A 144,179-nucleotide genomic window follows, 5' to 3' on the forward strand; every position below is an offset into this window, starting at 1 on the left:
AAGAACTGACCATTTGTTGATATCACGTTGTAGGGAGATTCAGATATGCTATGAGATTTTTGTTGGGTCGACAATATCTGGAGAGAGATGAGTTATCAGTCTGATTGCATATACACTTATGATGATACCTTGATGATTCCTGCGATAGATTTAACCTTGGATAAAATGAGCATGCTGGATCCCATGCAAGAATGAAATGCAAGCTAAATGCAAATGAAATGCAAAGCTACGACCGGACCAGTCACTGGGTTATTGCGTTTTGTCATCATTGAGCTTTTTTAAATGTGGGAAGTAAGTGCAAACATCGATGGTATAATTAAACCATTATGACCTGAGCACGACTTTCTTGGATTTTGATATGGCAAGTTAGCACAAGCATCGAGGTATAATTGAACCAAGATGACCTGAGTGTTACTTGCGTAAAACAGGCGGTATTAATCATTTCAATACGCAAATCGGAAATGTCTTCGATGATACTCTGATGATCATGTCCCGAGACAAATTTGCACATATTAATGATTAATTTACAGACAGTAGACAAGAAAAATATCATGTTCCTTCCTTGTTCCTCTAGTCAAAGACATCCTGGAGTCACTCAGAAATCATGATAGCGAAAATCAAGATAGAAAAGTTGAACAATCATGCTAAAATCATTATCCAAAAGATATCATCCATTGAAAAGTGTGTGATGTGCTTAGACTGTCTTTGTGATAGTTTGATGGTTGACAGTTTGATCTTGTGTTCAACGTTGGATGTGTCTTAGTGTTCGCTTGATAAGAGTTGCCTAACTGTTGTTCTACTTGTTTGATTAAGCTCAAAATGATAAAAAAAAATTGCCCCTAGCTAGGTGCAAGATTTTTCCCCAAGCCTAGAAACAAATTCAATATGATGTACCCAATGATCCAAACCATGACGAGAAGCCACCCGGGACGCTTGCCTATGTACAAAGGCTTTATTATGGATATGAACAACGCTGATGGAAAATTAAATGCAAGCAAAAGGATGCATGAACTAATAGATGAAAGAGCTAGCTGACAGATAGCGCCTGTTTGCCAGGTTTTTACCATTTGTTTTATTGCACTTTTTTCATATTTGATTTTTTGGATTTTCTGCTTTTTCACTTTTTTTTGGATTTTTCTGCTTTTTCACTTTTTTTTTAGATTTTTCTGTTTTTCACTGTTTTTGGATTTTTCTTCTTTTTCACTGTTTTTGGATTTTTCTCCTTTTTCAAACATAAAACTTCTTCAGATGCATGCTATTGATGGGTTTGTCGAGCTGATCTCCATCCTGTGTTGATAGCTGATATGCTCTTGACCCAAATACTGATGTGACCACAAACGGACCTAACCAATTTGGTTCGAACTTTCCTTTCTTTTCTCAATCTGCCTGGTTGCGTGGATTTTCCTCTAACACTAGCTCCTCAACTTGAAAGACTTGTGGTTTAACCCTGTGATTATAACTTCAACACATTCTTTGTTGATATACCTTTAAATGATCAAAGGCATTTTGTCTCCATTCATGGATCAATTCTAACTCCTGCAATCTAGATACTCGTTGTTCTTCATCTGGGATAAGACCTTTAAATGATACTCATAGAGAAGGTATCTCTACTTCTATTGGCAGTATTGCTTCTGATCCATAGACAAGAGAGAAAGGTGTGGCACCTATTGGTGTGCGGATACTAGTACTATAGGCCCATAGAGCATGGTTCAATTGAATATGCCAATCTCTTCCAGCATCATTCACTATCTTTTTGAGGATTTTCAAAATAGTTTTCTTTGATGCTTCTGCTTGCCCATTCCCTTGTGGATAGTAGGGTGTGGAAAATCGGTGTTGGATCTTGAATTTCTCACATAGTTCTTGTACATCTTGATTCTTGAACGGTCGCCCATTATCAGTGATAACGGTCATGGGTATTCCATAGCGACAGATGATGTAATTCAAGATAAATGCAGCAATTTGTTTTCCTTTAATATTTGTGAGAGGTACTGCCTCGTGTGAAATATTATGTAGCTACCAGGATGAATTTGTGACCATTAGATGAAGAAGGATTTATCTTTCCTACTAGATCAAGACCCCATTGACAAAAAGGCCAAAATGTTGCCAAAGCATGAAGTTCTTGCGCTGGTGCATGAATCAAATTCCCATGGATCTGACATTGTTTGCATGTTCTAGCTATCTGAAAAAGAATATCGTTCCATAGTTGGCCAATAATAGCCCAAGCATATGAGTTTTTTTGAAAGGGTAAGAGCACTTGAATGAGTGCCACAAATGTCGTTATGGACTTCATGTAAGGCCTTCTTAGTTTCTTCTTTTTTGAGACATCTTAAAAGTGTATCGTCTAGACCTCGTTTAAACAGGGTATCCGCGACGAGAGTATAATGGGAGGATTGGCGAATAAATTTTCTTTTTTGATTTTTCGATAAGTCGGGAGGGAGGATATTATCTTTCAGGTATGTGTAAGTTTGGCCATAATGAGAGGAATCATGTCCTTTGTTTGATAATCGTCATTGATTTGATTGATGACAAGCTGAGAGTCTCCAAAGACCTGAAGTTGTGTAATGTTCCATTCTATAGCCATTTTGATGCCTGTAACCAAAGCTTCATATTCTACTGTATTGTTGGTACATGGAAAGCTTAATTTGTATGCTTTTGGAATTGTATGACCTTGTGGTGTGATGAATAGAATACCCACTCCTGATCCATGTTGTGTATATGAACCATCAAAGTATAATTGCCATGTTTTTGTTGTGACCATTAGGATATTAGCATCGGGAAATTCAATCTGCAAACGACGATTATCCTGAAGTGGTGCCTTAGCTAGTTGGTCTGCAATGACTTGTCCCTTTATAGCTTTTCTGTCTACATACTCAATATCAAACTCACTCGGGATCATAATCCATTTTGCTAGTCGTCCTGTTAATGTTGCCTTGCTGAGTAAATACTTTAATGGATCGATTTTAGCTATCAATTTGATGGAGTGAGATAGTAGATAGTGTCTTAATTTTTGAGAAGCACAAACTACCACCAAGCATGCCTTTTCTGTTGGTGAATAGTTGATCTCGTATCCCACTAATGTTCTATTAATGTAGTAGATGGATCATTCTTTTTATTCATTTATCTTGTTGTGCAAGCAGAACTCCTAATGATACTTCAGTGGTCAATACATAGAGTAACAACGGCTTTCCTGGAATTGGTGACATTAGGACGGGTGTTTGCATGAGATATGCCTTGATCTTGTTGAATGTGTCCTCACATTGATGGTCCCACTTGAAATGAACATTTTTATGTATTAGATGAGTAAATGGTTGACATTTATCTGCCAGTTGAGCAACAAATTTTCTGATTGACTGAAGTCTTCCTTGGAGTGATCTTAGTTGACTGATATTTCTGGGAGATGCCATTTCCATGATTGCTTTGACCTTAGCTAGATCTACTTCGAAACCTCTAGCTGAAACAATGTATCCCAATAGCTTGCCTAAAGTGACACCAAAGGCACATTTCTTAGGATTGAGTCGTAGCTTATATTGTTCTAGCCTGTCAAAGATCTTTTCTAGTATTCCTATATGGTCTTCTTTGTTGTATGATTTTGCCAAGATGTCATCCACATAGTCTTCCATCAATGTATGCATCATGTCATGGAATATCGTTGTCATAACTCTCTGATATGTAGCACCTGCGTTCTTTAGTCCAAAAGGCATGACGTTCCAATAGAAAGTACCCCACGAGCATGTGAAAGCTATCTTTTCTTGATCTTTAGGTGCTATTTTAATCTGATTGTATCCGAAGAAACCATCCATTAGAGAGAACATGGAGTATCTAGCCGTTAAATCTATAATGATGTCAATGTTAGGCAAAGGAAAGTCATCCTTTGGATATGCATTATTAAGATCTCTGAAGTCTGTGCATATTCTGATACTTTTATCTGGTTTGGAAATAGGAACGATGTTGGATACCCATTGAGGATATGCTACAGTCTGATGAATCTGACATCCAATAATTTCTCTAGTTCTGCTTTGACTAGAAGAGCAATATGTGGATGCATTTTCCTTAATTTTTGTTTAACAGGTTTGGCTTCTGGACTGACATTTAAGTGATGCATAATAAGCTCTGGATCTAACCCCGGCATGTCTGCATATGACTAGGCGAAATTGATTTGCCTTCGTTTGAAGAATTCCATATATTGTTGCATTTCTTCTTCTGATAGAGAAGTTGTTGGATGTAGGATCTTTGGTTGCTCTATTGTCCCAATGTTAATTGCCTCTGTTGGTTCGATCAAAATGGATGACCTTTCTTGATAATGTGCAGGTAAAGTGTCAAATATCCCATCTTTCGGCGCCTCGAGGAGGTTTTCACCGTTAGATGCGTCTTTTATTTTTACTTTTTTTTTAATCTAATATTGCCAAGAAATGGTTTTCAGCATTAGACCTGATATTGTTTTCTTTATTTTCCTTTTTGCGACTAGGAGATTTGGCACCCACTTGACTGGAAGATGCGTTGCTGAAATTCCTAGTGAGAGTTGTTGTGGGTTCAATTGCATTAAGATATACAGATATGGTGTGGTCATTCGGAAAAGTATCAATGGCAGTATGTCCTTCATTTTCCCAATCAATAAGTTCATGGTGGATTAGAGGTAGGGGTCATCAGGTTGATATGTTTCGAGAGTATCAAGGGTCATGATGGATGTATCAAAGTTTTTGATATGTATGTCGATGTCTAGAATGGTACTCTCATCAGAATGACCTTGCACAAGGAGCTCCTGATCATCCTCGATTAAGTCCCAGTCAACCAAATGTGATTCTAATTCAAGTAAACTAGTTCCTAACGTTTGCCCTGCATACGTGTGAACTACATTGACTCCTACATCTTCTTCAAAGAAATTTTCTTCAGTTGATTCTTTAGAGTGTAGGAATCCCATTCCCATTCATTAGAATCTGTATCACTTGCAGCTTGCAATCTACAGATTTGTTCATATAGTATTTGATTTATTTCTTCAGCTTTTTTTGTTATATATTTTCTTCTTTCATATTCAACCTCTTCTGGACTGAGATTGAGTTTTGTCAACCTTGCTATGAGCTCTCCTTGATTAGTACCAGGTTCTTGTTTTGACTTAGTTTTAAGGTTGCATGGGAGGTTCTTTTAGTATGTTTTTCCTATTGATTTGAAGCTTGCTTCTTTTCCCATTTCATGTTCGCTTGTGCTTGTTGTTTAGCTGATGTTTCTTCTCTTTCAATTCCCAGTTGTTCTTGTATGTTTTCATATTCTTCTTGTTGTTGGCTAAAAGATGTGTCTTCTGGTAGAGTAACTTGTCCATATCCTAAGCCTGTTTTGTATGTATCCTATTGAGTGTAAGGTTGGATAGGTTATGATATACCTTCTTTTCTTTTCCCTATAGGACCTATTCCAATGTATCCCATTTTTCTGAGAATGGTAAATCCTTTTCCATACTTTTCTGTAGGTATGCGAATATTGTTGATCTTTTGTTGAACTTCTTCATCCTTGTATAGCCATTGTAGCACATCTTTGTCTTATGTTTCCTCTGATAAGGTCCCAACACTAAAAAATGCTCCATCAAATATCGGAAAATGTTTTACAATTGGTTTTTGTTTAGAGTTTGATGGTTTTCCAAATGATTTAGGAGAAAGTGGTAATTGTGATATTGAATATTCTCCATTCCCTCGATCTCTTAGCTGCATTTGTTTTTCCATACTTGACAAAATTGAGGGAAATGATTTTTCTTTAGATTGTGTGTTTGAAGATGATGCCTCCCTATTATGAGGAACAATGACTTCTTGAACTGGTTTGAGATTACTACAATATTGAAAGGGATTTGAATTTGTTGAGATCGTGATTTCCTGCCCATTGTAGGGAAACTTTAGGCATTGATGATATGTGGATGGAACAACTTGTATGTCATGTATCCAGGGTCTTCCCAAGAGTATGTTGTAGGATAAGTCCAAGTCTAGAACTTGGCATGTTGTGTCTTTCTATAAAGGTCCCACTCTTATGGGTAACATCACAATTCCTTTAAAGGAACACTCTTCTTCATCATAGGCTTTAATGGTGATATTTTTCCAGGGATCAACTGCATCTTCTGAATAACCTAGAGCACGAACTAGACTCAAAGAGAAAATGTTTAAGCCAAATCCTCCATCTATTAGGACAAGTTTAACTCGCGTCTTATGAATGATGACTTCGATATGCAAGGGAGCATTATGGGGATGCTGCAAGGACATGTCATCTTCTTCGGTGAATGATAAGCAATGAGGGGTTGTGAGGTGTCCCACAATGGTTTGGAATTGATCTATATCCATATCTTTAGACACTGTTGTATCTACCAATGCTCGTTCAAGAATTTATTTGTGTGCAGGTGACAGCTTTAAAAGTTCTAAGATGGATATTTGCGCGAGCATTTTTTGTAATTGCTCCACTAGATTATATTGTTTTGTAGTGGATGACGTGTTTGTTGTAGGACTCGACAAAACAAATCTAGCTTTGCTTCTTGTGATAGCATGAGCAGGTTCTTGATTTTTCTTTTCTTTAACTACAATCACATTTACCGCATTATCATATGTATGAGCGTAGTTTACCTTCGCTTTACCCTTACCATTATTTGTTGTTGATGATTCACCCTTCTCATAGTTTGGAAGTAGAGTTTTAAAAGTTGTATGAGTTTTGTTTGTTGTATGTCCATATACAGTTATTACTCCATTATCAATCAAATCTTGGATGACATGTTTCAACCGCTAACAATTATCTGTGTGATGTCCCTTGTTTCGATGGAAATCGCACTAGTGATTATCATTCCACCAAGGGGGTTTTACTTGAGGTTCGTAGTTCCTTTCTTCTGGTAAATTAATCAATTTGTTTGCGAGAAGTGTCTTTAGTGCTGACCCAAGGGGTTCACCAATGTTTGTAAATTGCCTTTGAAAGAAATTTTTGATAGTTGCTTTTTGGTGATTGTTATTCTGTTGAGTCGTTGCTGAGTGATGGGATAAATTAAAAACTGGTTATTTTGGTTTCACATTGTTATTATCCACTATTCCATCATTGATGACATTACGATTTCTATTCCAAAACTTTGGCTTATCATTGTGATTGTTGTTATTAGTGTTGTTAGGAGGATGAACTCCTTCTTTGTATATTTTCAACTCACCCTTCTTTATCATGGCTTCCTCCATTCTGATTCCATTATCAATCATATTTTTGAAACTTTGATTTCCTTGCATTTTTAGATGATAACTCATTTGATCATTTAGGTTGTTGATGAATATGTCCATTTTTTCATACTATGGCACTATACGAGGATACGTGAAGCTAACCGTCTCCATCGCTGTAAAAATGTCATGAAAGGTTCTCCACTCTTTTGTTTGGCATTACATAGGTCTAGCATTGTTACTTCATGTTGTATGTTGTAAGAGTATTGTGAAACAAACTTATCCACCAATTCTGAGAAAAATTTGATTCCAGGTGTAAGTTTGGAGAACCATTTCATAGCTAGTCCAGTTGAGATTTTTGGAAATAATCTCATCAAGTAGGTATCCTTATGTGCAAACTCCATACTCATTGTGAAAAATTCTCGTATATGTTCTTGAGGGTCAGTGCTTCCATCATATTTTTCGTATCTAGGAGTTTCACAACCTTTAGGAAATGGTATCATGTTTAGATTTATGTCAAATGGATAAGGACATATTTCTTGAAGTGAGTATCTTCTAACATTTCCTCTCTGCATATCTTGAATTTGTGTTTGCAGTGTTTGTATTTGTTGTGTGAGAGTTGTGATAGGATTATCAACATAATTTGTTCTTGCATAACCATGATTTTGTATTCTAGGAGGATCTTGATCTATTCTTGTATCATCTCTACCCCTTCTTGTATCTTCATTGGATTGAATGTTATTTAGAATTTCTACATCATCTCGTTTGGGAATGTAAGTTTCCTCATTGGTTATGGTGTTAGTAGGAATTGGCGTGTCATTCATTTTGAGACCAAAAATATCCTCATATTTTTCATTATTAGGGGGAGGGTCACTTTTCTTTTGTGTCAATTTGTTCACATCAAAATCTTGGGGGAGTGTAGCACTAGATTTTGCTAACATTAGGAAATATTTTTCTTTTTCTCCCTCCAATAATTTCTGCATAAATTTATCAAATTGAGGATCTTTTTTGATGTCTCTGACATGTTGTTCTGTTATTTCTTCTTCAACTTGTATTTCATCTTCGTGCTCCATGGTTCTATGATATTTCATTATTTCAAATGTTTCTATTTTTGTCTCTACGATTTTTCATCTCTGAGCCCTGGTTAAAACGAGCATACACATGGGTTAGATATTGCACTAGGATTCGATTGTCCAAAAGTTGTTTTGATAAGTGATCAACTGTCAATGTAAATGTGATAGAGTGATATGACATGAAAAGATGATTCAAGTGTTTAAAAGTTTGCAAGTTTTTTGATCTTCAGTTTTGGAGTGCAATGATGATGATTTTGATAAAAAACCAAGTCCAATAGGAACGATATATCCTATGATGTGGGACAAGATTGTCCTGACCAAACGTTGTAGTTTCATGATAGAGGATGATAGATCCTAATTGGAAACTATGTTCTTGAGTGATCAGTTTATCAAAGAGGGTGATGATGCACTTTGAGATGTTTAGATCTTGAACTTGTTGAAGGCGAATACTTGAAAAGCTTGAGGTGTCTATTTCTAAAGTCTGATTTGACAGATGATAACTTGACTGAGCGAACAAAGGAGATAATATAAGAACATAATGACAGATAACAAGTGTTTATGCTCACTGTAAATTGACCAAGCAAATATGACAGATCTGAAAAAGACATGCAAGAAGACAGTTCTGAGCAGATAGAGACATAAATTCGTACGACAGATTACACAACCCCGAATGACAAGTTAGACAGGCTCATACGACAAACCAGAAAATTTGCACGACAGAAGACATAAACTCGTATGAGCTTTCTCACAGAACCAAACAACAAATGATGACACAAAATTCCCTGCTAAGATGACTTGTACGACAATTCTCACTAGACCGGATGATGAAAGATGACACACAATTTTCTGCTAAACTGGCTCGTACGACAATTCTCACTAGACCAGACGATAAACTAGATGCATCTACGACAAACTAACAAGCTCGTATGACAAAGGATAGAACAGAGACAAAAACTTTGTTTGGACAGATTTTTGATCAATGAAGTTTGATGTTTTGCTTCTGTTTTTCAGTTTCTTAGATGTCTGATTTTCTATTTTAGGGACGAAGACACAACAAACACGTGATATGTTAAGTGACCTCAAGCACAATACACTACCTAAGGAAGTTGGCTGAGAGAGAAAATATTTTCTTGCAAACTTAGGTACACACCCAATAGCTAATCAGAATATGGTTGTTGAGTCTCACACAATGGATTCTCAACGCTGTATTATCTGACTCCAAAAGCTAATGGGAGCACGATATGGCAAGTGTCTTGAGAGAGTTACTATCTCTCTTGCACAAAGATTATCCCCCTTTTGGAGGTGAATCGGGTAGCTTCTAATTTAATTGGAACTAGTAAGGGATCCGTTCGGCGCGTCGGGGTATAAACTCAATTAAGAGGTCTCCCAGCCTTGAAAACCAAGGTTTGATATACCTGAAGGTATGGAGGAGAGCTATTCCCGAGCACTGTCATTGAATTGATTTTCATCAAATCATGTTTATTTTAGTGTGGGTTGGAGTACTTGGCGTTAGCCATTCCCACTTGGGTCGTTCCCCTCTCACTGGCCTTAATGGCTTTGGCCTTATAGGCTCCTTGGGAGGGCAAGCCCGGTAAAGATATGCACTAATGAAAGCAAAGGATGAGTATAGCTTTCTGATCACCTAAGAAAGGTGAGAGCATACTCACTTATCATCAAAACACATAATACATGTTTGTTCATTTCCATTAGCAAAAACAAGTGTGCCTACAAAAATTTAAAGAAGACATAAAGTTTGGTTGAGTCCTCCTAGGCAACCTGCAAAATAGATACATTAGTAGTCATGATGTTTGGATAAAATGAAGCTTTGACAAGCGTAATCTTCAACAATCTTCCTGCAAAAACTAGTTAGGCTACCAAAAAAATCACAAACAAACCAAGGTTAGCATTAGTAATAATCAAATTGAAGCATGAAAACCCTAAAATGCAATCTGCTTTGAAAACACAGAAACATAATTTCGTACGATAATTCTCACCTGATCGTACGACAATTCTCCCTGCTCGTACAAGGACACAAAGGGACTCGTATGAGGCAGAAAGGGAACTCGTACAAAATTTTGAATCAAACCCATCTAGAAACCTACTAAATTGGAAATTTGATGATGTTAAGAGGCCAAAAATGAGCTTTTCGGCCTCACGGTGGGCGCCAAAATGTCGTGCATGTGAAGTGTGATACCTGCAGCTGCAACACAAACACTCAATAGATCATTACAAGCATGGTTAGCAAATAACAAGCAAATAAAGATGAACCATGACAAAGCGACCTATCACCTCCTAAGAGATGCGAGTATGGATTTTGCTCTCAAATCTGGATAAGCAATCCCAGTGACTTGACTACACCTAGATGGAGGATTTGAAATGATAATGATATGAAAAGATGAGATTGATTATGCTAGATTGATCCAAGAGACTAATTAAACTAATGATATGCATGATTAAGCTATGATGATGATGCAATTAAGCTAGAAAAGAGATTGATTAAGCTACATGATTCAACAATTATGCTAGGAAATGATCAAATTAAGCTAAATCTAAGATGCAATTGCCTATAACAATAATGCTCAAATGATATGCCTATAGTAATAATGCCTAAATCGATAATGAGATGGTATCCGTTGTGCTCCAAAATAGGAGATATTTATAGGATTTCCAAGGCCAGGGGTGAGGTGGCAGGAATCAATGGTCAAGATTGAGTCTAAAGATATCAAGGGTGACATTGGAGGAGGTTGGAGAAGAGGTTGGAGGAAGGGACACTTGTCATCTTTGTGGTGACAAGAGTCAAGGAGATTTGCTCATAAAAGGGCAAGTGTCCAAGAGAGGAGACATGTGGCCAAAGTGCCATGTGTCTCAAGAAGAAAATATCCACACCATAGGAGGTTAGGATAAGGAGGTTAGAATGTGCAAGATAGGATATGGTTAGTTAAACCCAAGGTTAGGTGGAATGGGTTAGGTTAGAGGGATGGTTAGGTTAGGTGGTTATAAGTTAGGAGGCATGTGGGTAATTTTGAATTTAAAAATTCAAATAATAGGAAAAGACTAATTAATTTTCAACAACTCATAAATTGGTTTGTTTCAATTAATTAGAGGATTAGAAGAATTGATTGCAATGGGGGGGAGGATTAATTAATTTGAATTAATTAATCAAAGGGGACTATGGAATGAACTTAATGAATAAATCCTTAGATTTATTAATAAGTAGATGAAAGGGAGAATTTAATCAAATTTGCCTAATGAATTCAATTAAATTAGGAAGGGGGATTAATTAAATAATTTCTTATTTAATTAATTATCTTCAGACCATTTTTAGGTGTATACAACTGTAAACCCGATATGTGCAACATGTCTGCATAACACGAAGGTTAGTCATGGCATGGAGATCAACTGATCTAAGTAGCCTGATTGTCCACATGGCAGTTGACTTGTCTTGACTGAGCAACCTGGATGACTAATGTGAATACACGTGTACCCCAAGTGATCAAGCATATATGCTAGGATGCTGAATGAGGCAGTTGGTTGATCCAATCAATGTAGAGGTCGAAGGACGAATCAAATATGTCTGCAAGTCGGTAGACTCACAATCCGATGATGGCTACCTTGTTCTCAATAATGATGTCAATGTTGGTTATGTAATATATTTCATGTTAGAGGGATATTGGAGATATATGTATAAATATTTTTCCCCCCTTTTAGTTTTTAGTCTTGCAAAATAAAGCGCATCGACCATGTAATATTTCCTTCTTTGTTTTAGTTAGGTTAATATGGTGTATTTTGGGCCTTTAACCAAAGGTTTTCTTACTGGCTCTTTCCTCTCAAGTTGCCCTTTGAACCAGTTTTGTACTCTTATTTATAAATTAATATATTAGTGGCTTACCACTTTTGCCAAAAAATTTAAAAAAAAATTCAACTCATCCTCTTTTTCAACTTCTTTAAGGTAGGTTGACTAGCATGATATAGTTTTCTAGACCTTCCAACCCTCCTTGTGTTGCATTTTTGGATGAGCCGAACTAGCATGACACAAATTTCTAGACTATTCTGACTCTTCCTTCCTACATGATTCACACAACATGAGACAACTTGTTGTCACATAAGAATTCATGTTTTCATGGATGACCTAGCATAACATAACTTGCTAGCCCATGGAATCCACATTCTCTGTTGCTCTCTCTCATAGACCACCTAGCATAACACAACTTGCTAGCCTATGGAATCCATGCTTTCTCCTTTCTCCTCCCCATGAGCTCATAGCTTTTCTAGTTGTCGAATCATGGTTCATATCTGAATGCATGCTCTTACTCTTTCTATGTGACCACTTATGTTTTTCTAAAAGCATTATGAGAATGAGATTAGTAGCTAAGACATTTTGACTATCAAGGTCTCTTCATTTAGTCAATTGGAGCTTTTATTTTAGTGCTAACCCCCTTTGTTGTGTGTCTTTTGTCTTTGTTTATCTTTATCTTGTTTTGTGTACCCTTGCATGTGGTTATACGAGTTAAGATTCTAATATTGGGGGTTTGATTCCTTTAAATTAGTGATGTCTTGTCTCTTTTTTGATCTCACTCCTAGTTGCTCCTCTCTCTCTTCATCATCTTCTACTTTACTGCAAGTATTTGTACATGCTCATACTCCTATTAAAGTGGGGGCTAAATTTAGCATCATAAATTGTGATTGATACAATCCACACCTCATTCTTGTGCCCCTACTTTAGCATGACCCATCCTAGTTCTCTCCTAGGTTTGTTTTGGCTCATTTTACTCCAAATCTGATGTCACCCTACTGCATGGCTGAGTGGGCCCCATCTTAGAACTGTGCCCTTCTATTTGCCACCTCGATTGCCCTATTTTGGGATGATAAGGGTGCTTGGGGTACTCCTATTTGGGCCAGAGCGTCCTGGGCACCATGGTCCCCCTTAAATCGACCCCAATTTAAATAAAGATCGAACACTTACCCTCCCTCATAAGCTTTGGTCCCCATGCCTCAATTAGACCATTAGAGATTAGCCTAGTCAGTAATTTACCTAGGGAACCCTATATAAAGACATCCTATCAATTCATTTTGATCTAAGAAGCATTATCATCCACCCCATAATTCATGCATCCATCAAGCAATCGTCATCAACTATTCAAGGAAGCATTTCATCTCACCATATTCTTCAAGCATCATGGAGCAAATCACATCAACTTTCATGCAAGCATATGTTTGTGTTTGAGTCTTCTATGTATTGTCATGTTATTGCATCAACATTTGTGATCACATCTAAAGAGAATTGCATCATCGATCTTCAATCAACAATTGCAGATTTGAGGTATTATGATATAGCATTTACTTCAGTATTTTAATTACAATTTCAATTCAATTCAATGTTAATTACTACGTCAAGGTTTGACCTAAGGAAAACCCCCATCAAAAACCCTATTTACTTCATTTTGTGTGTAGGGAATTGTCTCAAGAGTTGCAAGCGAGGAATTCAACAAAGTAGATGATAAAAATTAGACTCATCTTTTGAAGGTTAAAAAAGTGGAGGACCAGGTGGACTAGCTCCCCTCGATCCCAAGAATTTTTGACAGTGGATTCTATGCATCATCCTAATCTACAAAACATCAAGTTTGTCCACCCTCGATATTTCAGGATAGGGCGACCTGCTCCCCTTAGTATCGATAATTTAGCTCGAAGTTTTTGTCACAAGTTTTGATCTATTTTTCATCCTTAGATTTAGGTTTACATCTCTACATGATATCTAGTGTTGGAAAAAGACACTATTTCGGTGATGTTCCAGTGAAGATTGATGATGTTAGATGCATGGATATCAATTAGGGGCTGTCATGGATGGCAACTCATCCTAGTAATCCTATCCAATATATGGAAATTGGGATTATAGGAAGTCTTGAGTAAGTTTGGTCTTTCATGAAGCATAAGTCTGGTCAGTGGAACACAATGTATGAATCCGATGAGTATTATTCATTTCCAGTGATGGATTTTTGGTTGCGGTGATTGTAATAGTTGATTGGATGCATGAGGTATCTTATCAGGCAATTCTTGCCTCCAGTGTTGATTCTAGTGAAAGTTTCTTGGTTTGGTATCCGGTATTGAAGGAAGAACAGGGTTATTCTCTTGTTTGATGGTGTAGCGTGTGATCCAGATTCCTTGAGGTGATTCTGGTGGACATTGATGAGTTCAAGGTGATTGGGCCAACCTATGGGAAGCTTGTGATAATATGTTTTAAGTCCGGAATAAGGATTTGTAGAAGGATTGAGCCGACATGAGCCTACATGTTTCACATTTTGCTATTTTGAGAAGCCGACTATTTGGAGATCTATTTTGGTGGTGCGGATACATATGATCGACTTGGATGATCTTTTTGGGTGAAGGTATGTATGCGAGATTGTGTTGGAAGTGATTGAGTACAATTTCATGTGCGCATGTTGAGTGTTAATGATTCGGTATTTGGTAGCAGAGAAGAACAAAGTAGTTTTCCAGAATAGTGACAATGGATCATTCCTAAGCCTAACCGAAATTGATTTCTGGCATTTGTAGATGCTATACTCCAGTTCAAACATTGTATTTTCTTCTAGATCTCATTTTGTAGGACAATGAGTCCTCCGGGATTGTAGCCTTGTATTGTATAATTGAGCAGTGAGCTCTCGACAGTGCACCTAAATGCAAGTGCATTCCACATTTGTAATATTGTTTTACTACTGGCCATAGTATAATAATATCGTGGGTTCAAATCCCACCATGGTTTTTCCCTTTTGGGTTTCCACATAAAAATCTCGGAGTTATGGTTGCAAGTTTGATTGGTTTTTTTTTGCACTTTGCTTTCAGTTATTTGCATCCGGTGGTTAAAGAATCAGCTTAATAAATTTGTGAATTACAGAACACTGATTCACACCCCCCCCCTCTCAGTGTTCATTGATTCCAACAATCTAAAACTGTGATGTTCATTTTTATAATGATTCCTTTTTCACTCACCCAAATGAAGAAGATAATATCAATTAAGCTCTCTATTATTTAGATATTTTTTTGCAAAGCTTTGGGCTTGAGCATTTAATCTTCATTGACATGATTCTAATGGGTGAAGATGCATTGAACATGGAAAGATATATAGATTTTTAGGTATTCATTTTATTTTTAAATCTTTTTCAACCACTATATGGAATACCATTTTATCCAAAATTTAGAAGAAATTAGCATACTATATCACTAAACCTCTATCCTACAAGAGAAGTTTCAAGTTGACTCAAAGATCTTGGAAGCTACCCATGTTTATTATTCTTGTCATTGGATCCCTTCTAAAGCTTCTTATCAAAAGATCAAAAAACTTCTTAGACACTTTCTTGGGCCTCCTTTGATACTCATAGAAATTTTCTTCAAGTGACATGGGAGTATTTTTGCCTCCCACATGATGTTGGAGGCGTGAGATTAATTTCTACCTAATGCCAAGGTTTGGCTTCGTCTACCAAATGGATCATTCAAGCTTTAGGCATGACATTTTTGGGTTTTCCATTGCATTTTTTTTGTCTCTTCTAGAATATGTTCTTGGGGGGGGATTGGACCCCATATGATCTTATTACGAAAGAGCTCTTTAAAATCCAAGGGATTCACGTGATAAAATGTATTTGGATAGCTTGAGAACCCATAAAATATCAACTTCTTTGAATTAACATTGACTTTCACAATGGTCTATGTTGGAGATTGTTGTCATATATGTCTAGTATTGTTATTGATGTCAACCCTCAACATTGTTGAGATTTTTTATGATTGATGTTATGGTGTTGTGTTCTCATTGATGTAACATATGTGCAATTTTGTGTGAAGCTATGGTGGATATTATTGCAATTGTTGTCATGGTTGGACATCCACCCTTAGTTGGTGTTGATGTTTATACTCAATATGTTTAGGAGTCATTATAATGATGCTAATAATAATGTGCTATATTAAAGAGAAATGATGGTTGAGTGTCAGGTCTTGTTTATAATTAACAAAGATGTTATTACGATGATATCGTATTAAGATGATTGGAAGCATTAAGATGAGGATTATAAGTATTAAGATGAGGATTAGAAGCATGTTGATGGTATTGTGTTTATTACAAGTTATTGTTCTATCTCTATTATTGATTTTAAGTGAGCAAATGGTGCTACAAGATTGTTTTGGTCTCTAGAAGTTAGTAAAATGTGAATTTGCAAATAGATGCTTTGAAAACTATCTGGGAAAATGCTCCACATTCCTCTGCTCTTGAAGATATGGTCTTGCAATTTTTGATTTTAATTCCATGCCTCATGGATGTTGAACTCCTATCTTTTTAGGTCCTTGGTGTTGCAACAAGTATTGTTGGTAAATGCAGTATGTTGGCAGGTTGGTTGTTCGTCAGGACTAGTATAAAAATGCTTGTATTTTTCCACATTTATGTTTCTATTGTTGCGTGTTGGTGGACATGCTTATATTGTTTATGTTGTGTCTCAATTCAGATTTTAAGTGATGAAGTGTTTCACAAGTAAGTTTTACATTGTTCTATCTCATGACTATGTTGTCTGGGCATCCAGGTATGAATAACTCTATATCATATTGGTTGTGCCATCTTGTTTTGGCATAATAGTATGAAAGAAGTGTATGAAAGTGTTGGTGGATGTTCTAGGAATGTCTCTATGTGGTCCACACGAAGTTGGTTTATCCTTCTGGTGCCATAATTGTCTAGTGTTAGTTTTCAGTGTGATTTGTGGTTATCTGGTTGATTGGGTCTATTTTCATGCTTGCACTATGTATTTGGGAGGTTTGTGCCATCTTTGAAAGTTGTGATGATTTGTTTTTGGGCCTTGCTATATCTCATGGTGATCCACATTGAGAAAATTCATTTGGAAGTTATATTTTTTGGGTCGATTGGTTATGTGCAACACATTTCATCTACACATTACCCTATTTCTAACTTTGGAGGATGTGCGGAAATGTGGTTTATGTTTGGGGCCATATTTAATAATGTATTAAGATGTTTTAGGTCCTCTATATCTCATGGATTGGACCACTTTCATTGCAATTATGTTTTTGTGTGGTCAACGTGTTGGGGTTAGTCTTTATCCCTGTTCTACCGGACCTAATTGAAGTTTTGAGATGATACACATGGTATACATAGAAGATCAAATCAATTGCAAGGGTGTGGTGTTGTGTGGATTATGGAAGATGCGGAGCTGAGGTAGCAGATTTGTGTGGTGGAAGTTTTGGAGCTGAATTGTCAGATGGTTGCTGGAGGCAATGTGTCAAGAGTAGCTGCACTCTAAGGGAGATTGCTGGATGTAGTGATGCTAAAGGATTATTCTTTGTGACTAAAAATATCATGCATCTTGCTTTGAGATAGCAAATCTCTTTAGTAGTTCCTTATATCTTGTATCTTGCCTTGAGGTAGTGAACTTCAACTGCAAAACCATTCGGGGAGCAGTGTGCTTCTTTAAGTAGTGAGCCTTAAAACAAATTGTAATATACTTGTTCATATATTGCAAGATAACTCTCATTGTGGTTTTTCCCTTCTTGCGTTTTCCACATAATTGGGTGTTCTCTTGTGCATCAGTGTTAATTACTTTATCCTTCATAAGTGCTAATCAAATTAAGGATTGTGAATTGTGTTAAATTTTTAAGTTTTGTTAAAGATTGATTCACACCCCACCCCCCCTCTTAGTCTTGGGGTGTGTTCAACAGTCTTTCCATTAATCAACAACCTATTTGGTGGTCTCCTATTTTACATTATCAAGATTATCCTCTAGCTAGGAGTCCTTAGGTCCATTGATCAAGGTTTTTTAAAAAGGAATCAAGACCCTTCAAAGCTCATTTTGCCAAATTTATCCATAATTTTTTAATTTTGTTTGAAGATAAAGTGAAGTTCCATTTATCCAATTATGATCATGAAATTCTTGAGATTGTACCTAATTCTATTCCTCCATATATTATTCACAAAATTGAAATTTCACATTTCAAACCATTTTGCAATATGAGTCTCACAACGACTACTCTTTTCTTTGACCTCTTTTGCTTACAATGTATATCTTAAATTAGAGACGACTATTGTAATCCTTGTTAGCAATTTGGTAGTGTAAATTTCACACTATTTGGTTAGTCATTCTTGAGTCAAAACTTGCTCATTTTGCTTGGTGTATTTTTTTCCATGGTCTTCAATTAGTTCTAGATTAACCCATATTGGGATTTAGGATCCATGATGTCCATTTTGTGTTCATTAGGAGTTTCTCAAGCATCTTTTCTAGTTCTTTCCCTAGATTTAAAACTACCTAGACCTAGATTTATGTTTTTTCAAGCCTTTTTAGCTTGAACTGTTTACTTAGATTTGACATGATATTAGTGTGGAAATTATTTTTAGTATTTGAAATGACACAAATGTTGCTCTATTTTTTGGATCATTTGTTGATCCTAATTTCTTGCCTTATGTTGAGCCATAATTTTGTGTATTGTGCTTATGCAAATTTAGGTGCAAGCCAACATAGTTGCACTTGAAGTCACACATTTTCAAATGTTGTTGGATCATTGGGGTAATGCCATGTGGTTGTTGCTAAAGTCCCTTTGACTCTTGCCTCTAATCGAGGTCATTCTCCACCTTGTGGACATCATCAAGGGCATAGCCATTCTACTTGTGGCAACTAGGATTCTCATTTTCAAGCTTCTTTGCCTCATATGAAAAGAGACCATGCTCAACAAGGATGGTCATAACCCATTAACAACATTCTACTTCTTTCTTGACTTTTTGTTGTACGACTAAGGGTTGTCCAAACCCTAGCAAATTCTCTCAATTGACTTGTTATTTCTCCTATTTATTATTCCACTAAAGATAATTTAAATGATGATACTAATTATGAACGAGAACATCCTATGAATACTTCTAATATATAAAGTAAATCAAATGATTGAATTCCACCACCACCTCTATTTTTTTTTTCTATTTTGTTTCAAATTGTTGCCCATTTAAACTTCTAAAGCACAATTCTTTCCGATCTTTTTTTAAAATATGTAGTAAGTCTATATTATAAATGTATTATAGACAATTCATTCAAAAAAGGAAATTGAAGCTTAAAATAAAAAGAATGTGATACCAATATGCGAGCTTGTACGCTCCAGAGCTACGCACCATATAAACCAAGCAGCACTGGGGAGAAGCAGTAGTCTTCAGCTGAGGAATAGGAATTATTGGGAAGCAGCAGGAGAGGCTGTCGCATAGCCCGTGGGAGAGCGGAGGAAGAAGGGGGGGAATTACTGGGGAGGTGGATTTGGAATGAAGCTTGCAGGTCTGAAAACTGTGCAAAATGCGCACGGGGAGTCCATATGGGCTGTGACATGGGTGCCTGCAACAGAGTCGAGCCCGCCTTTGCTGCTGAGCGGATCAGTGGACGAGAGCGTGAAGATATGGCGGGGCGACGAATTGGAAGAGGAGGCGTGCAACACCGGACACTCGCTAGGAGTGGTGGCAGTGGCGGCGCATCCAGCGGGCTCAATTGCAGCTTCCACCTCGCTCGACAGCTTCGTCCGCGTCTTCGACGTTCACTCCAACTCCACCATCTCCATCCTTGATTCGCCCCCCTCGGAGGCCTGGAACATGCACTTCCATCCCAAGGTAGTCTTTTTACAAACCCCGCTTCTCTGCTTTTTAATCCCAAACAGGTCTTAGGTGAGAGGATTTGGAATTATAATCCAAACTAATGATTTAATATTAACTAAAATATACAAAATAATTCACAGGTTCCGAGGTGGTACTACTTGGGATTATAATACAAATGTTGCAACCATAAAATTCATAATCCTTCTGTCCTCAAATGTAAACTCACAATTTGATTTTTGTGATTAATGAAGAACATTCTCGAAACGTGGTATTAGGATAGGAAAAAGATAGGAAAATCTAACAAGCTGAGTGTGTCCTGCTGAAGAAGAATAGCTGCCAAGGAACAGCTACAGAAAATTAACACTAAACCACATTGTTGTTGGAGTTAGTGGCGTCCTTGAACTTCAAGACTTTCATTTTTAAGGCCTATGTATCAGTAGCTACAACTATGATACCGATGCAAGATTGGAACAAAACAATCTGAGTAATAAACCCCGTGGGCAAGATGTCTCAGTTATCAAGATTTGATTCATCCTTTGTGTAAAAACATATGGTATGCACGAGTATAAACATTGCAAGGAAACTTGTTAATTAATCACCTGATTGTATTACACTGATAAATCAAATTGAAAACTCGGATATAAGAAAAAGTATAGAATGCAAAGTAATTATGGCATCCCTAGGTGGTAGGACTTGGGATTGACTTTAGGGATGATACAATATGAAGAATAAAAGATCTTCTTAGAGTGACTTCACCAGGGGTTCTAACTTCTGGCAACGAGAAGAACTACTGTGCTTATCTTGAAATTAAAAAATGCCAAGTTCCTTTTAGTGGAGCAAAAATCACAACCTGAAGTTTGAGAGGCCTATGTTTCCAACCTTAACACATATAATCTATGGTTAATTCTCATGGTAAATATTCACTCATAACTGCCAAATGAAAGACAAATTGGTGGACTTGGTCCTTGATAATGGCTGCCAAAAGACCTTTATCTCAAAAGTTGGTGGATGATCTTTGTTCGCCAACTCAGCCCATCCATGCCCATACTAGTGGAGATGGGTCAAGATGGAGGCACAATAATCTCTTGTCGCTTGCAAGTGCTGTGTGTCATTTTTTGTTTAGTCATTCTAGGAGACAGTTGAGTTTGATGTCCCTCCATTGGACTGCCACAATTCGATACTTGGAGCTCCATATATTTATGGTTGCATGGCTGTCTATTATGGCTTTTACCATAGCTATCAGTTACAAATGGACAGTAAAGTGTATACATTTATATCTTCTTGTAGTGTTTTACTTTCTGGTAGGTTGCTGTTAAACAGGTAAGTCTGCATAAATTGAATATTCCAATCACTCGGGAAGCTGAGGCAGATGATGTCCAAAATCATTGCAGCCATCAAGTCTTGTTGGTCGATTTTCTGATACTTGTGAGGAGTCTAAAGGGCTTCTGAATTGTGCTTGTGCCACAATCTTAGGTGACCAATCAGGCACCGTACCATGCTACATCCATTGAGTGTGTTGATATATATAGTGCCAAATCATGCAATTGTTAGGGGAAAATGAGATTCAGCACAGTATTTCTCCCTGTGGTTCTCCTACTTTTTTAGTGCCAAATAAAGAGCTTATTTAGTGGTAGTTTGTCACAGATTATTGGGCTCTTAACAAAATCTCTACGAGAAATTGCTAAGTACCCTTCATCATATTGATGATTTTCTAGATTAACTTTACGGAGCAAAGTACTTCACCAGGCTCAAATTGATTTATTGATATCATAAAGTCTGCATTGAGCTTTGTGATGTTTGGGAAATAGCCTTTCTCGAAAGAACCTTCAAGACATATTTTGGGGCTTCATCAACACACTTGCAATTTTCAAACATGACATAAACAATATTTTTAGGCCACATCTTGGCAAGTATGTTATCATCTATTTTGATGACATTTGTGTCCATAACAAGACTATGGTTTACCACTTGGTCTGGCTAAAACTAGGGCTGGATCTTCTTCCTCACCACCAACACCAAGCTAAGATGAAGAATTATAAGTCCTTTGGGTAAACTCAATCAAGTACTTGGGCTCCCTCTTTGATAAACATGGACTACATGCAAATCTAGATAAAGTCAAGATCATTTAGGAGTTACCGACTACCTTCCATATTTTAGATTTGAAAGGTTCTTCATGTTTTATGGACTGCTACAGAAAGTTCATTTGTAACTCCTCATGTTTCTTTATCCCTTCCTCAACTCATTCACTGTAGACTTTCACTCAGAGTCTAGAAGGAGCTCAAACACTTAGCTGTTTTGAGGATGTTATTTGCATTGCACCTGTGCTTTCTCTCCGTAACCTTCAAACACCATTTGAGTTTGATATTGTTGGTGCGCTCCTTTAGCAGGGGAACATCCATTGCATATCACAAGCCAAGCTCAAGTATAGTACTTACAAGCTATTTATTGCTTTAGTCCAAGCACTCAAGTAATGGTGCCAATTAGCTTCTTGATAAGGTCACACTACACATGTATTACCAACCCCTTCAATTATTGAATTCTCAACCCAAGTTTCAAGAACTACAATGTTTGAAATGGCCCTTATTTATGCATTAGTTTCATTTGGTGATCAAGTACAAGAAAGATTGATGCAGGAGCATCTTGGGGTTTGAGCAATTGGCATCACGAAAAACAGTTATTTTGCTTCTAATTTTGGTTGATTTGTTCTAACCTTCGTTTCCTTGGTGTAGATGGGTGTTGCAGCTTCAAATTACTATCCCATTCAATTTGTAGTGTCCAGCTTGGAAAGAATCTTGTTTGACCCTCCTTGAAAGTTGAAGAGTCACATTTTCTTACAAGGGTACTTTGGATGGTGGGCCTCTTGTAGGTTGTTTATTTAATCTAAATGTCTGACTGTCATTTGCATGTCTTTGTTTCTTAATGAAGTTCCCATGTGGAGGGGAGTTTTAGGGTATAATCTTGTATGACAAGCCTTCATGATGGGGGAGAGGGAGGGGTTCTTAATGAAAGGAGTTATAGTCTTCTTAATTCTTGCTTTGACTTTTGTGGAATATGGTGCCACTTGTAGAGGAGGTTCTATGACGAGTTACATGAATTTACTCATGAGGGCTATTGATTCCCTTGGAGAACAGCACCACATCAAGGAGGGGTTACATTTGGCACTCTAGACCTTTCTTGAATTGACTATCTAGGTGACATACTTGAAGATGTTATAAAAAGAGGAGAAGAGATCTTAGTTTTGTTGGTTTCCATATGATTTTTCTTGCAGGTTGAACGTGAAAGGCATTGGAGATTTCATTACAGGTTGGGAACTCAAGAGTCAAGTTTTGAGTCATTGATAGGAAATAGTCATAGTTTTGGTATTCTAGATTTCATGTAGGTGCTGCTTATGTTTTAGATTTCAGTCTTGTGTAATCTTGAGAGATTGTAACCTGATTTATATCAGTTTTGTAAGGGGAGGCTCTGCCCAAAATCTCCCATAAACTTTGATGTAACTCAGTTCATTCAATTGCAATATTAATCAGCATATATTCTTGTGTTTTGTCTCAATTTGTATTAAAAAATCAGCAATGTTAAAACTTTAATATCCTGATTGATTCCTTATTTAAATTTTAAATTAGTATTAGTGTCTTGTGATGTGCTTAAGGTCTGCAACAAATCAGCAAGCATCTTTGAAAGTCTCCAAAAATTATATGAAAATTTCAGTTAGTGAGGATCCTGTCCATGTAACTAGATTGTTGAATTTTCTGTCTAGATTGGTGTCCTATGAGAGCATTTTTCAATTTTACTTTGTCCTCATCTGATAGACACCATATTGACCCCCTTAAGAGTGGTGTGCTGAAGTCTTGCTGCAAGAGAAAGTTTGTCATTCAATTGGCCCTTGTTGCTTGGATGCATCAAAAGTTTTCAATAAAGTGGCACATCTTCTTATTCATTATCCTTCTTGAGTTCTTAGTATTTTAGATGATGGATGTTGCTACCTATCAAGTCAATAACTCAGCTTGTTAGATCCTTTGGTTCAATCATTGACATTTTGCAACAGCCCACAATGAACAATCAAATGCTTTTCCTTAACTATGGTTCGAAAGATGAGATGTTGTAAAAGCTTACACAACCTTGCATTTTTGTCAGCCCTTGAAGGTAGCTTCTGTTGGAAATCTGAGTTATGTTGTCATTGATGTCAAACTTGTTGGTCCAGACGTGGTCTGGTCCAGATACAATCTTATGTTGTGCAAATTACTGTTGGTGACAATTGGTGTCAAGTGAGTTGTCATGTGCTGTGCAAACTATTTTTGGTTATAGTTGGTGACAAGTGAGCTGTTATTATGTTGTCATGCAAGTATATGAAGGTTTCTCTATTTTGTATTGTTGATTAAGAGTGTTAGAAATTGGTGTTATTGTTGAGTTTGATCGGTGCCTCAGTTGAAGTTTGTTGTGGAAGATGATCAGAGATGTATGATGTTGCTTGATTGGTGCCTCAGTTAAAGTTTGTTGTGGAAGATGATCAGAGATGTATTATATCATGTGTGTTACTTGGTGTTGCTGTTGAGTTTGATTCTTAGTTGAGGTTGTGCTATCATTGATGTTACAATAAGTTATATAAAGTTGGTGACAAATGTTTAGTGGTATATTTGGTTTGGTATTAAGTGTTCAGATGTTGTCACGTTGTTTGGTGAAGATGTTGTGCCTACATGAGGAGTTTCCAGAAGATCAGTGTAGTAGAAGTTTCAATATGCAGGAAAGTTTTTAATGCCCCAGTGGAAGAATGTTTTGATCCGGATTGTGAAGAGTATGGTGTGTGGACTTGGATATAATGTTAGTTTTCTGTGAATGGTGTACTATCAAGTTTGCAGGTCCTCTGGTTGCTCAGATGATGAGATTAGTTGTTGTTGTTCTTTGACAGTGAGAGTATTTGTCAAATTGGTTCAAAATCTTCTTGGTGACTTCTGGATATGTCAATTCAAGTGTTGCAGTTTGGAGGACATGCTTATTTGGTTTGTACTGTGTTCCAATTCGATTCTTTGGTGCTATTCTTGTTCCGCATGTGAGTTATGTTGGTCTGTGCTTGGAATGATCAGTTGTGTTGGGTCTTAGTGTATCCGGATGGATTATCTTGTCTGGATCATGCTTTTTGGTTCGGATATGCATTGGAGGTTAAGCTAGAATATTGTTTTGGGCCTCACCATGGTGTGTGGAGATCCGCATTAGGTAACTTGCATTGGAAGATGTTTTTGGGCCGACTGATTGTTGAGTTTTATTGTTTATCTACACATTTCATTTGGAACCAGCTTTGGAAGATGAGTTAGGGTATGCGGCTTGTTGGAATCAACTTAGAAGGATGCATGGCGCTGTTTTTGAGCCCCCTCTTTCTCCTAGAGTGGACCGCATTGGATATTATGGTCCGGATGGCCTATTTTATCTAATTTTATATACTCTGCTTTGGGCTGACCTAGTTGGGAGTTCTAATGAATATCTTTGTATATAAGGATGAGTATATGTGTGTGTGGAGATGTACAGTTGTATGGGATGTGTTTGAATTGATGCTGGATGTGAATGATATGCAAATAGAGATTTGATTGAAAAGGTGTGTGACAATCAGTTGAGAAGAGGCTTGATAGTGTTTGGTAACAAAGTTTGAGGTCAGATGTATTTGCCATGATATTGGACACGACATAGAGATTCAAGGTCAATTTCATGATCATGAGATCCTATTCATTTTCGGTTCAGCAATTCCAGTCGGAAGACAGTGTGTCTCTCTTGGCAGCACTTTGTATCTTGCCCTAAAGCAATGTGTTTCAATTGTGTAAGTCCTTTGTATCTTTCCCTAAGGTTGTGCGCCTTAGCTTGCAAGTTTGGAGTAGTAAGCTCCTTGGCATGTGGCTTAATTATTGTAATCACTTATATCTATATTGTGAGTGCGATTCTCACCGTGGTTTTTCCCTTCTTGGCTTTTCCACTCTGGTGTTCATGAGTTGATTGTGTTTTGTGCTTTCATGATTTCATTAAAGTAATATGTTAGTAGTGGTTTGAAGTTTAATAGATCAGAAATAAAGTATTGTTAGAGATCCGAACTGATTCCCCCCCCCCGCCCCCCCCCCCCAAGTCTCAGTCTTGCTGTGTGTTCAACAACTTCTACTCAAGGAGACTTATTCATGTTATGGACATTTTGGCATATTGAAGAACTTGCAAAATTTGCTTTGCTACTTCTATTGATTTTTCTATGCAGATGGAGGCTAAGGATTTCATACATTGGTGTTCCCTTTGCAGCCAGTCTAAGACCTTCAATTTGAAGCTTGGGTTGCATCAGCTAGTGTTGCTACCTTCACGACTATGTATATCTATTTTGCATGGATTTCATTAGTGGTCTAACCTTAACTCAACATTAACATAAGTGCATATTTATGGTGGTGTGGCTTTTCTTCAAAATGACAATTTTTATGCCTTGTGCCAAGATAGTTGATGCTCTGCAAGTTTCTGACCTGTTCTTCAAACATGTTTGGAGTGATAATGGTTACCACTCACAATTGTTTCTGATCTTGGCTCTCGCTTCTTGTGTCACATGTGGAAATAATTCTGAGGTGTTCTGGCTGCCAATTGTGCTTCACCAATTCCTTTTACCTGCAAACTGCATTTCCATTCACACTAGTCCCTGCTCTCCACATCTATTTGTGGGGCAATTATTTGCACTTAATTTAGCATGATTGCTTCTGGTTATTCATGTTTCTACAAGGCATTTTTTTTTTAATTTTGTTTTTTGATCGAGGATTTTATATCATCCACAACATAATTCAGCATGATTGCTGCTGGTTATTCATGTTTCTACAAGGCATTATTTGAATTAGCTAGACCCATAATTTTCTTTTTTTAATCATATTTTGTTAGGGTCCTTTATCTTTTGATAGTAATATTCTAGAGCAGTCCTTGCACTTATATTTCCTTCTTAAGCCTCAATTCTTGATCTCCATGTGTCAGGTATCATTATTGTTGGATTATTGTCATATTTGTACCTCCAAGCCCTTTTTAGAATTTTTCGCCTTTTGAATGTTGAATCCAGACAAAGTACCAGGCTATTTTAAAACCATTTTTTGGTCCTAAAGTCATTCCTATTGAAAACCTTGGAACACCTTTATCAATCTTCTTTATAGCTAAATATAAGTGTTTGACTTGGCCCATCTATAATTCTGTCCTTGGAAACAACGAATGGTTTGCAATCTAGACTATTCTATAAGTCCATATTAAGTCACGTTGAATCAAATGGGTTGAGAAAATTTTCAAGGTATGTCAAAAGTTGAGGCAAAGTCTTTATAGTAACTACTGAAGTTAGAAGTATGAAAATTGTAAAAGTGATTCATTTTTTATCAAAAACTGAATTGAACATTCGAAAAGAAAGAATGGATCACTTTTTCTTAAAGGTGAAATTGATTATTTCAATTACAAGCAAGGTTACATAAGTGTGGGTGTGTGTGTGGGGCATGCACGTTGCACTCATTGTGAACCACCAAAAATTGGGTATGTGGTTGCTCAAGGGTGCATGGATATGTAAGGTGCAGACCTAGAGATATTGGGTACATGAGGTAGCATCAAAACAAAAAGAAAAAATTAAACTTGAAAGTTGACACTTGAAATATAGGTTCCTCATGAAACACAGTAATATCATAGCATATGAGAATATTATTTAGCAAATCAGTGATGTTATATAACGTATATCAGTATTACAAAATGATGTAATTAGGTGACATCATGTTTCAACAAAAAAATAGAAATGTCATGAATGAAGACAATTTAAATCTCTTATCTCTTGCTGAGAATCGTTTGTTGGCTACAAGTTAAACCCATGAGTCTTTGGTTTTTGGAAGTTTTTTGAAAGCCAACAGTTTGTCGTTAAAACTATCAAGAGAAGAATGATTATTGAAAACACGAGTTAAGTCAAATGAATCAATTGATTTAGGGCTGTCCTATGACTTTTGTATGCTTTTAATCATTGTTAATATTACAAATTTATTTTTATTACTATATTTTGTAAATATTTTAAATGGGGTGTATAGACTATAATTAGGGTTATGTAAGTGGCATCTTGGGCCATGCTTAAAAAATCTAGGATGTGAAAAGGGTGTTACTACTTATCAAGTTGCCATTAGTTTTATGTTCAAAGTTATTCTATATACTCTAGTCGGTTATCTCTACCGAAATATTCAGTCGGTATGCACAGTCTAGTCGGTTATTGAAGAAAGTAGTCTCAGAGCGTAGTATACACCGAGCTGTCTACCGAGTATCATTCCATGTCTATCGAGCAGCAAAGATGACACACCGAGTTGATATACATCGAGTGAAACGTGTTACCAGATTCATTGAACCTGGACATACATATGAAAACGTGTTACAAGATCGAGGAACATCTAACCGTTATCACATTGGAAATTGCACTTTAAGATTGTGTATGATTTTGAGGTCATCTAACCAATGAAATATTTTGCATGGTTATTCATTCGATAAAACATGTTTGTAAGATCGAAGCAATGAATGGATCACCGACATAAGAGATCTATTTATACAACATGGATTAAGATCAGAAAGATACATGTAGCATGACAGAAAGGAAGATATAGAGATATATGAAGCAAGACATGTAAAAGCACTAAGTGTTATGACTGTTACAGAGACACAGAGGCCACCGAGAAGGATTTCAGAGAACAGTCAAAGAACAGAGTAAACAGAAGGGTTTACCGAGTTACTATATGGGTTACCGAGGTATGCTATAAGCAAGGTAATCTATTCTGAGCACATAGAATCTGCTATAACATTCCAGATGTAAAGTTGCAGATATTTGTAATGATTTATTGTAATATTTTGAAGTTGTAAGAGAAACCTTTAACAAGGTAAAAGACTCTAATCAAGTCTATAAATTGTAAAGCCTTTAACCAGGTGCAACATTTAGTTTAAGTGTTGTAAAATCCTTTAGCAAGGTAGATCTAACAGATCTTGATACTCTTAACAGGATAAGCTATCAGAAATAGCTAAACATGTAGCTCTAACCGAGCAACCTTTATTATTGCAGTAGTGAAGTTGTGGGTGCTATCCCCACCGCAGTTTTTCTCTCTAACCAAGAGTTTTTGCGTAACCAAAATATATGTGTTATGGAGTGAATCATGTATGATTGTTATCTATTTGTTTTAGCTTTATATTATGTTACTGCACTATTTGGTTTATGCATAACAGTAAAGTTATTATTGAAGAAAAGTTTTGAAGTACTGATTCACCCCTCCCCTCTCAGTACATTAGCTTTCCATATTGGGCCTAACAAAGGGTTGTGTTTAGCACCAATTCCCATGTAATCTGTACAGTTTTGTTTTGAGTACAAGCCAATTTTGGTTGGGTATGTGCACCAAGATGACCTTGGTTACGCTTAGGCTTGGCAACTTGAGGAAGTTGAAGTTTGAGTCAAAATGAAGCTTTAGCCTTTAAAAGAATAATAGTAGTCATTGAATCAAAATATTAAATGTCATTTAGTTGTACTAGGATGTGTCCATGGAAAGAAATGATGCCCAAGAAAATAATGAACACCCTTTTCCAGTTCCCCCCCTATATGATATTCTTTTTATATGAATGACAAGAATAAGATGACCTTGTTTTTTCAAACATACAATTGGCAATATGTATATGTTTCATTTATTTGTCCCTACAGTTGGCAATAGGATTAAAGATGTTTTGTGTGTTTGTCCCTATAGTTGGTGATATGTAATGTCCCCATCCAGCAAGGGACATTTAAGGGATGTTCTTGTTGTCAAACACAAATGCTGAGAGAGGTGGGGAGTGAATTAGTATTTAATATTTTTTACTTTAGATTACCAGATTTATAACACTATCAAAAACATTATCAATAACAATGCAAGTAATGAACACATCCACACAAGAGAACACCAGATTTATGTGGAAACCTAGAAGGGAAAAACCACGGTGATAATAGCTGCTTGGATTTATTGCCCAAATCCAACCTCACAAAAATAATATAGAACTTACAATAATATTGTAGGCACCAACCCATAGGAATTACAACTCAAGAAGGAGACACCCATCCCTTCACAATTTTATTTGTAGGCACCAACATATAGGAGACACCAATCCCTCAGGTTGAGCTATAACACAACCACTGAGCACCAACTCAGATCAAGAGGCTTCAACTTCAATTACAATGAAGATATACGAACGCCAAAAGAATCGTCATGTGGACCTTTTCAATACAATCTATGTAATGTCCAATTAAAATTTGATTAAAGTTAATGAATGGTCAAAAGGCATGAAATGATAAGTTGTAACTCCCCCAAATATGAGGTATAAAAGGGAGAAGAGAACTCATTTGAAGGGTGGATAATTTGGGGAATCAGAAGTGTAGATCTGATTGTGAAAGGTTGTGTCCCTTTCAAAGGGCAGAAATAATGAAGAGTTGCACTCTTTTAAAGGGCGCTAATAGTGAAAGGGTGTGTCTCTTGCCAAAGGGCACACATGATGAAGAGGTGTGACCTCTCCCTCACATTGAGAGATACAAAGGAAGGGAATCAAAGCATCCAATGACATACCCATCGATCAGATCAGATCAGAACTGTTGTTAAGTTACAGGCAGTAACATCTTGTTCTTGGTGGTATGCATGGGAATGTGCTTAATATGTATGCTTAATGTATGGAGCCTGATAATGTCCTTATGCAGAATTTGGTAGTAATATTAATATAGACTGCAATATGTATGACAGCAATAGAAAATCCAGTTATATATATCAGCAATGTCTAATTTCATTTATGTATGAATATACATATGTTCGTAGTACAATAAGATATCAATATATTCACAGTCTAAGTACTTAATGAATTCTAATTCTCCCCCCCAATAAGGAGGAGGCGTGGTGTTGTTAGGGAGAGGCGGAGTAAATCCATCCCAAATCAGGTGAGCTCCAAGGGTGAATGGACTGGTGTTCCTGAAATCTGGGCTCCATTATAGAGGTGGTTTCATTGTGCCCTAGACAAGTAAATCCCCATCCAGGGCTGGGAATTAGAAGGAAGTAAGACTTGGGCTTGAATATGGACAATATCAGTCGTACTATGAGCAAACATAATTACCTAGTTTGTGTAATTAGTGTAAACGCAAAATGATGTATGTTATTCCTTGGGAATTGGCAGCCTCCTAGTAGGGGACATTACAATCTACATCATTTGACAGATCATATCTGCTCCACAATACAATCACAGTGTGGACAGGATATTGCATCTTTGCTCACACACTTTACAACTTATATTCATTCACTACCTTCTTTACATATATATATATATATGTATGTATGTATGCATGTATGTACGTATGTATGTATGTATGTATGTACACATACATACATACATACATATTATTAACATCTTTATGTTTGCCTACAATCAATTTACATCATCAGCAATTCATTATGTTGGCCAAGGATGAATTCTTAGTTCAAAACAACATGAAACATGTAGTCAGCTCGGCTCAAAACCAAATGGGTTATCCTAGGAGTAAGAATATGCTATGCGATTCCTATCATGAACTCAACTGGTTCCAATATACTTTCACTCACTTCCTTCAATAGGCGCACGTTTCCTTTCTCTGATGCAACCAACAAAATTTCTTACACAGTCACCAAGCTAACACAGTGTACACTCTGTCATGTCTAACTCCTGTCCTCTGGAGCAAAACCTTTGAAACTTGAATATAATATACTTTGTGTGTAACCTTAATTTCCAAACTGCAAGGCAAAACAATCACTGGCGGTAGAATGCGGTACCAAAAACAATAACAGAATAACTTGGTACAGTTACCATCTCTGAGCAATAGGCTTTGGAAACTTGATGCAAACTCTTCTAGACATCAGCACTTGTGGTAACCATATAGCAACAACTAATTCTAGTACATGCTCCCTATGTTGCTTTTATAATGATAACATAAAATTCTGCAACTGGCATTCCATCATAATATCAATGACAGTATCTATCCTACAAAATCTGTCCAACACTCTCAACAATCCCCAGATGACCTTTGACATTCTTTGACAACATCCTTGACATCAATGACAACACCATGCTCAGCACTTGTTGGTTGGCATGTACCTTGATTGTCTTAAGTGGCATCCACATGTCCCTAGTGACAATATTGAATTAAAAACATGTGTAATTATAATTTGAAGAAAAAGGTATTAAACCTCTAACTGGAGGGCAATGCTTCCCATCCCAAAACTGTGATTATGTTTATTTCGTTTAGTAAAAAGAGGGGAAAATGAAGTAAAGAAGAAGAAAAAAGTGACCAAGAGGAAAAGGAAGAGGAAGGAGGGATTAGCATCCAAGGAAGGGCATCTATTTGTCATTTGCATCCTTTACTAGGTGTTAAACATTTTTTTCTCTAATTTTTCATTGTTATGTTTATATTAAGAATTTAAATCATATGATTTATGAGCACATTGTTCATAGGTTAAGTTTGTTAAAAAATCAGATTTATCATTCCATTTTGGTTTTGTTTTGCTTCTAGTTTTCTCCACTTTATAATGATGAAAATTGATTTTTAAAGTGTTTGTTTTGTACACGTTCAATGTTCATTTTGTAAGATGTTAAGGTTGCTTTTGTTTGACCATAGAAGCAGAAATCATTTTTGAACTGCGATTAATTGGTTCTCAGCTGGGTGTTGAGTTATTGATAAAATCATTCAAACCAATTTATTTTTTATCTGATTTTACCCTAAACCTAACTCTCCCCAATTTTTTGCCTATTAGATCCTGATTAGTTTAAGTGTTCTTAATATTTTGGTATGCTGATTTATTCCTGAGAAAGATTTTTGCTACTATGGTTTTGATTTTCCAGCAATAGCCCAAGGTTCAATTTCAAAATTGGTTACAGATATTAATAATGTGCACTCATGGGAGGAGGCATAATATTATGTTTAATGTTGCCCAATCTCCTCACTACGAGAATACTTTTGCTAAGACACACAAAACAGGTTTCTATTATCATTATGTGCTTCCTAGTGAAATCTAATTGAAAATCACCATATTGGAGAAAGCACTCTTCAAATTTTTTCCAGTTCTTTATGTTGATTTTTTTTTTAATGTTTGGTTTGTACACGTTTAGTATTCATTTTGTAAGTTGTTAAGTTTTCTTTTGTTTTGACCATAGTAGCAGAAATTGTTTTGATTCTTGATTAATTTGTAGCTGGTTAGGTAATCTGACATCACAAGTTTTTTTGATTAAACTCTGTTTTTTTCCTCATTTTTCCTGATTTGCTGAATTTTCTAAGCTTTTTTCTGATATCTGCAACAATTTTTTCTGGTTTGTTCTTTAGTCCTAACCCTAACCCTAATCAGATTTTTGAGAAATCCTGATTAATTGAAAAAAATCTGTCTTTTGGTACACTGATTTAGTCTGCTGCGGTTTTGATTTTCCAGCAATAGTGGTTCAATTTCGAACTTGGTTACAAATATTAATAATATGCTGGCGTGGGAGGAGGCATACTATTAAATTTCATATTGGCCAATCTCCTCACTATAAGTAAGCTTTTGCCAATGCTTGCAAAAGAGGTTTATACTATGTGATTTCTAGACAAACCGAATTGAAAGCCACGAGGAATTATTCAAAATTTAATTTGGGAGACATAAGTGCTTTATCATCATGGATGGGTATTTCCTTAGGGTTGTTGGATATAGATGATGAATGCTAGTTACATATTCTGAAGGATATGATTGAGGATTTTGGCACTGCCAATGTTGTTGCAGGTGGTTACAAATGCTGCATCTGTGTGTAGGGAGGCATGGGGAAGTCAATAGAGGCTATATATAGACATATCTACTTGAAGTCTTGAACCCTTGCTATGTGCATGCTATGAGCAATAGGCTCAAGGATATTGAAAATATTGAGTGGGTCAAATAGGTGCTAGCAAGTGCTAGGGAAGTGGAAATGTTCATATGCAATCACTAGACCTCTTTGATGTAATTTTGGTTTTTTCGAGAAAGGATTTCCTCAGGCCAATTGAGACAAGACTTGAATCCTGTTCCATTTTATTGGAGAGTATGTTCGACTTGCAAGAGCCCTTGCAACTTAAAATAATGATGTAGGAGTGGAGCAGGTGGTGGTTAAATATTGATATATACATGGGGTTTTGAAATTGCTACAGTCTCTTGCTATTAGCCTCCGTTTTCATGTTGCTAGTTCCTCTACTATTCAATGGAACTGGTTCACAGCTTAATCCACTCTAGCAAGAGGAGCATGCTTACCTCTAGGAGAGCAGAAAATCTTGTTTTTGTATATGGTATTTCATGTCATATTCGATTGCAAGACAATTTAATAGGAGAGTTTAGCAATATTGTGTGATGCAGAGCGTGAGGGTAGGCTGATAAAAGCCAGAATAGTCCAGCAGTACTATTGATGACTAGCTTTTATTTGGATATACAATTGATGATGACTTAAATTATTGAGCTAAGCATTTTCATTCTGATGTGTCAATTTTTTATTTTTGAACTTTAGATTTCTAGTTGAAAACTTGACATTCTAATTCTTTTGAAACATTTATATTATGATATTAAGTAATGAATTATCCTACTGCAAATCAACTTTGATTTTGTAGGTCCAATATCATAGATGGTCATGGGTATTTGAATTTCAATTTTGAGCTCGTTTTGTAATATGCATACTTAATTATATATTGTAATTTTTATTTGTTTGTATATATTTTTAATTATCTCTACCAAAAAGCAGGGTAAATGGTCTTGTCTAGCAAACATGAAGAAACATAATTTGTTCTGAGTTGGTTTTGGCTAGTCATCGTGTTGTGTTGTTTGTTTGGATTATCCATCCAATTAACATTTATTGATGGGATAGATTTATATATATTGGAGTGTGGAATTAATTATTTTATTTCATTTCAATCGTAAGTCTCAATTGCATTCACGCTTTCTAGTCAAATATAGGTTAGTAGTTTGATTTTCAATCTATTGCTTGTATCATCAAATTTTTCTACCTATCTCTTCTAGTGACTGCCCACATATTTAGATGGTTAACATCGTCTAAGCATTTTTCATTTTGAAACTTCAGACTTGTAGCTGACACAATGTTGGATTCTAATTTCCGTTATCATATTGATAAATGATATTGAGAATTGTATTATCATATTGCAGCTCAAGTTTGATTTCTTAGATTCAATGTCATAGATGGTCATCGGTATTTGAATTTTGACTTTGACCCCCATTTTTATATAAAATTATTTTCTAAGTTTTTATCAGCTGTCCCCAAAACCTGGGAAAATTTTTATGGACCCTAAATTTGTCTCCATGTCGTGGAAACTTACATATGTATTGAGTTGTTTTTGGCCAGTCACTTTGTTGTGGCATTTGATTGGATCTGCTATCCAATTGATATTTATTGAAGGGATCCATCTATACATTTCAAATGCAGAATTATTTATTTGTTCATCTCAAGATTATGTTCAATTGCATTCTTGGTATCTAGTCAAATTTAGATTAGTATTTTTGATTTACAATCTGTTTTCTATAACATAATATTGTCAAATTCATGTAGCTATCTTTCATAGTGATCACCCACATATTTAGATGGTCAACTGTTGAGACATGGACCAGCTAGGACTCAAACCTAGGACCTTCCATTTGCTGCTGGAGTGCTCTACCACTGAGCTACTGGCCCCTCTTGGACCAGTCCATCGTCGGTCCGGGTGTGGCTTATTTCCAACACCAACATCCCCCCATAACCCACACCTCTCGTGTGCTTGGGGCTCCTAGCCTGGACCTGGCTCTGATACCATGTTGAGACATGGACCAGCTAGGACTCGAACCTAGGACCTTCCATATGCTGCTGGAGTGCTGTACCACTGAGCTACTGGCCCCTCTTGGACCAGTCCATCGTCGGTCCGGGTGTGGCTTATTTCCAACACCAACATCAACATCTTCTATGCTGTGATGCAGCACTTGCCAGAATTGGGGGTTATACGTGTCCTGAACAGGTCTGCATACTCCTTGGGTATGCCTAGGGCCTGCCCTAGACACCACTGGTACACAGTATGTCTGAAATGTACACGAGGGTATCTGTATGTCATGCCCCTGCCATATAGGTTCAGTTTGCAGCCTTAAAATCATTAAGCCCAGCAAAGAAAACATCAAGGAAGAGGGTAGTTTATGGACAACGATTCTCCAAGGTGCGTGCCTTAACAAATAAGAATTTAAGCAAGCATCAGGTAATGAAGTACAAGCAGTTAGCATCAAGGGACGCTTCACCATAAACTCCAGTCAGAGTACTTAAAGAATACAGTCAACAAGCCATTGATTTCCTCTAGGAGGCGGAAATGTTTAAAATAATGTTAATAAAAGGTAGCAATCTAAAGAAGAGAAGCAATTCACTTTGGAAAGATTCATATCTTCCAAGTGAAAGGGTACGACCCCACCAATTGAAGATATAAAAAGTAGGAGATTTTCTTTGGGAGGGATCATCAATGGATCAAAGAATGAGGAAATATACATGTACGATCTGCAATGTGCAACTATGGGGGTTAGCAAGTAATTGGTAGGAAATATAAATGAATGGTATATAATCTTTTATATAAATCAAGCAATGGAAGGAACAGAAGATATTAATATATTGGCACATTATATTACTGGCAATTATTTGGGTGACAGCAGATTGTTATGCTGTATCTATCCCAAAAACTACATTCTTATTACATAAATATTATGTCTGAATACTAATAGGAATAAGGGTAGATATATGGCTCATAGTGTAGCTGTTACATTTATCCTTATTTGCACACATAACAGTAATAATAAGATCCATATTTGTTAATTATACATATATATTCATAATACATGAGAAGTTAGTATACTCATAGCCCAATTACTTAATCATTTCTATTGACCCCCCCATAAGGAGAGGCGTGGTGTTGTTAGGGAGAGGCAGAGTAAATCCATCCCAAATTAGGTGAGACTCAAGGATGGTCTGATGGATGCTCCTGAAACCAGGATCCAATTATGGAGGTGGTGTCATTGCACCCTAGACAAGTAAATCCCCATCCATGGTTGAGGATTAGAAAGGAAGTAAGAATCGGGGCTTGAATATAGCCACTATCAATTCTACTATGAATAAATAATGTCATCTAGTTTGATAAATTAATTTAAGGCATGATAATATTAAGTAATGGGTGTTGATTATTGGGAAATTGGCAGCCTCCTAGTAGGGGACATTACAATTGGTATCAAAGCATAATCCTGCCATCCTGTGGGACAAAACTACGTAACTGCCATACAATTAGGATTAATTATTCGCCCCCTTCATAAGCGAATCAGAAAAAAAAAGCCAACATTGCTCCTCAATATGTGGGTACCTTTCAAATGAATACTTCATGCCTTACAAGTGTATGCTTCCTACCTTGCATCTATTCATTACTCGAGTATATGTTTCATGCGCTTCAAATGTATTGGTAGGCCTTGAATGTATTTAAGTATATGCTTATATATTTTTATGTCTGCTTCATGCCCTATGTGTACTAATGTGTGTACCTTATGCCTTATGTGTATTCATATAGATGTTTCACACCTTATGTGTATTCATATGTATGTCTCATGCCATATGTATATTCATGCCTTAGATACCTTGCAATGTATATGCTTCATTTTCTATGTATATTTATGTACATGTTTGCTGCCTTGAAATCTATTAATGTGAATGCTTTATGTCTTACATAAAAGCTTTATGCCTTGCTCGTATTTATGTGCCCTATGTGTATACCTCATACTTCATGTGCATTCCTGTGAATGCTTCTTGCCTTAAGTATATTTATGTGCATGCTTTATGCTTTATGTGTGTGATTCTTGCCTTAAGTGTATACTTCATGCTTTAAGTGTATCCACATGCCTTATGCATATTTCTCTCAAATGTATGTTTCATATATATATACCTCATAGTTTGTAGATATTTGTGTGTTTTCTATATGTCTGATGTGTCTTCAACATGATCGCTCCATTGTATGTTTTATACATGTACTTTTCTCATGTATGCTTATGTGATTGCTCCATGTTGTCATGTTTTCAGCAGGATTACGTCATCCACCTTCCTAATGTATGCCTTATGCCTTGAATATGCTTCGCATCATGATTGATGTGTTTTCAACGTGTTTATTCCATGTGCGTTTTATATGCCTTTCTCAAATGCTTCACATCTTAGGTATATTTGTTTCAGGACCAATGTGTTTTTAGAGTGCTTATTCCATGTGCATTCTCTAAGTTCTTGTATCATGTATGCTTTCTGACTTACATGCGATTGCTTCCTGTCTAACATGCCTACAACATGTGTGTTTTACATAAGTGCCTTTCTCATAACTACATAAACTCTCGTATATGCTTCGTGACTTAAGTGAATTCATGTGTATACGCCATACTTTATGTGCTTCAATGAATTCATGCTTATGGGCTATCCGTTACATGTATTCATGTGTATGATTCATTTCTTATGCGTATTCATGTACTTTATGCCATACGTGTATTTGGATGCATACCTCATGCTCCATGCGTATTCATATGTATGAATCATGCCTTATTTGTACACTCTATGATGCTTCTTACCTTAGACTTTTTGTATATTCGTGTATATGACTCATGTCTTATGTCTTCATGCATATGCTTCGTTCTTGATGTGTTGGATTCATGACCACTTGTATCATATGCTTCAAAACTTACCTCGTATGCATCAAATCTATGTGTATTCATATGATTGCTTCACAGTAATGAAAAATGCTAAAGGAGCGAGGCTCTATAAAGGCTCTGAAGTACACTTGAATCTTTTCGACATGCAATAATTATCCATCAAGATTGTGGGATAGTCGATTAAGATGCAAAACTTCTCTAAGTGTTTTATGTTGAAAATGTTGATTAGTCTAATAGAAAACTTAGGGTAACAGCTCCCATAAATCAAATTACTGAAACCAAGTGAACACAATTGGAAGGGCCTCATTAATAAGATAAAGAGTTTGGTTCAATAAAGATCTAGCTCCTCAACACAATCGGACGAGATAGCATAACGAACTTCTCAACTCAATAGGGACCTAGGGTCTGCTCAAATGATCTATAACTAGATTGGCAATTCCTCTCTTGTGCTTGACGTTTGAGTGAAAGTGTTGAAGATATGAAGACCAAGTTTTATGCCATACCTAACTGCAACCTGTTTTACATCTACAAGAACTATTGTGGTTTGTGATCCGTATGGTGATGGTCTCTTTTCTGAATATATAATGCTTGCATGCTTTAAAAAAATATCATAAAGTTTTTCCCAAAGGTGAAATACTTTCTCAACGGACCAATCAATGCTCACTGTAGCAAGTACTAGATCACCAAACTGGGTATTGCTCTAAGTCCATTTGTACTCCAAGGCCATGTGCAAATGCATCAATATATGCAATCCTAGATATAGGACTCAATCTGCATTTCAATCCTCACATTCTTTTTTGTTGTGCAGCTCAATAAGTGAAAGTTATTTCAGTTCCCCCTTTAGTAAATTAATGTAACGGCCATGTTATTTAGACAAACCAAGAATTAATTTCCTCTAGAAATTTGCTAATCACAAGAACCTGTGAACTGCGGTTAGGGTCTTTAGTGTACACTATAAACCATTGATGTATGACACAAATTTTATCACAATCCACATTTACACAATGTGTGTGAATGATAAACCCTGAATATTGTAATTCTTGCACTACTAAAAGAACTGTCAGCATCTTAGTACTTTACAGTTTACACTACTTGGCACTGATGAGCGAACTACTTCTAAAAGACAATATTCATATTGGTCACAATTTAAGATAACATTTCTATATTTTGCTAAATAAATTACATGATGATAGAACATATTTTTGCTGCCCATAGAAAAAATCAGACTACTCTTATGTTGCTGCATTTGAAAAGGTTTAGATTTTGTACATCAGGAAGTACTAATGTGTGACCCCAATATTTGCACCATCTCTATTAAGGAAACCTATGCACAGAAAATTGTCTTACTTCTAAGACTTCACAATTTTCTATAAGTTCGATCAGACCAAGACCAACACCAAAAGAAGCAATCTCATATAATTTCATCAGCGATTTGCCTTGTTATTAACTATGGTTGTGTTGTGACGTATTCACACATCACCCCATTGCAAATGGGGACCCCTACTTTTTTGCTTTTTGGGGTTTGCTTTCTAGGTTTTTAGGGTTTGTCTGTTAGCCTTTGCATTTTGAGTGTCGCCAGGCGATCACTAGGATGGCAGGCTCTGCTTGAGCCAGGGGGAGTCAGCAGGTGCTCCAGGTTATGATTTCTTTGAAAGTCTTCCTTAGGACAAGGTTTTGTTCTTGTTGTTAATTGTGTCTTGTTTGAGTTTGAGGAGATCAATGAAGCTTGGTGAGTGAGTATCATCTTTGGAGGTCTGAGTTAAGTCAAATTGGTGAGTGATGAAGTCTGGAATGTCATCCTAATCTTCAAATGTCCTAAAATTTGGCTAAGTCTGGAATGTCATCCTGATCCTGAAATTTGACTAAGTCTGGAAAATTGAAGAATCCTCCAAAAACTAGATTTTGCATTATAACTCCTGGAGGTCCGAAACCACTCTCAAACATCCTGACAGTATATATGGAATATAACTTAAAGTATAAGTCACTTAAATGTTATATTCCATATATGAATCCTGACGGAGAGACCAAAATGTCAAATTTCGCTCCTGACCCTTCCAAAGGGTCCAGAGCGAAATTCTCCATAAGACATTCTACTTTGACCCAAACTTGGAACTAACTCATTCCCAGGCATTATTGAGGGCAAAACACTTGTTTGGATGAAGAAATGTGAGAAATGAAGTCAAGATTTGAGCCTAAATGTGAATTTCGCTCCTGACCCTTCCAAAGGGTCCAAAGCGAAATTCCCCCTAGACACTATTTTCTCCCTTGTTTGGGCTAACATCCTTGTTCCTTGGACATGGTCAGGTTAGATTGATATGTTCTTGCCTCAGGGAGTGATTGAAAGTATTGAGGAATGAAGATTTTGACCTAAGACATGAATTTCGCTCCTGACCCTTCCAAAGGGTCCAGAGCGAAATTCATATTTCCTCTATTTTGCTCTTCAACTTGACCGAGTTTGGAACTTCTAAGGCATGGTTCGGAAGACTTGGATGCATATTTGCCTTGGAGAGGAGGTTTGAGGCGATGAAATGATGGAAATCAACCTGGAAGGAGAATTTCCCTCCTGACCCTTCCAAAGGGTCCAGAGCGAAATCCTCCATTTGACCTTCTTTTTTGGCTCAAGCCCTAGGTTAGCCTTGTTTGGAGCTAGTTTGATGGTGGATTGCCTTGATTATGATGAAAGGACCTTGAAATTGATCAAGTTTGAGAGAGAATTGGATAAATGAAGTGAAAATCAACCAAGAATGAGGATTTCTCTCCTGACCCTTCCAAAGGGTCCAGAGTGAAAATCCCCATAACTCTCATTTCCTTCCTAGTTTTGGCCAAGTGTTGGTTTCTAAGGCATGTTGGAAGGTGGATTGATGTGTTCTTGCCTTGAGAGGTGGTTGGAAGCATTGGAAGATGAAGATTTTGCCTAAAGGATGAAATTCGCTCCTGACCCTTCCAAAGGGTCCAGAGCAAAATTCATTATAAACCTCATTTGCTCCCTTGCTTAGGCTACAAACCTTGTTCCTTGGGTGGAGAGTGATGTATTTTTGCCTTCCAAAGAAGATTGGAGTTGAAGAGTCAAGCCTAAACTAGAATTTCGCTCCTGACCTTTCCAAAGGGTCCAGAGTGAAATTTCACAAAACCACTTTTTTCCCTCAATTTTGTGCCAAGTCAAGTGTGGACTAAGATGAATTAGGATTGGAGATGTCTTTGGGCATAACTTTGGGTCGCTAAAAATCAACAAATGTGAAGGAATTAAGCAAAAACAAGGATTTCACTCCTGACCCTTCCAAAGGGTCCAGAGCGAAAATCCTAAAACCTATTCCATCCTCCAAAGTTTGTGTCAAGACAAGCCTAGGCCAAGGTGAGAGAAGTTGGGAGATGCCCCTAGGATTGTCCTGGAATGGATTGTCGCCAACAGAAATGAAGATTTTAAGCTTGGACAAGGATTTCGCTCCTGGCCCTTCCAAAGGGTCCAGGGCGAAATCCTAAATAGGTCCTGTCCCTAGCCATGGTTTTTGGCGAAATTCTCCTTATTAGCCATTTTTGAGGCCAAGTAAGTGTTGTCATGTTGATAAAAGGATTCAAATGGAGAATCAAGTAATAACAAAGTGAAAGAAATGGAGTTGAGTGAGGGAAAACAAGCAAAGAGAGAAATTCGCTCCTGACCCTTCCAAAGGGTCCAGAGCGAAATTCTCCAAATCAACCATTTTCTCCTTGAGTGAAGCCAAAACATTGATTCCTATGGCATGGTTGATGGTGGAGTGAGGTATTCTTGCCTTGTTAGGTGAATTGAAGCGAAGGAAGTCAAGAAATAAGTCTAAAGCTTGAATTTCGCTCCTGACCCTTCCAAAGGGTCCAGAGCGAAATTCTCAATTTCACCTAACTTGCCCATAACCAAGGTCAGGACATGGATCCCTAGGCTTTGGAGAAGAGAAAAATAAGCATATGCTTGCCTTGGGAGGAATTTTGGAGTAAAGGAGTGATAGAATTGTCGTGGAATGCAAATTTCGCTCTTGACCTTTCCAAAGGGTCCAGGGCGAAATCCCTTATAGGTCCTGTCCTTGGGAAGGATCTCAAGCAAACTTCATTTTGATAACTCATGTTGATGTTTTAAGCTAGAAAATGCTATGTTGAATGAATTTATTATGTGTCCTTAATCATCCTTGGTTTATTTTGCAGATGGAAGAAGACCATGCCAGGGCATGGACGACCACTTCCAGTCCATCATCATCAAGGACGTTCCACAGGCAAAAGGGGAAGACTCAAGATGCTTTGAGGCATTGGATGACTAGGAGTGTTCAAGGAGAGTTCAAGTTAGCCTCAAGACCTCATTCTACCACAAGATGACAAAGAAAGGCTTTGCCAGCACTTCAGGGTGAGATATGCTACTGGAGAAGGAAGACTTGACAATAAGGAAGCCTAGTCAAGCAAAGGAAGTACATCATTCATCATATCAAAGACAGAGGAGGATCAACCAAGGTCAATGCGAGGGTACGTTGAAGAAGCAGATAGTTTCAGAAGAGTTAATCAAAGTTAACTTTTCAGCATCATCAAATTAAATATTAAAAGAGGAACAAGCAAGCACTAGACAAGGTGGCATCCCAGTCATCATTCCTCCGATCGGATTGGTCCACCTCAGCATGTCCAGATTCAATGTACCTGACTCATTGGAGGCGGCACAAACTTCGATGTACCTACCCCTGCTTCTTATTGGTCCTCGCCCTTGGAATGCAATTTTCTAATTGGCTAAGGAAATTTGTTGTAACAAACCCTAATTAGGGTTTCTATCTTGCAATCCTAGCCATTGGTTCTAAGTCAATCAGAGTCGTCAATTTGTAAAGGGCTCTCTATTTAAAGCCTTGGCTCCTCATTTGTAAAGGTTAATAGTTAATAGTGGGTGAATAGTTGGAAATAGTGAATAGTCAGCTGAGAGAATAGCAATTAGAGTAGATTAGGAGGACAAGGCAAGAAATTGTTGCCATTGATTGTAAACAAACTCCATTTTCATTGAAGTTATGGTGAAGTGTGTTGTTTCTTTGCAATATGCATGGTCTCTTGTTGAATCTTCATTTTAGATGATAGATAATTAAATTGAATGAAAGAAGTTATTGAATGCACTCACATGGAATCCACCTAGTCCAAACCACTAGCCTTTTGCTGACTGTAAGAGCGCCTTGCATGGTCAACTGACATAGAACGAGCTTAATCCCGAGTCATAGCACCTCTGTTGTTCACGCATTATCTTGAATGGTGATCAGTATCTGATGGTGTACGATTTGGACATATTTGAAACATCCCTTAGAAGATCGCACTGAGTTGGTTTTGAATTGTTCAACCTGATGGTGAGACCCAGCCCAGTAGGATTCCACCTAGTCATTCATCCATCTTCTCGCATTCTAGGTCTTAGAGTAGACTTCCTGAACCTTGTATCTTTTGCCATTTCTTTATCTTCCAGTTAGTAAATAGGACTTGTGATTCCAGCAAATCAGACGTTTAGGTCGTCAAAAGTAAGTCCCCTTGTGATTCCAACAAAATCACATCATACCGCAAGAGCTTATCCACACGTAGAGATCCTACATATCAGAACCTTGGAGTTACTCCGATTGATCCTTCGGCGAGATCTTCAGCAGTCGGGAAACTTTGTGCAAGAGAGGATAAGGTACCTTTAGGTATTTTATTCTGTGTTTGGTCGTGTACAAAAGACACATCAACAAGTTGAGGCGTGGTCAATCTTCAAACCTTTTCCAAAGACGTCAAATTTGTCTCACTACAACCATCAAATACAAAATGTATAGTTTGTCCCTTGACTCAAATTTAGAATGGACAGTTGTTTTGCTTCTTCTAGATTTGAATTAGAAGATGAGATAACATTGGCAATTACTATAATTATATTGGGCTCACAGTCCTTGATTCATTTGCTAATTAATGAAAACTATTCTTAAGAATGAGATTTTTGTAGGACTCTTGAATGTTAAAATTGGTAAGTTAAATAGGTCTTGACCTTGGCAAGTTGAGGATAATTAATCAAACCTATAAATGTGTGTCATGCTTCTAATCCTTGTCTTAAATGTGGAAAAATTTGTCTTAATTTACAAACTTTGCTGATTCTCAATAGCTCACATTAGAATTAAAGGTAAAAAAATATGTCTTGGTTCAAAACTGCAACTTGTGATAATATCAGATTGGTGCAGTGAAAGATGAATTGCGAAATCAACATTCATAGAAACAATTCCCCAAAAAATTAGAAATTGCAAGGACCAAGCCATTTTTCCTATTGAGAAATCAACTTAATCATCCCAATTTGCTTGAGGACAAGCAATCTTGGGAAGGGCTGTCATGCCGCCGCCCCCAGCCACCACCCACCCCCCCCCCCCCTCCCCATATAGGTTCAGATTGCAGCCTTAAAATCATAAGGCCATCAAAGAAAACACCAAGGAAGAGGGTAGTTTATGGACACCGATTTTCCAAGGGTGCTTGTTTTAACAAATAAGAATTTAAGCAGGCATCGGGTAACGAAGAACAAGCAGTTAGCATCAAGGGATGCTTCACCATAAACTCCAGTCAGACCACTTAAAGAATACAGTCAACAAGTCAGCGATTTCCTCTAGGAGACAGAAATGTTTAAAATACTGTTAAAAAAAGATAGCAATCTAAAGAAGAGCAGTGATTCATTTCGGAAGGATACATCTCTTCCAAGTGAAAGGGTATGACCCCACCAATTGAAGATATAAAAAGTAGGAGATTTGCTTTGGGAGGGATCATGAATGGATCAAAGAATGAAGAAATATATATGTACGATCTGCAATTTGCAACTATGGGAGTTAGCAAGTAATTGGTAGGAAATATAAATGAATGGTATATAATCTTTTATATAAATCAGGCAATGGATGGAACAGAAGATATTACTGGCAATAATTGTGGTGACAGCAGATTGGTATGCTGTACCTATCCCAAGAACTACATGCTTATTACATAAATATTATGTCTGAATACTAATAGGAATAAAGGTAGTGTTGTGACGTATTCACACATCACCCCATTGCAAATGGGGACCCCTACTTTTTTCGCTTTGTGGGGTTTTGCTTTCTAGGTTTTAGAGTTTTGTCTGTTAGCCTTTGCTTTTCGAGTGTCGCCAAGGGGATCACCTGGATAGTAGGCTCTGCTTGAGCTAGGTTGAGTCTTTGGGCCCCCGAAATTAGGGTTTCTTTGAGAGTCCTCTTTAGGGCTTGGTTTTGCTCTTGTTGCTAATTATGTCTTGCTTGGTGAGTGAGTGTCATTCTTGAAGGTCCGAGCTAGGTCAAGCTGGTGAGTGATGAAGTCTGGAATGTCATCCTGATCTTCAAATGCCCTGAAATTTGGCTAAGTTTGGAATGTCCTGATCTTGAAATTTGACTAAGTCTGGAAAACTGAAGAATCCTCCAAAAACTAGTTTTTGCAATACAACTCCTGGAGGTCCGAAACCACTCTCAAACATCCTGACAGTATATATGGAATATAACTTAAAGTATAAGAATCTTTCTTATACTTAAATGTTATATTCCATAAATGAATGCTGATGGAGAGGCTAAAATTTAGAATTTCGCTCCTGACCCTTCCAAAGGGTCCAGAGCGAAAATTCACCAAGGACTCAAGATCTCGCCTAAGTCAAAGAGTGGTTGAGCAAATTTGCAAGGATATGGAAGGAAATGGATCTAGGATGAAGTTTAAGACAAAGTCAAGTCAGTTTGAAGATGAATTGAGCCTAGAATAGGATTTTCGCTCCTGATCCTTCCAAAGGGTCCAGAGCGAAATTCTTGAAAACACTAATTTCTCCCTTAGCCAAAGTCAGGACCAAGATGGAGATGCATGAGGAAGTATCTATGTTTGCCTCCCAAAGAGGATGAGAGTTTGAAAAATCAAGAATCAAGGTCAAAACATGATTTTCGCTCCTGACCCTTCCAAAGGGTCTAGAGCAAAAATCCTTATAACTCTTGTTTTCTTCCTTATTTTGCCTAGGTGTTGACATGGTGGAGGATGAATGGGTATGTTCTTGCCTTGAGAGGGAGTTGGATCTTTTGGATGATCAAGATTTTGCCTAAGAGATGAATTTCGCTCTTGACCCTTCCAAAGGGTCTAGAGCGAAATTCACTATAAACCTCATGTGCTACCTTGAATGGGCTTAAAACCTGGTTCCCCAAGTGGAAAACGATCTATATTTGCCTCCAGGAGAAAATTGAAGTTTGAAAAATGAACAATCAAGCCTAAAAAATGATTTTCGCTCCTGAACCTTCCAAAGGGTCTAGAGCGAAAATCTTCTTAGACCTCATTTCCTCCCTAGTTTGACCAAATTTTGATTTGCAAGGCATCTTGAAAGGAAGGATGGACATCTTTTGCCATTTGAAATGTTTGAAAGCGTTGGAGAAATGAAAAATCAAGCTCAAAACATGATTTTCGCTCTTGACCCTTCCAAAGGGTCCAGAGCGAAAATCTTCATGGACTTCATTGTCTTCCTTGTTAGGCCAAGTTCTTAGTGTCCAAGGCATGATGGAGGAGGGATAGACATATTCTTGCCTTGAGAAATGATGGAAAGCAATAAAAGATGAAATATCAAGCCTAGAATGAGATTTTCGCTCCTGACCCTTCCAAAGGGTCCATAGCAAAAATCTACCCAAGATGCATTTCCTTCCTTGTTTGACCCAATTTTGATGTCCAAGGCATGTTGAAAGAGAGAATGGGCATATTGAAATCTTTAAGGACGTTTGAAAGAGTTAAGGAATGAGTGTTTTAGCCAAGGAAGGAAATTTCGCTCTTGACCCTTCCAAAGGGTCCAGAGCGAAATTCCCATTATCACCTAATTGGCCCATGTGAGAAACTAAAAGGATGGATCCCTAGACTTTGTTGGACTAAAACAAGCATATGCTCACCTTCCGAAGGATTTTGAAGTCAAAAAATGGAGTAATTGAGGCCTAACCAAGAAAATTCACTCCTGACCCTTCCAGAGGGTCCAGGGCGAAATCTTTTGAAACTACTATTTTTCACCTTGTTTGGGCCAGGCGAGGAGTTGGTTGTGAGGTAACGTTGAAAAGAGGTCCAAGTTGGCCAGGAATGCAAATTTCGCTCTTGACCCTTCCAGAGGGTCCAGGGCTAAATTCTTATAGGGCCTGTCCCTGGGGAAAATCTTGAGCAAGCTTCATTTTGATGTCTTCTTGTTGATGATTTAAGGTATAAAATGCTATGTTAGAATAAATATATTATGTGTCCTTAATCATCTTATGGTTTGTCTTGCAGATGAAAGAAGACCAGGCCAGATCAAGGACGACCTCCACAAGACCAGGCCAGGACAAGGACGACCTTCTCCAGTCCAGCATCAACAAGGACGACCTTCTCCAGTCTAGCATCATCAGAGACGACATCTTCTAGTCCAGCATTCCAAGGAAAGGTACACCATCAATCCTGCACATCAAAGACAAAGGAGGTCAAAGCAAGGGTTCGTTGGAGAAGCAGACAGTTTCAGAAGAGTTAACTAAAGTTAGCTTCTCAGCATCATCAAATTGAATATCTACCAAGTTGCAAGTGTTAGACAAGGTGGCATCCCAGTCATCACTCCTCCAGTCGGATTGGTCCACCTCAGCGTGTCCAGATTCAATGTACCTGACTCATCAAAGATGGCACTAACTTCGATGTACCTACCTCGGTTATCCATTGGTCGAATATTCTAGAGAAGACATATGTCCAAATAATGCAATTATTTCATTGGCCAGAATTGAGTTGGTTGTAACAAACCCTAATTAGGGTTTTCATTGTAAAATCTCGACCATTGATCTCAAATTGATCTGAGCCATTGAATTGTATTGAGAGCGCTGTATAAGCCCTGGCTCCTCATTTGTAAAGGCTGATAGTTAGTCAGTAGTTAGAAGGTGAATAGTCAGTTGATAGAATAGCAATTAAAGTAGAATAGAAAGAGAAGGCAAAGATTGTTGCCAAGATGTTGTTGTAAAAGACTTGTAAACTTCATTGAAGAAATGGTGAAATCTATGGGTCGATTCAACAATTTGCATGGTCTCTATACTTCTCAGATTTGATTTCATGTTATTAGATGAGTGGAAGAAATGTGTTTGATTGATGGTGAAATTCGTATATCCATACTACTAGCAGTTTGTTGATTGCAGGCTTGCCTCGTGTAGTCAACTGGAATCATTCAGCTTAAGCTTAACTTCAATTGTCGCTTCTTCATTGACATGCATCAGCCTAATGGTGTCTATGCCTGTAGCGATGGTTTGAACATCATAAAGCTTTCCTCCGAAGATCGCACTAACCTTGTGGAGATGGTCCCGGGATGTCAAAACAAGACTTAGTTAGAATTTCATCAAAGGTCATTCATTGCTCCTACATTCTTAGTGTCAGAATTAAATCCTTTCCTCGCCCTCATCCTTTTCCTTTTTTTTTCAAAATCTAAACTAGTTAAATCTTGTGTTCCAGTAATATTCAAAGCGAATCAGACGTTTAGTCATCAAGTGTAAGTCCCCCTGTGATTCCAGCAAAATCACATCGTATCGCAAAGAGCTTATCCATGAGTAGAGAACCTACATAACAGAACCTTGAAGTTTCTCTGATTGATCCTTTTTGCGATATGTTCAGCATTCGGAAACTTTATTCAAGAGAGGATAAGATACCTTTGGGTATTTTATTCTGTGTTTGGTCGTGTACAAAATACACATCAACAGGTAGATATATGGCTCATAGTATATCTGTTACATTTATCCTTATTTACACATATTGATATAATGGTAATAATAAAATCTATATTTGTTAATTAGATTTATATAACAAATTGCTTAATTTCAATTGTATACATATATATTCATAATACATGAGAAGTTGGTATACTCATAGCTCAATTACCTTTTCTATTGCCTCCCCCTCCCCCTAAGGAGAGGTGTGGTGTTGTTAGGGAGAGGCGGAGTAAACCCATCCCAAATTAGTTGAGCCCCAAGGGTGGTCTGGATCGATGTTCCTGAAAACTGGGCCCAATTATGGCGGTGGTGTCATCATGCTCTAGACAAGTAAATCCCCATCCAGGGTTGAGGATTAGAAAGGAAGTAAGAATTGGGGCTTGAATATAGCCTATATCAATTGTACTATGAATAAATATTGTCATCTAGTTTTATAAATGAAGGCATGATAATATTAAGTAATGGGTATTGACTATTGGGAAATTGCTAGCCTCCTAGTAGGGGACATTACACTGTAGTACCTGGACACACCCTGAGTGTGCCCAACATGTACCTGTTGACGCGTTTTTGACAACGTCTAACATAGAATAAAATTACCAACGGTCATCTTACTCTCTCTTGAACAAAATTAAACCGTATGCTAAGATTACGATAAGATCAAACGGCTAACTCCAAGGGTCCTTCGTGCAATGGATGTGACTCAGTCAATAGATGTGTTTACTGGTAATCCAAGGGGCCTCACATATGCTCATAGAAAATTTTAACAAACTTGCAGATTCAAGGAATTTCAAATTGCGAATGAATTATCAATACGAGCTCTTTGTTTGGATTTTTGGATTTTAAGATATGTAGAAAGTAAATAGGAAAGTTTAGAGAGAACTATGCTAAACCTAATATAATTCTATGAACAAAGAGATGGGATCACTTGTGCAAAATCAAACCACTCTTCGTTTTGCCAGCATAGCACAACTACATGACAATAGTGCAATCTTCAAGGGTTGTGTAATAGGTTTTCAGACTACCAATTAATGCCATCAATTTGAACGACTTCCACCCAATAATTGAAGTTAAGTCTACACATAAAATAGTCTCAGACTAACCTTACAAACTATGCAACAATCAGATGCAAACAAAATGTATGAGCTCGGATTCTACAACAAGCAATCCTACTAAATCTCGTTCATCTAACAACTTCAAAGCAAATCTATTCTAAATGAAGAGAGTGAGACCATGCAAGTCTTAAAACAACACAAGAATACACCAACAATTGTACAATGTATTAAGTGATATGCTTCAAAACTTTTTCAACAATCTCTGAAAATCAATCTCTCCTCCCTCCAAATGAGGGGGGGGGGTCACCCTTTTATACAGGCTTGATGCCTTGGCTACATGCAAAACTCTAATTAGGGTTTTCCCCCAAAAGATTCTCCACTCAAGATGCAACAAGGTGGGAATCAGCAATTAATACCTCTAAAGCCATATACAATAAATTCAAATGTGCCCCAAAATGGCATCCATTTGTGCATTTAGTGCACCACTTCATCAAGTTTGACCCCCATGCAATGAACATTCTCCATGCCAAATGCTCATAAATACCCACCATTACATGTGACGGTGACATGCAAAGGGAATCCGTCATAAAACCATAAATATGGTGACTGCATGCAAAAGATGCATCATAAATCTGCCATGCATTGACCAGTCCACCACTTGGTCAAATTATTCCAGCAATAAATGCGCCGCCACTACTCCATTAAAAGATTCTCGTCCAGGATTGGATGACCATTGTCACGTTCATTGATTGCATACGTTATGAACTTGGAGATGACAACTTCCAACTCTCCCACAGCAACACTTGGCGCACTCTCAATTTGATACTCCAGCAATGTGACTTCCTCTTCGCCTTTGGAATTTTTTTTTTTCCCATTCTATCACCATTTCCCATGTCTTCTTCATGACGCTGGAGAATGAAGAAACATTTTCAAAGTGCTGTATGGAAAACGATCCGACGAAGAAGTATTCATGCAACTGAGTCCTCAAAGAATTAACTGTCACTCCATTTTCATTCAGTTGCCATGCGAACAATTCTTCGATGGCGCCGACAATCTCTTCTTGCACCCTTCTGATTGAGTCTTTTAGAGCTAAAGACTCCACGCTACACCTTTCAAAAATGATCTTTCCGGAGCAAATGGCACAAAACCACCTTGAAAAGTCGTAGATTTCGTTCTCCTGGATGACTTTCCCAGCAATCAATGTTTGCTTCGGAATCTTCATCAAAGCCTTGATTCCTGGAATGATGAGGTCCTGATAGATGTGCATGTCCTCCCATAGACCCTCTGTTGTTTCCACTCTGTTCAGAAGGATAACCAACTTGGAATGAAGATGAGCCAGATCTTCAATGAATTTTCCGACTGAGGTGAAGACATCTTCTACCCATTCTTTGGCATCATGAGCTATCTTCCTAACTATTTCAGCTTCGTTAATGTCTTCTTGAGGAAGGGAAGAAGGAGGAATGAATGAAGGGTCAGCCTCTCTGAGTGGCCGTTTAAAACTTTTGACATAGTTGCGGAAGGCATGATTTTCTTTCTTTAGCCTTTTGCATTTTTGCTTTAGTTTCTGCATTTGTTTCTTTGTTGCCAAAGAAGACCCTTCAAAATCTTCCACAACCTGCGTCGTGGAAGCGCGCCCCAAGTCAATTTCTCTGATTACGTAGTCACTTGGCGCAATTTCATTCTTGTCTTTATCTGCCATGGGCTCAGTCAAATGTAGAGTCCTGGATCTGGACTCATTCCTCGTGACTTTGGAAAATTTTCGGGCAGCCTTCTTCTCTGTTGGTTGATCCATCTTCTTCAAGAGTTCCTCTAATTCTCGTGTCGGATCAATTTCTTTCACTGGTTCCTTCCTCAATCTGTCCCTTAGTCAATCTGGAGCAACTGTCGATGGATTCTAAATCTCCATGTGTGCGGGCTCCTGTGACGTTTCCTCCATTTCTCCAAGGATTGTTTCTATGAAACTATCCTGGTGGGGAGGAATTTCTTGTCTCTGATCTCCTGGCTAATTGGGCCTATGTGTAGCACGAGCGTTGAGAACATCTTGCGCTAGAGAGCAATGTTAGGAAGATTGTCTTATGGTGGATTAATAGGATTCTCTTGTGTGAACATTTTCACCTCTTGTATGTTGGAAGAGCTAGCTGGTGATTGCATTCCTTCTACTCTCATTCTTTTCGGCACGGGTTCTTCCCGAGGGACCTCTTGCTGAGCATTCTTCCTTTTCATTGTTCGTGGCTTCTTCGGAACATTCCTTCCTTTTCCAGGACCAGCCTCCCTTTGTTGAACTTTTCCTTCTTCACCATGGGCCTTTGAAGATCCTCCCATAGCTTCACTGTGGGAGTCCAAATTCCCCATCAACTAGTAAGTCAGGTGGACATTTCCTTCTCTCAACCTCTTAATATGCCGATCCACCCAATGTTTGGTGAATTTCAGTACGGGTCTGGCCAAAATGTCCAGATCATCAATTTGGGGCTCTGACCAATCTAGAAGTTGAATAGGTTGATCTTTCACCTTTTCAAATTCAGGTTGCTCTAAGTCCGAATCTTCCTTCACTTGATTCGGCACCTACATTACTTCACCTATCTTGATTGTGTCAAGGGGCAGCCGGGAAAACATTTTCTTCTTGACCTCAAGGTCATCCTTGGCACCTGCCCAATAGTCTTTTAGGTGAAACTTGTGTAAAAACTTCACTCCAGCAATCTTCCCGATCTTACGATATGGATCGTAGTTGGATCTAGTGGTGTAATATGCCAAGCGGTAAAATTCCAATTCTTTTGTTGCCTTCTTAGTTGCTGCTAGGTTCGCGCACACTTCCACATAGTCCCTGAGGACGACTGGGAATTCAATAGACAACTTTTTCTTCTTTTGAATTTGGTCATAAGCTGTCAACTGCCTCATAAGTTCTAGCAGTATCGGTTTTTCAGATGGATACCGCGACAGTTTATACGGCTGGAAATTGAAACCTTGTGTCCTGATATATGTAAACTTTGGAAATTCCAGGAATGTGGCTCCAAATTTTTGGACCAATGCCCTAGCTTGTGGTAACACTCTTGTGTGGAGCTCATTTGCATAAGTTTGGTCAGGTACATGGCGAAGGTACCATTTGTCAGCTTGAAAGAATTAGTATTGTAGAGGTGCAGCTGAGGATAATTCTCATGAACTTTCAGCTGTGTCGGTCCGTAACCCATAACTCCTTTTCCAGGCAAGCCATCGAAACCACCCATCCTCGCAAGCATATAAATTGCATAGGAGCTCATGTAGAAGGATTGTGACTTCTTTTCTTTCAAATCTTTCAGCTGCTCATGTGCGTAGTGGCTGATTAGTCTGGCCTAGTTCACCATCCCATTGGCATTCATGATTTTGCCAATGTAGAAAAACATCCACAACTCAAAATGCACAGTATGTGAACATCCCATTATCCTACTTAGCATCATTATTAGGTCCACATACTCCTGCTTGAATTCGAAAATGGTGAGCGCCTTAGGCATTTTGGGGGTGTGGTCTAGGTTTCTACAACCAATGCTTGTTGATAGTCTCCGCACATCTGTCAGGACCTGCATCATATATTGCCTTAGCTCCATTCATAGTCCGGTAAGTCATCGAATGATGTGAAGGAATTCCGAAGGCTTCACCAATTGATTCCGGAGTCAAGGTGGCTAACAACTTGCCACTTGATGTTGAAATTGTCCTCCTTTCCGGATTGTAGTGTTTTGCACATTCCAGAACCAAGTCTGGACATTGAATAGAAGGGGGAAATCTTGCTGCCGAAACAATTCCACTTCTGACGATCCTGGCAGCGGTAGGGGATGGATTGTGCCCTGCTGTCCCAAACATCCTGATTTTGAAGGCAGCCATGTTGAACGTTCCTAAATTTGTATCGCTGATCTCCTTCCACCTGGACACCATCTAAGATTCCAGAAGGAATCCCTTCATCTCAGCCTTTATCTGTGCCTGCTTGGTGATGGTTGCCGCCTTGCTTGATTCTGCCATCCTGGGAATAAATTGACACTTCCAACGAACAAAGCTTCTTGAAAAGGGTGAAAAGAATTCTCTAAGTTTGACTTTCTTCACTTTCTCCAAATTTGCATGTGAAGAATGAATTACACTTGTGCATTTATATAGAACTCTTCGCATATGCTGCTAAGTTGGCGAGGAGTCAATTTGAGCAGTTGTATTAATTATGCGTCATACTTTCCTTTCCACAATGCCATGCAAACGGGACCATTGTAGTTGAGTTCCAAAATGGAACTTTCTTTTATTGCATTGAGTTATGCGTCATACTTAGAATATTCCCTTGCCAATTCATTACTTTCCATTCTTCAAATTGTGGAGGGATTTTTTTAAAAGTTTGACTTGATTTCCTTCTTATCTGTCCACTTGGCGTCAAAACCCTAGGAGAGAGAATCTTTGCCTCTGGAGGAACTTTATTGAAGTTTTTCAATTTTCCACACCTTGAAGGAGATTTTCAATGCTTTTCCACCATCTCCTATATTTTAGGAACTTTCCTAAAATTTAGGACCCGGGTCAAGGAGAGAGAATTATCTCACGGATCCAAATCTGCAAAAGTTTTCAAATTCCGACAAGATTTGGCGTCTAAAAATAGATTTTTCAAAATTTTTGCTAAGGGGATTTCTTGCTTTTCATTCCATTCCTGACCTTCAAATTCCCCTTTGCCTTGAAAAATTCTTGAATCCTTGATATGGGCGTGGATTTCATTGTGTCAAGGAATTTGCTCATTTTTTCACTTCTTCCATGCCTTAGTCATTTCAATACCCTCCTCAACACTTTGGGCGCTATTTTCCATTGATGGTGGATTTTCATGTTTTGGAATTTTTCCTTGAAAACCTCATCCTAGTGCCCTACCTGACTTATAGGCACTATTTTCACCTTGGCTTGGAATTCAATGCTTTTGGCATTTTCCATGACTCATCTCCTTTAGCGCCCTCTATTCATCCTTGGGCGGAATTTTGACCGAGTCATGGAATTTTTACTAAGTGAAGTTTTCCATGACAATGGAGTTTTAGCGCCCTATCTACCCCTTAGGTGTTGTATTGATACTTAGGAGGAATTTCACCTTTTTTCAATTTTCCTTGGCACAAGCATTTCGGTGCCATCCTCCATGCATGGGCGCTATTTTCCACTGAGGAGGGAATTTTGACTTGGGAACATTTTTCCACACCCCTCTCCTTTTGGTGCCATAGCTCTCCTTTGGGCGCTAAATCATAGTGATGAAGGAATTGATAATTCAATGATGAACGGATAGTACCAACCGGTACTGAGAGGAGGGGGGGGGGTGAATCAGTACAGACAAAAACACAATCTTAAACCGGTTTGTCAGGAGACACTGTGCATTGACAGAAAAACAGTAACCCCGATCTTTAAACAGAGTACAACTGGCAAAACCCAGAATAACTGAGACAAGCATAAACCGGTTGACACTTATCTTCTCATACAATCTAATACTTCATTTCCATTTCACCCTAGTGCATGGACAGGTAAACTATCATCAAAGACATATATGTAAACAACTAGATCAACATGATTCACCACTTGACAGAAAACAACATATCATCACATGAAAAGGACATCACATGACACATATTTTTCACGTGGAAACCCAACTGGGAAAAACCACGGTGGGGATGAATACCCACAAGCTGTTTTGAACTCTTTATAAGTCTGCTCTGTTAGGAGCCTTGTCCGATTAAAGACTGATACAATAGGTTCTGTTAGGAACCGATCCTGTTAGGGATCACCCGGTTAAGGGATGGCTAGAATACCTGGTTAAGGGTTAAACCCTGTTAAAGGTTACCTTGTTAGAGGATTTCAAGAACTCAATGGTTTTGAGTCACCCTGTTAAAGGATTTACAGCAAGCCGGTTAAGGCTACCCTGTTAAGGGATTTTCCAACTGTTGAGGTGGTTAGAGATCAACAGGTATTACAATGATCTGGTAACAACACTCAATGCCAATGCAGATCCGCTTTAGCTCCTCTTCACCTTCTGCACTTACACTCTGCTGGTATCACTTCTCTCCTCTGGTCTGGCAAGAATCACGTATCTCTTCACTTGGATACTCACACACAACTTTTGCCAACAACCTCAGAAAGAAACACAACATCGACCTTATAGGAAAACAGAGAGGTCGGTAGCACAAACCCTCAACCCTAAACCTGTTAGGTTAAGGAATTCAAACGGTTCAATTCTGATCGTTGAGCATACTGCATTAAAATGCAACAATCTTGATCCAATCTCAAGACATTCTCCATCGTTCGTTTTCCACCGATTTCATGGCGGCTGATAACCCGTCACGCGTTATCACCGTTTACAGGCTTCGCACATTCCCGAGGTAGATGGGAACAATCTCCTTCATGCAAGATCCTTCATGCGCACAAGGCTGACGTGGCAACACGATTTGTTCTTCGTTACAATGCTAACTCATCACACAAAGTCACCGGTTGAGCAACACAAGCTTGAAGCACTTCAACCGGAAACCCTGAAGTTGAGACTACCAACCGGTAGTCATACAAAGCTTCCACGTGCCGGTTCCTATAACCATATGCCGGTTTACCTTGAACAAACACACCGCTTCACAAATGCCGGTTCACAGTGTTGTACCGGTTCTCATATATACCGGTTCTCTCTTCAACATATTGACATCAATGACAACATACAATGTCATTATGTCCTTATACCGGTTCACATAATGCCAACAGGAATTTGATTGATTTTGATTTTCCATGCTTGGCTCTATTTGGCGCCTTATCTCCTCCTTGGGCACTAATCTCCACTGGTGATGAAATTTTGCAATTGTGAATTTTCCATGATCCCTCCTGTTTAGCGCTCTACTTGGCAGTTGTGCGTGGATTCCACTAGATGAAGGAATTTCATCTTTTGTTCATTTCCGGGCTTAGAGAATTTTGATGCTTGCAGATTCAAGATGCCATTTCAGGAATAGAGGTGGATTTTCCAAACTTAGAGAAATTTGATCAACGTTTCTACTCCTAGAATGGATGCTCACACAGCCAAATTTTGATCATTCTACCTGCTTTTCTGACTTTTCTGGATTTAGAAATAATCGTGAAAGCTCAGTCTTAAATGTCTACCTGCGAGGAACCTGCCACAAATTGACTTTCCAAAAAATAGAAAGTGCTTCAAATGTCAAAGTTAGAGCCAAAACAAGACGCAGGGTGACTTACAATAAATAGAAACTTACTGTGTGAGGGAAAAAGCGAGACTAGGTTATCATGTCCTAATCCTACCTCTTGTCACACATTACGGAATACGAAAGAGCCTAGAGGTATCACACAATTGGCTACTTCTTTTTGTGAAAGAGAGAGCCACGGGCTACCTATTAGGGTTTCTATTCCTTTGTTGTAATTGAAAGGTAAGATTATGCAAGTTCAATTCCTAACCCTAAAATGCAAGTATGAGCTAACAACAAGATTGCAGAATTGAACTTAAACAATGGAAAGCTGTAAACACAAGGATAAAACAAGAATGCAGATGCGTACCCGGAGTCAAAGTTTGACTGAAAATGTTCGGGACGGGGGCGCGGGCGCCACTGTCCTGATTCTGTCCCGGAACTGCACCTGAAACTGCTGTTTTGCACTCTGGAAAACTGTCTGAAATGCTGTCTGTCAGGAGGACCAGGGCGCCCAGCGCCTTTGTCCCAGGGACCAGGGCGCCCAGCGCCCCTGTCCTGGCAGGACCAGGGCGCCCCACGCCCCTGTCCTGGTATTCTGCTCTGCAATTTGATGTGGGGTGCTGTCTCGACCTGCTTTTTCCGGATCTGCAACCTGCGGCGTCGTCCGAGTCTCGAAACCTGCACTTATATCTGAAAAAGGTGTTTGGGCGGCTATATAGGGTTTTGCCTTAGTCAAACCCCCGCTTCGGTGATTTCCACCTCCACGAATAGCCAAGTTGTATTGTAAAAGTAATGTGTGTGCAGACCTTGTGTGTGTGCAAGATCTAAAATGCAAGTAAGCAAACTAGAGCAACCTAGAAAGTAAACCCTAATTGCTTGTTAATGATAATGTAAATGCTCTAAATCAAGATGCAAAGTGATCTAAAGCATGAATAACTGAGATATTGAAGCTTATGCAAAGACATGAAAACAACATGAAATCATACCCAACCCTCAAGGGAGGAGTACAAGCCAATCTTCAGTCGGTAATCTCCTATTGTTCTTCAATGTCTTCCAAGCCCTAAATGGATGAATGGAATTGTTAAATGCTTGATAGAGGGATGTTGAATGTTGTTGAAGTCTTCACAGATCTGCTCTTTCGCTGCATATGAGGTTCCTGAAAACAAAATTCGGATCCCTTCAAATGAAGAAAGAGAGCTCTTATGTATGAAACCCTAGGTCTCAATTCCAATTTTTGGCCGACCTAGAGATTGAATATCCCGCCAATTTCTTGGGGTTAAGCTTTATTTTATGATTGGATCGCGCTCCTAAAATTTCGGGAAAAATGTTCGGGACCGTGTGCACTCCGGGCGCCACGGTCCCGACAACTTTTCACCAAATTTTCAGGGCCGTCAGATATGATGATTTTAGAGAGAATCCCGAAGTTACAGGTGATTTCAAGATGTTTTCACCCCCGAAATCAAGCCCCCGAGCTCAGAATAGGGCCTAATTAGGGTTTTTGATTAAGTAGTGTATTGGAAGAATAAAATGAAAGGGGCACGCTTTAATGAAAGGGCCCGACTTTATGATGTGGAAAATGATGAAATAGAACCTTTAGACCTAATTAATTTGATTAATTAAGTGCTAAAGGGGAAATGTAATGTAAAATGCAACTGTGCCAAGGCGGGTGCTAAACTAGGTGTTAAATTGTACTGCTTTAGCAAGTGCGTACAATTTATGATGTTACATTTAGCCCCCACTTTAGCGGTCATATGAGTACTACGTGCATATGCAAGCTAAAGTACAGAAAGTAAACATCATTTGAAAAAGGATATATCCATAAGTTGTCGGACGAAGCTCCCAGCGGTATCTGCAGTACATAGTTAGGAACCGCACCCTACAAAACACACGTTAGATCACAAAATCACCTAATGCTTACTAAGGAAGGTGATGAAATTTGCGAGTAGCTATATGCCCCCCCCTGTTTCGACTTGCTTATTAGGGAGGTGAAACAGGGTAGCATGTTTACTTACGACAAATTGTGTAAGAGAGTATTGATGAGGGATGTTCACTGAAAAGGCTTCATCAGAGCACTTTTTGGAATATCCCGAGAATAGGGGAGCGAAAATACGATTCCTACGCAACAAACGGTTCGAAAATCGCATCTCCCAAACTCAAGTTATGATGAAATGAGTGATAGAGGAAAATTAGGGTTTTGAAAGTAAATGTAAAAGAATGAAAGTATATACCTTTGAAAGTGACATTTGCATTTGTCACTTTGTTGATTCTGAGTATTGTTCATTGCAGCGGAGCCCACATAGCCATCATCATGCCTTCACGACGACCGGAGCGTCCCACGAGGATTGAGATCATGCGACAGGCCGTGATCGACGACGAGCCACTGGACGAGGTGAGTTGACTGAACGTTGACTTTTGATTTTTTGCATTTGACTTTCTGTGATCGTTTGCGGGCCCTGGATCCAGCAAGCAGTGACAGATATCTCTACGACAGCGCAGATCCCTAGTTCCTCACAGGTTGCTTATAGACCTCAAGGGAACGCGGGTCGGCATGATGATTTGTTTTCCCCATTTCGAGTACAGGTAGAGATATGGAGGGAGAGAGAGCGGGCTTTATCAGAGGACCTTCAGCGAGCACAGCGTGATCTAGCAGCAGCTCAGGCCGAGGCTACCTCGTATCGCGCTATCCTTATGGATAGGGATCGTAGGAGTTCCTCTCGGAGCCATTCACGATCTATATCACGGTATACCCCCATGGGCCCACCTGCACGGCCGGATCAGGAGGGAGCATCTAGTCGTCACTCTCCAGCCACCAGCCCTAGGGATAGGAGATGATCTTATGATGTAGGGTAGGTCACATTTTGGATGTGTAGGGACCTACCTTTGTATATTGATCCACATATATATATATATATATATATATATACATGCTTCTTTGTTTCAAACGTGTTATCTTTAATGCCTAAACAATGTGTATTGTGATTAAAGTTAATACATTTGGTAGATGTACATGTATGTTTTGAATTTAATTTCCATGTGATTGATTTCTCAATGCTCCATGATTAAATTGATACATGTGTGACTTAATTAAAATATTTGATCAAGTACTATATTGATGATAAGGAAGAAAGTATGTATTAAGCCTACGAATCATATAACCAATGTGATTTAATTTGAATTTAAACACAACATGACATGATTCAACTTAACACATAAAAACATTGTATAATATGTCAACATAATGAAAATGTAAATCTTTTGTAATTTACATAAATGAATTCAAGACAAACCATAAAGTAAAGACACATGCTTGTCAGGAACGAAGCAATATAGATTAAACAAAACATCATTTAATTCTATTTGCTCTAATCAAAGATATGTTAACATGTTATCCAATTTTGAAGAAGTGAGAAAGGAAATAGATAAATGATAAGGAATGAGGCATTAAGCATAGTATCTTTGCAAGTGCATAGTGTTTATAGGGTCTTTAAGAGGCGTACTGTCTACATCCGCTATTTTGTAAGCACCTGATCCATAATCTTCAATAATGATATACGGTCCAAGCCAATTAGGACTGAATTTTCCCTTTTCTTCAGGTAAGGCATTCACATTGCGCTGATTCTCATAGAGCACTAAGTCACCCACTGAGAAGGAACGTTGAATAACCTTATCATTATAGTTTCGTTGTAGAGTTTTGTGATACGCTTGAATATGCTCAAGAGCATTTATACGCTGTTCATCAAGCATCTCAAGCTGTTGAAGTCTTTGTTCTCTATAGGAGTCATCATCTATTATACCTTTGAGAGAAACTCTAAGTGATGGAATCTCTAATTCTAAAGGCATAATAGCATGAGCACCATAAACAAGATTATAAGGAGTAGTTCCCGTGGCAATTCGTACACTCGTTCGGTAGGCCCAAAGAGCATAGATTAGCTGAGTACTCCAATCCTTACCATGCTTATTCACGGTTTTGCGAAGAATTTGTTCGATTATTTTATTGGATGATTCGGCTTGACCATTTGATTGAGGATAGTATGGTGTAGAAAATCGATGTTTGATATGATATTTCTCGAGGAATTGCTTCACGTCTTTATTCTTAAATGATGTCCCATTATCAGAGATTATAGTGGAAGGTATCCCAAATCGAGAAATAATGTTTTCTAGAAGAAATCGACAAATCACTTCAGCTGTAGTGGAGCGAAGAGGAACAGCTTCTACCCACTTTGTAAAGTAATCTGTTGCGGTTATAATGAAAACATGTCCTTGAGATGAAGGAGGAGAGATTTTACCGATGAGATCCAACCCCCATGCAGAGAAAGGCCAAGAAGCTACCTGAGAACGAAGTTCTTGGGCAGGAGCATGAATCGAATTATTGTGTTGTTGGCATTGGTGACATTTCTTAACAAATGAAAAAGAATCCTGCTGCATAGTTTGCCAATAATATCCCATACGAAGTAATCTTTGAACCAAGGATTTACCTCCAAAATGCCCCCCACAGGCACCTGAATGCGCCTCTTCAAGAGCAATAGGGATTTCTGATTTGTTAAGACAGCGAAGGAGAAGACCGTTATAACCCCTTCGGTAAAGAACATTAGAAAGAATGATATACCTAGCAGACAACTTGCGAACTCTAGCCCTGGTGTTCCTATTGGCGGAATCAGGAAAGGTACCATCAGTCAAGTATCTTACGATATGCGAGTACCATTCATCTGAGTCTATGAAGTCGCAACATGTCACCAGGCTGGAATCATCTACAATAGCTGGAGAAGTAAGGTTGTGAATGACAAATTTAAGATCAACCACAGGGTCCTCTAAAGATACAAGAGAAGCCACACATGCCATTGCGTCCGCATGTCGATTATCTTTTCGAGGAACAGGTTCTATGGTGTAAGAATCATCTCTTTGTAACAAAGAGATAGCAAGGTCTTTATATTGTGATAACTTGTCTTGTTTTGCTTGATACAGTCCTGTTACTTGTCTTATAATCAGTTGAGAATCTCCAAAAATATGTATGTGTTTTATATTCAAAGTTAAGGCTGCCTTTATTCCTGCTATAAGAGCCTCATACTCAGCAATGTTATTGGTACATAAGAAATTGAGACGGTAAGATAAGGGAATGGACTTCTTTGTAGGAGAAATCAGAACAACACCTGCCCCCGATCCCGTACGACACTTAGATTCATCAAAGTATAACTCCCAAGTTTCATCTTTCTCTGTACAAAGGATGAAATCGTCAGGAAAAGACTCAGGGTTAGGGAAGGAGAAAGGTGAAGGGGCCTCAACTAAGTGATCGGTCAATGCTTGCCCTTTAATTGCCCTTTGTGAAACAAATTTAAGGTCAAATTCAGTTAACATCATAACCCACTTAGCTAGGCGTCTTGATAAATCAGTTTTAGAGAAAAGATGCTTCAACGGATCAAATTTTACCATGACGTGGACTTCTGAATTTAAGAGATAATGTCTCAATTTCTGAGTCGCAAACACCAAGACCAAGCATTGTCTTTTTATCGCAGAATATCGGGTCTCATAATCGAGTAAGGTACGACTTATATAATAAACCGGACACTCCTTACCATCTTTATCATGTTGTGCCAATAATGCTGCAAGAGCATGAGAGGACGCAGCCGTATAAAGAAGGAAGGGTTTAGAAGGTTCAGCCGGTCGAAGGATAGGAGGATTAGCCAAATACATTTTTAAATCTTCAAATGCTTGCTGACAATCCTCATTCCATTGAAAAGTGATATTCTTTTTGAGAAGTTGAGTGAAAGGAAAAGTACGATCTGCAAGTTGAGATACAAACCTACGAATAGCTTGAATTTTTCCTTGTAAGCTTTTGAGTTGAGACACATTTCTAGGAGGTGGCATGTTGACAATAGCATCTATTTTCTTAGTATCCACCTCAATCCCACGATGCGAAACTATGAATCCTAATAATTTTCCACTATCCACACCAAAAACACATTTTCGGGGATTCAAGCGCATGTGATATTTACGAATCCTTTCAAAGATTTGACGAAGGATCTTAATATGATCTATGCGAAGAATGGATTTGGCTAAAACATCATCAACATAGTCTTCTAGAATCTTATGCATGTAATCGTGAAAGATAAGGGTCATCGCTCGTTGATAAGTTGCACCGGCGTTTTTAAGTCCAAAAGGCATCATTATCCAACAAAACGTACCCCAAGGAGTGGTGAAAGCAGTTTTGAATTGATCTTGAGGGTTAATGAAAATTTGATTGTATCTTGAAAAACCATCCATGAAGGATAATAAGGCATGTCCTGCCGTAGAATCAACTATCATGTCAATGTTCGGAAGAGGGAAATCATCTTTTAAAGAAGCCTTATTTAAATCTCGGAAATCGGGTCACATTCTTATTTTATTATCTGGTTTAGCCACAGCGACAATATTTGAAATCCATGGGGAATAATCAATAGGGCGGATAAATCCAGCCTCCAATAACTTTTCAATCTCAGCCTTAACAAGCAAAGCCACCTTAGGATTCATTTTTCGAATCTTTTGTTTCACGGGCTTAGCATCAGGGACTAAGACAATATTATGAGTAACAATCTTAGGATCTATACCAGGCATGTCGGAGTATGTCCAAGCAAAGATCTCGGGGAATTCATGCAATAAATCTTCATATTGTTTTTGTTCCTCTTCATCCAAACATTTTCCAATTTTAATAACTTTTTCTTCATTGCAAGGATCCATCTTAACATTAGTGGTGTCACTTATGAGAAGATTACTTTGTTGAGGAGTATCCTTTAGCTGAGGGAATTCTTTCACAATCTTATCGTTATCCGTCTCTTTTCCAAAATAGGCTTCAGTGTTCAAACAATAAGGGAGTCCCCTATTGTGATGATAACGAGGAAGAGTATCATATGCTCCTAAAAATTCAGCTAAAGCATCATCAGTAGGGAAAACATCAAAAGCACAAGCACACGAAGGATCCTCATCAATGTACTCGGGGTGTTGCATTGATAGAGAGGTAGAAATAGCATTAACACTAATACAGGGTCTTCTAGAAGCTTTAGTGCACTTACAGGGATTATAGCCAAGTCCAAAGGATGGTTGTGAAGATTATTCTCTAGAGGAACCTTTATTCCTTGTTCGTGAGCGCCACAACCATTTCCATGATACCCATGCTTAGCAAAAATGCGAAAACCACGACCATAACGATCAGCCATTTCAGACAGAGAAGGTGGTTTTTCATAAGACAAAGAATCAAACTCTTCAGAATTAGAGGTGCGGGGAGAAGAAGTTTGAGAAGCGGCCACAAAGTTATTACTCATAGGTTCAGGAAGTGTTGATTGATTTTTAGCTTCTTCCTTCTTTTCAGCTTTAAGCTCTCTAGAAGGAACCTTATATTCACCTACAAAGGTAGGATTAAAATCAAGGGATCCCCAATCGTCGTCTGCGAGAACCTTCTCAGGATCAAAATCCTTCTTATGTGTAGTTTCAAGTCGAGAAGAGTCTTCTTCAGGAGCTCCAGACTCATCCAAAGAATTTTGATCATCAGAGAGCGAGGATTCACCGATAGGTATCTTGTTTAAAGAGTCACCACTAGACGAGGGCGGCTTAGAGGCACCCCCTTTGGAAGTAGATGTTTGCAAACAAGCTTGAAAATTGGTATCACCTATCAAGGTATATGTCTTATTGTTGTAGATAAACTTAACTTGTCTGTGCAATGTAGAGGGGACAGCTTGCATACTGTGAATCCAAGGTCTCCCTAATAACAAGTTGTATGTTAGATTTCCCGACATAACATGGATAGGAGTAGGCAAAGTAACAGGCCCCACTGTGATGGGTAAGGTGATAGTACCTAATGAAGTTTTAGCCACATTATCAAAGCCTCGAATAGGACGAGAGTCCGGCTCAATTAGAGATGTATCCACATTCATCTTATGCAAAAGATTAATGCTACACACATTAAGACCAGAGCCATTATCTACTAGTGTTCGTCTTATAGCAGTGTCTTTCATGATAACCACAATCATCAAGGGATCATATTGATGTTGGATTTCACTAGTAGGCAACTCATCTTGGGTAAACACAATTTGAGCTTTAGGATTCATCATAGAGTTAACCAAAGATGCTATATTACTAGATGTATTCGGTGGAGGAACATTCAAATCTTTCAAGGCATCTTGTAACATTCCATGATGAGCGGAAGAAGTTTGAATCAAATCCCAAAGGGATATCTTAGCAGGGGTAGCTTTAAGTTGTTCTATGAGATCATATTCCTTGCCAAGAACTTGTGAAATACGCGGAGCTTGCGGAAGAGTTGGTTGAGGATTCGGAAGAGAAACTGGAATAACAGGAGGAGGACTAGGCTGCCTATTATTTCTGGTATGATAAGTATGGGCAACCGCATGATAACTCTCTCTAGTTATTTGCTTGGCATAACTATAAGGACTTATAGGTTTTCTTCCTTGCACAGTGATGATTGGTTTATTCGGAGTACGAAAGGAATCATGATCATACCCTCCTTGGACAGTAAGGAGAGGTGATTTAGGACCTTGAAAGGTGGGAGAAGGATAAGCACCTTGGACTTCAAAGAGAGGCTTTTTATGCTCATTCAAGTTTATCATGTTAACCAATTTAGAGGTTTTGTTTTTGTTTAGAGATTTCGATAAAGCCACAAAGTCATCAAGAGCATCATCCAACAAAGCATGATCATATCTATTAAAAGGTTTATCTTTTGATTCAAAAGGAGACATCTCCTCATAGAGGGGATTGTTGAAAACAACCATGTTACTAGATTTAGTGGAAGAGTTGATAGGAATGTACCCTTGAGAGGACTCATTCAACTTATCTTTCTCATCACAACGAAATGGCATAGTAACAAGGTTTATGAGTTTTTGGTAAAATGAAGGTTTGGCATCTTTAGGGTTCAAAAACTCATCTAAAGCTTCATCTAATTCATCTTGGCTATACTCATAATAATCATCATAAGCATGAACATTTTGCAAATAAAAGTCGGACATTTTGAAATAAAAATTACATGAAATTTAAACACACAATGCAAAGAAACAAAGAAACACACTCCTCTTTTTTTTTCTTCTCTTTTTTTTTTTTTTTTGAAAATGAAACACACTAAATCTAGATCTAGATCTAACAAATGCAATGCAAGAGAAAGCAATAAATTCGATTTCACGTCGGGTTCACCAAAATGTGTGAGGGAAAAAGCGAGACTAGGTTATCATGTCCTAATCCTACCTCTTGTCACACATTACGGAATACGAAAGAGCCTAGAGGTATCACACAATTGGCTACTTCTTTTTGTGAAAGAGAGAGCCACGGGCTACCTATTAGGGTTTCTATTCCTTTGTTGTAATTGAAAGGTAAGATTATGCAAGTTCAATTCCTAACCCTAAAATGCAAGTATGAGCTAACAACAAGATTGCAGAATTGAACTTAAACAATGGAAAGCTGTAAACACAAGGATAAAACAAGAATGCAGATGCGTACCCGGAGTCAAAGTTTGACTGAAAATGTTCGGGACGGGGGCGCGGGCGCCACTGTCCTGATTCTGTCCCGGAACTGCACCTGAAACTGCTGTTTTGCACTCTGGAAAACTGTCTGAAATGCTGTCTGTCAGGAGGACCAGGGCGCCCAGCGCCTTTGTCCCAGGGACCAGGGCGCCCAGCGCCCCTGTCCTGGCAGGACCAGGGCGCCCCACGCCCCTGTCCTGGTATTCTGCTCTGCAATTTGATGTGGGGTGCTGTCTCGACCTGCTTTTTCCGGATCTGCAACCTGCGGCGTCGTCCGAGTCTCGAAACCTGCACTTATATCTGAAAAAGGTGTTTGGGCGGCTATATAGGGTTTTGCCTTAGTCAAACCCCCGCTTCGGTGATTTCCACCTCCACGAATAGCCAAGTTGTATTGTAAAAGTAATGTGTGTGCAGACCTTGTGTGTGTGCAAGATCTAAAATGCAAGTAAGCAAACTAGAGCAACCTAGAAAGTAAACCCTAATTGCTTGTTAATGATAATGTAAATGCTCTAAATCAAGATGCAAAGTGATCTAAAGCATGAATAACTGAGATATTGAAGCTTATGCAAAGACATGAAAACAACATGAAATCATACCCAACCCTCAAGGGAGGAGTACAAGCCAATCTTCAGTCGGTAATCTCCTATTGTTCTTCAATGTCTTCCAAGCCCTAAATGGATGAATGGAATTGTTAAATGCTTGATAGAGGGATGTTGAATGTTGTTGAAGTCTTCACAGATCTGCTCTTTCGTTGCATATGAGGTTCCTGAAAACAAAATTCGGATCCCTTCAAATGAAGAAAGAGAGCTCTTATGTATGAAACCCTAGGTCTCAATTCCAATTTTTGGCCGACCTAGAGATTGAATATCCCGCCAATTTCTTGGGGTTAAGCTTTATTTTATGATTGGATCGCGCTCCTAAAATTTCGGGAAAAATGTCCAGGACCGTGTGCACTCCGGGCGCCACGGTCCCGACAACTTTTCACCAAATTTTCAGGGCCGTCAGATATGATGATTTTAGAGAGAATCCCGAAGTTACAGGTGATTTCAAGATGTTTTCACCCCCGAAATCAAGCCCCCGAGCTCAGAATAGGGCCTAATTAGGGTTTTTGATTAAGTAATGTATTGGAAGAATAAAATGAAAGGGGCACGCTTTAATGAAAGGGCCCGACTTTATGATGTCGAAAATGATGAAATAGAACCTTTAAACCTAATTAATTTGATTAATTAAGTGCTAAAGGGGAAATGTAATGTAAAATGCAACTGCGCCAAGGTGGGTGCTAAACTAGGTGTTAAATTGTACTGCTTTAGCAAGTGCGTACAATTTATGACGTTACACTTACTAAAAAAAAGTGTTTGATTTTCAGTGAAACGAAGACATTCCGGGAGGTAGTGAAATCCTTAAAAAATAGGAACTTTCTAAAAATAGAAAGTTGCTCAGAATTCGCTCAAATTTCACGTGCTGGATCCTTAGAGGGTCCTGACTCCAATGGAACATTTAGTTTTCGAAAACCCTAAAAGGAAACTCCTAAAATCTAAAACAAATGCAGAAGCATATGGATTTCAAAGAATTGATTCTTTAACAGAATGAGCAAGACGCTCATAAATACTACAAGAATATCTACAAGAATAGCAAGTTTCTAATAAGAAACTGCTGAGAAGATCGTAGACGATCTAACTAAAAAAGAATATACACTATTGAGTAATACTAAAATTAACATTATTTTAATATTCTATTACCCTCCCTTAATGCTCAATCTATTAACTACACCTATAGACCCCCTGAATTTTACAAATTTATCAGGACCAAGGGGCTTGGTGAAGATGTCTGCTGGTTGCTCCGAGGTAGGAACATACAACAACTGAATGGATCCGTCTTCAACCAGCTGTCGAATATAGTGACAATGAGTTTCCACATGCTTGGTTCTTTCATGGAAGACTGGATTCTTGGCGAGTTTGAGCACTCCCTGATTATCACAGAACAAGGGAGTAGGACCTGCCTGGGAGACATGCATATCCGCAAGCATTCGTCGAAGCCAAACCGCCTCACAAGATGCCTTAACTGCTCCCCGATACTCTGCTTCTGTCGAGGAGAGAGCCACTGCCTGCTGCTTCTTACTAGTCCATGTGACAGCACCAGATCCCAAACTAAACACATACCCTGCTGTAGACTTTCGATCATCAACTGAACCTGCCCAGTCAGAATCTGTGTAGCCACTGAGTATAGGATCAAAACTCCGAGTGTACAGAAGTCCATAATCAGGAGTGCCACTCACATAACGCAGCACACGCTTCGCTGCTATCCAATGATCAGCCTTGGGAGCTGTCATGAAGCGTGAAATGTAGCTCACTGCAAAACTGATGTCAGGTCTAGTGGCAGTAAGATAGATGAGGCTGCCCACTAGTTGCCTGAACAGAGATTCATCCACAACTGGTGAAGATGACTGAGCTGAAAGTTTGAGCCCGGGTTCCATAGGAGTAGAGGCAGGTTTGCAATCCTGCATTCTGAACCTGTCCACAAGACTTCTGGCATACTTGGACTGAGAGAGAAAGATACTGTTCTCAGTCTGCCAGACTTCAACTCCTAAGTAGTAATGTAGAAGTCCCAAATCTGTCATATCAAAGGTGCGGCACAAATCCTGTTTGATCCCAGTGATCAAATGTGCTGAACTGCCAGTAATGATTAAGTCATCCACATAGACAACCACAAACAAAATATCATTACTAGTATGCTTGATATACAGGTTTGCATCAAATGGACTCTGCTGAAAACCATGATCTGTCAGGTACTTATCAATTTTCATGTACCAAGCCCGAGGAGCTTGTTTCAGACCATAGAGTGCTTTGACTAGTCTACAGACCTTTTGTTCTTGACCAGCAACCTTGAATCCTGGGGGTTGCGTCATGTAGACTTCTTCCTGTAAGTCACCATTCAAAAAGGCACTCTTGACATCCATCTGATGGACTTTCCAACTGAACTGGGCTGCCAAGGCAAGAACGAGCCGTATGGTACTCATTTTGGCTGTAGGAGCAAAAGTCTCCTCGTAGTCAATGCCTTCTTTCTGTGAGAACCCACGAGCAACAAGACGAGCCTTATACTTGTCTAGGGTTCCATCAGCTTTGTATTTTACTTTGTACACCCATTTGCAGCTAATGGGCTTCTTCCCTAAAGGAAGATCAGAAAGGGCCCAAGTGTGATTCTTCTGAAGACTCTGGAACTCAGCTTCCATAGCCTGTTCCCACTCAGGTATACCTTTAGCCTCTGAGTATGTCTGAGGCTCAAAAACACTGTGTATGTTAGCCATGAGAGCAAAATTGACTGTATGCTGCTGTTTGCTCTTATTACGGGAGGTTCTACCCTCAATGAGCTCAGTATCCCTGAGATCACCAATGGTCTTGGCCCACCATTTAGGCCGGAGAGTAGAAGTGCTAACATTTGGAGGAGCTGGAAGAGGCTCAGGAGCAGGAACAGGAGCAGCAGGAGGAGGATTAGTCTCCAGAGGGAACTCAGGTTGTGCATCATCGAAAATAGATTCTGCATCATCCCTCCCATCAGGCGAACCTAATGGAATAAGAACACTGTGAGGCTGATCCTCAGAACTCTGCTCAGAAGAAGGGGACTGAAAGAATCCTCTGTCTTCATCAAATACAACATCACGACTGAAGATAAGACGTTCAGTGTCTATATCTATCAGTCTGTAGGCCTTGTGGTGATCACTGTATCCTGTCATCATGAGTTTCTGACTTTTGGAATCCAACTTGGAGCGCTTAGCATCTGGAATCCAAACATAGGCAACAGAGCCAAAAACATTCAGGTGGCTGATCTTAGGCTTCCGACCAGATCAAACCTCTTCTGGAGTCTTCCCCTTAACAGCCTGAGTAGGGGAACGGTTAAGAAGGTAGACAACAGTAAACACTGCTTCAGCCCAATACTTATTCGGAACACTCCTGTGTTGTAACATGGAGCGAGCCATCTCAACAACCGTACGATTGCGACGCTCGACAACACTGTTTTGCTGAGGAGTGTAGGGTGTAGTCAATTGGCGTTTGATGCCAAGGGTATCACAGAAGTTGGAGAATGCAGAAGAACAAAATTCCCCCCCGTTATCTGTCCTAAGAGTAATGATGCTACATCCAGACTCTTTTTCAACAAAGGACTTAAACTTCTGAAAGATACTAAATACATCTGATTTGTGTTTAAGAAAGTACACCCACATCTTTCTACTAAAATCATCTACAATAAGCAAAAAATATTTGCAACTAGTAACAGAAGATGTATTCATAGGACCACAAATATCAGCATGAAGTAATTGAAGTACCTTAGATGCGCGCCAAGACTTTCCATGTGTGAATGAAGTCCGATGCTGTTTGCCAGCTTGACAGGCGCCACATACTCCAAGATGCTGAGTCTGAATATCAGGTAACCCTGAAACAAGTCCCTCCCGAGATAGTTGAGAGAGATACTGAATGTTGAGATGTCCATATCTCTGATGCCACAAAGTGCTGAGAGGAGAAACACGAGCTGCCAGAGCCACTTCAGGAGAATCACCAGTGTCAAGAAGCCTATATAGGCCATGATCCTCTAGACCAACAGCAACAGTAAGACGAGTCTCCCGATCAATGATGGAACACTTGTGAGCACTGAACACCACATCTAGCTGAGGAGAATTCCTCATAATCTGGTTGACAGAGAGCAGATTAAGTTCCATTCCAGGAACATAGTACACATTCAGAAAAAGGAGTGTCCTGCCACCAGACTGTATCTGAACAGTGCCTTTGCCAACAACTGTATACTCCTCACCTCCGCCAAATACAACGGAATCACTGAAAGGTGAGAAGTCTGTAAACCAGTCACGCCGATGAGAGAAGTGACGTGATGCACCAGAGTCGATGTACCAAGCAAAAGACCTGGCATGATCTGAAGACCTCTTAGCCATAAAGGCATAAAAGGCAGACTCCTTCTGCTCGGAATGTTCAGCAACATGCGCCTTTTGGTGTGACCCTCCCTGCTTCTTTTGTTCAGAAGCGAGCCTCTGACGGCAATCTTTCTTCATATGGCTGTACTTGTGACAGTAATTGCACTGCACATTCTTCTTCTTAGCTCCATCCTGTGTCTGAGAAGAGCCTTTATGCTGAGAAGACTGAGAGGACTGAAATTTGCCTTTATCCTTGTGAAAGGATTGGGCTGTGAAAGCATTTTCCGAGGAGGCTGATGTAGTACCATTACCAAACTGTTGTTTCCAACGATCCTGCTGTAGAAGTTTGGTGCACAATTCTGAAAACTTCAGATCAACATTAGTGGAAGTAATATTGAGGGTCTCAATGAAGTGTTCATACGATTTCGAAAGACTTTTCAGAGTGATTACTACCATGTCTTCTTCCTCCATAGTCCGACCAATAGCTTCGAGCTGATCTCGAATGTCCTTAATCCTCGTGAGGTGTTCTTGTAAGGACATACGTTCGTCCATCATAATGGAGAACAACTGATTCTTTAGAAAGAATGCTCGGCTCTTGTCGGATGTCTCATGCAATTCCTTCAGATGCTTCCAAATGTCGGAAACTGTCTTGCCGGAAGGAATCTGCAGTAACTGATCATCAGTCACTGAGAGTTTGAGAAGCATAACTGCCTCCCGATTGCGTTCATCAAATTTATCTTGATCTGCACCAGGTGTACCAGGATTGAGCTCTTTTCCCAAAACAAGCTGGTCAAGACGCCGATATTCAAAAATGGTCAACATACGCTGTTTCCAGATGTTGTAATTGTGGCCATTAAAGCGTTGACTGCCTTCTAACATCAGATTGGTGAGAGAAGCCATTTGCACGTTTCCCAATGTATTGAAAGGTGAGAGAAAACCCAGAAGGAATCTGAAAACCAAATTCAAATCCGTTGGCTCAAAAATTGAGGCACGGAAAACGATGCACCCCCAAAAATTGGGCAACTACCCAGATTAGGTTTCGAAAAACCCACCATGAATCTGCAAGAAAAAATTATTTTCGATAAAAACTTGAAGGTAAACACCTTAATCGAAAAAACAGAGGGTCGTGGAAGCCCTGATTTGCTCAGAAAAAAATTGCGTCCCCGAAGGTGCAGATTGCGTCGCGTCGCGTCGCCGAGCGTGCAGGTCGTGACGCGTTTGCAGGTCGCGTCGCGTCGCCGAGGGTGCAGGTTGCGACGCCGAGGGTTGCAGGTCGCGACACCGAGGGTGCAGGTCGCGGACACACAGAGGTCGCAGACACACGGAGGTCGCGGACAGATGGAGCACTGGTCACGACGACTCTGCAGGTCGTGCACCACCACGAACACCGCCGAACACAGGTCGCGACGACTCTGCAGGTCGCACACCAACCATGAACGTCGCCGAACACAGGTCGCAAAAAAAAACGCGACTGTACAAACCCGCGAGGTAGTCACAGGAGCTAGGAAACTGAAAAACCCTAGATGGATTTTTAAAAACCAGAAATAATTTCGAAAATTTCCACTAATTGGAGATTAGAATTAAAAAATTTTCGAAAAAATTTCTCCTATAGCTCTGATACCATAAAACAAATGCAGAAGCATATGGATTTCAAAGAATTGATTCTTTAACAGAATGAGCAAGACGCTCATAAATACTACAAGAATAGCAAGTTTCTAATAAGAAACTGCTGAGAAGATCGTAGACGATCTAACTAAAAAAGAATATACACTATTGAGCATTAATACTAAAATTAACATTATTTTAATATTCTATTAAAATCTAGGACTGAAGACAGAAACCCTAAAACTGACAAAACGAGCCCTAGACTTAACCAAATTAGCTCAAACGAAAAGCAGACTTGATCAAAACGACCCCACTCACTTGCAAACTCAGAGATATCAACGAGACCGCCACAAAAGACCCCAAAAACAAAAACCAAAAGACCGAGAGGGCCTAAAAAGTAGGGGGTCCCCATTTGGAATGGGGTGATGTGTGATTAGGTCACAACAATAGCCAGGTAATCAAGTGCATAGATGAAGAAAACCTATCTGCAAGTAGAGACCCCAAATCACACTAAAATACACTTTGAAAACATAAAATATGATATTATTATAACATATTTATTTGTTTACACACACATATAGATATATACATACATACATACATACATACATACACACAGAAGAGACAAGAGATTGCTTGAGGTCTTTGTTTTGGGTCCTGGCTAATTCTGGCAGTGGTAGCACAAGCCACAGTAGTAGCGTACAGTTTGAATGTGATGTCTGGTGTTCTGGAAACTTCGCCTGAGGGCTGTGGAGGGGTGAGAGGCTGGGGGTGTCACTAAGCTTTACAATCCTGGTTCTTTTGTCTCAGTTGTGTCTTGATTTTGGATCTGCTGGTTGTCTGCCCCTGTTCCTTCACAGTTTATTGAATGCTTTTAGTATTTTCCCGTTTGTTAGTTGCTTCCTCCTATTAGCACATAGTGTTTATACTTCTCTACTCCTTTTGGCCTCTTGGAGGTCTGGTATGTAGTTATGGCTGTCCATACTGGATGTTGGTTAATGGTTTTTTGATATTATATGGGGGAGGGCCCATACATACATACACGTATACATACACACAGACCCTTTTCGTTGGATGGGAGGAGGATCTTGAAAGTGAATACTTGCTGTAGCTCTTGGACTGCCTCCTTCCTTACACTTCACTCTTTTTGCTGGATCTCCTTCCCAAGCTCCCACCATTTTTGGCACAGCATAGCTGCTTCCCACTAGGGGTTGAAACAGAGTTGCTTAAGACAATAGTTCGCATACTCGGACTTGACAGGACTTGGAACTTGGCAAACCAAAATTTTTCTGACCTGGCAAAAATTGGCTACTTAAAAAATATTTAAATGTCTTAGGAAAAATATAAATTCAATGAAAAATACAGTTACAAAATCTATCAAATGAGCCTAGTGGGGGTTTGGGATTAGTGCCCCTAGTGGGATCAAGGGGCAGTGCTCCTTGTGGGGATCTAAGAGCAGTGCCCCCAGCATGGTCAAGTGTAAGTTTTCCGCTTGAAAATTTGCAGAGATCTAGCTGTATCTATACTAGGGGATCTTGAATATTTGTCATATCCTTATCTGATATTGTACCAGTATCTGAATCTGTTACCTTTTTTATTTTCAATTTGCTCAACAATGCTGAAATGGTAGTGTGCATCTTCATCTTGGGAAGATAGGGCTTATAAATGTAAATTTTTTAATTTTTACAAATGTTTTTTGTTTTGTTTTTTTCTGCTCTTTTTCCCCCACTTTTATGTTGTTCCTGCGTGTGGCAAGTTTTGTAGCTAGACTCATTAGGTACTCACTAGATTCACTCTTGAAACTCACCAGAAATTTATGATTGCTATTCGGTGAGTTTTTCCTACAAAAGCTAAGCGTCAATTTTTTTTGCCAAGTACTCAGCAAGTAATAAAACTATGCTTCAGACCTTGCCCATCACCCTCTATTTTTGGATCTTCACCTTATCCAGACGTGAGTTTGACATCCTTGTTGCTCACTCCAAAATATTTTCTACTTGATGTCAAGTGAGAAAAAACAAGTTTAGGTTAGTATAAAGATATATTGATATGTTAAATTTAGATTGGATGTCCACTCCATTTTTTTAGTATTGGTAAGCGTTTACAAATATTCTGCTCATATGAGCATCAATATGAAACCAATGCAAGCTCTTTTGAGCACAACCATGAGACTAATATGAGCTCCTTTCCAGCAATCACAATAGAAACCACCTATGGAAGACCAAGAGTCGCAACCTAGAAACCTACTTATTTAGAAACTATCTCCATACTAGAAGCCAATACTAGAAGCCAATAGTGGAAGACCAAGAGTCACAACTTAGAATTCTATATTAGATGTTCCTTTGGGAATTGAACTTGGGTCTCCACATCAAGAACTCAATGCTTTAATCAATTAAGTTCAACCTTTTGGATGGGTCCACTCATATGTTACCAGGTTCGCCCCTGGCATTCCAACTGCCCTTTGCTGTTTTTCTTCTGCCATTCTGCATTGTTCCATCTTCCAATTCAATTCTGAACTATCAATTGGCATTAATCGATGATGAAGTATCATACTATTAAATGTATTTAGTTTTATAATTCTATATATTTCTATACACACACACACACACACGTGCGGACGAACCCAAACCCACCAACCCAAGGGCAAAAGATTTTGCCCGTACCCATAAACCAGGTTTGCATACCCGAAACCAGTCGGGTAACTTAGGTCCACTCCCTTGTATATGCCTATAATATTTAATTATCATTATAATATATAATAGATTTCTTTTATTTAGATAATATATTTAATACTGATAAATTAAATAAATATATATATTTATAAGCATTTACATAGTAATTAATTATACTAATTATTTATAATATTATAATTTATTTACTTCTGATTATTTTATATTTATTGATGTACACACATACACGTACATACATACATATCAGAATTTTTTTGCCTCCATCAAGCCTTGTTTTCTTGTCTTGGATAATTTGGAGTAGTACTGCAAGTGCATATAATAATAATATATCAAAATAAATATTGTCAACTCAAGTACTAAAAATTTCAATATATATATAAAAATTGAATATATGTATACCAGGTGATCTTGAAAATTTGCTGTATCCATATCTGATACTGTGTCTGTAGCTGAATCTGATACCTTATCCATTTCTATGCAAATCTTAAACATATATATTTCTATAGCATGAGTACATGTGTGCTCGATGGTTTTGATATGGCCCTGCTTGCAACCTTGTGCAACTGGTCTCATCTCTTGAAGCAACATTGGGTTCTGATGTCAATCTTTGACTCTGAGTGATATCCTTCACAGCATGATCTTGATACTAGAATTATAAGAACTTGTTTGAGTCTGATTCAGTGTAAGGAGCGGAGAGTGTTCTCTTTGTGATAAGCATCTCTACAACGTCTCCTTGACAATTTCTGTCCAACTTATTGCAGGACCCAAATTAGGATTTATGTCTGGATTGTATGGGAAATCCTGTTCTGTGGGAATATCCAATATGCACATCTTCATCCCATAAGGGAGAATATACAAATTATTAAATGTGTTGCATGTCTCTATGAAAATACCATTGTTCTATGTCCTTTAGTTCTCTTCATTATCTTATGTTACCCAAATACATTTCTAGGGCAAGCCTGATACTTGGGTGCTCTTTCTTAAATACCCGTTTAATGTGTCTTTTCAAACAGAAGTGCTGCATTTTCCCCAATAGTTGATGCAAGACATTGTGGATTTCATATTTTTTCCAACACGTGGTCCCTGGCCTTGCTTTCATGTGGATATCTGATGGTGCTGGTTCAATATGTTTGAATTACAGAGGTAATACTCTTTGCTTGCTGTTAGTAAATGCTGGTTCTTGGAGCCAGTACATCTATTTGTTTGCTGCTGTGTTGTTTGAATGTATCTGTTAAACAATTACATGATAGATAAAATATGGACGTGCCTAATCTCGCTCCAAAACCGCGCAGCCCTACCTCCGATAACTTTTGTGTTATGTGGATAGAAAAATTGCAGAACAGGTGCAAAATGGCTGTGGGGCTCAGTAGAAGCGCTGCGGCCGCTGTTCCCCACTGTCGCATAACGCGAAAGTTATTGGTGTACAACAGGGTGTTTTTGGAGTCAGAATAGCTACAGCTGTGGAATAATTATATGATACGTGAAAGAAAAAATCTTTAGAGAACAATAGTAATCAGTGTAGTTGGTAGCCTTAAAGGAAAATAAGCTGTTTTCGGAAGTGAATGCAAATATTAGATAATTGGATTATGGGACATTTCTTTGGAGAGCTGTGGAAGCTGAAAGAGGTGTGCAACTTGAGAAGCTAGTTGATTATGAATAAAGCATTTGTTGCAGGTGGATCGCCAAAGGTTGGTTTCCTCCGGAGCTTTTCGCAAGGCTGAAATGGAAGGTCACAATTATAAGAATATTTGGAAAAAGTCCCCTTTTCCATGCATGGGCCTCCCATCCGCCATGTCCCTTTCCTGCTGGCTATGCTGGGACCTAGAAAGTATTGCCTTTACCTTAGTTTGTTAGAGCTCCCATTGATACAAATAAAATTTAGGGAATGGGGCCATAACAGATATAGTTCATGAAATACTAAATTTCAATTCTGATTATGTTGTTTATTTCAATAAATCTATTCCAATCTGCGATGTTTTCTTAAAGAATGATTTCTCCAATCTGTTATGTTTTATTAAAGAAATAATCTCCAAGAGATAATATATAAATATTTATGAAAGGGAGATGTGCACATGAAGTCTGTTTGAGATAGAATTTATAATTTATTTGAATTGTTGTAAACCAGGTATCCTCAATAGTTTGTTGGAACTTAGATCATGGTTGCCCAAAAAACATTCTGTTGTATTAAGAACTTTTACATTTTCAGTATTTTGTATCTTAAGTGGGATCTTGCAGAAAATTTCATATTTATACCGAAATCCATTGAAATCTTTCTGTTTTTAAGTGTAGTATGTATGATAATTTGCTGCATTCTTTCTGAACTGGGGCAGAGTAATTGCTAATTGAAGGCAAGGATGATGCTGTGTGATAGGAAGCGCTAAAGAGGTTTAGGATTATACGACAAGCTGCTTGCAGACCATAAAAGAGGGAAAAATTATAGAGAAGAGTAGATTTTAAAGTTGGCTTCAGCTTTTATTGGTTTTTATGTTTTAGTTTCATCTGACAGTTGAGTTCTAAAAGTATTTTTCATTTTACTATTAGGGTGACCTATTGGCTGTTGCTGGAGGAGGCAGTGCTTCTGTAAAGCTATGGAATACTGCTACATGGCGAACAGATATTTCTCTTGCAATTCCCAGAGGAGAGGGTACCATTGGAAAATCATCAGACAAGTCTGGAGGAAAATTTGTTCTGGCTGTTGCATGGAGCTCAGATGGTAGAAGACTTGCATGTAGTACAATGGATGGAACAATATCTGTTTTTGATGTGGCACGTGGCAAATTTCTATACAATTTGGAGGGTCACTATATGCCTGTGAGATCTCTTGTGTTTTCTCCCACTAATTCACGGATTCTATACACTGCTTCAGATGATACACATATTCACTGCTATGATGTAGAAAATAAGAGCCTCATCTATGCCATGTCTGGACATACAAATTGGGTTCTGAGCATTGATTTTAGTCCAGATGGTCAAGCGATTGCCTCAGGATCCAGTGACAGGACAGTTAGACTTTGGGACCTTTCCATGAGGGCATCTGTTCAAACAATGACCAATCATACAGATCAAGTGTGGGGTGTAGCATTTCGTCCACCTGGGGATCAAGGTGGGAGAGCAGGCAGACTCGCAAGCGTTTCTGATGACAAAAGTATATCATTGTATGACTTTACTTGAGCTTTGTTATCTGCAGAATTATGATTTCTGTTCGCCTATCTAGTTAATGGAAAGCTAATGGCTTCTCCTGCCACGCTAGAGAAAATTGCTGTTTTGTATGTTATGTCAACTAACGAAGTATCGCGCCCATGTTTTCCTTCATTGGTCTTAGTTACAATTTATAAGCATCTTACAAAAGTCTGGAATTGATTTTTTCAGAGGATAGAAACCTACAGATTTTACTATTCAGCCTAATGAAGAACATGAAAATGTTATCCAGAAATCTTATTGGACTTTTCAGAGTTTATCTTTTGGACTTTAGATTGGCGTTACAATATAAGTAGCATGAATTGATTTTTCTTAGTTTTTCCTTACCATTTTTCCTAAACAGGGGACCACCATGCTGCCAAACCCCTGAACTATCGATGAACAATTTAATTCGAACTTCCATTTGACGTTAATGTGCATCACGAGTATTGTTTGTACTTTGTAATAGTTGTTCATAAACGATGGATGGCTATTATCTGTTACCCTTCAGGATGGTCTCTTTTTCATGAATCTTGTCTACCCAACTTCCAACTCTCTGTTAACTGTTGAGCTTCATCCTCCTTTTTTCTGTCATGCATTTCAAGAGTTGATTCTGTTATGCTCATTCGTAGGTTGGACAAACTGCAGTTTTGAAAGTTCTTAGCTCTTGGTACCACAAATCCCAACTTTTCGTACAGTTCCACAAATATTGTTTTCTGAAATTTTCCTTTACTATCAATGGGGAGAATGAACTCCAAGTTTAATGGGTTTTGTAAGTTAATGCCACTTGTGTGTTTCTTGTCATCACAAGCAGCAATGACAGGGGAGAGCAACCTTCAGGTTCAGCCCGATAGAAAACCAAATGCTCAATTAGCTGCATGAAAAGCAAAGGAACCCAATGTGTCCTGAAGAGATGTCCCAAATAATATATATCAGAAAAAATTTAACTTGTCAAGTAGACAATTTATCCCTGGAAATCCTTTTGAAGTGCTTCGAAGAAATGCAGAGGATATGGAGTGCCTAGCACTAAAATTAATAAGACATGGATATTAAATGGTTGAACCTGATACCAGTACGATTTTGAGGGTTAAGAATAAAGATGATGGGGCAACTTTGTGAAGCCATCCAGTTCACCTCAAGCCCTTTATCCCTACCTGCTAAGGTCACAACTAAAAACTACTATCCCCAGAACATCCTAGTTGACAAAATGAAACGAAAAAACCATTCTATGATTTCTGAAGGTTCACTTTTATCTTCCACAAAGAAAAATTGTGCAAAGAGAACAGATATGGGAGGTGAAAAAGGTTAACCACATTGATGATCTGCTTATGGTGGTCTTTGACACTACATAGTCAATTTAATGTTTATTATTTCATGGCTTTCTTTTTTTGTCACGAGTTCTATCCTTAATAGATGTTTGTATACCCCCTCAAGACAACAATAGAATTTATGTTAAGCATTTGATCACTTCCACATGCATTTTTAGTGAGGTTTATATATTCAAGCACTCTTAAGGATTCAAGAGGCTATTTTATGTAATAGGAGTGTAAAAAGGTAGAAGTTATATGGCTAGAAAATTTGACGAATAATGTGTTCACCTTGCAAAGATGGGTTTCAATAATGCGAACACAACTTTTGGTCAAAAAACTACATAAACTCAAGATATAGAGTGAAGCTTGTGGTTAGCATATACACATTTTCAAGGCAAGGTGGAAAAATGAGAGAAATAGCCCCATTGAATATAATTGTAGAGCTGGAAAAATACATATTTTGCACATTTCATGCCTAGCCATTTAGCCACGTCCTATGATGTTTTGATTTAGCACTTGATTCAAGTCTTTTATGCACAAGAGTTGATTGAACTTATACCTTTGCCTGTTCATCCATTCATCCCAATCATCATCCATTATACACCTCATCCTCCACAGACCTAATAACGTTTGTGACTGTTGTTTGTCAGCTAATTTGCTTGACATGAAGTCTAGTTTGCATAGTTAAGGACATGCCCAAGTCATTTTGACACAAGGAATGATAGAAAGATAACATATATGTATTGTCTTTAGAGCATTAAATTCACATGTATCATAAGCTAAGAATAGTTCATAATAGCTTTTCTTATCATTTAAGGGGACAAATATTTGCACTCTACATCTTTCAATAATTGTGAAGAGTAATGTAATATCCCTTTTTTGAAATAAGATGTGACAATAAATAATAATAATAATTTTTTTTAAAATTTTTTTTTAAAAGGCAAAGGTGGCAAGCCACCATATTATATTAATATAATAATAAGAAAGATTACAAAAAACTGGTCCAGAGAGCATATCGGGAGGAAAGAACCAGTAAGAAAACCTTCAGTTATAGCTCAAAACTAAAACATAAATACCCTAAACTAGAAACTCGAATAAACCTAAGTCAGTCTAGATAATAACTAGCTTATCTCAAGCTTGCCCGAATAACATAGGTAATGCTGAAAATCAAAATACCAATCACACAATGATTGGAGGCCTAACAAGCTATGATTTATTCAAGATCAGATAGATGATCTTGTACAAAGAGGGGACCATGGGTCCATTCACTAAATGGGATTGGCAATAGTAAACATTATGGACCTCTACATTTAGCCAAAAAATGCAAAAAAGGTCTTTAAGTGGCATTGACCCCCAGAAACTACACCAGCAAGTAAATCGAAGCCTTGAGTTGAGGTCGGGTCTGCCATTGGAATAATGGAGCACTACTACCGAGCGGAGGGACATTAGCTGCGCAACATGGTCACCATGGAGCGAAACCAGATATATCGAAGCTATTATAAATGTCGAGACAAATTTAAACTTAGCCAACGGTCTGCCATTGGGATAAAGGAGCACTACTACCAAGCTGAGGGAGATTCGCTGCGCAACATGGTCACCATGGAGCCAAACCTGGAGAAGCACTTTGTAAACCAACACCCTGCTCGTGGATCAAAACCTTATTTAGGACAAAAAGCGGAAACTTGTACCACATATACCGAAGCTGATATAAATGCCGAGACAGGATTAAACTTAGCTAGCAAAATTGGTTTATCAAAATTTGTAAACCCTATTTTCCATTGGTTGAACCCATAGAGGATTCAGTCTCCATAGGCGTAGGAAACAACCCCATGTAGCCATGTGGATCAATATTAGCATATTTTTACATAACTCTCAAAATTTGGAGAAGGCATTTGACACCAGATACTGACCTAGAATTGCAACATTTTTCTGGAGCCAATTCCGAAACGATGCAGAGTTGGGGTATCTTAGTCCATTGATAACGAAAAGAAACACTGCTCTGTCCATTGAATCCCGTAGAATTTCAGCTCTGTTGAGAAACCGACCAACCAATTGGTCACCTTCAAGCAGATTATAGGAAGTAATTTGTTGTTCCAGCTCCTCCCAAGTGAAGTAGGTTGGTTGGACGAAGGAGCCAATTATGAATTTTGTGAATTCGTTGGACTAAGAAAGGTCCATCACTATGGATGCTAGTCTGGACACAACCCACGACGGTGGAGCAAATTGATTATTCTGTAACCACTCCTCACCTAGCAATGCCTTGACAACTCTCTCCACTTTCGAGAAAGGGATAACAAGAATCTCCCTTAAATCGAGTCGATTCACACCATTAGGACAGATGTCATGAAACCTGCCTTGCAATACAATTCTGAACGCCATTAATGGAGAAGACACAAGCTATTTCAAATGCTCCAGTAATGAGACAGGCTGTTTGAGGTCATAATAAATAAGGCAGGACACAAGGAAGATTGCAAATCTTGTTCCATGAATGATGTCTTGGAATTGGAGGCTACCAACGTGTCATCTTTTTTGGAAAATAACCTACAAAAAGTACTTCTGAACACATCTTAATTCGTGTGGACATGATCCAAACAAGCTCGTCTGCAACCACCAAAAAAGACAACCTGAAGCGAGACTCGTGCGTTGATACCAAAATTCATATGTAATATTAATATTATGATGTTGGATAGACAGCTATCACTCATGCTGAGGTACCCCCGACACGATCCAAGTTACAAGACAAAAAGCTTAACCTGCCAAATTAGAGAATTAACATGTTGAGGTGTCATATTAGATAGTCTCCTCTAATTTTATCAAAGCTTGTAAATCTGGAAGAGTATTGTAGTTTCGTCTTGAGTGTAGTTTTTTCCTTCTTGTTCCAATAAACATCCTTGGTTTTCCAAAAAATCTGCAAGCAAGTTAGCTTCTTTGTAACAGTGGGAGAATGAGAAGGCATCAAACTGTAAAAGGAGTGCTTTAACTTCTTGGATGATGTATGATATTTTCCAATTACCCTTTTCAACATTGGGGTCTATAAGAGCCAAAATAGTATTCATGGAGTCCCCCTCAATTTGGATTTTCTTCAACTTATAACTAATGGCCATCCTGATCCCTTGTAGGAGGGCCTGTGCTTCATCAACGTTATTGGTACCATCTGCTAGTCTTGCCATGCCACATTTTAGAATTGCTCCTTGATGATATCTGATGACAAAACAATCCCCGAAACCCCTGGATTTCCTTTGGAGGCACCGTCAAAATTGATTTTATGAAAACCCTGATATGGAGGCTTCCATTTGATCTCTTTTCTATTGATTGTTTTGGCGTATTTGACATTAGACTACCCTTGAATGGAAGGGATATAGAAGTCCAATCTGCAAGAACTTGATTATCCCAAGAAGGAAAAGCTGAATGTAATTATTTCTTTTTGGCCACTTGTGAATTGATTGTTTCTGAGGTCGAGGATTCAATCCTATGGGTGACATTTGAGGTGCTACTGAATTCTCTCCTAAAAATTCTCTTGTTCCTTTCCCACTTGATATTCCAAATGAGGATAGTAGGAGCAATGACCCAAATACATGCAAAAAAGGAATCTGTGAACAAAAGTGGCCAAGAATCAAAGAGTGATCCAATGTCACTTTGGAGAGGAGCTGACCAGCAAAGTTTTGATTGGATCCATTTCCAACAGTCTTGAGAAAAGGGGCAGTTCAGAAGTAAATGGTTTGTTGTTTTCAAAATCCCATTACAAAGGACACAATTGAAAGGCTGAGCTATGTGCAAGAGTGCTAGTTTGTCACTGGTTAAAATTTTCCTCTTCAAAGCTAGCCATGAGAATGATCCAGCCTTTTGAAGACCATCCCTCGACCAACAAAAGATAAATCTTCTTTGATGAGCAGTGTGTTTTCTTGAGTCCAGCCATTTGTAGCCTTCCTTGACTGAATACGATCCCGATTTAGATGGGAGCCATAACAATGTGTCTGGGAGCTCCCTAGAAAGAATGGTCCTCTTGCTTAATTCTAAGGACAAAAGTTGTTGTTGAGCAAGGGGAGCTACTATTTGAAAGATGTCTTTCCACACAGTCCTATGAGATCCCGCTTCCTCAACTAGGTGGAAATAGTCTCTAACTTTGGTTCCCCAGGATGCTTCGAGAATTATTTTAATGTCTTGAAGACCATTTATGGAACTTAGAGGAGGATGACAATTCCATGAATCCTCCCCAAAAGAAGCCTTGTTGCCATTATGAATTAGCCAAGAGAGATTTGGTAAGAAGATTTGCCTGCAAGAAAGCATGAAGTTCCACATTTGGAATCCTTTGGGGGGATCTAAAACTGTAAAGATTCTCTCTGGGTCTTCTGAATCCAAATATTTGGCCTTTATGATATTTCCCCAAAGAGATTCATTAGAGGAGTAATATTTCCAGAGCAGTTTTGTTCCAAGGGCTTTGTTTCTAAGATCCAGGTGATGAATTCCAGCCCCACCAATGCCCTTATCCATGCACACCTTCTCCCATGATAATAGATGGATCTTACTTTGAAGGTTCTTATTACCCTTCCATAAATTTTTTTTTAGTATTGTTTCAATGTTTGATTTTACTTTCTTGGGCATAGGGAGCACAACCATGATGTAGTTCGAAATTGTGGCTAGAATTGATCTTTTTAAGAGGATTCTTCTTGCTAGAGATAGCCATGTGTTTTTCCAAGAAGAGATTCTGTTTCTGATTGATGAAATGATGTTGTCCCAAAAGCCTTTTTTCATACCTCCCGCAAATAATGGGATACCTAAATATTTGCTTGGGAGAGATTCCTGCTTAAAACCCCAAACCCTAGAGAGTTTGGCAGCCAATGTTGGTTGACAGTTAAGGAAACAGATTTTTGATTTAGCAACACTAATCTGCTGACTTGAGATTGAACAATACTTGTCCAATACTTTCTTGATAATTTTGGCTTCTTTCAAAGAGGGTTCCCCAAATAAAATGGTATCATCTGCAAAGAGGATGTGTGTAACTGCAATTTGAGTGTGGGGTATAGCCATACCATTCCAAAGTCCAGAGGAATGATGAGAGGTTATCAATCTACAGAGAGCTTCAACCATGATGATGAAGAGAGATGGAGACAGTGGGTCTCCTTGACGAACACCTTAAGTAGGAGAAAAGAACCCAACTGGATTTCCATTAATGAGTACCGAGAATTTCACTCCTGTTATGCATGATAATATCCACTTACAACATCTTTTGTCAAACCCATTCTGAGAAGAACATGGTGGAGAAAGTTCCAGTTTACTTTGTCATAAGCCTTCAACATATCCAGTTTCACAATCATGGTTTCCTTACCATATACCAAAGTTGAGTGAATGATCTCATGAACAACGAGGGCTCCTTTAGAAGTTTCCTTACCAAGCACACAACCACCTTGGTTTGGTGAGATGATTTTTGGAAGAAGCTTTGCCAATCTGGTTGCTATTGCTTTTGACACAATTTTGTATATGGTGTTACAAAGGGATATAGGTCTGAAATATGCAAAAGAGGATGGGCTTGCTACCTTTGGAATCAATGCTATGTAGGTAGTGTTGAATTGCTTTAGCATGTTACAATGTTTCCTTGATTCCTCAACTAGTTTCCATATATCATCCCCCACAAAGGGCCAACATTTTTGGAAGAAGAGGGTTGTGAATCCATCTAGGCCAGAGGCTTTCTCTGGCTGCATTGATAAAACCACATGCTTGATTTCCATTAGTGTGAAGGGCTTTAGTAAATCTGCATTGTCTTGAGAGTTGATCGACATGATATATGACTAAGGACTGAGCGTCTTTCCCGAGGCATAATTGCACCATCATCATCTAAAGTATTGGTGAAAAGATCAGAAAAGAACTGAACACCCACATTTTGGATCCCCTCCTTGTCTGTAATAATTAAATTATAATATAAATAAAGAAATGAATAAATAATAAAATATAATATACTATAATTACAAGTTAATTAAGTTTAATGGAAAGTGTAGATGCATGCTACATGAAGAGTTGTGACTCCCTCAAACATGAGATATAAAAGGGAGAAGAGTTCATTTGAAAGAGGACAAGGAGGAAGGGGAAAATGAATGGAGCATAAGAATTAAGGAAAGGTAAATGGAAGGATTGGGAAGTAAATAAGGAAGTGATTATGTCAAAGAGGCATAAATAATGAAGGGTTATGACTTTCAAAAGGTAATAATTATGAAAGGTTGTCTCTTTCAAAAGGTGATAATTATGAAGGTTGTGACCATTGCAAAGGGCATGCATTGTGAAGAGGTGTGACTCTCCCTCGCATTGGAGGATATAAAAAGGAGAAGGTCTCATTTGGGGAGGAATCATCCATAAGATCAAAGAAGACAAGAAAGTCAATGGATCAAGGGAGAAATATCTAATATTAGAATTAATAAGGGAGAAAATTAGTAAACTTTGATATTTACAAGGGCAAGATTTAGGGCAATCCCAAAAGGGGACATTACAAGTAAATACAAGGGGTCTAACCAAGGCATAAAGGAATTTAGTACACTTCAATCAAGGAAGTGAGTACTATCAAAATTGTAGACATAGAATCACAAAATATAAAGAACATTGTAAATAGTGACAAAATTGCAGTTTTAGGAAGACAATTTCAATGACATATCAATTTAACATGGTCTAAACATTATAGTTGAAATCTAATTTCAAAAGCATGTCTATTAACAAATCACAACCAATTCACACATCATCTCCATTGCGAAGCTAAGTATTTAAATCTTCTTGTTTCAGTTCTTGTTTTACTTGTCTATCATTCTTAAATTTCTAATCCTAGTTATCTAAATTTTAGATGACGATTTGTTTATCTAGGTTAACATAAATTTAATTGTAGTGTTTACTTCTCCACCTCTTCAATGATATAGAGATTTATGAGTAAGCTTAAATTATTTTAAGTTAAGTTTAATCAAATTGAATGGGAATGGTGACACCCTTACTCAAGCCTCATCAATAAGTCTCCATCCAGAGAAAAATAAGACGTTTTTTTTCAACTTTTTCAATTTTCATTTTTTTTAATGTTTTGAAAAAACTTTAGGGTTTTAGCTTTTTTGGTTTGATAGGGGTTGCTCCTTTATATTTCTTTGTTAAAACTATAATATTTATGTTCCATAGCCCTTTATGTGCATTGTTGTTGTAGTGGTCTTTTAATATTTATATGTACATGTTGTGAAGTAAGTATAAAAAAGGTCTTGTCAATTTGTGACAAGTGGCGATTTTTATTGTATCATGCACTCTCTTCACATTGTTGAGTGTGGATTTTGTTGTTGCATGTTTTATGACACCCTACAACACAAAATAATATACCAAGTATTCTATACTTTCTTGAACAAGGTGTAAAGTATGGAAAATGAGACAAAGGCGAGATAGTGCCAAGACCCACTTTCCAATGGCCTTACATTAAGAACACAAAACCGCACAAAGATGTGATAACATTCGACTAACTCTTGTTGAAGTGAACCAAATAAGATCTTAGGGATTTTGGTTCCTTATAATGTTTGAAAGATGAATAAGTTAGAGACAATATTAAACTATGATCAAGGTATGAAGTAAACAAGAACATAGAATGTTACATTTGACGGATATTCTATAGTAGACACAAAAATGGATAGGAACTTTGATTGTGCACCTATAATAATGATTTAGAGATGAATCTTGCTTGATTGTGAAAATAGGGGCCTCCTTCAAAAATTGTGTTTCAATTTGCCATGTGGAAAAACACCATAAAGAAAAACTCTTTGCTACTAAAGTGATTCTCATGTCACCTTTTGGGTTCAAATTCCTTCTCATCCATGCCTCCAAAAAGGGTAAGAAGATTTAGATACCCTTAAACTTGCTTATTAATGCATGCTCAACTAAATATAGCACATATTCCACAATGGCTTTTGGATTTATCACGAAAGCTAAACGTTCATTGTTTTCTTTAGGCATCCATTTAGTTTCAACCATTTCCTTGAATCCTAGTCATTTTTATTTTCTTGCGTTGCATATAATAAAAAATGAACCACTTTCCCATAACCCGATGAAGTAGATTCCTCCCCTTAAAGTGCATCTTTGAATGACAAAATTGGGCTCTCTTAGACCCCCATGGGCTGCCATGCAAGTAGCTACTTCTAAATAACAAAAAGATCAAACGAGAACTACAATGAGCAAAAAAGGAAAAACACTTACCAAACATTAATACCCTACCATCCATGCTACTAGAAACAAAAGGAAAAATAAAACCTACAAGTAGGTCGAGGTCCCTTTCTTCATCACTCATGGACTTGGCTAGAGAAATACTCAGTCTCCCTCCATCCCATTGCTCCATGTCAATTGAATTCATATTTAAATCATCTAAAAAATGATACAATTAAATAACATAAATAATTTTTCAATACATGTATTTGTATTGATGTGCATGATCAATAAGAATATAAGTGGGGGATACATTATGTGTAGTACCCAATATGTATACTAGACTATAGTAATTATTTGTGCGATCTTCTAATATATAATGTAATATATGGTAATATATGAGGAGAAACAAATGTAGAATCAAAGTCAACATTCCCACAAAAGCATGATAAATATCACCACCATCATCATTATAACCAATAATATTGTCAATAGAAAGAGCCTCTATGTGGTTTGAATATTTTGGAAATTAATTTATGTACATTTTTAAATTACTATTGGTAGGGGCCACCAAAAGATTTTCATTATAATTTAACTCTGCCAACTTTGATTATGTTGTTAACTATGAGATGTTAGATACAATGCACCACTGAGAGGGGGGGGGGGGGGGGTGAATCAGTAGTTCTCAAACTTTTTTCCCTTTAACTATCCCTATGAAAGTATACTGATTAACAGATATAGCTGAATGTTGACTTACCAGTTTGTGAGGAGACAAAACACAAATGCATTCACACAAAGGGACATCACAGAACACAGTATGTACAAGGAAAACCCAAGATGGGAAAAACCTCGGTGAGCAATGCTACTGGAGTCTACTGCTCCAATCCAGCCTCACAATGAATCTTTGTTACAATGTTTAGGGAACCAACCCAAGGAGCACCAACCCCTAACTTGTTTATCAGCTACAACCCCAAGGAGCTACAACCCCTGCACCGAGCTACAACTTAGTGATCTCAAAGATAACTTCACATACAAAATTAATCATACTGTTACGAGTGAATCTTGTAACCATTACATATACCTCACTCTGTCAGTGAAACACCTTCTCTGCTACGCCGATACACCTCTCTCTCTCTTTGTTGTTGCTTTACTGGTTCACCTCTCTCTGTGTCGGTTCTCACTTCCTTTAGCTACTTTGGTTCTCTCCACCGGTACTACACTCAACCGGTTCTATGCCTGCCTTCTCTGCATTTACCTTTTCTTCTTCTTTGTCAGTATAAACACTACCGGTTCTGCACTTCTACTGGTTGTACTGTTCAACCTGGTTCTCCCTCACACTTAGTCTCTTCTCTGTCTCCTTGATGAGCACTTGGTTGATCTTCTCTCACACGCAACACTCAATCACTTCGCAGAAGTCCTATCTTCCTCTCTTCAGTAGCAACCTTCAATGATTTTGGCTTCCTTATTTATAACTTGGTTTTCCCGCCAAAAGCTAATTAAAAAACATGGGCGGTTAGGGTTTCCTCATCAACCTCGAGGCAAACCAAATCCAATCAAATATTGTCCGATCTGATCTCCCAGACAACAACCTGTACATCTCTGCCATTAACACGCCTTCCAATACACGTCTTCTAATCTTAGCAACCACGACCTTGTCTCTTGACCCGCCTCTGTCAAAACGCCATAATGTTTTTGTTGTTTCCTTCATGAGGTCTTCTCACAATCTGATCTTCTTGCTTAGATCCAGGCGCCAACAACTCCCTGATTTGTCTTTGTCGCTCATTCTTCCTCGAGCCGCACTCTTTAGATCTGATCCACAAATCACGGGATCCATATTAAGTGCACACCTGTAGAAACACCTATCTCTACACGATACTCCATCGACCTCTGCATGCTTGCCACTTCATCTCTACGTGGCTTCCATGTCGGCATCCTCCTTTGCTTGAACAACTATGTCGGTATGGATTGGATCACCGACCAATTCCATTACTGGGTTCATCTACTGCTATACTAACCCTACCGGTTAAACCCTCAAACCGGTCTGTCATCAACCTTGCTCTCTGCTTCTCTTCCGGTGGACTTATGTACCGACAAACACTCTTGATGACACCATGTCATCAACCTTCCACAGACTCCATCTTCAATTAGGCCATTCTCCTCTATCTGCATCTGCTCAGCCTTGCATTCTTCCCGATCAGCTCAGACCATATCTCAACCGGTTTGTTAAAGTGACAAACTCATCACTCTTCATCTATACCGACATCTCAACACGCCTTCTCAGTCAGTCCAGTGCATATCCCTGATTTCATGCACTCGAGGAATTCCCGTTGGCATTATGGATGAATTGATTATGTGTTGCATTGATGTTTTGTCATTGATGTCAACACTAGCTGATATGGATGGTTACCGGTAGACAAGCTTTGATTACCGACAAAAGAGGTTATTTGTTGACACTTCCGACATTTTTGGATTAGTGGAGTATATTGGATTTCATGAGTTATATGCTCCATGAGCATGTTTTGGTCAGTTGGTATTGGCTTGGTAATTGGATGTTATCATACACTCTGGTAAACCCTTATCGACACTGGTTTAAGGCTTTACCGACAGAGTTTTCATTGAGGAATCATGACGGGATGCATAATTGGTGTTGGTGCAGCTTCTTCATGGATTTCAGGATGCTGAAGATGTTTGTTGATCGTGCTTCAATTGCTTGAAGACATTGCTTTGGCGTGGTGGACCCAGAATAGGTCCGATACCTATCTAGGTTATGGACCGATATCATGCTAGCGTGTACTCTACACGTTACTTGGATGATTCGAGATGTTTTATAGATTTGTTATTATTGTTTTGGTCTTAAGCCGACATGGCATATCATTGTAAATGGAATTATGTAATGATATTATTGTAATATCTTTAGGTGGTCGACCTAATTGGTTTAAGCCTTAGGGTTTGTATAAATAAGAGGTAGAAACTCTTTGTTAAGTATCATGGTTATTGGAAAGGTCATGGTCAAGGAATGTAATGTGCGAATATTGTAATATCATTCAAGAAAAGGAGTTGGTCGATCATTGGCGATCGAATTGGATTCAGAAGAGGATTTAGTCCTCCAACATTGAGCTTAACCGGGACTGTAATCAGGCATGGTAGATGCTATTTCCAGCAGTTCACTCTATTGGATTGTTGTCCATTTATCTTGAGAAGGTTTTAGCCTCTCTGTAGTCAGTGAGACTCTTTTGTAATGAGCAGTACGCTCTAGGCAGTGTGCCTTCCTGCAAGTGCAGGCCCCTCATTGTACACATACTTTGTGCAGAAGTTTCATCTGACTGTGGATAGGCTTCCCACCGTGGTTTTTCCCTTTTCGGGTTTTCCACGTACAAATCATGGTGTTATGTGGTACGGTTGCTTAACATTGATTATCTGGTTAATTATTAAGTTGTATTGTTTACCGGTATCTGTTCCTATCGACATCTGTTCCTACCGGCATCTGTATGTGCTTTACCGGTACTTGATTTGTTTAAGGTCATATCGTGGATTAAAAGTTATAATCTGTTAACAACTGATTCACCCCCCCCTCCTCTTAGTTGTTCACCGGTTATCCTAACAATTGGTATCAGAGCTTTGGTCCTCTTTTGCAGAAGCTTAACCGCTTGAGGTAGATCCTATGGCAACTAACACTTCTAATCCACCGACAACTATTTTCAGAAGAGAAATCCCTAAGCTTGATGGAACAAAATATGGGATATGGAAAATTCGAATGGAGACTCATCTTAGATGTCTTGTCAAGGATATTTGGGAGATCACTGAGAAAGGATACACACCTTATGATCCAACATCTGACATTCCTACTCCTGCAGACCTGGATAAGAATATTGAAAATGATTGTAGAGCTAGAGAAGCCCTCCTATGTGCACTTAATGATCAACAGATTATGGGATTGACTGACAAATCATCGACTAAGGTTATATGGGACAAATTGCAAACTCTGAATGAAGGTGACCCTACTGTCAAAATTGCTAAACTTGGTGGCTACCGAGTAAGATATGAAAACTTAAAAATGGAAGATAATGAACGAATTGTTGTGTTTATGGAAAGAGTAAATGAGATTGTTATGGGAATTCAATGTTGTGGAGGATTTCTAAGTGAAGATGAAATAGTTTCCAAAGTCTTGAGAGCCCTTCCACTGGCTTACAAGATGAAGGCAACTGCAATTAACGATTTAAGAACAATGGCAAACACTTTAGTCAACAAAGATATTCTGATTGGGAAATTATCTTCTTTTGAGCTTGAAAAATTTGGATCTTCTGGAGTTGTAAAGTCTAAACCTGCTTTTCATGCATCATCATCAACATCTACCGGCAAGAGTGATTGGAGAGCCCTATATGCAAAAGAACTGGAAGACATGAGGAAAGAAGATGAACAACTTGAGCAACTTGAAGCCTTATTTGCTAGAAGAGTACCTAAAGGTCCAACTAGAAGTAAGTATGAAGGAAAAACACATTTTAAATGTTTTGCATGTAATAAGATTGGTCATTTTGCATCTAGATGTCCTGAAAGGAGTGCAAGGTTTGAGGAAAGAGTTAAGAAATTTTTTAAGCCTAACCCAAACCAATATAGATTCAAGAAAAACAAACATTGCTACATAGCAGATGAGGAAGGAGTAACTGATGACTCTGGAGATGAACCGACAGAAGACTTTGCTAGTGGATTTGGAAATGGAAAGGAATGGGTGTTCTATGCTTTGAAGGAAGATGAACTGAAACCGGCTATCAAAAATGAAGAAAAGGCCCTGGCAGCAAAAGTTGAAGATAAGGATGAATGGGTAATTGATAGTGGATGCTCACATCATATGACTGGAGATAAAATGAAATTTTTGTCCCTGCAAGAATACAATGGTGGTCAAGTCAGATTTGGAGATGACAAGGCATGTATGATCAAAGGTAGAGGTATTATTTCTTTGGATGACAAGCATAACACTGATAATGTCTATTATGTAGAAGGTTTAAGGCACAATCTTTTGGGTGTTGGTCAATTGGTTGATAAGGGTTTTCAACTTCAGTTTAAAGATAAAAAATACAAAATCATTAACAAGACTAGTTTGAAAATTGCAATTGGTATTCAGACAGGAAATAATATATTTCACTTGAACACTGGTAATAAGACATGTTTGATTGATCATATTGATGAGAGTTGGCTATGGCATAAGAGGTTGTGTCATGTTAATTTTGATTGCATTGTTAAGATCAATTCAACTAAGGCAGTTAGAGATATACCTAAGATTATGAAGCCTCATATTATGAAGCCTCATAATTCGGTATGTAAGGAATGTCAATTAGGTAAGCAAGTCATAAGTTCTTTTAAGAGCATACATGATAAATCTAATGATGTACTTGATTTGATTCACACTGACTTATGTGGTTCAACAAGGACTAGAATCTTTCAAGGTGATAGGTATTTCATGCTGATTATTGATGACTATTCTAGAATGATGTGGGTGACTTTTCTAAGGGAGAAGTCTGAAGCTTTTGAGAAATTCAAGATCTTTAAAGCGAAGGTTGAAACAGAAACTGGATTGAAAATCAAATGTCTAAGATCAGATCATGGCGGTGAGTTCACTTCTCATGAATTTAACAGTTATTGTGAGACAAATGGAATCATGAGACAACTATCTGCACCTAGGACTCCTCAGCAAAATGGAGTAGTTGAAAGAAATAACAGAACCATTTTGGATGCAGCTAGATCTATGATGATGGAAGCCAAATTGCCTCATATCTACTAGAGAGAAGCAGTGAGTACAACAATCTACACATTCAATAGAGTTCACATCAAAGGTGAAACCGGTAAGATCCCTTATGAACTATGGTTTGGACATACACCCACTGTTAAGTGTTTCAGAATTTTTGGAAGTAAATGCTATATCAAAAGAGATGATTCAATTGGAACGTTTGATCCTAGATGTGATGAAGAGATATTTCTTGGTTATTCAATTCAGAGCAAAGCATATAGATGTTATAACAAAAGATTGCAGAAAAAATTGTGGAAAGTGCTAATGTGAAAGTGGATGAACAATACATAAATCATTCTATATCATATGACAGGGAACTGACAGTGGAAATGATCATAACTGAACCAACAATGCCTCAACCGGTACAAGAAGCTGAGACAGTTACACCGACACAATCAGAACATTCAACTGTGACTGATGATCAGAGTAGTGAACCCTAAGTTCAAAAGACACCAAGGTATGTAAGATTAAATCATTCTGAAGATCAAATCATTGGAGATAGAAACAAGGGAGTTATGACAAGAAGAAAACTGGCAAATGAAGAGGTATGTCTTATTTCTCAAGTTGAACCGACAACTGTTATTGAAGCTTGTAAGGATAAACACTGGTTAAAGGCTATGGAAGATGAATTAGATCAGATAGAGAAGAATGAAACTTGGTATTTAGTTCTTCGGCCTAAATATAAGAATGTTATTGGAACTAAATGGGTTTTTAGGAATAAATTGAATGAGGATGATCAAGTTATAAGAAACAAGGCTAGATTAGTTTGTAAAGGATATTCTCAAATGGAAGGAATCGATTATGGTGAGACATTTGCACCTGTAGCTAGAATTGAAGTTGTTAGACTATTTCTTGCCTATGCAGCTTATAACTATAAAGTTTATCAAATGGATGTCAAATGTACATTTTTGAATGGTGAGCTTGAGGAAGAAGTTTACAGTGAGCAACCTGATGGATTTTCACTTACATATGACAAAGACATGGTTTGCAGATTGAAGAAACCTTTATATGGTTTGAAACAGACTCCTAGAGCTTGGTATGCAAGGTTGGATAATGTAATATCCCAGTAATTTTTTTTTTGATTTTTTAACAATAAGAAATACAAGCAATCACTACAACCCGTTAAGGTTAGAAAAATAATCCAAACTGCTGAAAGGGAACCCTTCCACCTTTTGTTCACCGAGAGCCCAAGCTGGGAAGGTGAGAGCATACGGTGTTCCGGGGTCGTTAGCAACAACAATCAACTGAAATTACAATGCCTGGGTGGCAAGCCAACCCCTTCTGCTTATTCAGTAGGATAGAAACCAAACTTTTGGCGGTAAACCGACCAAGGGAAAAATGACAAGAAACTGAGATTCAATCACTCTACTGCATATTTCAGTGGGAGGACATTACATTAAGACATCACTCAACTGCATATTTTAACGGGAGGACAATTGCTTTAACTTATCACTCGACCACTTATTCAGTGGGAGGACTAAAAATTACAAATTTGCTGAATACCAGGCGGCAAGCCAACCTCTTCCACTTATTCAGTGGGATGAGAGTTACAAAGATAGAACTGGTTAGTAGTACTACTACCTAACCTTACAATAATAGAGATGAAAGAAGGAGAGTAATGCAGATTTCTACAATAAGGATATAAATTTCTGTTACAACCAATCTGCAGGCTGAAAGTACAAACCAACAACCTATAGAAATACCAAAATACTCATAAATCCTTCATTTTACATCCAAATCAACTCAAACTAGTCCCAAACCCACCGTACATCATAAGCAATGACAACCAATCAAAACCACACCCCAAACAAACCCTTATTTATTTTGCACTCATCCCAATGCAACACAGAAAACCACGCCTAGCCTAAGAATTTCGATTTGGCATAATAAATTCAAAACTCAAACAAATGTGTTATAAACTTACAAAGTTTATTGCCAGTGCTGGGAAGGAAGATAGAGCTGATACCCATAACCGTCAATCGCTTCGGCAGAGAGGTGTGATCGAAAATATGCTTCAGCCACAGGCAAAACCAGTGAGTCTCTAGAATCACTTCAACACCAAAAATGTCTATGGTAAACTTTGAGAATGTAGGAGAATACAATGCACAGCTAGGTACTGCATTTCAAGTACGAAACCGGGTAGCACTAGGGAGACGCACTCCGAAGCCTCAAGTTCTGTCGCCAAACCGACAACATAACATTACAAATTTTCAAGATGTCCCAAATGAGAGCCCAAGGCTCTTATTTATAACTCTTCAACACCCAAAATCAAATGCAAATTCCTCCAAACGCCAGTCCTTCATTTGCATTTCATTTCACCCAAGTGTAGCGCCACTTCTCACAAGTCAAACCTCACGCAAAAGGGGAAGGGACCCACATTAATTACTTGGCAAATAATGGAGATGCAATATAACATAATATTCCTCTAAAATATTTCACCATTCCATAGTACACATGAGTTTCACCAAACAATTAGGATAAAATAGGCATTAATCCCAATTTTAATAAATCAGTCGCAAATAATTAGATTAATTAAATATTAAACCTTAGGATAAGGAAATAATATTTAATTATGTCGCATATGACTCCCGTACTAATTATTAACACAACTAGGATGAAACTGAGCCCGGACGACCACAGAACTGTTGCAGAATCAAAACCCTGTCTACTGCCAAAAATAGAATTGTGCCACATTGCCACTTACTAAAAATAGTAAGTCAAGAACTAATGCTCAGAAAAGCATGATCATCGCGTCTAGAGGCAAAACATGGAGAGCTCAGTAGGATAGTAACATCAGAATGGCCATTCCCTGACTTACTAAAAATAGTAAGTCCTCGTTCCATCAATGCTGGACCCCTCATTCTTCATTCCACCTAGCCTACGGGTCTCAGGAATAGGCTAATGGACCACTGGAAGGTCATAAGTGAGAAGGGGACATTACAGTCTGCCAACCCCAAAATTGCTTGTCCTCAAGCAACTGTAAGGCTGGATGTAATAAAATCTCCTCATTTTCCCACATAGCATCCTCTGCTGGTAGATTCTTCCATTTGATCAAGTATTCTCTGATCACTCTTCTCCTCAAAGATCGTTCCCTAAATTCAAGGATAGCTTCCAAAACCAAAACCAACTCTCCCTCCTCATCAAGCAAAGGCAACTCAGCTGAAGCAACAACATTATGTCCCAGAGCCTTCTTAAGGCGAGACACATGAAATACATTATGGATCCTGCTGCTTGCTGACAATTCCAACTCGTAAGCCACTTCTCCAACCCTTCTGCTGACTCTGAAAGGTCCATAGAATTGTGGCTTCAACTTCTCAACCCACTCTTCTTGAGAGTAGACTGTCTGTAGGGTTGGAGCCTCAGATAAACCATGTCGCCCACCTCAAAGGTGCACTTAATTCGCTACTGATCAGCATACAACTTCTGCTGATTCTGTGCATGCTGGAGATTGTCCCTCAAAATCCTCAGAATATCCTGACTCTGCTGCATCATATCCTTTGCCTGAGGGGTTATGCTATCACCAAATACCAAATCTGCGAAGCTAGGAGCTTCATAACCATATAGTGCCATGAATGGTGGCATCCAGATGGACATGTGATAGGAGGAATTGTAACAATATTCCCCTAGGTGGATCCATCTTACCCAAGTATTTTGCTGCTCTGAGACATAGTTTCTAAGATAACCTTCCAACCACTTATTCACTATCTCGGTCTGCCCATCAGTTTGAGGGTGATAACTGGTACTTGGAGTGAGCATAGTACCACACAATCTGAAAATCTCTTGCCAAAAAACACTTAGGAACTTGCTGTCCCTATCACTCACAATGTTCTTCGGTAAACCATGTAATATGAACACCTCTTGGAAGAACACTTTAGCAAATTGTGCTGCTATAAAAGAGCTAGTGATGGCGAAGAAATGAGAAAACTTTGTAAGTCTGTCCACCACCACATAGATACTATCCTTCCCTTGAGCCCGTGGCAACCCCGTGATGAAATCCATGGAGATAATCTCCCATTTTTGATCGGGAATAGTCAAGAGTTGTAACAAACCAGCCGATAGAGTATGCTCATCTTTGTTCCTCTGACATGTATGACACTCCTTGATGTACTTCAAAACATCACTTTTAAGTCCCTTCCAAGAGAATCTCTCTCGGATCTGCCTGTATGTTTTGAAATAACCTTGGTGACCAGCAAGGGGGATGTCATGGAAAGTCTTTAGAATATTCTCTTTTAGCCTAGATTCAACTACTATGAAGATTCTTCCCTTGTACAGGATCAATCCCTCAACCAATTTGTACCTTTCATCATGAAAAGTACCTTCTATAAGGCTGGTTGCAAACTGATTTCTGGCATAATTAGCAAGCAACAACTCTCTCCAATCAGTAGTAAGCTCGCAAAGTGAGCTTAAATGGGGTCTTCTGGATAAGGCATCCACCACAACATTGTTTTTACCCTTAACATACTCAATATCGAAGTCGTAAGCCTGTAGCTTACTCACCCATTTCTGTTGTCTCTCATTTAGATCCTTTTGATGCATGAAGTGTTTAAGTCTATTGTGATCAGTCTTAACAATGAATTTACTCCCTACTAGATACTATCTGAACTTTGCAGGGGCATGCATTATGGCAAGCATTTCCTTGTCATAAATGGAATACATTCTCTCAGGACCTCTCAATTTTCTGCTCTCAAAGACTATAGGATGCTTATCCTACATGAGGACCGCACCAACACCTTCCCTAGATGCATCACACTGTAGTTCAAATGGCTTGGTGAAATCAGACAATGCTAAAACAAGGCAGGAACTCATGATCCCTTTAAACTGCTCAAATGTTGTTTGTGCCTTGTCGGACCATTCAAAAACTCCTTTCTTTGTGAGATCTGTAAGGGGGGTAGCCAATTGAGAATACCCCTTCACGAACCTTCGATAGAATCCACACAATCCCAAAAATCCCCTCAAATGTGTTATGTTTTCGGGAGTAGGCCAATCAAGGATGGCTCTAATCTTTTCGGGATCCACCTTCACACCACCCGCACTGATAATGTGACCAAGGTAGAGCAACTCTTCCATCCCAAACTCACATTTGGACTCCTTGGCAGACATGGACTCAGATTCTAATATGCCAAACACTTCATCCAACTACTGTAAATGTTCTTTCCAAGATCTGTTGAATATTAGGATGTCATCAAAAAATATCAAAACAAACTTCCTTAATTGTTCTTGGAAGATTCCGTTCATGCACGACTGGAATGTAGCAGGAGCATTAGTCAAACCAAAAGGCATGACTAGGAACTCAAAATGCCCAAAGTGGCATCTAAAAGCAGTCTTCTCCACATCTGAAGCTCTCATTCTGATCTGATGGTACCCCGATCTGAGGTCAATCTTGGAAAAGAACACTGCCCCATGTAGCTCGTCAATGAGCTCATCAATTCTCGGAATAGGATACCGATTCTTGATGGTTTTCTGATTCAGGGCTCGGTAATCCACACACATGTGCATGGTCCCATCCTTCTTTCTCACCAAAACAACAACCGAAGCAAAGGGGCTTTTGCTAGGCCGTATGTAACCCATGTCAATCAATTCCTGAATTGCTTTCTCAATCTCATCGTTCTGCTTCTTCGGATATCAGTAAGGAGTAGTCATGACTGGCTTAGCACCTTCCTCAAGCTCAATAATGTGTTCAGCGCCTCTTTCAGGAGGCCTGTCAGGAGGTGGATTTTCGAACACCTTGCTTCTCTTGGTTGTCAAAGCTTGAATGTCTTCAGGGTAATCTCTGTGCTCCTTTTGTGGTTCGGAAGGCATGACCATGATCTTGCTTCTATCCTTGATCATTGCTGAAATATCTGAGGAATAGCTGCCCTTATCTACCAATGGATTGGAAGGCATTATCAAACACTCTGCTGCCCACTCCACCTGATTATGGCGGATTGACCTTTCCATTCTTTTCAAGGATACAACTTTAAGTCCCCCATGCGACATTCCCCTCAAAACTACCTTCTTCCCTTCAGACATGAATTTCAGCTCCATGGTTTGTAGGTTTAGTGTGATCTCACCAAGAGATCTCAGCCATTGAATCCTGAGGACTACATCATCAGTCCCTCCAATACTCACCACAAAGAAATCATCTCTGATTTCATGATTTCCCAACTTCAGAGACATGTTGGAAATCATTCGGTTACAGGATATAGTGGAGCCATTTGCTACCATGACTTTGAAGCCCTCAACTTCCTCTGCCACTAGTCCCCTTTTTGCAACAATCCTTTCATCAATGAAATTGTGTGTTGCACCTATGTCAATGAGAGCTATGACATGATGCTCTCCAATCACACCCTGAACTCTGAAGGATTCATTTTTGTGAATGCTCGAGAGTTGAGCAACCACTCCTCTATCTTCTGACCCAAATTCAGGCCCTTCAGGAGCCTCCTCATACTCACTGTCCTCAACTTCAGTTTGCTGTTAGGAGATTTCAGAATCTGATCCATCTTCTGAATAGCATTCCATCTTATGCAAATTCCCTTTTCCATGGCACCTATGTCCCGGAACCCAAGGTTCTCTGCAAGAATAACATAGATTCTTTCTCCGGAGCTCTTGACGGAGCCCATCATCCATACGCGGAGGGAACCTCTTGGTCTAATTCGTGAACTTCTTCTTGTCCTTTCTGAAGGGGAAAGGCTTGGACTGAATTTTACTCTTTGGGGCAACCAACTCCATACTTCTAGATTTTTTTATAGCTTCTGCCAGGGTGGGCGGATCAAAAGCTTTGACCCATCCTCTCAAAGGTTCTTCAAGTCCCTCAGTGAAAAGGACAACCAACCGCTTCTCTGAGATGCTACTCACCATGACTGACAGGTTTTGGAATTCAGTCACGTAAGTATCCAATGAACCTTGCTGCCTGAGTTGTGCAAGTTCTCTGAACTTCACCTTTGGATCCCTGGTGTCAAATCTCTCAATCAGCTTGTTGGTGAAATCAGCATAGGTGGTGATTAAGTTATGACCAAGGGTGACCAACCCATGGTACCACCATTCGTGGGCCACTCCATCCAAGTTCAAGGTAGAAAACTTGATGGCATCCTCCTCCGGCATCGGCCTCAAGGACAAGTAATTGTCCAACTTTTGGACTCATGCTCTAGCTGTACTCTTAGCACTTCCATCAAAGTGTGCTAAGGTCACTCTTCCAAGAGCTTGCTGATAATCTCTTGGGGCAACAGACTTATAGTCATTCCTCCTTCCTCTCTTCATTTTCTGATTCATAAACTGATCCAAAGTTAGGATATCTCGGATCTCAATAGGAAGAGAAGCATACTCCATGTAGTTGTTTCTTATTTCATCAGTTGTGGGTATCTCTATTTCAACTTGTTGTACTTCTCTTGGTAGAAATACAGGTTGTAAAGTCCTTGGGGCTGAACCTCCATGGTTACTCCCATTGTTACTCCCATTTCCATTTCCTATAGGAGTGTTAGAAGTGTTGGCTTCTGGTCCATTGTTGGGCTGATTAGGGACCCCAACAACGTTCTGGTTGAGCTTTGCTAGCAGTAAAAACATCATGTCCATCATGTCATTGAATTGCCTCTCTTCCTTCTTGTCAGGTGCCTCATTTGTTTCTGTAGTCTTATCTTTCATTGAATCCACTGAATCTGAGGTATCTAGATCCTTCCCTCTATTTCTCAGTACTTCTAAAAATGTGTCCTCTTTGGGCGCTATAGGAATCTGAAACTGCTGTCTCTTCTGCTCTCTGTTGTAGTATATGACGTCTCTGTCACTCATGGAGACTTCTAAACCCACTGACTCTCACAGGCTGGCAAGAAGACCAACTCTGATACCATTGTAATATCCTAGTAATTTTTATTTTTATTTTTTAACAATAAGAAATAAAAGCAATCACCACAACCCGTTAAGGTTAGAGAAATAACCAAAACTGCTGAAAGGGAACCCTTCCACGTTTGTTCACCGAGAGACCAAGCTGGGAAGGTGAGAGCATACGGTGTTCTGGGGATCATTAGCAACAACAATCAACTAAAATTACAATGCCTGGGCGGCAAGCCAGCCCCTTCTGCTTATCCAGTAGGATAGAAACCAAACTCTTGGTGGTAAACTGACCAAGGGAAAAATGATAAGAAACTGAGATTCAATCACTCTACCACATATTTCAGCAGGAGGATATTACATTAAGACATCACTCAACTGCATATTTCAGCGAGAGGACAATTGCATTAACTTATCACACGACCACTTATTCAGTGGGAGGACTGAAAATTACAAATTTGTTGAATACCAGGCGACAAGCCAGCCTCTTCCACTTATTCAGTGGGATGAGAGTTACAAAGATAGAATTGGTTAGTATTACTACTACCTAACCTTACAATAATAGAGATGAAAGAGGGAGAGTAATGCAAATTTCTACAATAAGGATATAAATTTCTATTACAACCAATCTGCAGGCTGAAAGTACAAACCAACAGCTTATAGAAATACCAAAATACTCATAACTCCCTCATTTTACATCCAAATCAACTCAAACTAGTCCCAAACCCACCGTACATCATAAGCAATGACAACCAATCAAAACCACACCCCAAACAAACCCTTATTTATTTTCCATGCATCCCAATGCAACACAAAAAACCCACGCCTAGCCTAAGAATTTCGATTTGGCATAATAAATTCAAAACTCAAACAAATGTGCTATAAAATTACAAAGTTTATCGCCAGTGCTAGGAAGGAAGATAGAGCTGATACCCATAACTGTCAGTCGCTTCGGTAGAGAGGTGTGATCGAAAATATGCTTCAGCCACAGGCAAAACCAGCGAGTCTCTAGAATCACTTCAACACCAAAAATTTCTATGGTAAACTCTGAGAATGTAGGAGAATACAATGCACAGCTAGGTGTTGTATTTCAAGTACGAAACCGAGTAGCACTAGGGAGACGCACTCCGAAGCCTCAAGTTCTATTGTCAAACCAACATCATAACATTACAAATTTTCAAGATGTCTCAAATGAGAGCCCAAGGCTCTTATTTATAACTTTTCAGCACCCAAAATCAAATGCAAATTTTTCCAAATGCCACTCCTTCATTTGCATTTCATTTCACCCAAGTGTAGCGCCACTTCTCACAAGTCAAACCTCACGCCAAAGGGGAAGGGACCCACGTTAATTACTTGGCAAATAATGGAGATGCAATATAACATAATATTCCTCTAAAATATTTCGCCATTCCATAGTACACATGAGTTTCGCCAAACAATTAGGATAAAATAGGCATTAATCCCAATTTTAATAAATCAGTTGCAAATAATTAGATTAATTAAATATTAAACCTTAGGATAAGGAAATGATATTTAATTATGTCGCATATGACTCTTGTACTGATTATTAACACAACTAGGATGAAACTGAGCCCGGACGACCACAGAACTGTTGCAGAATTAGAACCCTGTCTACTACCAAAAATAGAATTGTGCCACACTGCCACTTACTAAAAATAGTAAGTCAAGAACTAATGCTCAGAAAAGCATGATCATCGCGTCCAGAGGCAAAACATGGAGAGCTCAGTAGGACAATAACACCAGAATGGCCATTCTCTGACTTACTAAAAATAGTAAGTCCTCGTTTCATCAATGCCGGACCCCTCATTCTTCATTCCACCTAGCCTACGGGTCTCAGGAATAGGCTAATGGACCACTAGAAGGTCATCAGTGAGAAGGGGACATTACATATAAATATCTTTTGAAGCTTGGTTTTACTAAAGGCAGTGTTGATAGTAATCTATATTATAAGATCACTGATAATGATATTCTGATTATTGAAGTTTTTGTTGATGATATCATTTTTGGAGGAGAAGATAAACTGTGCATGAAATTTGCTAACAACATGAAAAATGAATTTGAAATGTCCATGATTGGTGAGATGACATTTTTCTTAGGTTTGCATATTACTCAAACTGACAAAGGCATTTTTATCTGTCAAACTAAGTATCTGAGGGAATTGTTGAAAAAGTTTGGTATGGAGAATTCCAAATTGGTAAGTACTCCTATGGCTACAAGTGAGAAATTATCTATCAAGGATACTTCTACACCGGTAAATCCGACAAGGTATAAATATATGATTGGTGGTCTGTTATATCTAACTCAGACTAGACCTGATATTATGAATGCAGTAAGTATTGTTTCAAGATATCAAAGTAATCCTAAAGAAAATCATGAATGTGCAGTAAAGAGAATATTTCAGTAATTGGAAGGAACAATAGAATATGGTTTATGGTATTCCAGAGATGATGATTTCACTTTATGTGCATATACTGACTTAGATTGGGCAGGTGATACTGATGATAGGAAGAGCACTTCTGGTGGAGCTTTCTTTCTTGGAAAGAAATTGGTTTCATGGATCAGCAAAAAACAGTCATGCATTTCTTTATCTACTGCAGAAGCTGAGTATGTTGCAGTAGCAACTAATTGCACTCAAGTTTTGTGGATGAAGCAAATGTTGAAGGATATCAAGGTAAATTGTAGTGAACCGATAGTTATCTACTGTGATAACTCTACAACTATTGACATGTCTAAGAGTCCAATATTTCACTCTAAGACTAAGCATATTTCAATAAAGTATAACTTTCTGAAGGACAAAGTTGAAGAAAAGGAAGTCAAATTGGTTTATGTGAACACTAAAGAACAGATTGCAAACATACTCACTAAACTGTTGTCTAAGGAATCATTTGAGTATTTGAGAGACAGGTTAGGGGTTTCTGACCCTCCGACAGAGACTTGATTGATGAAGTTTGTCATCAGTCCGACATGTATTATCAGAAACATTATTCATTCCGGCATTGATGAGTGGTGCTACTACTCAGGGGGAGTAGTCAGCTTTGAGATTCAAAGGTTTATATTATTGCTTTGATATTTTTGTCATATTTCTGGCATTGATGTCAAAGGGGGAGTGATAGTAATATGAAAAATCATTCAGAACCTTATAGAGATATCATTCACAAGGGGAGAGCTATTGATTGTTGGTTATCTTCCACAGGGGGAGACTTGTTTGGCATTTATTGGTACTTAGATGTTTTTCACATCTAGTGTTGCCATCAATGCCAAAGGGGGAGATTGTTGTCATTATGGATGAGTTGATTGTGGTGCATTGATGTTTTGTCATTGATGTCAACACGAGTTGATATGGATGGTTACCTGCAAACAAGCTTAGTTATTGGTAGAAGAGATTATCTGTTGACACTTCCGACATTTTTGGATCAGTGAAGTATATTGGATTTCATGAGTTATATGCTCCATGAGCATGTTTTGGTCAGTTGGTATTGGCTTGGTAATTGGATGTTATCATACACTCTGGTAAACCCTTACCGACACTGGTTTAAGGCTTTACCGATAGAGCTTTCATTGAGGAATCATGACAGGATGCATAATTGGTGTTGGTGCAACTTTTTCATGGATTTCAGGATGCTAAAGATGTTCATTGATCGTGCTTCAATCGCTTGAAGACATTGCTTTGGCATGGTGGACCCAGAATAGGTCCGGTACCTATCTAGGTTTTCGACCAGTATCATGCTAGTACTCTACACGTTACTTGGATGATTCGAGATGTTTTATGGATTTGTTATTATTGTTTTGGTCTTAAGACGACATGGCATATCATTGTAAATGGAATTATGTAATGATATTATTGTAATATCTTTAGGTGGTCGACCTAATTGGTTTAAGCCTTAGGGTTTGTATAAATAAGAGGTAGAAACTCTTTGTTAAGTATCATGGTTATTGGAAAGGTCATGGTCAAGGAATGTAATGTGCGAATATTGTAATATCATTCAAGAAAAGGAGTTGGTCGATCATTGGCGATCGAATTGGATTCAGAAGAGGATTTAGTCCTCCAACATTGAGCTTAACCGGGACTGTAATCAGGCATAGTAGATGCTATTTCCAGCAGTTCACTCTATTGGATTGTTGTCCCTTTATCTTGAGAAGGTTGTAGCCTCTCTGTAGTCAGTGAGACTCTTTTGTAATGAGCAGTATGCTCTAGGCAGTGTGCCTTCCTGCAAGTGCAGGCCCCTCATTGTAACACATACTTTCTGCAAAAGTATCATCTGACCGTGGGTAGGCTTCTCACCGTGGTTTTTCCCTTTCTGGATTTTCCACGTACAATAAATTTGGGATTGTTGCATCCTCACGTGTTCCTTATTTTATGCACCATTTGTCTTAGATGGGTTGTTGCATCCTCATGATGCATTCTCGACACCAAACATTTATATCATGCGTCTTATACAAGTTATTGCATGCTCGAAACCAGACCAAAGCCTTAGACGAGGTACTTCATTCCCGAAACCAGACAACATCATATCAAGATGAGTTGACTAGCATAACACAATTTTCTAGACCTTTTGACTCTTTCTTTTCCTTTGCGAGATGAGTTGACTAGCATAACACAACTTACTAGACCTTTCAACTTCTCTTTCTCTCTTTTTAGGATTAGTGGATGTAGCATAACACAACTTGTTACTTGACTCTTCCTACCCACATGGATCACACAATATAACACAACTTGTTGTCCCATGAGAATCTATTTTTCCATGGATCACCTAGCATAACACATCTTGCTAACCTGTGGTATCCATGTTCCCTCTTGCTTTTCCTTCCATGAACCCATACCGTAGCACAATTTTCTAGTATTGGATCATGGCCTTTTCTCCTTTTGATTGGTGTACATCGTTGTTATTTCTCTTTCCACTTGCGCTCTTGCAATAATATGTCGAGAATGATATTAGTAGATGAGACATTTTGACTATTGAGGTTCATTCAACTACTTGACTTGGAGCTTTGTGTTTTAGTACTAACGTTATTTTCTTTTATTTGTACTTGAAGGTTACTTGCATTGATTGAAAGGAGGCTTAATTATCCCTTAGCATTATCCTATCCCTATCTTGTATTTCTCTTAGATGCTCTATCTCTTCATTTATACTTTACCAAGAGCATGACTGTAAGATCATACTCTACTAAAGTGGGGGCTAAATGTAGCATCATAAATTATACACCTTTATTATTGTGTTTTTAGTACTTCCCATTCCTCTATGCATTATATGACCTTTATTTTAATTAATTAATATTTCATTCAATGCTATGAGTCTCATTCCACTTTATTACATCAAAATTTTATTATTTGGACCCTTAAATCTAAGTGTGCCCTTTATCTTTTATTGTCCCGATTTATCCTTAATCCTACCTCAATTGTAACTTCCAAAAAATATTCACATAGCTATACATCATGTTTTGAGCCATCGATCTAGAATTATATTTGAATTTTGTTATCTTGTATTCCTAAAAATTTGGGAAAAAGTTGTCAAGGCTAGGTCGGCCCAAACCTCTTGGTCCCGTTCTTTTTTCCCTGAATTTTGGGAAGACAATAAGATGGTCCTACCATATTCAAATCTAGCTCCATGCAAAAATACACTAAGTCTATGTCAATGTAAAGGTATAAGGCTTCCTCCTCAATTCATTTTCAATATCTCATCTCATGCCAACATTATCATCCAATTCAAGAGCAATTCTTCTTCCTCAAGAGCAAATTTGATTCAGGGAGCAATAAACTACATCAGACATCTTCATATTATGTTTAAATTATGATTTCATGATGAAATTTATGTATTTATCATGTTATTTCATCAACACATGGAGGACTTATTGTAAGAGCATTGCATCACCTATTGAAGGTATAATCATCTACATTCAAGCATTTCAATTTTAGATATAGCCTTGTCCTCAAAGGGAAGCTATCCAATTCAATTCAATTTCAATTTCTAAGTAAAATTATTATTTCAATTCCAAGATTAATTCCTAAATAGAGGTTTTAATTAAGCCAAACCCTATCAACAAACCTATTTTTGTCTTTTTGTGTGGAGGAAATCAACTTAAGAGTTGTGAGCGAAGAATCTAGTAGAGTAGACGACAATAATCAGACAACTTTTGAAGGTGCAAAAATTAGAGGACCAAGTTGGTTTGCACCTCCCATTCCTAGTAAATTTTGATGATCTTTTGCCATTATATTCTGCATGTAATCCCAATCTCGAATACATTTAGTTTGTCTGCATTCGACATTCGCAAAACTAGGTCAATTCACACTTCTTGATCCCAACAAGTCCACCTGAAATTTTTGTCATAGGTTCCGATATATCCTTCATTCTTATATCCTATTTTACAGCTCTGCATGATATCTTGAACTTATTGAAACTGTTATTTTAGGTCAAATTCTCAATGTTTGTCCTAGATCTAGCATTACAATTCAAACCTAATTCAAATTCAATTTCAACTCAAACAAGGATGATTAATGTAATTTGTAATTAGTCATTTTTTAGGACTATGTTGACATCTTAAGGGAGGACATATATGGAGCCTCCTAGTGGCATTTTCAACTATGAATTTTCAATTTAGGATTGTTTCTGTATATGGTGAAAAGTGAATAATGAAAACAACAATATTGAAAGACTAACAAAGATCCAACCACAAAACCCTAGCCTAACAATGAAAAAGTTCCACCATACACAAATGAAGATACCTAAGATCATGCAAATAAACAATAACAAAACAAGATATACCATTCACATTTCTAGTAGGGTTGCAATCTCCATTGTCTCATATCTCCATTGATCTTGTTCAATATATTTGGTCTCAGATTCTATGTGTGCACAAGAGCTCAATAAAGAATGGATTGTGGTAGATAGGTTGATCACAAGAAGGCTTAATTGAAGAAGTTGTTAGGATTGATAATGAAGAGGGCATCCTCTTATATAGATAACACTGTAAGAAATGAAGGGATAAGATTGAGAGGTGTAAAGATAAATGGTCGGCTAGGATTAAAGGGTAGATAGAGGAAATAATTAAATGATAAGAGGGTAGGCAAGAGAATAATTAAGAGATGAGTGACATGTGTCATGGGTAGAAAAGACTAATGAATTAATTAAATAAATAAATATTTATTTAAGTAATAGAGGAAGTGGGATCAATTAAATAAATAAAATATTTATTTAATTTAGAAAAAATGACAATTTAAATAGATAAAATGTATTTATTTAAACGAGGAAAGGCTTAGAAGAGGATTAATGAATATTAAATAAATAAGAATTTATTTAATTAATAGAAGACTTAGGATAAAATAATTAAATAAATAAAAATATTTATTTAATTAGACAGGACAATTTTAGGTGTCTACATTTTGCCCCTCTTTGAGACAATGCAACTTGTTGCGTTGGCTCAAAGAAGATAAGATAAACTGATACAAAGTTGCCCCATGATGGGAGTGATATGCCCCCTTGAGAGATTGTATGAAAATGTTAGAAAAGATCATAGAAAATCTCTCGATAAGAAAGAAAGGCTAGAAAGGACTGACAAGATAGGGTGACAAGGTCACGCAGGAAAAAGACTGACTCGAGGAATCAACAAGATCGTGTCTATGTCTTTAAAGGCCAAAATTGATAGTTCTGTGATGAACATATGCTATCAATTGGATAAGCTTCTTATAGGATTCACTCAAACAGGTTTCCTAGGGAAGACAAACTGAAAACAAGGCTAGAATTGACAATTCTGTGATAAACATACGTTGCCAATTGGATAAGTTGTTGAGAGGATTCACTCAATAGGTTCCTTAGAAAAGGCAAACTGGAAAGAAGGATAGAATTGATAATTCTGTGATAAACATATGTTGCCAATTGGATAAGCTGTCGAGAGAATTGACTCAACAGGAGCCCAAAAATAGGTAGCTTTGCTAAGTTGAGAATAGGATAAGTCGTCGAATAGATAAAATCTGGCGAGTGCTATAGCAAGATGGGATATAGTGCAATGCAACAAACATATACACTAGGATGCAATGCCATGTGCTAGGCATACGCACTAGGATAGAACTTGATGAGCAACACCATGTGATGGACATAGGTACCACTAGGCTAGGATAGGGTAAGATAAGTAGCACTATGTGATGAACATGAGTACCACTAGGATTGACACAACTTATTTGATTGGATGCAGGAGTACTTACCCCAGATTGAGTCTAGAGAGCGATTTCCTGTGACACAATAATTACAAATAGATTTGACTGTTGAGGACCATGCCGCAATCAAGGCAATGAGATTGACACATTATGTATATGCCTGAGATTTGGGCAAACACGAGACTATTGACTACTTTGGTGAAAAGATGGTCCCGTAGGGTCTATAGGAGGGGACAAACGAGATGATCTAGGGGCTGATCCTTCAGGAGCTCAGATTCCTTTGAGGCCAGCTGGCTTCGACAGAGGGTCTTTATCATAGCTCTCTTGGATCCCATTTTGCATCAGTTTTTATATGATGATGTAGACACCTTTGGGTGATTTTGTAGCCATATGATATTTTGACATCATTGTATCATGACACATTATTTTTTGATATATATATATATATGAGATGACTCATTCCTTGCGGTAGCTATATGCATGTGTTCCTATGTGATGTTTCTATATCTTTTATGATGATTTTATGATGCTTATGATATTATATGATGATGCAAATATGTACATGATGTTATGCAGTATGTTTTTGTTCTTTTTCTGTTTTATATGCTTATGCAAATATGGATATACTATATGTAGGTGGATGTATGATTATTAACATGCTATAATTATTTACATGATGAGAATGCAAATGTATATATAATATGCTAATCAGTGGTGTGTGTAGGATGTGATGTGATTATGATTTCTAAATGTATGTATGAAATGAAATATGCTAACATGTGATGATGAAGGTGCAAACTACATGAAATGCAGATATTTTTGGTGTGTCATTATACTCAGTCATGTGATCGCGCATTACATGGACTCAAGGAAGGACGATGGAGGTAAATCACAAAAGAGGGATGGAAGATAGAATATATGGAAGTGAAAGAGCTTATTGTGCTTTATCATCATTGAGCTTTATTATGGCAAATAGGTTATGACAATCGAGGTATAGGTTCGACCTAGAAATTCATTGTACCCATTTGCATGGAGATCACACAGTCGCAAACAAGGAATGCCCCAGTTCACACTAGACTCATAGTGTCCTCATATCCTTGGACAAGTCATAGCATTACTAAGAGACAATACACATACAACAAAACAATAGGTGAACATATCCCATCCTGGCCTTTCTAGTCAAATGCATCCTGGAGATATAATCTTTAGTCAGAGACATCCTGGAAAAGCTAAAAGACATGCCACCAAAAAGATAAAATCAAAAGAAAACCAAGACTTGACTCCAACACAATGAAATCTTCAAGTTATTTGTGTTTCTTGCCACATATGTTAACATGTAAATGATTTGGTCACAATGTTGTCATCCTGATAAAGGACAAATAATGTTGAAAACCATATTGTTGCCAAAGTCTGCTGAAAGATTTGATTTGTTGAAATCCCACTGCTAATTGCGCCTCATCTGAAACTGATTGAGTCCATGAAATCGATACTTTATTGCGAAGAAGAACAAAACTTTATTGTGGAAGGGTGATACAAATGAATTTTTATTGTGGATTGTGCGTGAAAAGGAGGAATGAAAAAGACGATGCTCCTCAAAACATGCGATGCTCAAGGTACCACTTCCATCACTAGATTTAGGATTTTGCCCCAGTTGCAGATTGGTCCTGATTTATTATGGAAGAAAATGGCAAAAAGGGAGGTTTATTACGAACGGTTAACCAATCTTAGGTAGATCAATAACAAGCCATAATGAGAATAGGTAAGTTTATTATGGATGGATAGGCTATGATTGTGTGCAAGGTGAAGTGGAAAAGGGATTGAATCCTGAAGGAGGGAGGAGCAATGCCTCTACACATGGCGCTTGTACCCTGGTTTTCACCATGGTACTTTCCCAGGGTGCCACTGAAGTGGTTTTCACCGTTGGACGAATTTATTTCTCTTTACTTTTTTCATTTTTTCAAACTTTTTTTTGTCACAAGGCGCCTGTTTGCCAGGTTTTCATCAAGTAACGATTTTTTTTATTTTTATGATTTTTTTGTATTTTTGATATTTTCTTTTATTTTTTATAATTTTTTGACTTTTTGTATTTTTGATATTGGAATATTCTGAAAAGCTATGTGTAAAACCTGCGAAGGTGCATGTTGTTAACCGAATCTTCCGAAGGTTCTCCATCTAGTGTCGAGAGTTGATATGCACCTGATCCATAGAGTGTTGTGATGACGTAAGGACCAAGCCAAATTGGTTCAAATTTTCTCTTCTTTTCTCAGTCCTGTTGATTTTTAGGATTTTCTCTAAGAACTAAGTCACCCACCTCAAATGTGTGAGGCTTTACCTTATGATTGTAGCTGTGACTCATTCTCTATTGATAAGCCTTAAGGTGATCAAAAGTAGTTTGTCGTCGCTCATCCAATAGTTCTAGCTCCTGTAAGTGGGAGACCCTATAGTCTTCATCATTGACTATATCGCGCAAAGAAACTTGTAAGGATGGTAACTCGACTTCAATAGGAAAGATAGCTTCAACACCATAGACAAGTGGATAAGGGGTGGCTCCAGTTGGTGTATGAACACTTGTGCGATAAGCCCAAAGTGCGGGGTTGAGTTGGATGTGACAATTTCAGCCAGCGTCATCGACTGTCTTTTTGAGGATTCCAAGAATGGTTTTGTTAGATGCCTCAGCTTTACCATTACCTTGAGGGTAGTATGGAGTGGAAAAGAGGTGGTTAATATGAAAGCGATCACAAAGTTCATGAACATCATGGTTCTTGAAATGGCACCCATTATCTATGACAATGGAAAGGGGAACATCGTAGCGACAAATAATGTAGTTAAGGATGAATGTAGCAATCTATTTTCCAGTGACTTGAGTGAGAGGAATAACTTCAATCCATTTTGTAAAATATTTTGTGGCAGTGATAATGAAGTTATGGCCATTGGAAGGAGGGTGAGTCTTGCCTATGAGATCGAGTCCCCATTGACAAAAGGGCCAAGGAGTCACGATCGATTGAATTTTCTTGAGATGGATCATGAATGAGGTCTCTATGAATCTGACATTGCTTACATTTCTTGACAAACTGATATGAGTCTTTTTCCATAGTAGGCCAATAGTATCCAGTCCTGATAAGTTTCTTGGCTAAGGTTGGACCACTATAATGGGCACCGCATATACCTTCATGAACCTCTCATAACGCAATATGAGATTCATCACTTTCTAAACATCTAAGAAGAGTGCCATATAGACCTCGACAGTAAAGGGTATCACCTAAAATGACGTAGCGAGAAGATTGGTGGATAAAAGTGTGGCGCTGATTTTTGGAAAGGTTAGGGGGAAGAGTATTGTTACGAAGCTCTGTAAAAATGGCACCGTACCAAGGGGAATCGAGACCAATGACACATATCATCTTGGCAGGAGTGATCTCATATGAGGGAACCAAAAGGTTATCCACCAAGAACTCATAGAGGGTCTCATTCTGCAGTAGATCAATCAATGAAGCAATATTAGCCATGGTATCTGTAGCTCGATTGTTTTCTCTTGGAATCTGCTCAAAGATTATCTTTGTGAAGTATTTTTTTAAGTCATCTACCATTTTCTTATAAGGCAATAATTTTTCATCTTTTGTCTGGTAGTCATCATTTGCTTGACGAATTAAAAGTTGAGAGTCCCCAAAAACATGAAGTTCTTGGATCTTCCACTGAACCGCAATTTGTAAACCTCTTGTTAATGCCTCATACTTTGCTATGTTATTGGTGCAAGGGAATGACGACCGATAGGATTTAGGAATGGAACCCCCTTGAGGTGTGATAAAGAGGATGCTAGCTCCTGCACCATGCTGCGTGTATGAACCATCAAAGTATAATTGCCAAGGCTTTGTGTGTGTCACCGTCAGAATGGATTCGTCTAGAAACTCTGAAGTTATAGGAGTATCATCAATGATGGGTGCATCTGCCAATTGATCAAAAATAACTTGTCCTTTGATTTCTTTTCTATCCACATATTCATTGTCGAATACACTCTAAATCATAACCCATTTAGCTAATCTGCCAGTGAGTGTTGCCTTATTGAGAAGATATTTTAGTGGATCTATCCTTGCAACGAGATTAGTTTTATGAGTTAGCATGTAATGTTGTAATTTTTGTGAGGCAAAAACCACAATAAGACATGCACACTCAATCAATGTGTAACTAAGGCCATAGCCAACCAAAGTACGACTGATGTAATATACTACTCTTTCTTTGCCTACATTGTCTTGTTGTGCCAAGAGTGCCCTCAGTGCTGTTTATGTTGCTGATATGTAGAGTAATAGGGTTTTTTCTAGAATTGACGGCATCAAAACTAGTGGGTTTAGGAGATAATATTTGAGTATCTGAAAAGCATGTTGAAATTTATCATCCCACTTGAATTTTATATTTTTGTGGAGTAGATGTTGAAAAGGATGACATTTATCTGCAAGTTGAGCAAAAAATCTTTGTATAGACTGAGGTCTTCCCTGTAAAGACTGAAGTTGACTGATATTCTTTGGTGGTGGCATTTCTAATATAGCTCTAACTTTTGATAGATCGGATTCAATCCCTCTCTTTGAGACAATGTATCCAAGGAGCTTCCCATAGGTTACTCCAAAGACACACTTCTTAGGGTTTAATCTAACTTTGTATTTTTCTAACCGATCAAAGATCACCAAAAGGATGTCCAAATGTGTTTCTCTTTCTAATGATTTATGCAGGAGGTCCTCAACATAATCTTCCACGGTAACATGCATAAGATCATAAAAGATGGTAGTAATAGCTCTTTGGTATGTAGCACTTCCATTCTTTAGTCCGAAGGACATGACATTCCAGTAGAAAGTTCCCCAAGGATAGGTGAATGTTGTTTTGTGTTGATCCTTAGGTGCAATTTTTATCTGGTTGTAGCTGAAAAATCCATTCATCTAACATAACATTGCATGACCAACTATAAGATCCACTATCAAGTCAATATTTGGCAACAAAAAATCATCTTTAGGACAAGCTTTGTTCATTTCTCTGAAATCCGTACATATTCTGATGTTGCGATCTAGCTTGTTGATAGGTACTAAGTTAGAGACTCAGGGTAATCAATCGGTCTTATGAACCCAATGTCCAACAGTTTCTCAAGTTCTACCTTTACTAATAATGCCACTTGCAGATGAATTTTCCTCAATTTTTGTTTCACTGGCTTTTCTCTTGGTGTCACTGTCAAATGGTGCATAACTAGATCAGGATCTAGTCCAGGCATATCCTCATATGACCATGCAAAACTGATTTGTCATTCTGTGAAGAAACTTATGAATTTTAGTCTTTCTTTTTCTGTCAGGGATAGTGCTAAGAATATGTTGTGCGAAATCTCCTATGTGCCAATGTTTGTCTTGGTAGTTTCCTCCACCAACATGGATGATTTCTCTTCATATGATGTTGTCGAGAGAATGTCAAGACTTCCATCTTCATGGACCTCAGAGAGTTTTTCACCCTTAGATACGTCCTTTATTTTTACTTTTTTAGAGTCAGACAATGCCACAATGTGGTTTTCACCATAAGACCCATGATTTATTTTTATTTTTAATTTTTTGTGACTAGAAGGCCCAACACCCTCACTGATGTATGCCACGCTATTGAGTTCTATAGTGTACCCCTCTTTATGGTCCCCAAGTGGAAGATCATCTCGTATACCCAAGTAGTCTATGAAAGAATCATCGTTTTCAAATGTTTCTAGTTGTAAAGATCCTTTTTGGTCCCAATCAATAAGTTGTGGGTGAACAAGGGAAAGGCCATCAATGTTTTCAAAGTCAGTTGGAGTAAGGGTAAAGACACAATTGTCTTTAGGTATGTCAAGGTAATTGTCGAGGTCATCGCTAGCACTCTCCTCATATGTCTCAATCGTAAACGAACCCAAATTGACATCACTATAAGCGCATTCAACAATGGGAGTCCTCACTCTACGTGATTTCAACCTAGAAATGAAGACTGATTGGGATCCTCAAAAAAATTTCTTTATCATTTTATTCTTATGATGTAGACTCTGGAGTAGTTTGATCGACCCTGAATTTTCTATTGAATTCTTCTTCCTATGTGGGTTCACCTAGTTCTCTTAATGTTTCGTTGAGCTCATAATCATTAGATGATTTATCTAAACCCCATTCCCATTTATTGGAATCGATGGAATATCGTTTATTTTATTGATCATTAGAGTCTATGATTTGCAATGCTCCTTTAGATTTGTGAGTACCTAATCTAAAAGGTATGAAATCAAGTCCTTTGGAGCTCAGATTTTTGAATGCAAATTCTGGTTGCAAAGGTTGAGTGATACTTTCTTTTCTTAAGCCTCTTACCATCATATCCAAAATTTTGCAAGAACTTGAATCCTTTACCATACTTTTCACATGGTATCTTGATGTGATCTTGTGTATCCACTTCGGGTTCTTTATAAAGAATTTTGTATAAGTATTCTTCTTCCATCTCACCCCACTTTTGGAATATAGTAGGATCCCATTTTAGTGTAATGATAGATACCTTTTTAGAAGGATGTGGTCGTCCATACTCTTTTTGGAGACTCCATTACTTGTTTTAGGTACATAGTTTGATTTAGTGTGTACTCGCCCATGCCTTTGTCCTTATATTTCCCTTTAAGCTCACCTTGTTTTGACGTTGAAGGTTTTAATGATTCAAGATCAACATATGCGGATGTTGGAGTTGCTTCTCTATTGATTGGTATCATTGTTTGCAATTTTGGTCGCATGTTATTGCAATATATGATCAGATTCGGGTCACCGTTAACAATCACTTCAAATCCATTGTGTGGGAACTTGATACATTGATGATATGTAGAAGGAACAACTCTCATTTCATGGATCCATGGGGTCCCAATAGTATATTGTATGTGAGCTCTAAATCAAGGACTTGACATACCATATCCTTCATAATTGGCCCAACTCTGAGAGGTAATGTGACTATGCCCTTGGATGAGCGCTCTTCATCATCATATGATTTTATGGTGATTGCATGTGTAGCATTCACAACCTTTTCAGAATATCCCAATTGTTTAATAGTGTTAAATATAGAAATACGTAGAGGTGCATTATGAGGTTGGGTTACAAATGCATCATTGGCTTCTATAAATGTAAGGCTATGCAGAACGGAAAGGTATCTCACCATGGCTTGAAACTGGTCCACATTCAGATCAGTGGGTACATAAGTCTATCTCAAAAAATTGCCAAGGATGACCTTGTGTGTGAGGGATATGCGTAAAATCTCAAGGATGGAAATGGGGGCGGGTATTTTCCCTAGCTGATCTACAAGGTCATACTCATTCTTGGTGAAAAAATAGGTCGTGGTCTTGGATGGAACGCCTTGCAAGGTGACTTTACCTCGATGATTTGTGACATTACATTCAGAGGTTTCAGTTTTGGAAGATGAGGAATATGGTCCAATGCCTTTCAAAATAACTTTACTCCTTTGGGTAGAACCTTTGGGAGTTTTGTCCTTTATGATAATAGTCGAAACATGATTGTCCATTGAAATCTGATTATTAGTAGAATCATAATCATAGGGTATCTTGGTATAATTATCTTGATTATCTGTAGTTTTGTTTTTTCCCTTGTCATATTTAGGAAATGGCTCCTTAAAAATCGCATGCTCTTCATTGGAGGTATGACCATCAACTTATATGTCACGTATGTCAATGAGATCCTGTATGATATTCTTCAACCTGTGACAATTGCTATTTAAATTCCCTTTGCTCTTATGATATTCACAATATTCATCATCATTCCACCAATTTAGTTTTACTTTCGGCTCATATGGTGGATTATCGAGTAGTGTTATGAGCTTGTTTGCCACTAACTTCTTAAATGTTGTTTCAGTTGGTTCTCCCAACGGAGTGTATTTCCTTTGAGGTTTTGGTTGCCTTTGATTGTTCACTTGATTGTTTGTATTAGAAGAACTTGCACCAGGGAAAGTTATGTTAGGTTTCACAACATTTGCATCTACTACCCCGTCATTGACTGTGTTCTTATTCTTGTTCCAAAAGCGGGGTTTGTCTTTCCCATTTTATTCCTCTTTGTTCTCTTTGAATATCTTTATGACACCTTGTTCAATAATGACTCTTTTTTTTTCCAGTCCTTTCCCAATGACCTCTTTGAAGGTAGACAAACAAGATTTTCTTAGCTCATATCCAATATCCTTGTTGACGTTTTGAGTGAATATTTATACCATTTGTTTTTGTGGGATATCAAAAGAGCATCGACTAGAAAGACCTCTCCATCACTGTAAGAATGAAGAGAAGGATTCCCCATTTTTCTTCTTAGTATTACACAAGGTAGTTACTGACATATCTGTTTCAATTTTGTATGAAAAGTGTTGTATGAAAGCCTTTGCTAAATCACACCATGACTTAATTCCCAGTGGAAATTGGGAGAACCATTCCATTTCTTCTTCACCTAAGCTTTGTGGGAACATTCTCAATAAGTATGTTTATTCTCCTGCTACCTCAATGCAAGCTGTGAAAAACTGTCTTATGTGTGCCTTAGGATATCCTTTGCCTTTGTACTTATCAAATTTTGGTGTCATAAAATGTGAAGGGAATGGAGGCATTGGAATGCTTCTATCAAATGAGTAAGGACATATGTCATTCATTGTATATACTGATCTATGTGGTCGTATGAGAAAAAAGAGTTATTATGGTGATAGGTATTTCAAGATCTTCACCGATGACTATTCTAAAATGATCTGAGTGACATTTTTAAGAGAGAAATCAAAAGCATTTAATAAATTTAAATCATTTAAAGCTCTAGTTGAGAAGGAAGCCGGTAAGATCTTGAAGTGTTTAAGATCAAACCGAGGAGGTGAATTCACATCTGATGATTGTAAAGTTCTGATGTCAATAGTTAGAAAGATGAGAGGGGGGGGATGAATCATACAAACTTAATCTTCAATATATTCAACAGATTCAACCTCGTTAGCTTATACTACAGAATATGTAACCAAAACTGTAAAACATTCAAACTCATGAACATATAACATCACAACACATATAACACTAGATTTAACATGGAAACCCAAATAGGGAAAAACCACTGTGGGATTTCGGACCGGCTAAGAAATATACCCTTCTAGAGTATGCTCGGTTAAAATAAAATCATGTTAAATATTACAAACACATTGCTAGATGTGACCCGGTTAAGGGATTTCCCTTAGACTTGTTAGAGTCTTGCACTTTGTTAGAAGTGACCTTGTCAAAGGATTTCAAACACTCATTTAGAATGTTACCTTGCTAGAGGATTTACAAATAAGACTGTTAAGTCCACTCGGTTAAGAGATTTTCTGTCACTTACAAAATAAACAACAGTAATCAAATATATCTGCAACTTCACATCTAAAATGCTAAAGCAGATTCTTATTTGCTCAAAACAATCTTGTCATAGGACTTGTCTTGTCCCTCTGCTGGGCTCCCTACTCTGTTATTCAAACAGGTCTTCAAGCTTCTGTGCTCGGTAATCACTATGTAGCGTGCCTGTGCTTACACTTGCGTGCATACATTGTTCATCAATAATTTCTTATTTATAAACAATTTGCTAATTGCTGAATCTCCTTGATCACATTTCCCATGATCAATCATAGCCATCAGATCTTCAATCTTGACTAGGTTCAATGTATCCTTTGATCTGAAAACATTTTACCTCACCTTGGAACTTGTATTCCTTCATAGGAACTTGTGCTAGGTTATTGCGGTTCAATCTGTGCTGTAGATCTTCCTCTTGATTTTCCATTGCTGTAGATCCTTAACAAACTTCATGCACGACATACCAATCATTTATTCATCTCCAGCTCATCAGCATCCTTCATTAAATAATGCTTTTATCCATCCAATGCGATCTATTATAACTCGGTTGTTACTCGGTTAATACTGAACTTCACTCAGTAGACATTCTGCCTTCTTTAACCGATATCGACAACCTTAGGGTTTATCGACTAGGTACCTTAGGGTTTACCAACTAGGTTATTTGCTCGGTGACATGGTACAATATTAAACTTACAATAAACAACATATGTAGGATATCAAAACAATCTAAACATCATGATCTCATCATTGTCTAACTTGGTAATAGTTGCCCATTGAATAACTTATTATCCCCCTTATTTATCACATTCTTTTTGTGTCACTTACCGACCTCCTAATAGTCTTCAAATCAATCTTTCTCAAGATATGGCAACTTCATACTGAATTACAATATCAATTTCATGACATCAATGACAAAATAATGTTATAAAGATAGTTATCATCCTTCTTCAGTTATATCAATAATCCTCTCCAATCTTCTCAATATCCTTATTGAAATATCAACAATCTCCTTCTATTGAAATGCCAACAATCTCCCCCTTTGGCATTGATGGCAATACCAACTTTTAAATGGTAATACCAACGAGATATTCAAATTGATTCGGATTTAGATTGTTGTGGAGACTTCTCCTGTTATCCTTGAGTTGTTTTCTTCTTCTGAAGTCTTCTAGGCTTTCTCCCTCTTTCATTAGTCTTCCAAGTTGTTATCTTGCATTTAGTCTTCTCCCTTTTTCAGTAATCTTCTCCCCCTGTCATTAGTCTTCTGTTATCTTCTTCATTTAGGGCTTTACCATTTAGTTCTACCATTTAGTCTTCTCCCCCTTTGACAACAATGCCAAAAGGAAAAACTAATTCATGATTTCTTCCCCTATGAAGTGATTTGCCTTGCTGTGTTACACATGTATCATCTCAGTCTCGGTCAAAGCAACTTGTCTCTATTCACTATTACCTGCACACCTTTAGAAAACCTCCTAAAGTGCGTAAATCAACATCAATCCACACATAATATTTTGTAGATTCATCAAATTGATGCTGTCACCGAACTGTGTCAGTGAGTAGAAGATAGGGGTAGGACCCCTAACTTGCTTCTGAGATACTCAAAAGTGTCCCGTGGCAGTGGCTTTGTGAAGATGTCTGCTATTTGCTCCTTTGAACTGATATATTCCAGCACAACTTTCTTCTTTTGAACTTCTTTGAGATAATGATACTTTATAGAAATATGTTTTGTCTTAGAGTGCATTACCGGATTCTTTGAAATGTTAATGGCACTCGTATTATTACAAAATATAGTTACTGGCTCGGTAACCTTTTCACTTATACCTTCGAACAGTTGTTTTATCCATGCTATATTAGTGCAATTCAATGCTACAGCAACATATTCAACTTCTGCTATTGATTGTGAAATGCATCCTTGTTTCTTGCTAAGCCAACTTACTAGTCTTTCTCCTAAAAAGAAAGCTCCACCACTTGTGCTTTTCCTGTCATCAATGTTGCCTGCCCAATCAGCATTAGTATAAACTTTTAAATCAAAATCATTTCTCTTTTCATATACTAAGCCATAATCTTCAGTGCCTCTCAGGTATCTGAAAATTCTCTTGATTGATGTCATATGGATTTCTTTGGGATATGCAGAGAATCTTGCAACAATACCTACTGCATGTGCTATATCTGGTCTACTGTGCACAACATATTGCAACTTTCCAATCATAGATCGGTAAAGTGTCTCATCAACAGATGCAGATTCATCATTCTTTGATAGTTTACAACTAGTAGTCATAGGAGTACTTACAGGTTTAGAATCCTCCATTCCAAATTTCTTCAAGATTTCCTTTATGCACTTGGATTGAGTAATGAAAATCTCATCTTTCATTTGTAGTATTTGTAAACCTATAAAATACTTTATCTCACCGATTAGTGACATCTCAAATTCTTTGCACATTTCATTACCAAACTTTTTGCATAGAGAATCATTTCCACAAAATATAATGTCATCAACCAATATGGTTGAGATCAGTATTCCATTGTCCTCATCATTCTTCATGTACATATTGTTGTTTTCACTTGTTTTTATAAAACCAATCTTGATTAAGTAAGAGTGCAATCTCTCATACCATGCTCTAGGTGCTTGTTTCAGACCATATAAAGCTTTGTTCAATTTACATACCTGATCTTTACTCCTGTCTTCAACAAATCCTTCAGGCTGTTCAATATAAACTTCTTCTTCTAGTATACCATTCAAAAATGCAGATTTAACATCCATTTGATATACCTTGAAATTTTTGAAAGCTACATATGCCAACAATGTTCTTACACCCTCAAGTCTAGCCACAGGTGCAAAAGTCTCACCATAATCTATTCCTTCTTCTTGAGCATAACCTTTGCAAACTAGTATTGCTTTGTTCCGAATGACCTCACCTTTTTTCATTTAGCTTGTTTCTGAAAATCCACTTTGTACCGATTACATTTTTGTCCTTCGGTCTTGGGACCAATGTCCATGTTTCATTCTTCTTGATTTGATCAATCTCTTCTGTCATAGCATTTACCCAATCCTCATTGTTAAATGCCTCTTTTACTATTCTCGGTTCAAATTCAGATATCAGACATGTGTTTTGTCTCAGTTTGTTCCTTGTCATCACTGGATCATCCTTATCTCCTATAATCTAACTTGATGCATGATGTCTTCTGACATATTTGGCTAATATAGGTTCGATAGGCTCTGTATGATCTTATTCATCACTCGGTAACTGGATATTATCTTCATTTTCTTCAGCAACTTTCTCGGTAGGACTTCTTGGTTGAACATAAACAAATTCTTCATAATTTTCTGGTTCTTTGGAATTTCCTTCATCATTTCTTTCTGCAAATTCATCAATTCTCACATTTGCACTTTCTACTATTTTGTTAGATGATTTGATCAGACATTTAAATGCTTTACTTCTAGAAGAATAACCTAGAAATGTTCCTTCCTCACTTTTCTAATCAAACTTTCCATTTATGTCATCTTTGTGTACATAGCATCTACTTCCAAAGATTTTAAAGTAACTTACATTAGGTTTCTTGTCATACCAGATTTAATATGGTGTCTTCATAGTTCCTTTCTTTAGTTGTACTCGGTTCAGGGTGTAAACTGCAGTGCTGATTGCTTCTCTCCAAAATGTTTGAGGTACCCTCTTTTCTATCATCAGGGTTCTGGCACAATCTACAATTGATTTGCTTCTTCTCTCAGCTATCCCATTTTGCTGGGGTGTTCTCGGTGCAGACACTTGCCTTTTTATACCATGATCATTGCAGAATAAGTTAAATTCATCATAAGTGAACTCTCCTCCTCTATCAGATCTAAGAAATTTCAGTTGTCTTCCTATTTCATTTTCAACTCTTGCCTTGTACCATTTAAACATTTGAAAAGCTTCTGATTTTTCTTTTAAAAACATAACTGACATCATCCTTGAGTAATCATCCACAAATAATATGAAATATTTATCACCATAATAACTTTGAACTTTCATGGGACCACATAGATCAATGTGTACTAGATCTAAAATTCCCTTAGAAGTGCAGGACTTACTTGTAAAGCTTGATCTTGTCATCTTACCCATCTGGCATCCTCGACACATAGCATTCTCAGGTTTTTCCAGGCTCAGTAGACCTCTTACTCGGTGCTTCTTACTTATTTTGATCAGATTATCAAAGTTTACATGACAAAACCTTTTATGCCATAACCAGGTATCTTCTATTTTTGCATATAGACATTTGTTCTGAGTTGAGTCAAGATGAAATGTATTACCTTTTGTTTGTGTCCCGGTACCAGCCAACTTTCCATGTTTGTCATGAACTTTGACACATCCCTTCTGGAATTCTATTTGATATCCTATATTGTTTAGTTGTGCTACACTCAACAAATTGTATTTCAAACCTTCAACCCAGTATACATCATCACATTTAGCATTGTCAAGAAGTGTTATAGATCCTTTACCTTTCACCGGACATGGTGCATCATTACCAAATTTTACATAACCTCCATCATAGTCTTCTAATTTAACAAATTTATGTTTATCACCTATCATGTGATGTGAGCATCCACTATCTATGATCCAAGAATCATTATTATTTATGTGAGATATTAGGGCCTTTTCTTCATACCTTTCTTCATCTGATCCATCTTTAATAGCCACATAAACAACTTCCTCTGTATCAGTTTCATCAAATTTATCATCATTGGATTCCCCATCAGCTACTAGGCATGTCTTTCTATCTCTCCTTCTGAAGTCTTGGTGTCCTCTGTATTGGTTGTCTTTCTACCTATTATCTCAGTATTCTCTCTTTTCACTAGATTCTTTGTCAAGGCAGTTAGAAGCCATATGTACAATTGAAACATTTTAAAGGTATCTTTCCTTTATACTTACCTTTGCCTCTCGGTAACCTTCTGGGCAATAGTGCTTCAAACTCTTCTTGATTTTTGATTTCTTCATATAGTTTGTGTACCTCTTCCATGTTTTTGCGAAATCTTTCACTTGCTCCACAATGATTTCCTTTAGTATACTTATACATTCTATCATTGTAATCATCAGATTCACCAATATGAAAAGAACTGAATGCAAATTCTACTTTATTTACCGAAGACCCATTATTATCAAAATTACTTAACTCAAATGCATGTAGCTTACCAATAGTAGCATCCAAAGAAACTGGCATGTTTGGTACAAACCTTAGTTCATTGATTGCAGAGACTCGAATGACATAAGTAGGTAGAAGTGTTCTAAGAAACTTACTTGTTACATCCTTTTCTTCAATAGTTCCTCCTGCTCCTTTGATTTGATTAACAATTTCATTTAACCTTGTACTGTATTGGGTTATGTTCTCACCTTCATTCATTCTCATGGATTCAAGTTGTCCTCTTAGACTATCTACTTTTGCTCTCTGAACATGTTCATCACCACCATACACAGATATGAGCTTGGTCCACATTGCTTTTGCATCATTACAGTCTTCTAGATCATTAAACTCTGAGTCGGTCAATGCTGATGTTATTTCAATCATAGCTTGAATATGTTCTTGTCTGCCTTTATCTCTCCCAAGGTCATTGGGTTGGTGCTTGGTGGTATGTAATCATTCTCCAAATAATATGTTGCATATTCTCCAATTCCTGATAAATGCAGCTTCATCCTTTTCTGCCATGTGGAGAAACTTGACTTGTTCAGCTTTGGTGCATCCCTTTTATACATCTTCGGATCTTTCCCTCAAGTACCTTTAAACTTTTCTTCTGGAGTCCACAGCTCTAATACCAATTGTAAAGTTTTGATGCCAATAGTTAGAAAGATGAGAGGAGGGGGGGGTGAATCATACAAACTTAATCTTCAATATATTCAACAAATTCAACCTCGGTAGCTTATACTTCAGAATATGTAACCAAAACTGTAAAACATTCAAACTTATGAACAGATAACATCACAACACATATAACACCAGATTTAACGTGGAAAACCACATAGGGAAAAACCACTATGGGATTTCGGACCCACTAAGAAATATACCCTTCTAGAGTATGCTCGGTTAAAAGCAAATCCTGTTAAAGATTACAAACTAATGGGAATGGGAATGGGAATGGGATACACTAGCCTAGTCTATGCTCCTTGATCCTCTCCTTGGATCACCAGGTGTTTTAACCACACCCTAGGGTCTCTAGGACTTCCCTTCCTTGTGGAATCCCCTGACCTTGCCCAATCCACCCACCAACAATCTGTGATTTTCCTCCCTAAGTCACATCTACTCTCAAGCATTAAAAACCCTCACATAGGCTAATAAGGGTTTAGCTCCTCCTTCACCTTCTTAGGTCCTAGCAAGGTTAGGACAAGTCTCTGACATGGTTATCCATCCATTAATGTGCCCCCAATAGGTTTTAACCTTCCATTTCATTACCGATCTCACTATTTTGTTTTTTTCCTACAAAATAGGGCTACAAGGAAATTAGGCCTCCATTCCAGACTTTTAGGGCTCCCTCTTGCAAACGATGCACACACTTGTGAAACTTCCCAAAAGGATTGCTAATCATTTAGCAAGGGCTCAAATATTTTTCTGGTTTTGGGCCTCCAAGTGTCCGTACACTGCCCTAGGTGAATTTTGGGGTTTTTGTGGGTTTTTTCAAGGGTTTTAAGGCCTGCCTGGGTCACAGTGATGGTTTACTATCTTTGCCACCTTATTTGGATTGGTGGAAGCTCTTCCTTCTCACCAATGGTGCTTCACACATCCCTCTACACCTCCTCCAAAGGGTGCCCCCCTCCTTGCCCTACCTTGCTCTCATGGACCTCTGCAACTTCAACCCTTCCTAGCCGGGCATAGTCTAGTCTCGCCTAGGGGTGGGTCTTTGAAAGACTTTCCTGCATCTTCAAGGGCCGTGCTTGCTTTGGGATACTGTACAAGGTTTTCACTCCTATTCGCCATGGTTTCATGGTGTCTCCACAATGGGGATAGGAGTTATCATTCCATTACACAAAACAGTCCAAAACTGGACAGTGACAGAGTACTTCACAAAATAATTACAAACACACACAAACCTGCACAAGAACCTACCCTAAGTGCTAAAAATGAAAGGATAAACACAATGAAAGATTTACAACACCATTTAATTTACAAAACAATCCATTATCAACCTATTAATGCTTCATTTGTGCTGACTAGCAACAAAAACACAGTCAAGTCACAATCAAGGTCTTTTCTCTTGGTCGTACAATCTGACATCCAACCCCTCATTTTAGGGTTTGCAATAGCTTATAGTGTCTCTACCTTGGTTGTTGTGCCCTGGTTAGGGTTCCTAATGCCAAACTAAGGTTATCACCTATTTGGAGGAAAAGTTGCATGACAACTTTGAAAAGTTGTCATGCAACTTTTTACAACTTTTGAGCAACTTCTACAATGTTGCTTTTCTTGGCTTTTGAGCCTACCTTGGGCTATCCTATGGACACAACCATGTCAAAAGGACCCCAAACACATCAAAGGCACACCTACCTTCTACTGCACAAGAAAACTGAACCTAGATTTATGAACCTAGGACCTAAACTAGGACCTAAACAAAACCAATGAGCTCTTAGCTCTTATTACATTTACATGGCTTCTTAAAGAAGCAAAATTCCAACAAAGGTCACATGGGGAAAGACCTTAGAAAGGTGCTTCTACACCATACTCCCCCTCTGCACAAAATTAAGGAACTAGGGGAGAGATGAGAGTCGAGTCAATACCAAATTTCTTGAACCTGCTCTCTTCAACCCAAGTGGCTTCAGACTCAGGTTGACCTACCCACTTCACCAAGTGTTCCATGTAGATTTGGTGTCTAGTAGACTTCTTCACCCTTGAATCCAAGATCTCTTCTGCTATGGGTTTCTTCACTTGAGGTAAGGCATTCACATCCAAGTCTTGTAGTACCTTGGCTTGATTCTTAGTTTGCCCTGCTATTTCACCCTTGTATAGTATCAGATCAGCAACATTGAAGACTGGTGATATAGCCAAATCTGTAGGAAGATCCACCTTGTAGGCTTTGTCACCATATTTGGATAGAATTCTACAAGGTCCTACCCTCTTCATTTGTAGCTTAGTAGGCTTGCCGCTCTGCACTCTAGCTTTGCTTAAATGGACCATCACATAGTCATCCACTTTGAACTGAACCTCTCTCCTTCTTTCATCCACTTTTGCTTTCAGTTTTTGAGTAGACTCTAGGATGGCTTTCTTGACCCATTCTTGGACTTCCTTGATGGTTTGAGTGAAGTCCTCTGCTTTCCCACTCTTCATCTCCATGGAACCAAGTTCTCTTAGTTCACACACCCCTCTTGGATGTCTGCCATAGACAACCTCAAAAGGACTCCTTCCAGTGGTCCTATTTACACTGCCATTGTAGGCATACTCAGCTTGTGGAATAACTAGATCCCATGTCAGCCCATACTCCTTGGTTAGACACCTTAACAAGTTGCCTAACACTCTGTTAATGACTTCAGTTTGACTATCAGTTTGTGGATGGTAAGCTGAGCTGAATGACACATTAGTTCCTAGTCTCCTGCATAAGGTTTGCCAAAAATGGCCCATGAACTTGCTATCCCTATCTGAAACAATACTTAATGGGAGTCCATGAATCCTTACAATCTCCTTAAAGAAGAGATGTGCAATATAGCTAGCATCATGATTAGTTCTACATGGAATGAAATGGCTCATCTTAGAAAATCGGTCTACCACCACATAGATGCTATCCAAACCTGTCTTTGTCTTGGGGAGTCCTACCACAAAGTCCATGCTCACACACTCCCAAGGCCTATTTGGGACCAGTAATGGTTGATAGAGGCCTGCATTACTTGATCCTCCTTTTGCCCTTTGACACACACCACATTGCTCCACATACTTTCTCACATCTCTTGGCAACTTAGGCCAATAGTAGTATCTCTGTACTAGATCCAAAGTTTTATTGACTCCAAAGTTTCCACTCAGACTACCATTGTGTTTCTCTTGCATGAGATTTTCTCTCATGGATCCTCTAGGTACACATAGCTGATTGCCTTTAAACAAGAGACCATTTTTGAGAGTGTAATCTGCATACTCACCATGAAAATGATTCTCAAACTCATTGCAAACCTTGTAGGCTGATGAGAAGTCCTCATCTTCTTCATAGAGATCCTTGAAACCTTCTATCCCTATGCTCTGCAATTGTAATTCTTGGACAGTCAACAACTTTCGGCTCAAAGCATCTGCCACCTTGTTAAGCTGGCCCTTTTTATGCTTGATGGTAAAGGTAAACGATTGGAGGTAGTCCATCCACTTCAAATGTCTATTTCTAAGCTTCTCTTGAGTGTTAATGTAACTCAAAGCCTGGTTATCTGTGAACACCACAAATTCCTTTGGGAGTAGGTAATGCCTCCACTTCTTGAGAGACTGAACTAGTGCATACAACTCTAGATCATATGCAGAATACCTCTTCTTTGCCTCATTAAGCTTCTCACTGAAAAATGCCACAGGCCTTCCCTCTTGACTCAATACACCCCATACTACAATTCCACTTGCATCACACTCCAATGTGAATAGTTTGTCAAAAGTAGGTAAGAGTAGGATGGGTTTTGTGGCTACTTCTTACTTCAATAATTGGAATGCTTTATCAGCTTGTTCCGTCCATTTGAACTTAGTTTTAAGGCCTCCTTTTATGGTGTCAAGCACTGGTGCACATATGCCACTAAAGTTCCTCACAAACTTTCTATAGAATTGGGCTAAACCATGGAAACTCCTAACTTCAGTCCCTATTTTAGGGGCAGGCCAATTCAAGATTGCCTCCACTTTGCTTGGATTCATCTTCAAGGTTCCCTTAGACACCACAAACCCCAAGTAGACTAACTCTTGCTTCAAAAAGTCACACTTCTCTAAGTTGATTGCCAACTTCTCTTCATGCAACCTCTCTAGGACTAACCTCAAATGTTCAAGGTGCTTCTCTTTGGTTCTGCTATAGATGAGTATGTCATCTAAGTACACTACCACAAACCTACATGTGAAGTCCTTCAACACCTCATTCATAAACCTCATGAAGGTGCTTGGGGCATTAGTAAGTCCAAATGACATCACAAGCCATTCATACAACCCTTATGTGGTCTTAAAAGCGGTCTTCCACTCATCACCCTCCTTAATTCTAATATGATGATAACCACTTTTAAGGTCCAACTTGGTAAAATACATGGCACCTCCTAAACAGTCCATCAAATCCTTTATTCTAGGAATAGGAAATCTGTACCTTATGGTGATCCTATTGATTGCCCTTGAATCGGTACAAAGTCTCCACTTGCCTCCCTTCTTTGTTGCTAGTACTACCGGGACTACACATGGGCTGATGCTCTTCTTGATCAGTCCTTGATCCAACAACTCCTGCACTTGCCTTGCCACCTCCTTATTTTGGTCAGGTGTGAGCTTATATGCTGCTTTATTGGGCAGGGATGCACCAGGTACAAAGTCTATTTGATGGCTAATAGACCTTCTTGGTTGAAGTGTTGCAGGTGCTCCATCACTCACTATATCTTTATACTCTTGCAACATTTGTTTTACCTCCTTAGGTACCTCTATCTGCAACTTATCTTCCTCCTCCTTTGGCTTCACAAAGATGGCACATCCCACTGTCTCCTCTTCATGTAGCAGGTGTAAGAACTCTTTGCCAGTATTAAGTAAAACACTAGGTGTTCTTGAGGTTCCCTCATCATTCTCTGTCAGAGACTGAATCTTAAAGGTGTTGTTATCCTTCTTGAAGGAAATGGAGTTCTCCTCTCCATCATAGATCATCTTCCTATCAAATTGTCAGGGTCTACCTAGCAGTAGATGCCAAGCATCCATAGGTAACACATCACAAAGGATCTTGTCCTTGTATCCTCCAATAGAAAACTCCACCCAAGTCTGTTCATTGACAAGCACACTTTGCTCTTGATTCAACCATGTCACCTTGTAAGGGCTAGTGTGGGGTATCTTTGTGAGTTTCAACTTCTTAGCTACCTCATCTGATATGATGTTATCAGTTGACCCTGAATCAACTATCACCTTGCAAACTTTACCAAAGATTTTGCATCTCACCCTAAACAATGCTCTCCTATGCTTAGGTTCATCCTTTACCGGTTGTCTTATCAAGACTCTATTGAACATCAGATTCTCCCCAATCTTTGATTCAATATGGTCCACCTCAAGTGTTTTGCTACTTGATGTGTCTTCATGAGCATAAGCAACCCTCTTTCCATTGTTTGATGAGGTAGGCTTGTCAGGGCATCTATAGGCCGGGTGTCCCAATTGACCACAGTTGTAGCTTTTCATGGTTGCAAAGTAGGAGTTACCCCTGTCAGTACCTCTACCCCTACTTGGACCCCCTTGTGCACCTCTTCCTCTAGAATGGCCTCCTCTGAGATTGGTTTCACTGCTATGTTCAGTCAACTTGGACTCTCCTTGATTCCTTTGCTCATTTGCCTTGCTTTGGTAACCACCTCGGTGATTTATTTGGTCTCTACCTCTGCCTCTACCCCTGTTGTTAGAGTCTCCCTTCCTTTTGTTCCTCTCTTCCACCTTGACAACAAGCTGATGACATTTTTGGACAGTAGTAGGATTCCATAGGCTTATCTCCTCTTGGATTCCACTTTAGGCCACTTAGATACCTAGCCACCTTGATAGATTCCTCCTCTTGGACTTTTGATCTAAGACAAAGATTTTGAAACTCCTCTATGTAGGAGGTCACATCAAGGTATTTCTGCTTCAATCCTTGTCTCTTCTTATGAAGTTGGACTTCATAATCCTCTGGTAAGTAGTTCTCCTTGATCTTACTCACCATGGTCTTCCAGTTGGCTATAAGTAGCTTTCCCATGCTAACTCTCTCTTCTTGCAAGTACTTCCACCATGTCAAGGTTGCTCCCATTAGTCTTGATTTGGCAACCTTAACCTTTTGAGCTTCTATCACACCTTCACACTAAAAGTGGTTCTCCATACCCTCAATCCATTCTATGACAGTGTCAATGTCCATCCTTCCACTGAAATGTGGCAATCCTTCAAAAGCTTTTGTATTCAAAGCCTCGATGGCCTTTACAAAAGGTTCTTCATTGATTAAGGGGTCTGGTTTAGGTATGATGTCATCAAGATCAATTGCCTTCTTGCCTCTGTCACTAGTTTCCGCACCCCAGAGTTCTTGTGCTCTCTGAACAACCACTTCTTGCAACTTGTTCCTTATTTCACTCATAGCATCTTCAAGGAGTCTATTTTTCTCCTTTTGCTCTTCTACCTCCCTAGCCAGCTCTGCATTAGTGACCATTATGTTCTCCCCTACTGATTCACTAGAATATAGAGACATGCACGGTCCACCAAATCTTTAACTTGCACTTTGATACCAATCCACTGACCTTGCCCAATCCACCCACCAACAATCTGTGATTTTCCTCCCTAAGTCACATCTACTCTCAAGCATCAAAAACCCTCACATAGGCTAATAAGGGTTTAGCTCCTCCTTCACCTTCTTAGGTCCTAGCAAGGTTAGGATAGGTCTCTGACATGGTTATCCATCCATTCATGTTCCCCCAAGAGGTTTTAACCTTCCATTTCATTACCAATCTCACTATTTTTTTTTTCCTACAAAATAGGGCTACAAGGAATGTGCCCAATTAGGCCTCCATTCCGGACTTTTAGGGCTCCCTCTTGCAAATGATGCACAAACTTGTGAAACTTCCCAAAAGGACTACTAATCATTTGGAAAGGTCTCAAATATTTTTCTTGTTTTGGACCTCCAAGTGTCCGTACACTGCCCTAGGTGAATTTTGGGGTTTTTGAGGGTTTTTTCAAGGGTTTTAAGGCCTGCCTGGGTCACAATGATGGTTTACTATCTTTGCCACCTTATTTGGATTGGTGGAAGCTCCTCCTTCTCACCAATGGTGCTTCACACATCCCTCTACACCTCCTCCAAAGGGTGTCTCCCTCCTTGCCCTACCTTGCTCTCATGGACCTCTGCAACTTCAACCCTTCCTAGCCGGGCACAGTCTAGTCTTGCCTAGGGATGGGTCTTTGAAAGACTTTCCTACATCTTCAAGGGCCCTGCTTGCTTTGGGATACTGTACAAGGTTTTCACTCCTATTCCCCATGGTTTCATGGTGTCTCCACAATGGGGATAGGAGTTATCATTCCATTACACAAAACAGTCCAAAACTGGACAGTGACAGAGTACTTCACAAAATAATTACAAACACACACAAACCTGCACAAGAACCTACCCTAAGTGCTCAATATTAAAGGATAAACACAATTCAAGATTCACAACACCGTTCATTTTACAAAACAATCCATTATCAACCTATTAATGCTTCATTTGTACCGACTGGCAACAAAAACATAGTCACAGTCAAGGTCTTTTCTCTTGGTCGTACAATCTGACATCCAACCCCTCATTTTAGGGTTTGCAATAGCTTATAGTGTCTCTTCCTTGGTTGGTGTGCCCTAGTTAGGGTTCCTAACACCAAACTAAGGTTATCACCTATTTGGAGGAAAAGTTGCATGACAACTTTGAAAAGTTGTCATGCAACTTTTTACAACTTTTGAGCAACTTCTACAATGTTGCTTTTCTTGGCTTTTGAGCCTACCTTGGGCTATCCTATGGACACAACCATGTCAAAAGGACTCCAAACACATCAAAGGCACACCTACCTTCTACTGCACAAGAAAACTCAACCTAGACTTATGAACCTAGGACCTAAACTAGGACCTAAACAAAACCAATGAGCTCTTAGCTCTTATTACATTTACATGGCTTCTTAAAGAAGCAAAATTCCAAAAAAGGTCACATGGGGAAAGACCTTAGAAAGGTGCTCCTGCACCACAAACACATTGCTAGATGTGACCCAGTTAAGGGATTTCCCTCAGACTTGTTAGAGTCTTGCACTTTGTTAGAAGTGACCTTGTCAAAGGATTTCAAACACTCATTTAGAATTTTACCTTGCTAGAGGATTTACAAATAAGACTGTTAAGTCCACTCGGTTAAGAAATTTATGTCACTTACAAAATAAACAACAGTAATAAAATATATCTGCAACTTCACATCTGAAATGCTAAAGCAGATTCTTATTTGCTCAAAACAATCTTGTCATAGGACTTATCTTGTCCCTCTGCTGGGCTCCCTACTTTGTTATTCAAACAGGTCTTCAAGCTTTTGTGCTCGGTAATCACTATGTAGCATCCCTATGCTTACACTTGCCTGCATACATTGTTCATCAATAATTTCTTATTTATAAACAATTTGCTAATCGCTGAATCTCCTTGATCACATTTCCCATGATCAATCATAGCCATCAGATCTTCAATCTTGACTAGGTTCAATGTATCCTTTGATCTAAAAATGTTTTACCTCACCTTGGAACTTTTATTCCTTCCTAGGAACTTGTGCTAGGTTATTGCGGTTCAATCTGTGTTTTAGATCTTCCTCTTGATTTTCCATTGCCGTAGATCCTTAACAAACTTCATGCGCAACATACCAATCATTTATTCATCTCCAGCTCATCAGTATCCTTCATTAAATAATGCTTTTATCCATCCAATGTGATCTATTATAACTCGGTTGTTACTCGGTTAATACTGAACTTCACTCGGTAGACATTCTATCTTCTTTAACCGATATCGATAACAGGGTTTACCGACTAGGTACCTTAGGGTTTACCAACGAGGTTCTTTGCTCGGTGACATGGTACAGTATTAAACTTGCAATCAACAACATATGTAGGATATCAAAACAATCTAAACATCATGATCTCATCATTGTCTAACTTGGTAATAGTTGCCCATTGAATAACTTATTATTCCCCTTATTCATCACATTCTTTCTGTGTCACTTACCGACCTCCTAATACTCTTCAAATCAATCTTCTCAAGATATGGCAACATCATACTGAATCAAAATATCAATTTCATGACATCAATGACAAAATAATGTTATAAAGATAGTTATCATCCTTCTTCAGTTATATCAATAATCTTCAACAATCTTCTCAATATCCTTATTGAAATATCAACAATCTCCTTCTATTGAAATGCCAACAAAATTTGTTAATTATTGTGATAAACAGGGTATAAAGAGACAAATGTCTACTCCGAGGACACCACAACAGAATGGCATAGCAAAAAGGATGAACAAAACAATAGTTAAAGCTGCAAGAACCATGTTATTGTAGGGTAATGTATCCAAAATGTTTTGGAGAGAAGTGGTCAGTACTATTGTATACACTCTAAACCGGGTACTGGTAAAGAGAGGTAACAATAAGACACCCTACCATAATACCCGCTTTTACTTAATCAAAACAATAAGACACCCTATGAGTTATGGTATGGAAAAACCCCTTGTGTAAGTTATTTTAAATTTTTTGGAGGTCAATCTTCTATTAAGAGAGATAACTACACTGAGAAATTTGATGCAAAATCTGATGAGGGAATTTTTCTTGGTTACTCTTCTAAGAGTAAGGCATATAAATGTTACAATAAGAGAATGAAGAAAATTGTTGAAAGTGCTAATAAAAAAGTTGATGATCTATTTGATAAGTCTAAAGGTTCAAGCAGATCAGAACCTGAAAAGGATGACAATGAGGAAAAGTTTGTGATCATTGAACCGGAAGCAAAGAACAATGAAGAACCGACGAATGCAGAATTAGATGCTCAACCGATAAGTGATGACAGTGAGGAAGAAGATGAAGAACTTGAGGAAGAAGATGTAGAACCAGCATAGGTAATACCTAGATATGTCAGATTGAATAATTCATAAGAGCATATAAGTGGTGATAAGAATGCAGGTGTGCAAACCAGGAGAAAGATCCAAGAGAACTCATATTTGATATCTACAATTGAACCCGAGACAGTTAAGGAAGTACTAAAGGATGATGATTGGGTGAATGCAATGAATGAAGAATTAGATCAAATTGAGAAGAATTAGACATGGTCACTTGTTCCTAGACCGAAAGGATAAGAGTGTAATTGGAACAAAGTGGGTCTTTAGGAATAAATTGGATGAAGAAGGAAATATTGTAAGAAGCAAGGCAAGGTTAGTCTATAAAGGGTATTTTCAAGAGGAAGGTGAGGATTATGGTGAAACATTTGCACCTATTTCTATATTAGAAGGGGTAAGGATGTTGTTGGCATTTGCTGCATATAAGGGATTCAAAATCTACCAAAAGGATGTTAAGTCAACCTTTCTAAATGGATTCTAGAAGAAGAAGAAGTATACATTGAACAACCGGATGGATTTTCCTTAACTGATGATAAGGACATGGTGTGTAAATTGCATAAAGCACTATATGGTCTAAAGCAGGCACCGAGAACATGGTATGGAATATTACATGCACATTTTTTTCAAAATTGGATTCCAACGTACCAGTGAGGACAACAACATTAATTTGAATATTGATGGAGACAAGATGCTCATAGTAGAAGTTTATGCAGATGACATCATTTTTGGTGGAAATGATGATATGTGTATGGAATTTGCTGATATAATGAAAAAGGAATTTGAAATATCTTTAATCGGTGAAATTAAGTTTTTTATTGGCTTACAGGTTCAACAACTAGATGGTGGTATTTTTATTTGTCCGACCAAGTATATTTAAGAGGTGTTGAATACTTTCGGCATGGAAGACTACAAACCGATAGGAACACCGATGGTGACAGGCTACAAGTTGTCAAAGGAAGATGCTTCCCCTGCTATTAGTGAAAAAGAGTATAGATCTATGATTGGCAAGCTACGCGATGTTGGATTAGTGGCTAGATTTCAAAAAGAGCTTAAGGAGAGTCACATGGTGGCTGTGAAGAGAATTTAATGGTATCTCAAAGGCATAGTAGACTATGGTTTATGGTATCCCTATAAAGGAGATTTTACTTTGGATGTCTTTACTGATGTTGATTGGGCAGGTAATGTGGATGATCAGAAAAGCACAACCGGTGGAGATTTTCTACTTGGAAGAAGATTAGTGGCATGGACGAGCAAGAAACAAACATGTGTTTCTCAATCTACAGCTGAAGAAGAGTACGTAGCTGCATCCATGAATTCCACGCAAGCAATATGGATGAGACATGTGCTAGAAGGATTTTAGATAGATATGTCAGAACCGGTGACTATCTATTGCGATAATACAAGTGCAATAAACATTTCTAAGAATTCTATAATTCATTCCAAAACCAAGCACATTGAATTGAAGTATCACTTCCTAAGGGAAAGAGTTCAAGAAAAAGAGGTGAAGATGGAATATGTGAAGAGTAAAGATCAGCTAGCTAATATCTTTACTAAGCCCTTACTGAAAGCTACCTTTGAGTTTCCTAGAGGTAAACTAGCGGTTAGACCCCTACACCGGAAGAACTAGAATAATTGAGATCCATCAATCCTGTGGATTTCATGTTTCTTTTTCACTAAGGATTGATGAAGGTGCAAGCTACTCCTTTGGGGGAGCAAGTCTGATGTAAAGTTCTAATTTAATGCTTTGTTATATTTTTCCTTATTTGAGTAGTGGAGATGTTGGAAGAGGCAGCAACAAAATTGAAGATAAGTGATGCATTTACACCTTTGGCATTTTGGTCAAAGGGAGAGAAGAAAAGAAATCATCAGATATGGCAGAAGTTGAAGATCAGAAGATCAGATTGAGAAAAGCATTGGTTAAGGGGCAGATGACAAAAGGAGGAGAACCGACAGATGATGTGATACCGACAAGCAAGTTACAGATGATGATGTACTATGATTGTATATCTGATTAGTGTTGCCATCAATGCCAAAGGGGGATATTGTTGACATTTTCCATAATTGATACAGATACAGGTGATGCACTTGAAGACTTATGACTGCACTGGTAAAGGATAGAAGTCTATTTGTGATGAAGAGATTGAGATTCTATGAATACATGACATGATCAGTTATTTGTGTTGTCATTGATGGCAACTAGCGTCAATTGATGTTCCTGATGTTTTGTTTTGTCATTTTAGTGATTTGGTTTACCAGAAGACAGGGTTTACCGACATGGAACTAAAGTCTGTTAAGTAGGACTTTAACTGGTAAAGAAGACATGTTTTGATTGAAACAGTTGATCGATGATGATTGGTGATTTGTGGTTTGGATGGTGAACTTGTTTCATGGAAATGTGTAATGACTGGAACCGGAACTTGTGAAGATTACCAGAAGGCGTGTTTCAAATTTTTGATAAAATTTTGCTAAGGTTTTAGTAGGGTTTAAGACTAGTAAATAAATCATCAAACTAGTAATGATTTCTGTTATGATGGTGATCGACGACAAGTCTACATGAAGTTGGTAACATGGCACAACCCGCGTGAAAGATTTAATTTTTTTTTTGGCATGATTAAAGGAAGAATTTCTTGGGAATCAGCGAAACACTTAGTAGAGTATTTTGAGGGTTTGACTTTGGTATAGATTGGATTTCCGTGATGGGTTACAATCAATCAATGGTTTATATTGCATTGTAATTTATTGTAATGATCTATATAATGATCTGTGATGATCTCTTATGATTTGAATTATAAATTCATGATGTAATTAGGGTTTTGTGGCCGCCCTAGTTGAGATGGCTATTTAGGATGACACAACTGATGTTTATTGTGTCGGTGGTCTTAGAGAATGTGTTAAGCCATCCAAGTGAAGTGTGAGATCTTCCTGAGAGTTGTAGAGTGTTGTGTATAACTAGATCTAATCAAGCAAGCAGAGAAGTGCAAGTAACAAATCATTTTCTTACAGTTGTTCCCTAGCAGTTGCAACAGGTTAAATCCCTTAATCGGGTAGGTCCTAACATGCCTTAAACATTTAAGTCCCCTAACAGGGAAGCTCTCAAAAGAGTGTTAAATCCTCTCACGAGGTTGATCCTAACAGATCATCAAGCTCCTAACTGTGCTGCTAGGAAAATCCCTTAACCGGGTGACTCCTAACAGGGTATGCTCCTAATCGAGCGTATTGTAAGCTCCTAACAGGGCTAAAATCATAACAAGGTGTACTTCAAAACAGTACAAATATTTGTGGGTACCAACTCCTAGCATGGTTTTTTCCCTATTTGGGTTTCCACGTCAAAAACTTATGGTGTTCATGTGTGGAATGTTTTTCATGTGATGTTCTTGTTTATGTTTCATTTCATGCATTATTTCTGAGACACGGGTTATGATGTTTTATCATAAGTTTATCAAAGGTTACTGGTACTAATAAGGAGTTGTTTGAGAATTTTTTTGATCTGATTGATAAGGTTAATGAGTTGGTAATTGATCAAGTTTATATGATTTCTTTGGTGGTGAAATTATTGATAGTTGAGGTAAATGATTTGATTAATGTGGTAAGAAAATCTGATAAAGAGGTTATTAGATCTGATTAAAGAAGTTGAGATATTTGTTAAATGGTTTCAGATCTGAGATAAGTTTTTTTTTTAGTTAATGTTTCAATTGGTCTTAATACTAATTCACCCCCCCCCTCAGTACTAACCAAATCCTCATAGGATTAACAAATCTGACACGCGGTCTCCTCATGTCATGATTTTGAATATTTGCTTGAGTGTAATTATATGCATTGCTATGATCTTGAGTATCATCATGAGCATGTGTGGTTGTAGTTCTCCTCCTTGGGAAAGGACGACTGCGGGGTTGTTCATGAGAGGTTCTATCATAATTGGCATGAGAATGATTGTATGTGTTTGAAATTTCAGGTTTTCAAAATATGGAGGAAGGTGTCTCAAGAACAAGATGCTCTCTCCTATTACCACCATTATTGGGCCTCCTTTTCCTTGTATTAACTTGATTTATTTGATTTGTATCATCCTCCAAAATTTGTGACATATCAAAATCACGGGGTAGTCTTGTTCCACTTTGTCTCATGACTTGGAAGAAATATTTTTTATCCATTTTCATGATCTCTTGAACCAGTTTATTAAAATGGGGATCCATGATAGTTTCCTCAACTTCTACAGAATCCACAGATACATTATCATTATCATCATCATTTCCATTATTGTTGTCATTGTTGTAATTGTCTGATATATTATTACGATTGTCAAATGGATTATAAAATTCATCTCCATCAAACTCATAAATACTCATGTTTAAATACCTTAAAGATTCTTTGACTTCCCTTCTAGATCTTTTTGAACGGGTTTCAACCATAGACTAAAGTCTTGACCAAAATGAAAGGTAGTATGAAAATGTAAAGACTATGGAAGACCAAGAGGTGTATGAAGTGTAGATGATTCTAGGGTAAACCTGCAATGTCCAAGAGTCTAATACCAAAGTATGTATGTTTGAGAGTAAGGTGTGGCTTCCAAAGAACCGATGGACCTTGATTAGGTAAGTTGACCTTGACTCAAGAAGACCAAATGAGACCCTAAGATGATAGATCTTGATACGGGAATCACCTAGTGTTGTGTTGTAGTATGTTTGCAAAGTTTGATGAGGACAAGCAAAGTAAAATTTTGACTCAAATTTGGAAAATATGTATGAGGGAAATGGAAGTGAAGCAAAATGATTGACTATGTGTGACCAAGACAGGTTGACTAAAAAATGAAGCCCTATAGGAAGTAGCCTTAGAAGCTCTTTAAATCTGAAAACTTAAGTCCTTTTTGTTCTTGACAATTTTCCGTAATTTCTCAACTGTGAACACAGATGCAGTTTTAACAAACCCAAACATGATTTTTGATCCCAGACGTAGTTATAGTAAACGTAGATGCATTTTTCTGGTGATTATAACAACTTTAGCTTGAAAGTCAGAGACACAATTCTGCTCTACACAGACGTAATTTCTCAACACGGACGTGGTTCAAATTGACACAGACACGATTTAAAAAATTTCTCTGGCAAATGTGACAGCATACTTTTCTGACACCCAAATGTGATTCTTCTCTACACAGACATGATTTTCCGACACAGATGCAATTTAAACTAACACAGACATGGTTCTAAAAATGTTTTACAATTATATCCAATTATAAAATTGTTGAATGTGATCAAATCTCAATTATTTGACTTTTAGTGACAAGAAAACATAGTAAAACAGTGAAGACCCAATGTGTGAAGGTGTTTTTGTCCAAAAAATGATAGTGTTTCAATTTCAAGTGTGATTGTAAAATTTCCTTGTTTGTTTTGCATACACTTGAAAGATACGACATACACAATGTTTGTTTAAAATGTTTGATTGATTCTTTGATTAATGAAGACAAGCACAAATCGTAAGGCTGACTAGGACAATAGTTGTTGGATCTCAATTGGTTTCCCAACTACGCTTATTCAGAACAGATACTTAGATGCTTGATCCCACTGGTTCCCCTCGACGGCACTCACTTCTCCATGACAGTCAAGCACCAGTCCCCACGAAAACTCCCCATGGCGAACTTTGTATCTCTACTAAGAATCATAAGAATGTGAGACAACATTAGAGGTCCGACCTCTTGTACCAACAACTAGAAGGTTTTTGGATTCTAACATAAAAAGGTGTCTAGTAAGGGCATCTGTTTGGGTGGCTATAATCAGTAGCATGTTATGCTCTATTAAATGGAAGGCCTCCCAGCCTATAGAGGTTGCTCTCTATAGGGTTTATGTGAAGTCATAACATTGTTATAGCAACATGTAACACCCATTTCTTGCAACTTTTGTCACAAACACTTTTATTTATAGTGGCTTGGAAAAGCTTGGCTTTAGCCCGTTACCACTTGGGTCATTTTCTCTCACTTGGCCTTATGGGCTGCTCAGGAGGCATGTCCTCTAAAAGGTATAACAAAAAGAGCCTATTGCTCAAGACACAAAAGACACTTGTTAATTTTAGAGCACCAATTGAAGTGTTTTGCTAGACTAAAGAAGACAAAGCAAGCAATTTCAAAATCAAATATTTGTCAAAGGTCCTACACCAAACTTGTTAGTAGTTTTGAAATGATAGCCCTCCTACAAGCACACGAGTTAGGTATTTTTTTAGAAATCCCAAAAGACTTTGTGAAAGAGTGGCCTTCTACAAGACATTTTTCTCCTTTTCACACAGCTACACCACTTCATTGGTGTGATGAAGAGAGGTCAACTCAAAAATCCAAATCTGAAAAACCCTAAATGAAAGCAAAGAGAAAATCTAAAAAACAAAGACGCAATTATACTAGATGCAGATGCGATAACAAAACACAGATGCCAAAAGACCTAACATAAACGCAATTCCCATATCTAAAATCTGCAAAATCAACAAAAAACCCAAATGCAAAAACACGATTTTAACTGACACAGATGCGATTTTAGAAGATCCAATCCTGCAAAATAGAAAATCAACCTTGCACAACAAAAATGCGGTCAAATAGAAAGCAAACACAGAAATTAATCAAAAGTGTAGTTAGATTTGACACAGACGAAACTTTAGGATAGCAGATCTGCAAAACGATAATAAAATTAGAAACATGGAAATATTCGTCGCAGACGTCGGATGAAATCACGGATGCGAAAAAATGCAAAATCATCGCAATGTCGAACCTGTAACTTTTAAAAACACAAAATCTGCAAACAAGATGTCAAAATAAAAAAAGGGACAAGAATATCACCGAGCGTGCCAAAATGTATATGGTGAAAAGTGAATAATGAAAACAACAATATTGAAAGAGTAACAAAGATCCAACCACAAAACCCTAGCCTAACAATGAAAAAGATCCACCACACACAAATGAAGATACCTAAGATCACGCAAATAAACAATAACAAAATAAGATATACCATTCACATGTCTAGTAGGGTTTCAATCTCCATTGTCTCCTATCTCCATTGATCTTGTTTGATATATTTGCTCTCAAATTCTATGTGTGCACAAGAGCTCAACATATAATGGATTGTGGTTGATAGTTAGATTGCAAGAAGGCTTAATTGAAGCAGTTGTTAGGGTTGATAATGAAGAGGGAATCCTCTTATATAGAGAACACTGTAAGAAATGAAGGGATAAGATTGAGAGGTGTAAAGAAAAATGGTCAGCTGGGATTAAAAGGTAGGTAGAGGAAATAATTAAATGATAAAAGGGGTAGGTAAGAGAATAATTAAGAGATGAGTGACATGAGTCATGGGTAGAAAAGGCTAATGAATTAATTAAATAAATAAAGATTTATTTAATTAATAGAGGAAGTGGGATCAATTAAATAAAAATATTTATTTAATTTAGGAAAAAGGACAATTTAAATAAATAAAAGTATTTATTTAAATGAGGAAAGTTTTAGAAGAGGATTAATAAATTAATTAAATAAATAAATTATTTATTTAATTAACATTGGCATATGTGCAGAAGTTTGATGACATGATGATATTGTATGTTGTCATTGATGTCAATATGTTGAAGTATGAATCGGTATATTGAAGTAAGCAAACTGGCAAGAGAACCGGTATGATGATGTGAACCGGTATATGTGAAAATGTGAAGCAGTATGTGTGTGTGTGAAAAAGTGAACCTGTAGCTGCAAGCACAACACTTCAATTAAGTCATTATATGCATGGTTAGTAATCAATGATCAATAAAAATAAACCATAGCAAAGCGACCCATTGCCTTCTAAATGATGCGAGTATAAGATTGCTCTCAGTTTGTTATAAGCAATACCAGTGACTAGACTACACCAAGACGAAGGATTTAATCTATATGATATTAAGCTATATGGATGCAAGATGGATGAATAATTCAAACAATAATAACCAATTCAAGCAACAATGGATGCAAGCAATAATGAATGTAAAATGGATGCAAGTAATCTAAAAAAAGCAATAATAATCAATCAATGACTCCAGAGCGAAATTAGCGTGATAATAATCTCCAAGTGTGTTCTCAAAAATCTCTGGGGTGAATTGGAATGAGAGCTGAAGATTGAATTTATAGAGAATTACAAAAAGCTCAATTTAGGATTAATTGAAAATAATTGAGAAATCAAGTTGAGTTAACCTTGAGATAGATTCCAATTATAGTTTAATTGAAATGCATTCAAATTAGAAGTCCAAGTTGCATTGGAAAATAATAATAAATTAATTCCATGCATATCTGATAAAAATAGATAATTCCATGCACATATTTGATTCATTCAAGAAAAAGGTCTTTTCAATGCAACTGGACTTCTTTTTTTGAAAAGCTTTGAGTTCCAATTTTAGAGAATAATTCCATAATTCAATTAAATTGCTTTTCTGATTTCAAGTTCTAAATTTAGAAAAAGAAATAATATCTCAAGTTTGATTTTTCTCCTAATTCAATTCTTTTTTTTGTTTTGTTTTTTCAATTCAACTCTTTGTAATAAATTAATTCATCTTTTGTAAAAAAATTAATCCTTTCACATGATTGAATGGCAAATTTATTAATT

General features: G+C 38.1%; 1 protein-coding gene across 1 annotated transcript; it reads left to right on the forward strand.

Annotated features, from left to right (window-relative positions):
* The first annotated feature begins 19,326 nt into the window (after positions 1–19,326).
* LOC131039375 (WD repeat-containing protein VIP3) lies at positions 19,327–79,588 on the forward strand. Its single transcript, XM_057972107.2, has 2 exons — positions 19,327–19,850; positions 78,673–79,588. The coding sequence occupies exons 1-2, from the start codon at positions 19,512–19,514 to the stop codon at positions 79,300–79,302; spliced, it is 969 nt and encodes a 322-aa protein (XP_057828090.2). The 5' UTR covers positions 19,327–19,511; the 3' UTR covers positions 79,303–79,588.
* The last annotated feature ends 64,591 nt before the right edge of the window (positions 79,589–144,179 follow it).

Source organism: Cryptomeria japonica, chromosome 10, assembly GCF_030272615.1.
Source record: "Cryptomeria japonica chromosome 10, Sugi_1.0, whole genome shotgun sequence".
Taxonomy (NCBI): Eukaryota; Viridiplantae; Streptophyta; class Pinopsida; order Cupressales; family Cupressaceae; genus Cryptomeria; species Cryptomeria japonica.

What these genes read in the sequence shown, in the direction of transcription:
- LOC131039375 (XM_057972107.2), top strand. Translation starts at nt 19,512, where the DNA reads ATGAAGCTTGCAGGTCTGAAAACTGTGCAAAATGCGCACGGGGAGTCC. An exon ending in ACATGCACTTCCATCCCAAG is followed by an intron (nt 19,851 to 78,672) that starts GTAGTCTTTTTA and finishes TTTTACTATTAG; the next exon opens with GGTGACCTATTGGCTGTTGC.